The sequence below is a fragment of the Strigops habroptila genome, chromosome 6 (genome assembly GCF_004027225.2).
Source record: "Strigops habroptila isolate Jane chromosome 6, bStrHab1.2.pri, whole genome shotgun sequence".
In the NCBI taxonomy this organism is placed as follows: Eukaryota; Metazoa; Chordata; class Aves; order Psittaciformes; family Psittacidae; genus Strigops; species Strigops habroptila.
Genome location: NC_044282.2, coordinates 10,753,488 through 10,897,666, shown reverse-complemented (window position 1 = coordinate 10,897,666; position 144,179 = coordinate 10,753,488). Strand labels below are relative to the sequence as shown.

Below are 144,179 nucleotides of genomic sequence, written 5' to 3'. Positions count from 1 at the left end.
CAGCTACATCTTCCTTTTACTCCAAGCTATCTATCTTTACTAAATAAATAGTTACACAGTTAGAAGGATTCTATACCTGCCACTGACTCCCTCACACAGCAGTTTTCAGTTCCTGATAATTCTGATTGCCCTGGAGTGCCCTGAAGCTGGCTGTCACACCAGGAATACTTGGCACTTCCTCTCTGACCTTCTGCTGCATTTCCTCATTGGTCTTAGGCATATTCAGCGTCTGATGCAGCCTTTGCTCCAGGATTCACACTTGGTCCGGTCCATGTTTGAGAACTCAAGAACCTCTCACCTGCTTCTCTCCAGAGGACTACCTGAGTTCATCTGCTTCCTGTCACAGCAGGGCTCTTTCCTGGACTAAGCACTAAGCAGCATCCATTTAGGGTGCTAAGCAGCATCCATTTCCAGTGCTCCCATAGCACCTTAGCCTCTGTCCCGGCACACTGGAACAAGCACCCTCAGAGCAACTGAGACCTCTTGCTACTGCCTCCAGACCTTGTTCTTGTTGATGTCTTGCAACACTTTCCCTTCCAGTTCCCTTCAGCATCTACTCATTCTGTAACGTCCTTGCTCAGCTCAGTGATACACAAAACCTGGGCTAGACAGGCCTTCAGTCAGACCCTCTATTACTGCTTTAATGCATATCTGTCCTGACCTTTCCATGTTCCTTCATTTTCCCCCAAAACCTGCATACTTGCAAGCAGTTAAAACAAGAAAGTGGATAGAAATTCTGGCCTTTGTTTTCTTTGGTGTCTCACAGCACATCTGCTAAAAGCCATCCTTCTCTTCGGCACTCCGATAACCCCCTCTGGAAGTAGTGCTTTTGTTGGGGATCCAGTTGGCTGCCCTTCCCCAAGGGGAAGAGATGTGTGCCAAGAAGCATGGCTGGGCAAGGCCGAAAACCTCCCTCTTAAACCTCTTTTATCATTGCTGAGGACTGTGACCGGCAGCCCTGAGTGCAGTGGCATTGCAGGAGGTGGAGCCCAGAACTCTGCAGGAAACACCGCTCTGCCAAAGCGCTGCTCTGACTCCCACAGGGAGTAAACCACCAGTCCACAGGGTCTAAGAGATTCATGACCTGCTCATATAGTTTGAAAGTCAACCATCTTTGTCTCTCCTGAGGCATAAAATAAAATCTTATTCACCATAACACTGATACAGCAGTTTCTAAAACCTTTCCTATAAGGCCCTGAAGGGAGAATAAAGCTGAGTGTTAACCTATTTCACAAACCTGAAATCTCAGTACTGTTAACCGGGGAGCCCCTGGTGGGATTACAATGTGGCTCAGTTAGAAAAGGTATTTTTTCTTCACTACTAGTGAAAAGACAAGTGAGTAGTTACCAATGTTTTACTAGTATAAACTATTTAATATATTTCCCTGATTTCTGGTAAAGCTACAGGGAGAAACAAGAACAAACTGACTGATTTCTGGCAGGTCTGTCTGGAACAAAAGGTGGAGGCTACATTGTTGTCTGCAGACTTGCTGTCCTACCTGGACAATCTCTTCACCAGCCTGACCGAATTACAATACAGTGCTACCATGGGATTCACAGTTCTACGGAGGCAGAAAAAACCTTAAGTGACTTTTTTAAGATTGCCCCCAGGCTAAGTCCACACCACAAGCATTGCTGTGACTCTTATCTTCCGCAGACACATCTAACCTAGCATTAAAAGTTGCCAGCAGCCTAGGGTCAGCATCATAGATGTGCAAAGCTCCACACTGATGGTGTTCTCTAAAATCAGTGGCAGCACTATGGATGAAACTGTTACTGTTACTTTACTGGTAAATAAAACAGGCTAGACACTTTTCTGTAGCCTGAAGCAATGCAACATGGTCTGGCACATGCACACAAAGCTAAGCTGTTCTCTTTTGCCTCCAGACATGATGGTCTTATCTGAACCACCCATTAGGAAAGGTCTGTGGCATATAATCCTTTTTCTTTTCTGCAATATTGCTGGCTGGCATGGACCAAATCTGTGCCATGGAGCATTGTAACAATTAAACAAGATGCATGATTGCAGACCAGTGCCCTGGTTCTGTCCTGCTTCCTAGTATAAACATAGCCTATGGGTAATGGCCTTCTAAAGCCTTTTTAAAGGCTCTCTGGGGCCACCCCAGTTTATCCGTTTCAGTTGCTCACCCCAATGCATCCTCAGACCTTGCCAGAGAAAAACAGTAGTGCTCTGCACCTCACTTAGAAATAGGTAAAAGGCTTCTTTGCTTAGAAACATTGACCATGAACATTTCTAATGTAACATATGACATGTAAGCCATGTCAAACAACCAAAGAACCTATATTAGAAAACAAAACAAAACTAATAACCATGGCTGCCTAATTTGTGACAAGATTTGGAAACGAGAAGGAATTGGGAGAGCTAAATTGGATAATTTTGGGGAAAAGTCCGCAGTGGATCCTGGGGTGAGAATGTGCTGTGGTTTAAGCCCAGCAGGCAACTATGTACCATGAAGTTGCTCACTCACTCCCCCTGCCTCTAGTGGGATGGGGAAGAGATACAGAAAAAAGGTAAAACCTGTGGGTTGCGAAAAGAACAGTTTAAAAATTGAAATGAAGTAAAATATAATAATAATAATAATAACAATAACAATAAAAGGAAAGGGGAGAGGGAACAATAAACAAAAAAATCCCTGGAAAAACCCCAAGGGATGCACAATACAATTGCTCACCACTCACTGACTGATGCTCAGCCAGTCCCTGAGCAGTGACTGGCAGCTCCTGGCCAGTTCTCCCCAGTTTACCCAGTGCTGTGGTATGGAATACCCCTTTGGCTAGTTTGCGTCAGGCATCCTGTCTCTGCTCCCTCCCGGCTTCTTGTGCCCCTCCTCTCTGGCAGAGCATGAGACTGAAAAGTCCTTGATTTAGAATAAGCACTACTGAGCAACAACTAAAACATCGGTGTGTTATCAGCATTGTTCTCATACTAAAGCCAAAACACAGCACTGCACCAGCTATTGGGAAGAAAATTAACTCTGTCCCACCTGAGACCAGGACAGGATGTCCTGTCATAATGATGAGCTCCATCAGAGACATTCCCCATTCATCCATTCCTTCCAGGAATATGGCAGGGGCCTCCCCAGCTGGTTTGTTAAACCCAGCCATGTTTAACAAAGGCATATTCCTTCTCTGTGATACTAGGCAATGTTGCTGCTTGGAAAAATGCACAAAAGTTGTTGTGCATATGTTTTTTATCGCCATTTTCAATAGCATAGTCCTATAAACTGTAAAAAGTTATATGCAAACAAAATAAAAACCTGAAATATTTCTGAACTTTCAGCTGTGTTTCTCCAGACCAGAAATAAGTATGGATGAAATACAGTTCTCTCATTCTCCTGGTTTTATTGCTAACATACGCATTGCACACTGCATCCAACACTCACTGAATTTAAAAGGAGATTCAACACAAAGAAAATGGCCTCAGTGTCCTAAGTAATGACATGCACATTTTGAAAACCTCAACATCTATGAAGCTTTGGGCTTCTTTGACTTAGTGCTTAAAAATAGCGAGAACAATAATAGAAAACTATGTGCCTAATTGCATTTATTAAGGGTCAGCTCAGTTTTGAATCTACCTTTTGATTTCTGCTGGAAAAAGCTGCACAATTCAATTAGGATTTGATGATACCAGCACCGATGCCGCAGGCACAACCCATATCCCCTCAGGAAGAGCAATCACTTCTCCACTGAAAGGCCTGATGCACATTAGCGCAATGGTTTATGGGTTGCTGAAAGCTTTTAAATTACATGTTTCCAGAGCAAGAGGGTATGCATGTGGAAAAAAAATAAAAGAGAACTAAAAATCAGAAAAAGCTCCATTTGAAGTATATGGACCACCAGCTTCAATCTGAATTAAACTTCCTGCTGCCCTGATATCTACAGGTAGCAGATTCATGCCACAGGGATCTCTACCCGCTAACAAAAGCCAGCACGTACCTTCACAGCCTCTCAGCCTTTCCGTCTGTTCCCTGCAAACTCGGTCCTCCTCCTTGCTTTGCGTTGGGTTCCCTCTGCTTCTTACACTCCACAACCCAGGCAGCCCTCCAGCTGTCAGCCAGCTCACAGGCACACACAGCCTCACCTCACCACTGGGAGATGGTGGCCACTTTTGTGAGGAGAAGACTCATGGCAGCCATTTTGTGGCTACCAGCTCCACAGGTGTTGGCCTAAGATGGCGGCCGTTTTGTCTCATGGAAACTGGGCAAATGGCCACACACCTTTCTGTCCTCCTCACAGGATGAAACACCCAGAGGATCAAATATAAGAAAGGGAACCAAAGACAAGGGAGATGATTTGTTCAAAATCATGGAGGCACTCTCCTTTGTGGAGGAAACTGTGCCCACATCTCCCAACATTTCCCTAGCTCCAGCCATCACCTCATTCACCCCGACCAGGCTGAGGCGAGTGTGGTGGCAGCACCTCAGCCGGGCAGCAGAAACCAGCGGGGCCGGGGGCGCTGGGGGCCAGAGAGCAAGCCGGGGCTGTGCACAGAGGCACATTTGAAGACACAGGGCTCCCATTCTGCGTGTGTGTGGGGGCCGAGCGTGAAGCCTGCATTTGTCACATGCTGAGGTCAGGCCATGGGAATGTAAAAGAAGTGGAGCCAGATCAAAGTGGGGTTTCTGCTGTTTGTTTCTCCCTCGGATCTCAGCTTTTGGAGTATATTTCAGATAGAGCATGCTGGAGAATAGAAGTACTGGAGATTACACAGCTGCAAATTAAGTTAGACTATGAATGGTGGAAGCAGGAAAGAGGGAAAAGTTACAGAAAAGAAAAAAAACCTATCTTAAGAACACCTTGATTTTTAAGGAAGAGAATATTCCTTTGGGCAGGCATGACATAAGACAGAGTGAATTTGAGGAACAGATCTCTGAAATTAGCCTTGCTGAAAAGTAGTTGAAGAGGAAATTCAGCTGTGGTTTGAAAGCACGAGGACTTTGAGGAATTAATCTGATCTCCCATCTCTGCTTGGCACCATGTCAGAAAGAGAGGAGCTCAGAGGTGAGCTTTAAGCTGAAGGTATCAGAGGTTTGCTTCTCCGTCCCCTGTGAGACTTGGGAAAGCACTATATTTATAAGCAATAGTTTGTGACACAACTTTAACACATTTAAAATGCACAAATAAATCTGAACCTAACTGTTTAGTAACTATTCTTCGCAGTGTGACAAATAATGTTTCAATATTTTCATACCCAGGCATCAGTAAACTTCTTAAAAAATAAGCCTAAAGCATTATTTTTGCACCTACATCAGTGGCTTGCTTTTCAGACATCCAAGGTGCCCAGCCATCATCACTGACTCCAGAAGAAGCTCTTGGAAGCAGGTCAAAAAAAAGGAGGGGAATAGGAGATCACAACAGATTGTGGAGCCAGATCCTGCTTTCTGATTACTTGGGCCCAACACAGCCACAACACACCCAGGAGCTGGTAATGGGAAACTTCAAAATGCACGAATGGCTTCCAGCTCTCTGGTCTGTAGAGCAGAGAATGCAGAAATCAAGCAGCCAGCAGCAAACAAACGTTTACTGCCTTCTTGTCTGCAAAATGAATGATGACACATGCTTCTGCATCTGGGGGCTGCCGCAACAGGAGCAGAGATGTGAAGGAGTACATCATGACGTTAATTCTTTGGCAGAACAAGGAGTTACATCAAGGGCAATGCCACACTGTTTCAGAAGGGCATTCATCCCACACATGACTATCTGGACCCCTTGTGCACACAGAGCAGCTGCTAAAGGACTGCACAGCAGTTCCTTTTCCTCTGAAGCTTGCTCCTATTATGTCTCTTACACCTCCAAGACAGAGAAAAAGCTCCAGTAGACTGGATATTTTAGTGGTATGACATGACCAGGAGCTAAATGCCATATGTTTTCTGTCTTCATTGTAAGAATAAATGTTGAGGGCAGCAGACATGGCTTGTTACATGTTCCTGAGGCTTTTGAGCTTCAGGAAATTAATTAAACAAATATATAAAATAAAGCCAAAAGGGAGAGCTAAGCATGGTTTTGCTTTCCACACTTCACTTGCTCAGCACTTCTGCCACTGGGCCAGTGAAGGCTGGAATCTGCTTCTCCACAAAGGCAAAGGTTCAAGTACTGTGAACAAGAGACACGCAGCGATTGTTTTTCCCATGTTAAACGAAATAATGGCATATACATGTCACCCTTCACACCTCAAATTAGATGAATACCTGTTAGATTAGCACTTCAATATTATCAGAAACAACCAAGTGGCATCGGGACCTGCAGCCATTCTTTAATGAATTTGAACAATGAGGGAAGAGCAGGTGCTGCTGGTAGAGGTGATAGCTTAAAACTCATATAACCTGCTTCATCTGGGACTGGCTGACTTGACCAGAAGATGAAACACGGCCATTTATAGGTATAGGTTTTACATAATGGAAAAAGCTTTGCTCGTTTGCTGAGCTGCTGAAAGAGTTTGCATGTGGAAATTTGGGAAAATACACATGCAATACTTCCTATGCTATGGTTATTTATTTTTTTTTCCTGGAAAAGCTGAAGAGAAGTATTTTAAATAAATGTTATGAAAAAATATGCCAACTGCTGCATTAAAATTCAATTTGAAATGAAACACATAAAAATTATTTTAGGATGTTAGGGCATTGTGAGAGAGAAAGACAGGAATTCCTAACAGAAGGGAACGAAAACACGATTCTACCAGAGATCATCTATTTCAAAGCAAAGCACCATCTGTCACCCCAGCAAAAAAACTAGATTTTGGAGCTCCCTCTGCTGGACGCAGTTACTCTGGGTTTGCCTTCCCTCCGCGCATCTCGCACACAAACTTGAAAAAACCAACCGCCTTTTCAGCAATAAACTGCACATTTCCCGTGAACAAGTGATATCATGGAAGAAGAGATTTTATTTCCTCTACATAAGAAGAGCAAATGCATGTAAACCAGTACTGCTTGCTCCACAACTGGAAAAAAAATCACAAGTGGGATTTAAAGATTGACTGTGCTGCCAGTGGGATTTCTTTTGCTATTTTTCCTCCCTTTTTTGAGCAGGGAATTCACACTTAACAAAGCTTTCCCCGCCCTTTGTTCTCTTTTTTCTCTCTACCAAATCAGCGGGGAATCAATAAATTACTGTTTAAAAAAATAAAAGAGGGCATTCTCAATAACATTGCAGCAGGAACAAGCCTTAGAGGCAGTGCTATTACTCATGACACACATGCAGCAGAGCTGACACAGTTATGATAAATTCACATCTAAAAATGTATCTGTAAGTGTAGCTGGGCAGTGGCCCAAATGTCTGGTTTAGTTCCTGGTGCCCTGCAAGACTGACATTTTGGGATGAGAGCTTGGAGCATGTCAGAAGTGTGTCAGCTCAGGCAGGGTGCCATTTTAAACAGCCATCTTAGGATGGGACAAAGCATGCTGTGGAAGGAGATTGCTTTCTTTACCGACCATAAAATGCATTTAAATGCCTTCCTCAAAGGGGTCTTTTGTCAGTTTTTATCACCTCTGTTCCTTTATTCTTCCAGCCTTTTGTCTGCAGACAGGCAAGGCCTCTGGCTTCAGCTACTCTCGTGGATCAGCTGCTCTGTTATAGTACAATCATTTAGTTCAGCGACTGCCTAACCAGGCTAGTGTGGAACATACTTGGCACAGCTTGTCGGCAAGCCTGGACACATAGGACTTCACAGACATACTTAAAGACACGTTCATCGTCCCAGATCCAGCACTCAGAGGTTGCATACAGACATTTATATACATATATATGTAGGCATTCTATTCATATATAACGGATACAAACTCACGGTATAATAGGTAAGAAGTGAAAGACCATTCCTGGGGATACGTGTGATACGTGTGGAGGTGTGCGTGCTTTCAGGAGGCTGAGATATGGCAGTGAAAAGAGCTACGTAAAAACAAGTGATGGAGGTTGTGAGGTCAGTACTGAAAACAGCAAAAAATGAGAATAGGGCCACTGAGAAGGAATAAAAGGTGGGAGAGCAAAGGAGGCAGGAAGGCTCAACATTACAGGCTAGGGAGGAGGACACCCTTGTAGGGACAAAGGAAGAGCGCTACCACATCTCACAATCCTTCCTCTGAGAACTCACTCCTCACCCCCTGCATCAACCTACCAGAAAGGAAGATGAGAAGTCACTTTTATTTCTTTTCCCAGACAGGCAAAAGAAGTGTCTGATGCTTTATAGCTTCTTGTTATTTCTCATCTTTTATTCCCATAAGCACAAGCCTTCCCCTTTTAACATTGGGTTTAAATATTTTGCTGAAAATCTTGAACGCTATATAATAAATTTTGGCCATTAACATTATTCACTGCTATATTGTGAATATTATTCAAGATGTATATTGTAAATATTGTCCAAGATGTAAGTATACCAGCAGGGCTAACCCAATGCCAGCAGTGGCACGGCTGCTACAAGTTAAGAGAGAGCAGCTTAAATCAATACAGTACTAAACAGACCACATTCCACTTTAATAATTACATTAGACTGTTGAATTTAGAATGTTATTTTAGTGACATTGGTTCTTTGAATATGAGATCATGTCTGATAACTTCATTTAACTTTATTTAGTTTACTCTGTTCAACAAGAGTCATAATAGGGATGTAGTCTCTAGGACAGCTGTTAAGAGACTAATATTTATTTCCTGGGTACAGTTACTTGACAGAGGATAGACTTACAGAAGGGTAATACCACTGTTTAAGGTTAGGGGTCAGTGTGCATTACTTCTAGGAGTTTCATCCTTTTATCCTTCCTCCCTCTTTAAGTATCAAATGCAAATGAAATATACAGCTATTAAAAATACCATTGAGAATTAATCACGGGAGAAGAGAGAGATCTAATTAGGAGAACAGGATAGATAAAGCGAATCAAAAGAGAAGAGATTATTCTTCCCTTTAGTCAGTAGTGGAGCTTGATGGCATGCAGACCAACAATTGCTTCATGTCTTCAGGGTACTATTTGCACGGCTGCTGAGTTGGGTCTGTCCTTGGGATCCCCTTGGATACAGCTGCTGGCTGCAGCTGCCAGCAGCTGCCTGGGCAGACTGTGGCGTGAGCACCACAGCACGGCCAGGAGCAAGCCCTGAGGAACAGAGGGCTGCTGTTCTCAAACAAGTGTGTTTCTCCTAACCTCCTGTCCCCAAGTTGTATTTCCAACATACAAGCTTGGCTCAGAAGGTTTTGCTTGGAAAGTGTATTTTTTGCTGTTGCTGCCACTTCCTTTGTTGCACAACCATTTCCATCACACCTAGCTTCAGTAGTTACTCTGCCCTGTTCAATCGAACCCATGGGTGAGATGGCACAGGAAACGATCTGGAGCTTTAACTGATGGCCCTGCCTTTAAACCCATCCAGGTGTCTGTGTGTGCAACTGTATTCTCCCCCTCTGCTGATCCACCCTTCCTTTTTTAATTTTTTGGGGAGGAGGTGGATACTCTTCAGAGAGGCCATGGCATAGGGAGGATGCATTATTTTCAAGTGCTGCTGCTGCTTGTCAGCTGTGCAAACTCCTAACAGATCAGCTGAGGCCCCCACTGTTTACTTCTGAAATGTGCCAGGAGGCAAATAGAGCTTGCACAGTTCAATGGCACATGTTGTTGTTATCATGTCTGGGGGTGCATTCCTGGTAGTCATATTAAACAACAACAGCTAAAGTTGATTTCTTTCTTATCATCAGTTCTCTTTCTGTTTTGTAGACACCTGGAAGAAAAGGGCACCTACTTGCTCACTAGGTATTAACTAACAGAATAAGGATTATACTGAAAGAGTGTGACTATATGTGTGACAATAGGTGACAACAGCTCTTTTAGGAAGTTGATATTGGATGCTGATATTTCAGCAGCTTCTGTTTGATTACAAGTCTTGAGAGACTACACAGTCTGCAACATACGTTGGAAGAAAACATAACAGAGAGCCCACCTTAGGCAGGTTATTAGCTTACATGGAATGGAGATATCATCTGCTGTCCTCTTCATTTTGGCAGTGTTTCCTTTCACACCAGTACTTTAAGAAACACCCAGTTCCAAGAAGCTGAAAGAATATAGAGGAAAAACCATTTCCTTTTACTCCAACCATATTTTTACATCAACTTTCCAGTGCCTATTGTCTGAGTGAGCATAAACTTCACAATGCCATCTAAAAATAAGCCCATAGACACTTTTTAGTACGAAGAAATAAATCCATTTATTTAGTGCAGGAAAAGCATATTAATTGCTATTCTTACTGATCCCGTCAGGCTTTTAAAACTAAACTTAGCTGGTTTTGAGGTACTTTTCCTTTCTAGTCTATTTCTCACTCTTCTAGTCTATTTCTCCTCTGTTCTCTCCCCAAGAAGATCATCAGCTTTGTCACCAGAATGTTCTGCAAATTTAACAAAAGTGAAAGTGTAAACTTTTCACATCCCAAGATATTATGGGCTGAAGTGAAAGAAACAGGTTGCCCATGACCTTATCTTACAGAAGGGAACCAGGAGGTTCCTAGTGGAGTCACTGGGTCATCAAACTTCAGCCACACTGGGGAGGAAAAGCAAGTCACTGTTAAATGTCAAACTCATCTCCCCCAGAAAGCAAGAAGTAATGGTGGACACATCAGCGGTTGTATAAGAATAAGAGTAATCTTAAAGATTAACATATGTAATCAAGATTTCACTTTATGAGGGAGTGCTCTAATCCCTGTGTTCCAAGAGGAGCACATAATTTCTTCTTTTGGAAGAAAGGTGAGATGGTGCACTCTGCACGTACCAGTAACCTAAAAGCCTACACACACGCTTCAGGCTGTACACCCCAGTTGCATAGAGGATGTGTTTAGGCTGTGGGCCGGGTTCACTCTACAGCACATCCTGCTCTCCTGATTTCGCAGCTGAGTTCCTGCCAGCAGCTTGCAGTGCTGCCTCCTGCGGTGTGCACCCAGATTTTTCCCATGCAAGTAAGCATATGGCCTAGGGAAATGGGATAGTGCGTGCTAAAGTCTAAACAGGACAAAGATGAGATGCCTTTGGGATGTGCGCCTAGACCCAGGACCTAGGAAGTGCTTCCACTTCTCATAATTTAGACACAGCTGAAGGTACCTAATGCCTGCAAATTCATGTTGCATGCACTTCAAAAATGTTCTTTCGCATGACTCGTTTGGTGGCTTACCTAGGCAGTTGCTGAACAAGCCGTTTAAAGGCCTGCAGAATATCTGCTCTGGATGCCCTTTCTTCAGCTTCTACTTGGCCTTATAATTTAGATAACACAATAAATCCTGTAATTCTGCCTGCCAATTCATTTTCTGCATGCTTCTCAGTAAACTGCTTTTGATTAATTTAAAGCCTAGTGTCTCTGCTCCTGCTTTGTCCTTGCAAACAGACATTCCAGATCCAGAAACAGTTAAATTTAGTAAACATTTAATGCTCATCTCCTGTATAATTTAAACTGACACACTGACCTAATTAGCTTTTTGGCATCACAAACACTCTCAGCCTAGGGAGGATGCCGGTTCTGTGGCAGTAATAGGAACCAGATATTTCTTGCATTGTTTTAGGCATCTCGAATACAACAGTTAAGAGACTCCAATGGCAGTTTGGATGAAGAAGTGAGATTAAATTGGGCTAAGAGTCTATCAGCAATATCAATTTAGGAACCTGAGTTCATGAAGCAAATATTTTTACTTAGTTTAGGTTAACTGGCACAAGTTTAGCATGCTAGGAGTAAAAATAAAGAGTCTCTGGTTTTGTTTGGTTTTTTGGTTTTGGGTTTTTTTTGGGGGGGGGTTAGCAGCTGTATGATGTTTAGATTAAAGCCCTCAAATTTCTTAATAACCTAGATATGACGTTTTATAGAATTCATCTTCTAAAATTAGTTAGAGATCTGAAGTTAACATAGCCACCATTTATCAACTTCTAATAACAAAGCCCTTTGGAAACATAATTTTAACTTAGCTATCTGGGGAATGTATAAAGTACTTCATTTTACTTACATTCTCAAAAGAAACCATGCTATCTTGAGTCCTGAACAGTGAGCACAAACAGAGTTCCTTGACCCAGAGTTGTTCAGTGAATGGATAATGAACTGTTTAAAACCTTGTGTGTCTTTACTTTGTACAAGCACACAGCTGGCAAATACACAGCACAATGAGACACAAGACCCAAAGTTATATCAGCACTGGCTTGCCTCTGTGTCTGTAGACACCTGTGACATGTGTCCTTTCTGCCCTCGTCATAGTGCCAGAGGAAGGGAATATCAGCAGTGACACCAATGGTGCACTCTTCTATCCCAGGACAGGCTAATGTTTAATCATGTTTGTTTAATTTGTCTTTAAGACCTTCAATGAAGAAGCTTCCACAGTCTCTCTATGGCCACTGACTGCTGCACTCTGGGCTCAGAGCACCTGCACCAAGCTTTGCTTAGGTATCTGCTGGTGGCAGCTCTGCAGTATTCCCAGGCTTGCTCCTGGATGTGATGTCAAGCTGGTGGAACCCGTGCTGAAGTGTCAGCCAGGCCCTGCTCCTGCTTGGCACTTCACCTCAGAGCATCATAACCAGCGGGCATAGCCGGTTGCCAGCACAGCCTGTGACCCAGGCTCAACCAACAAGGCAGAGTGTCTGCTGGAGGGACTGCAAACAAAGCTGTGAAGGCCTACTGATTAAGAAACTGTTGGCTGATGTTAAAAGCAATAAAGGCTTGTATACAGAAAGACAGTGGAGTTTCAATCTAAACCTAGTATCTGTGTGTGACAAAAGCTTTCATAATTATGCCCCCAAATCTCATATGCCCAAGACCAGCCTTGCTGAAGAGCTGTCTGTCATCACTACCAGGAGTGTTGGATAAGGGAAAGAGGGATCAAAATGGTGAATTCTGCAAAGTTTTAACCACCCACCAAACAAACATTTGATAGGCAGGGAGGAATTGGGGTTAAAGAGCAGTTTCTTTAGCCAAAATGTTCAAGGGCCTCTGGAAAAAGCTGGGGAATGGTAGATACTTCATCAGAAACCAGGAGTAAAGAAGTGCAAATATCACCGGTTACAGAAAGCATGTTACTATTGTCTGAATTTGGAAGAAGGGGGTTAGTAAGTGATGCAGGGAAGTTGGCAGTACCACTCTGATGATCAGAGAAACAGAAGAGAGAGAAATTTCCAAAAAGTCTTTTTAGCAGAGACTTGTAATTACTGGTATTACAGCACTGGTCAAAGCTGGCTGTTTGTTTACAATTCAGAAAGATTTGTGTGTTGCTGTGAGTACAAGCGAATGAGAATAAAACACTTTCGCTGGTTTCACAGGGAGAGAAAATGTCTCTCACAATGATACTCAAGAAAGAGTTTTCAAGTGTTCAGCTCAAACCTGGTTTGCTACCAATTAAGCTAATGCTAATCAGCTTAATGCTCATGCTAATACATAAGCATATTACTGAGAAAAGGATGAGAGGTACCAAAGTCATCCCTGCCTTGGACACTGCTGACAAGGAGCTTTCAATTGTGCTGCTCTCAGTGATAATACACTGTGCTGAGAGGGTATTTAATTTCCCTTCAGTTTCTTTTGCTGAAAGAAATAATTAAAGGTAGAAGCAGTCCATGGCTACATTTAGCAAAGAGATCTGGAGAGCACCTGACCAGCTCATTCCACAACTGTGCTGGTTTTCGGTTTGGGATTTTGACAGTGAAATGATTTCCAGTAACATTTCTCCTTGGCCAGGACAGTTTCTTACCCTGAGCTGAGGAAGGTGTAATGCCAAAAGGCTCTGGGTCTGAGTGAGTCCCTGCTGGGGAGGACTGCTGAGGCATATCAAGTTCACTGCCTGATCATGAAGAAAGTACTCTATAGCTGACTCCATGCTCCGTGTCCCTTCAGCGTCCTGGCACCCATCATGTTGGAACTTCATCTAAAAATAAGAAAACATGTTGTGACCCAGGCCGGGGCACTCTGTTGAGAGATCGTATGTCTTAGTTTGAAAAAGAGCATTTAGTATCAGTCTGGCACTTCATCGTGGCTTTCTGTTAAGTGCAGTGGATTCAGGTAAAAAGGTCAAGAGTGCTGACATGTAATATATTAAGAAAGAGTTTAGCAAATCATCTGGTGAGAGTACTCCTACCCAAAGAAATGTGACATACTTTTGCGGCTGTGATTCCTGGGAGCAGGGAGGAAGCAGTGCAGCCAGCCACCGTGTCCAGGGCCTGACGAGTATGTTTCACAGCAGTCGGTTCCCAGGGAAGTTTCTCTCTGCAGAAGAAAAGAATCTAAATTTTGGAGCTCCCTCTGCTGGTTCTACATCAGGTTTCACTCACAACTGCTTTCCCTTCTCTTCGGCTGCTCATTATCACTTCATTCATTTCATGTGCTGTTGTATATAAAAAAATGTTACATTGCTTATCAGACCATGTGTCTGTGATAGCTGATATTACATTGGAGAAAAATCTGGCATTTCTCTAACAAGGAGAGAAAACGTTTCCTCTTCTAAATCTAGTTTCATGCGTAGTGCATGCACAGGAGTGTTTAATGGAAACATATGCCCCTATTGCTCCATTCTTCCCTGAACTCCTAATAGGTGTGCACTCATGTTATGTGACTACTTTAATATGTCTGTCAGTGTGCCTTACTAAGTATAAACAAAGTAAACCAAGGAGAAGACACTGTGAAAATGCTGCGTGAAATGGTGCAAGCACACACCACCAAGGAACTAGATACAGAGTTTTATACTCACCCTTTATGCAGTGTATTTAATTATTATTAGAACTTCCCTCATTTTCATTCAAAGTGTTTTCTTATTGCCATGTATGTAAATGGCACTACGGAGTTTCAGAGTTTGCTGTACTAAGGTGGAACCAGGCTCACTGTGCCACACAACACAATCACATATGTTAAAAAACCCAACCAAACAAGTGAGAGAGAACACAGTCCGACATCAGAAACACGGTATGTCCAAGGTATTGCCCAAGGGTCATTGTCTTCACTGCCTTCAAAGGGAGCTCAGGGGCTGGCGGCGGGGAGGGGGGTTGTATCAGTTTTCTCGCTTGGCTTATAACTTCCAGGCTGTTAACCCAAATTCTCAGAGATTAAAATGAACCCCTCCATTTTGATAGGCAGCAGCTCATCGCCTGCTGTCTTGCACCAGGCATGTTATCACAGGAGTTTGCAGAATAGCCTCCTAAGTGTATGGGATCAAATCTGAGACTCAAGCCCTTCTGGGACATGCTTTTGCTCTGCACGTAACAATCCTCCCTGCAAAAAATAGTTTTCTACTCTGACTTTATTTTTTTGCTAAAATTTCAGTATGCTTAAGTATTTTCTGAATGGATTAAAAGGGTCTGAAAATAGATTACAGAACTTTTCTTCTCATTTTCTTGCCGTTAACCCACTGTTTTTGCAGTTAAGCTGCAATAAATTCCAAGTAACCTGAAGTCTGCACATCAAATTGTCGCCCAGAAAAAAATTGAACAGGGGAGGCATACAGCCCTCAATGAGGCTGTCCAAATACTAATGGGAGAGCCATAATGTAATTACAGGAACAGCTGATTAAATCCAGATAGCACTTAACTGGATAACATAATTTCAAATCTAATGATTACATTAGATTATATCATCATTTCAGCGACACCACTCAGAGGTGATTAGATATGGAACTCTAACTTTCAACTTTTGAACAATTTACATTTTTAAATCACTAATATAGGGGGGAAAACCCCACTTCTATTTTGTGTGTTCACTGAGAGAACAGTATATTTTTAGTTCCATTTTGCTTGAAGAGAAGGTTTCTTACAAAAGATTAGAGGGCTACTTACTTCTGAATATTGATAACTGGATAATGGACCCATAAATACATGCTGCTGAGCTGAATCTTGTAAAGGTGATTAGAAAATTATCCACTGAAGTCACTGGAAATACGCCTTCTGATTATTGCAGAAACTGCAGTGACCTACTCATGATTTTAAAGTTTTCAATCTTCCTAATATTTTATGGTATACTTAAAATTATTTTGGCTTGGGCCTTTGTTATTTATTTAAACAAGGCAAAGAGCTTTCAGTGATGGCGTTAATCTCTAGCTATATAGTGGAACAGAGCTGTCAGTCACAAATATTCAGAAGGTGTAAACCAGACACCATAAAAAGTACTCTTTTAACAAAAAAGTTAACTTGCCATAGTTGAGGGGGAGTTCATCCTACCTCTGAATACAAAAGCAGGCTCCTTCAGCTCTTCCTGTAGTTTTTGCTTTTGTGTTTAATATTTCTGAGGTTTCCCATGGCCATAACTAGCTTTAGGTGTTGCTAACATGAAAGCCAAGGCTGCTTGCCTAACTATAGTACCTGTGACAAAACAGTGCCAGCTGCAGTGAGGCTGCCCTGCCATGGTCCTCAGCACACATCTGCCCCCACCTGCTTACTTGACAGCACAGGGTGGGTCGAAATCCAAGAGCTGGGCTGGAGCACATCGCTTAATGCTTACGCTGATGTGTAAGTGACACATCACGCTGATGTGTGAGTGACTATGTCAGCTGGCATCCCCTACCACTTTGGGTTCCTCTCCACCGTGGGATGCTCACCCCATTGAATTTTAGAGCTGTTAGTGGGTACTGCCCTTTCCTAACAGCTGGCCTTCTGTTTCTGAGATCAATCTGTAACCTGAAAGACCTCTTAAAAAATGATTGCTCTAGTGCACAGACACCTTTGCATTCAAAGACAGACATTTTTACACCTCCACATCCCCATGAAAGAGGAAATTGAGTAAAGCTGCTGTCCTACTAGTAGTGCAGAGTGGGAGTGAAGCTGCATGCTTCCTTGAACTTGATCATTGCTTCCAGACCACTCCTATGGGCTAGAAGCACAGCTGCAGGTGCAGCTGCTGAATTGCCGTCTCTCTCATGTTGAAGGTCTGCCAGGTGTTGCTTCTCTTCTGTGGGATGTTTTGTTCTGACGGAGGAACAATGCCTTGTGGCAAGTAGGTGCCTTGAATGGAGAAGGAAAATACTTCAGAACAAAGGCAAGTAACATTTCTGGAAATATGTGGTGTGCTCACCTAGTATTTGGCATTGAAAATGAACAATAAGGATGCTGCTGAACATGGAAGACAACTACATGTGGGAACTTGCAGCTCCCACTGTTCTCCACCCCTGCTTTCAGCTGCCAGCGAGTACAGAATTGTAATAATGTTGACAGTAGCAACAAGGTGATTTAGAACATGGTATCTGCCTTGCGAGTGATCAGTCATGTAGGTTTTGCTTGTATAAGCTTTTCCATTGGCGACTTTGGTGGCACATACTCTTCTTTACTTGCCTTTTCACATAACCTTAGTGTAATAATATTTGAATTATTACACAATATGCATTTGTTATGCAGATATTATGGTATATATACAGTTATACAATTGCACATGTAGTTCTTATGGGTGCAATTGTAATTACACATATTTGTTCAGAAGAACCAAACTTGATAAGAAACATTTTTCCGGTTTTTTCTAACATAGCTGAGCTCTTTACTCAGTAAAGGACAATGTTATTCCTTGGAACGATTAACATTCTTCTGTCTAACAGGAAAGAAAGTATTGATAAGCAAAGGCATACCAGATACCTAAGGGAGATGACATAATTAGCATTCATTATTAATGAAGCTATTGCCTCATTCTCATGAAATACAGAGCACTTAATACCCTGTTTACCTCATCTTCTCATCAATAAATACATTCCCTCTAGAACGTAAGGTTACATGTCCTCACCTGGGAGAGCTGTTCACGTGGCATCCACTAATTAGAAGTTTCAGTTCAGTTTACATTGACTTTGCCTCGCCTTTGGCTTTAGTTTACTTGGGTTTGTAATCCTGGTGCACATCACAGTATGATATTTAACACATTAATCTTCACATCTGACAAGAATCATGACATTCAAACTACAGTCCTGAGAATAACATGAGCAATAAGCAAATTCAGCTATTTAGGTTTTTTTTTTCCCTGCTTACTCGTTATTTCAAATGAAATGCAGCATATAAACTGGAGTACACTAGCTGGCAGTGAGCACAAAGATGTGTTAGCAGAGCAGCTCATACACAGGGCACATACTCCCTTTTACTGCCGTCTTCTGCCACATTTTGTGTCACGTCTAAACTTTTCCTAATGCTGGGAAGAACCAGAGGCTGGTTTTGTAAGACGTTTACATGGCACATGATTCCTATTACAGGTTGTTTTACAAGATTAAGAACTAGGTATCCCAGAAGTGTCGTAAATAAGATGAGTGACAACAGACCAGAGCTGCAGAAAAAGAAGGCAACAAAGGTCTGGGAGGAAGGGGAGAAGGTGAGGAGGCACATCCAAGGGAGGGTAAGGAAGCAGTGGCAGCAGCTGCAGGCCGTGTCTGATAAAGCATTGCCAAGGTTTTCCAGCAAGATTGGACTGGAAGAAGGTCACAAACCACAGTTTTGTACTTGTAAGTGCTGTAAGATCCTGAAAGGTAACAGATAACCACATATCCTGCAGTCTTTAGGAAGAATTTCAGGTGATCCTGAAGGATTGGAAATTATCATTCAGTGTATCTTAGTAGTGTAACTGTTTCAGTCAAAGAGGTCAAAAACATTGTAAGAACATCAGATAGAAAACCAGCCTTTCTTTCTACTGCCTTTTCATTTCAGGGAAGTTTCACATAAATGTCTATGAATTGCGCTGTCTGTCTTAAATGGCACTTTTGCAGTGATGCCTACAGTGAACAGGTGACAAATACTACATTGCTGTATGTAGCAAGCTGAGACTCATCTGCCAGTGAACTAATCCATAAATGCAGAGATGAATTAAGGTGAAGATAAAAAATTACCAAAAAGATATTTTAAAATAAAGGAATTTAAAAATAAATCAATAATAATAAAACCCCACAGGTGAAAACCCCAATAGAGAGCTGGAAATGGCCTGTGGCTGTATAACCAGGAACAGCTTTTTAGTTTGTCTTCACCTTACAAAGACTGCTGTCTACAGCATCCAACTTGGAAAAAGAGCCCTGGGCATGGTCAATAGCCCATTTCTGTAAATGGAAAGTAGAGAGGAAGACTCCAAAGGAGCCTCCTCCAGCAGGACTTTTCAGCTATGAAAGAAGCGAGAAGACAGGCCATCACAGAGGCCTATAAAACAACCAGTGATGTACATAACCACACAGAACTATTACTCACAGCTCCCCCTTCCCAAGTACTGGCAAACAGGGAGTGATGCAGGCACTGAGCAGAGCTACCTCATGACCGTCTAGAATCTCCTACCTGGGCTCCTAATTCGGAGGAGCGTGGGTCTCACTGAAGTCTGGTCTCATCTCAGTCAAGGCTGTGCCTTCTCCAGCAAAAGTGCCATTCAGGAGGATTAAAAGAATTATGATGAAGCATTATTTTTTACAGAAAAATATAATTAAACAATATAAAAATATAATCAAATCATTGGGTTTCTTGCTTTCCACCTCCCTTTGACTCATCAGCACGTCTGTGTGGGCCATCCAGCAGAACACTCCTATGGGACAGTGCCAGCAAAACCATGATCTTGTCCCATGCTGACTTGATGAAATCTGGTTTCAACCAAGGCAGTGGAGCCTGGCCACTGGACATCTAACAACATTGTGCTCACAAACAAGGACCTGATCAACATGCTGCTAGAACCAGTGGCTTCAAAGGTTTGGTTCAATTGGGTTTTCAGACAGCAACATATATATTCACCTTTAATGAATGATATTCATAGAGATAAAACACAGCTTAACAAAATACCAGCATATTCAACAGTAATAATTGGCTTGCTACATATTTGTATATAGTCATCCTGAGAAGATGCATTGGACAGGTTTTTATAAGATCATAAACTCAAGAGAGGCAAGTATTAGAGGAGATAATGGCTCTGTGCCTGGCCAGGAAGGCAGGCTGGCAGGAAGTGCCCACTGACTGCACAAATCATTTGCAGAGGAAATTCATCTGTAGGTTAGCCCAGAAGACTCTCACTGCCAGAATGGATTAAATCTTCCTATCATTGGGCTATTCTAGGACTCAAAAAACATTAAACGATATGATTATTTGTGGGGGAAGTTGGTTTAAAAACCAAAAGAAGTTAGCAATGTTCCTTGCCAAGGCACTGATAAATGGGTTCTGTAGCAATGGCAACAGCGAGGGAGAGAGTAAATCAGCAGCAGGTATAATTTTCTTATTACTGTGTGCTTCCCATTTATCTTGAATGCTCTGAGTTCAAGCTATGCATCAGAAGCAATACCAATACCACAACAGTAGTATTTCAACTAGTCTGGTAAAGAAAGATCTGAGCAGTATCTGCTCTTCCAAGTTTATTCTCTGGTTACTTACCTAACACCTAACAGGTGGCCGGGAGCTCTTTGCAGGCAAGCTGAAATGACAACAGTGCTTTTTTTGGGGGTTGGTTTTTTTTTTCTGTTAATAATACCTAAAACACATCTAAGTGGCAGGCAGCAACCCAGCCATGCCCTTTCCAAGGCTGCATCACTCTCCGGACAAAACTCCTTCACTGATCTGGAGAAGTCTCCTAGGCGTTATCAAATTTGTCCTGATGAGCTCAAAGGTATTGTTTTGAGCGGTGCAAGATTGACTTGCAATCTAGTAAAGAGAGGTGCTAGAGTGCGGGAGGTCTTTGGTTCTCAGATGTTGTCAGCAAGAACAGGTTGAACCTGTATCACTTTGTTTCCTCCACCCCCAGAACACAGGGTATCTTAAGTGAGACCACCCACTACCACTTCTTCTTGAAGGGGCCATTTCACAACCAAGAACGTGAGAGAAATGAAGTCAGAAGAGCAAAATTACAATTACACTGCACCTTACGTGGCTCAATGATTTAAGCTGCAGCTGTTAAGTACTCAGGACATCTGCAAATCAGGCCTTGAAATGGCAACCATTAAGGACTGAATGTACAAAGTTTGCACTTACTAGTGAATACCTTGATTTAAGTGGGCTAATCTGTCCATGTTAAGCAGGAGCTCAGATGCCGTGGTATTTCTTTGTCCTTCCTGGTTCTATTCTCTGCAAAGCATCGACGGTCCTTTCTAGACATGCTGTAATGGAAGCTGCTGCAACTTTCTTCTTGCTGTCAGGGCATTTCAGCAAGCCTGCAGAATAGCTCACACATTTAAGCCTCCTCTAAGTTCAGGTATGCCAATATACATACCTTGCTTGGCCATACTGCTCTAAGGCAGTGAAAGGATGTATCCCAAAGGTCTGGCAGTATACTGAGCCAGTTGAGCTCACCAGGCACTGAGGCACATCAGGGAGCCTATCCTAAGAGATCCAGCCTCCAGCAAGTTGCCAGCTTGCCCACAGCTCTGACTGTGCTTTAAAAAAACAGTTAAACTGTAGATTTCAACTGAAAACAGATGAATTCTGAAAAAAAAAAAAGGATCTAGCAGTATTTTATCAGCCACACTTGCTGCTGAACAGGATCATAAATGTGGTTAGTATTGTATGACTGTAGGAAAAGCTGTGGGACATACAGTACCTCAGGATTCTAGGCTGAGTTTTACTTCTGCATCAGAGGAAACACTTTCCATCTATGAAAAAAAAAACCTTGGTTTAATTATTTTCTATTTACTCACCTGCAACAATCTACGCACCGGTTTGAGGACACCACAGGACTGTGAGTGCCCAGTTCTCACAGCTGGTGCTAACTGGGCATTCCCTTGCTTCACGAGACTCTGGATGTTTCATTAGCAAGGAAGACAGCTGGCTGCATTACCTGGCATTTCAGCTTTCCTGCAATACAGCCGCTCCGCTTCACTGTGTAGTTTCCCTGGCCCCCAGGCACATCTTACAGTGCAACAACTTTGAAACAAGCAGAATACAACAAAACCAGAACCTTCTCAAACACAGCATAAGAATGGAAAACATGAAGGAAATTTTGAGCTTGTCTTTCACCTCAATTTTGTGCTGTGTTGACTCCGCTAATTTCAAGAGAGTTCTGATTTCCACTGGGCAGAGGGAAGTCTACCAGCCTCCCACAAAAGAGAATTTAGGAAAAGATCCCGCAGTGCTTGGGAGCAGCTCATCACATAACTTTACATAGCAAACTGCATTAGATGAGAACCCCAGCTACTGATCTTATAAGGAAGTGAGAAATAAAACATTTCCAGCATAGGTGGATGAAATTTCTCAACTAATTTTTTATATCACTTTACATGGTGAAAAAAAGATGGTGATGCTGGACTATAGGGATCCAAAAGCTATGTTCTGGCTTTGCACTGGCCAGCTAGTAACATCCATCAAACCAAAGAGCTAGCAAGGAGGATTTTTGATTGTAAATGAGACCACCATGTAAGGGGCTCATGCAGCTTCAGTGGTGATGAAAAACTGTTCTGGCCTGTGAAAATTCAAGTATGAAGACCATAATAAATGTTAATAGCTCCAGGATTCTTGACCTTTCTCCAGTTCCAGCATAGAAACAGCAGCCTGTAGAGAACTTCTGATTTTCACAGGCAGTAGAATCATGAGTGCAGGTCACCATAGCCCTGGCATAGGTCTTTGTGAGAAAGGAACAGGATGGGATGTCTCTGTGCCCTGGGAGGGAGGTGGATAAATTCCACTTCTTTTGATTGATGTTACATTTTCAGTGGAGGAACCACCACACAATCAGTCTGGACAGTAATATTCCTGTCATTTTCCCAAACTCTCCACAGTAAGCCAACTACTCGAATTACTGTTCTCATGATTTCACTGTATCACACCGAAGTACTTGGGTTTTACTCCTCTGAAATTTTGCAGTATTTCAACTCACCTGGTTTCAAGGGACCTACTTCTAAATTTAAGCAAATCAAGAGAGAATCAAATCTTCTTTGTGCTAGCAAGCCTCTCAAAGGATTTACTGTGCTGTAAGCAGTCACTCCATTCTCTGTTTACCTTGCAGGTAATAACAACAATATTCTGTGGAGAATTCAAATACAGAAGAAACATACCAGGCAAGTCACTGGAAGAAATTTAAGGCTTACCTTTCTCTGTAAACATGCAATGCATTAGCAGATTAATTTCCCATTAGCAAATGAATGACACAGGATGCAGCATGCTACAGAAGATGAACTGCATATCTGATACAGCAGAACTCTAATCACAATTAAAATAGTCAAGTAAACATTATCTGAGTCAGATCCAAGCTATACTAGGGTAGCTCTTCACCACGCTGCTAGGTTTGAAGTGTAGCTTATATGCATGAGAGTTAGTTACTGAGGACTCCCATTCAAGCACCTGAATTTTGGGTCTCTGCAATGGAGAATGGTATGTTTATTACAGAGTTGGGTTTGGATAAAATGACCCAGAATACAGACACAGATCTGAACCAGTGTATTTAAAATTAAAAAAAAACCACAAACAAAACCAACCAACCAACCCAAAAAAACCCCCAGAAACAAAAAGCTCTTGATCCATGTTTTCAACATCAGCAGTGTGACAACTGTAACCAGCACCGTGACCAAAGATACAGCAAAATTGTCATGATACCGGTAATACAGAAATACTTACCATAGCATGATGATAAATCATGATATTGCTAACTACACTGAGACAAATAGCATATATACAAGAGCAAAATATAATGACATAGCTTTAGCATCATCATTTTTCTAAAGTGGCCCAGTCATTTGGAAGGACAGTCTGAATCACGTAGAGTTGTAACCACTACAGGAAATAAAGGATAACAGCCAATTAGCCTGCTTTTCTGCAAGGTTCACTACACTCTGTGCTATACATACAAGTCTTCAGGTTAGATCAGGTCAATCAAAAGAGTCAACTGATACATATAGTCTTGGGAACCGAAAGCCACGTCAGCCCTGCATTATATGCAGTCCTTAGCTGATGTAAAGTATACAGCATTTAAAGAAAGTATGTTCACTGGTATCAACAGAGGTCCAGGATGATTGTTTTTAAATACTTCGTAAACTATGGATACAACTGATGGAAGGATGGAGATTCAGAAGAACCGCATGCTAAGTAATTTGGAGGATATACATGTTATGTGCTTGAATCTTTCTTAACCTCCTCATCCCAATCAAAATCTAATGTAGCGTCATCTAGCTCTGCTATCGAGAAGAGAGATTTCTGTGTGACCACGCTGGCTTTACTAGCATTTCCCAACGCAAAACTCTTCCTTCTGCTAGGATTGCTCACATGCACCTTCAGCAACAGGCTATGGCTCTCCTTGTTAGTGTCAACCTTAATGGTAGGTGAGGTTGCCAACTGTGACTCAGGACGTGGTGCAAAGGAGAATGTCGACAGCTTGGCTAATGTGCTGGAGCGCACCTTCCCTGTGCTTGGGCCACTCAGCTTCTCCTCTCCCCCCTTTTTCTTTGCAGCGGGTGGAGATGACACAGCATCAAAACTGACATCAAAGCGTACTGTTGCACTTTCTCTGCTCTCTTTCCCTAAGGCCTGATTCTGTTGCTCTTCTCTCCCTTTATTATCAATTGATCGTTTTTCCACATGAGTTTTTCCTAAGCTACTCAACGTCATCTTGCATTTCTCACGGGGGCAGCATTCTTCTAGCAGCTGCTCTCCCTGGAGCTGCTCTCCAGGCTTAAAAATAGTTTCACTCTGAAAAAGAGAAAATTCTTCATTTTTCTTCTCTGAAGAATGATCAAGTTTTTTCCTTGCTCTGAAAGAAAATTTAGCTAGTTTAGCTGCTGGAGGACTTTCACTGACAAGGATTTCTGGCTCATGGGAACCTACTACCTTTGTTTCCTTCACTACTTGACCTTTACTTCGTTTTCTCATGCAAACTGTTGCTGGTTTTGCTGCTACAGATACACTGTTCTTTTCTTCCTGTAGCACAGAATCTGCATCACTTGAAAGATCTGACAGGCCAGATGCAGGTAATACTGAGGGAAAGGCCTTTGCCTCGGGGTCCTGTGTACTTGTAAAGAATCCATGTGATTTCTCCGTGTGCAGTCTCTGACAGCTTTTAGAAACCCGTTGTGTGATAACCGAATCCTGCACGCTAGCACTTGGTGATGCTGGGTCTTCAATATTTGCTTCTGAAGAAGAACAGTTGTGTTCTTCAGTCCTTGTCCTGCTTATCTTGGAAACTTTGTCCTGCTCCAAAGGAGCATGTAGATTCGCAGTTGCTAGTGACTCTCTCATTCCATTTTCCTTCCTTGGTATCGAAGCACTTCTTTCTTCAGAACAGGATGTTTTACATAGGGCTTTTGAAGTCAAGTTATTTGGAAGTATCTTGGGCACTGGAGACTTTTTCTGGAAAGTTTCTTCAGCATCAGTGTTGCTCTCTTCCAGGCTGTCAAACCATGCCAAGCTGCCTTCATCACCTCTCTTACTATGTCTGATCAAGTAGTTTGCATTTTTGTTATTACCATGTGCTGGGCTGCACAAGGGTTCTAGATGTGTATGCCCTTCACAGTTGCCTTCGGGCAAAGACGGCTGTGGCCTGGAGTTATTCTCTTGTTGATTTGAAGGTTCTGACTGAGGCAGTTGCTTTGACTGCCCAAATGTATCCTTGTTCAAGCATCTTGCAGTAGTACTGAAACTTGTCTGTTCAGGCTGCAGCTGGCATGAATTTTCCTTTTGTAATCTATGGATTGAAAACAAAAAATAAGCAATGGTTATTTCTTTTTCTTTTTCTTTTCTTTATTGCATTAGTGATGTTCGGTACGTATGAATGGTGAAAAGCTACAAATAATGTAAGCCACAAAAGAGCATTATTAAGTTTCACATATAGCTCCAAAAGCTGGTGTTGCAGTCTGTGATCTTTCAGCACCTGCTAGAGTAAGCGGCAGAATTTAGTGTCCCCAGCAGACGATAGGCAGATGGACAGAGAAAGCAACCACCTAAACTTCATTTCCTTGGGAGACAAACAGAAAAACAAAGAGCTTTGCACTACTTACAGCCATTGCTAGAGTCCCTTAGGGATTACACATTCTGTAAGCATATATTCTACAACAAGAACTTCATTAGATTTTATCCTGAGCAAGGCAAAACCTTAAAAGAGAATGGAAAATCTAGGTACTACTTGGAATTGTGGTTGCTGGTGGCTTTCTCTCACAATCACTATGGACTCAACATGTCAAAACCTCCACATTATAAGAGGAAAAACATCACAGATTGCCTACAAAACTTAATTATCACTGTCTGTGGCTATTAATGTCCTCAGGGCCCTCCAAAACAACAGAGGTGCTAGAATGAGGGTTCTCTCCAATCACAGTATAGCTGATATCCTGTTATTGTACCAAACATATCATTTCCAAGGGAGATAGCATTCTACTTCTTGCTAAACAGTGGTTCTACCCATGAGTGAAGAGCAGCCACATTCCATTCCAAAAGTGACTGCATTAGTGTAGGTGAAATGATTCCTATGCACTGTAAACAGTTCCTCTGCTATATGATCCCTCATACCATCCTACATGTCTAGGATCTCTTATGAACACCTCTATTTTTATTAAAACCAGCTTTTGTCTGCCTGTTGGAGATACCCCACTTTCATCTGCTTTTACTGCCTCTGTGGTTATTTAAAATGTTCTTATTATGAGTTACAAAATAAGTCTGAAAAATATTTGAAGTGTACTTTCCCAGCTGTTCCCATTAGCTTTGATAATATTCATCTTTTCTCTTCCTTTAACAATGAGAAGTATGAGTTTCTTTAGAGCCTAATCTCATTTCAGGAAACAAATGATGTATTTTTGTATTTTATTTCCTTTGTAATCCCAGTGTTTTCCTTTCAACCTCAGTATGTTGAAAGTTTCCTACTAATAACAGCAAACAGACTTTCCAAATATTATTGCTGTGACCTGAAAACTAGGGGACAGATAGTGAAAATTCAGTGTATAGAAAGGAAAAAACAAAAGAAGTGAACTTTGATTCAGGCTTCTGTTTTCCATTAACAGAAAGGGAAGAAGCCTGACCAGCCCAAGGCAGCTTAAAAAATATGAAGCAGATCTGTTGTATTTTACCAAGCAGGTAACAAAAGGTTATATAAAATTATTTGCTCAGCTACGGAATCTGGCATTTTGACCCTAAGAAGCTCTGCTGAAACTTATCCGAGCACAGAATTGAGATATGAGTTGGGAACTGATTGAAACATTCTTAAATTCTTTATACATTCCATAACCCAGAGGGAGAAATGATCCTGTGATGATCTCAGAGTGCTGCTTTAAAACACTCTCCATGCTTGTCCTCTAAAGAACGAGTCCCTTCCCAATGTCAGATTCTATTTTTAGACCCTCTCCAGATACTATTGTCAAACAATTATTTTTCGCTATCGAATTATTTTGCTACTTTGCACATCATACCTGTCAAGTCTTTGTAGCTCTTTGTGCAGAAGATCTTGCAGCTCCAACCGCTCCAATATGAGTTCACATTGTGTACGGTACTGTGCCATTGGATCTTCTGGGAATGAGGTGTGTAAGGCATTGATGCCTCCGAGAAGTGCACACCCCTACGTCACCAAAAAGATGAAAAAGAAAAAGGAAGCTATCCTTATAAATCAGCACCAAATGTAAACAGCAGAGACCATTTGATACAAAATTCTCCCTTGATGTTTTAAGGCTTAAATTATCAAATATTTACTGAGTAACTACATTCACACTGTTAGGGCTGCTCACACGGGCAAAGGTGGCCGTACACATAAAGCAATTATATGATCAAACCCGCAGTTTACAAGCACTGGTTTATTTTTATTCATACAAAAAATGGAAAATCCACCTAAGGCTTGAGCACATCAGGACTAAAAACGGAAATTAGTATTGAAGAAGTTTTCCAAATACCTTGTCAAAATCAAAGTTGCCACATGAGCAACTTCTATAACTGCAGAAGTTCTGACTGCTGAAAGTTTTCATTAGCTTTGTCTAATTATTTGAATGGAAAGACCCGGGTATTAAGGCTTGTCAGCACAGGGTAAATTGACCAGCAAAAATATTTCTGAATAGCTCTTTAAGAGTAACTACCTGTTCAGGAATAATTCCAGAAAGAAAGTGATTTTAATCAGGGACAAATTTGCTGTGCCTTGTGAAAATGAAGTAGTATTTATTTTGAACAAAGCATCTGCACAAAATGATTTATTCCACACCAAATAATCTAAAATAGCACTGCAGATAATCGCTCTTTGGAAAAAACCCCACAGCACAAACCCTCTATTTTGCCACAGACTGTCTAGCCTTTACCACTCCTGTCTAATCCATAAGGCTCAACACAACTAATGAACAAGATGTGTATCAAGTGCCGTGAGAGCAAAAGCAAAAGTCAGCGGAGTCTCTAGAACCAGAATTGCTACATCTGGAGTCCCACAGACCACACGTTTTCATTGACGGCAATTTCTGCTTCTTCCATTTTGAAATTTTAAAACTTTGAATTGAAAAAAAAAAACCACCCCAACATTGAAAAAATTATTCTCGTGGCTAAGGAAAGCCCTCTAAAATTACACAGTGCTAAAACTAAGGCTGTCCCTACAACCATTAATGCATCCCACTGAAGTTTTTGTTGGGTTTTTTTAGGTCATATCACTTCAGGAACATGAGACATCTGTTCCACATAGAAGCAGTAGCCTGTAGCCATGGAAAAGGATGTCGTAGAACCTCTCCGTCATAATTGTTTTAGGGACCGGAAGGTTCATAGTTCATGAGGCAGGGACTGCAGAAAGTCCAGTCTCTTGGTGAGGACACTTAAAAGCAGCCAAGGAGAACTAGAGTCTCTCTCTGACACTAAGCTCCAGATCTTGTGATTCAGAATGAGGCAGTTAAGCAAAGGTTTTGAAAGGCAATAAAGTTTCAGCTGGGATCCTGATGCGGTGTGTGCAAAGAAGAAAACTGCAGTCAACAGGAAATGTGCTCGAATACTCCAAGAGCTACTACTCTGAAACTGAGGCCCTAACTACCTCTCATGGGGTATGCTCCAGCAGACAATTTCTTCTGGATAAGAAATAATTCAGCTCCAAATCCTAGAACAGGAGTAGCACCGTTCCACCACTTCCAGAGGACTGCATGAAGATAAGTGAATTGATACTTCTGAAATACTCAAGTACACTGGAGATGGATTCCACAGAAAAAACACATGAAGAAACTGAGAATTCCACCTTTACAACAGCCGATAATAAACAAATAAACAAAACATTGAACAAAACACTACCAAAGGATAGTTGCGTTTGGCTAGAGTACTGTCAACCTGTGACCTAAGGATCCAATGGAAAAAAAAAGGAACAAATGATTATATACCTTGAGATATGCACCAAAGGTGTACAACTACACCTTGCCATCACTGATTTTTCATTGCTTTACTTGGCCATCACAATGAGTTTCTTTTATATATTCTTTCGTGTGTGTGTGAAATTCTAAGTGGGGTGGGACTAAGGTATCTCTGAAGTTTCATTTCTATGCTGGTGCTTATGTGCCCCTCTGAGATACCAATTTGAGCAGAGCAAGGCAGCCATATGACAAATCCACATGCTGTGGAACTGAGGGCAGAGGATCTAGAACAGAGAGACACAGAAGGAAGTATTACAGTGAAAGTCAGCAGAAAGTAAGGGTGTAAAAGTGCCTAAGGACAGGAAAACAAAATCATAGAATAGTTTGGCTTGGAAGGGACCTTCAAATGTCATTTAATCCAATCCCCCTTGCAATGAGCAGGGACATCTTCAACTAGAGCAGGTTGCGCAGCACCACATCCAGTCTGGCCTTGAATGTCTCCAGGGATGGTGCACCCACCACCTCTCCGGGCAACTTGTTCCAATAAAATGTAAAATGGGAGTAAAAGGAGAGGGATTAGAAAGGGAATAAAAGTAGGATCAAAACATGACCAAGAGAAGGAGGGAGACAATGTTAACAAAGAGGAAATGAGGGAAATAAAAGATCCAAGCCAGAGGAAATAGAATATACTCACAAATTAGGAAAGAGAAAAATAAGAGTGAATTAGAGGATGAAGCAAAAACCCCCAATGAACTAGGCTGGTGAAGAAAAAAATGTGATAGTACTTCTCCCAAGGGGCTCACAAGAAATATCTGAACACTGACCTGAGAACTGTGAACTTTGATTTTCTACTGGCAAGAATATGACTTTTTGTAGAAGTTGAAAAGACATGTTGACAGGGTTTGCTGAGCAGCCACTCCTTCGAGAATGGCACTGGTACTTCCCCATTTACAACCTCATTCTATGCACTGACAATTAGGCAGGAAACACAGGATGCATCATACATAAGTCCTTGGGTTGGGTATTTTTTTCTAGAGAAGAAATCAATTTCTGAAAATAAACTTTTGCAGGTTACTTCTATTTTTTTTTGTTTTAATAAAACAAATAGATTACTTCCTTGAAAAAGAAACTGTTTCAATGATTCATTTATACTTTCCAGGAGGAAAAAACAAAATTTGGCCTCAAATAGATCTCAAATTCCCAGCAAAAATGAACACATTTGTCTACTTGTTCATGAACAGTGAGGAGTGGAGCAAATATGACGAGCATACCAACTACTCCCAGGTAGTCTTCTGCAGTCATAATTCAGGCAGATTTCTCACTGACTCTTATAAGATTGACTTGTTATGCAAACTGCAGCCCTTCAGGGCAGGGCTGTATAAATATGAAAAAGTGACCCACAGTTAAACCAATTCTTCTACATTTATTCATGCTGATGAGGTAGAGAGATACACAGATGACAATACATATTCATTATTATTATATACATACATTCCACTTTTTGATCTGTTATGAAACAGATTTCTTACATCCAAAACCATACTGCTTCGAAACCACTGTCCCATCAAATTCCCATCTAGCTAATTACAGTTTTAATTACAGTTAATGAACACTTATGCAATATCTTCTGTTTCAACTGGATACATTAGTACTGCTTCTTACTTTAACTTAGATGCAGTGCTGTCATTGAGAAGCTGAGCTCTTCAAAACAGTGCAAGATAAATTGCAGCAGACAGTGAAATAATCTTCTGCTACTTAGTAAGGTCAGGCCCTGCAGAATTTTTGAGGCAAATTCCATTTGCAACAGTGTGCACTACATTATCGACGGCGCAAACTGCAATTAGTCTCTCAACTCTCATTGAAAGAACAAAGGAGATCACAAGTGCCTCCCTGCCATATGTGACTTTGTGCGTCTATCCTGAAGAGCTTTATCTCTGAAAAAGGAGCATATCTACTCCTGCAAAGGTCTTTCAGGTCCACTGAGCTAACAGGTGCTATATAAAATTGTTTTAATTTGAATATATTCATATCAACCTATATAGAAACATAGGAAATGCCATTTTGGATCAGACCAGTTATGTGTGCAGTGGAGTACACCACCTTTAACAGAGCCAAAACCAAATATTCTAGATGTACTAGAAAACCCCATGCATAAAACTTGGGATAATCTGCTTAAGGTAGGTTTTTTTTTTCAATTCCAAAGCATGAAGATTTATTTCCCTTAAAAATATTCTATCTGAAGTAATAGTGTCTATATTATTTTCTGCATTTCCATTAAAAAAAGCCTTTATCAGATTCTCATTCCTTTTATTAATGTGTTGCTTTTTCTTTACATTCAACATCCTAATGACGTTAAACTAAAATCTAACCTTCCACATTTTTTCAACGCCTTTTTACATAGAAACATTACACAAATCCATGTGATAACTGGAATGCACAACTTTCAGTGCAACCAAACTTTTGGAATTTTGAGGTTTCTCAGAGTAAAACAGTCTTCTAAAATTTCTGAGGTTTAGTATCACCACTGGCATATTTTAAAATGATCTTGGCAACTGTTTGAAACATGCTCCAAAAAATGATTTGGTTCTCTCATACCTAGTTAATGAGTGACAAGATAAAATCATGGAAGAAAAGCCCATAAAAGGCTATTAAACACAGTGATATAGACACAATTTCTGCCTCAGAAGATCTTTAAAATGTAAATTAACGTAAGTCAATAGTATGCCAAAACTTCACAGTCTATTAAAAAAAGGTACCAGGCCTTTATCATCAATCCAGATGTTTCAGTTTAAGAATTTTAGTAATCAAGCTGTAGTAAAAATGACTTGTCAAGGTCTCTGATGACCTACCTTCCATGAGTCCATTAAATCCTCTCCAAAGAGAAAAAGAGGACTGGCATATACCTACATGATAAACTGAATCTCTTAAATGTGGTATTGCAGCAATGGCAATGCCTGCAAGAAACCTTACCTGCATAGAAGATTCCATCACTGATACCACAGTTACGGCATCTTCCACAGTCACAGTATCCCTAAACATCAGCCGGGCATGAGCTATCAAAAATAAATGAAGCACTGAAAGCATTACCGAAGTCAAAATGCAATTTTTTGTGCTAGAAGGATATTTCTTCAGCTCTTCAAACACTCATGTATGGGCCTAACTTAAGCATGAATATAACAACTCTGATTTTAGTGTCAACTTCAACAGGAATTGGAAGGCTTAGTTTTACTAGTAATGTGACTTCTGGATTACAGTTACAGCAACAGTTTGAATAAAGATGGTCAAAATGCTAGAGTTAAAAAATGTGAAGTGCTGGATATCACAACAAAGAGTGTGATATAAAACACCTCTAGATAGGTACATATCATCACGATACAGTAAAAAATTCAGTCTAACTTTCATCACAGGTCAGAAAAGATCAGATTTCCTCTAACTGGTCTGTGTCACAAATTTCGTATTATTTATATATAATACAAAATATAGAATATTTTGTATTAAAATGCTTTTACCTACAATAACTTTATTTCTTCTTCTTTCCTTTTCTTAAGACAGCAAAATAAAACTGATTTTTGTAAATGGATATAATGCAAAGAATTCACTACATGAGGCTCTCCTCCTAAGTGGCTGTAGAAACACACACAGTTCTTATTCAGTAAGAGGAAGGCCGGTTAGTTGATACTATCTATATAATACTTTGAAAGAACTAAATGCTACTAAAAGCCACAATCATGCGAACACGTAAGAATGGAAGAAACACTGAACGTGAAAATAGCATGTGAATCCCTAAAAGCTAGGAATGTCACTTAAATAATTTCTCCCCTCAAATGGAGAACAAACTGTAAACATCTGATGCAGGAAACACCACACTGCTGACTGGTATATAAAAGCATAAAGACCATTTATGATTGCTATACAAAAATACAGTACATTCTTTTAAATTCATCCTGAAAATAGTTTATATGCCATTTTATAAAACAAAGTCATGTTAAGACACAGACCTACTGCTTCCTTTGGTTTTGTTCATATAACTAAAATACGATTCGTACTCAGAGTTGGAAAAGCTGAAGTCACTGCAAAATACAGACTTGATTATTGATACTGAAGGAAACAAAAACATGTTATTTTTGATGTTTTATCAATTTGAGGATAGAAGCAAATACTTGGCTCAGATGAAGTAAAGTAAATGCTAAGATTGCTTTTCATAAAGACAAATAACTTCTGAGTTTCGCTCGAATATGATTTCTTCCAGTGGTTTTAGTTTTCACTATGGGTGTGAGAATGGCAAAACTAAAACTGATTTTGATAATCTAAATGTAACATTCCCTGCATTCAGAATCTCCAACGTCAAGTCTCGTTACATTAGAAAGATAAAACAATACAAGACTCACCTACCCCTACCTCCATGGGAAAGCTGCTACTCTGCTCACTGGCTATAATTATACTCCACATCTGTTCATTTTATGAAGCTTAATTGTTAGCCTAAAAATAAAACTGCCACGGCCTTACCTTCTGCAAGGCGGATCAAACTCTCTAGCAAGCGAATGGTAGTTCGGGCAGCATTTCTGCAGTCACTCTGACGCTGCATTTGATAGTAGCGCACCAGGATCAGATTGCTCTCACCAGACAATTTTGGCTGTATACTTTTGATAAGGCAGAAGTAAGTTTTCATCTTTTCCATGCTCCAGAGCTTTTCAGATTTGCGTGGGGAACCTGTGTTACAACTGTCTAGTCAGTAATTCTGTAACAGACATCAAGCCTTTTCCTAAGAATTCCTGTTAAATGGACAGGTGACTATAAAAGACACACTACTGTATTTCTGGGGCATACTGAGTTGTCTGTACACTAGTCTTCAAGGACTTGGCCAAATTCCAGTGTGGAATTTTACACACCATCCAATCCCTCTCCTATCAAAATCTACAGGAAAGCCTCCAGCAGTTTCAACAGAACTGCTATCAGACTTACTGCCCACCAGATGGTACAATCAGAACTAAGTGCTCCAGTATTCCTTAAAATGTAAAATGCTACATGAATGCATGTACCTCCTCTGGGTGTTCCACTTACTTTGTAGGAGCCAAAAGTTACCTGCCATATTCTGAACACTTTTGTAGAGAAACATTTGGGAAGCAAAGGAAGCTAGCTGAAGAAGTTTCATCTAACCACTTCTTCCCAACCACAGATCAAGGCCATGCTGCTGAAGTGGATGGAGAAGGGGATGGTTAAAATTGTATCACTCTGCCTTCCCCAATTCCAGAGCACAGAGCTCCATGTAGGGAACACTACTGTTCACTCTCTGAGCCCTGCAGCACATGCAGCTCAGATTTGTTCTGTCTGAATTAAGTTTCCTATTAACAGCTTGTACAATTGCATGGTGTGTAGGATCTGCAGACAAAGCAATGTCAAAGCGCAAGATGGAAACGATCCACTTACTGAGCAGTCGGGGCCAAAATCTCTTGTAAATGATCATAAAGTGTTCTCAGTTCACTGCTATTAATTAATTAGTGGTATCTTATTCCTACTTGAAAAACAACCACACCACAGGCAACCACATAGCAAAAATGTTAGGCACTGATTAATATGAAAGACTCAAGAACAACCAACTAAACACACCACCCCCACCCCCCAAACCACTCCACTCCCCCAACTACTTATAATTTAAAAAGACTACTTTTACCTTTATTCTGCAAAATGAAGGATGAAATGATGCGGTCCCATTCCTCGTTCTTTGTATCTAACAATACTAAGACCAGGTCAAATCTGCTCAACAGGGGACTGCCAAGGGCTATGTTGACAGAGACAGACTCATTAGAGTCATAATGGCCTTTAGGGTTTGTTGCTGCCAGGATAGTTGTCCTTGTATTAAGCTTGCACACCAAGCTAGAGAAAAGTATAGTGAACGTTACGGCTGAATTAAATCGGGTAGGAGAATGATTCCAAAGTGTTAAAAAGGATCACATTTTTATGTTACAAAGAACACATTTTACCTTAAAGATCATAGAAGCTAAACAATATACACAATTATTGCATGAATATATAACATATGCAGCATTCCCAAGTCAGAGAATAGCAGCTATGCATAAACACAATGATCAGGATACCAAAAGTAACTAAGCAATATTGCCATGAGTAATCTCTGTATAAAGCTACGTCCTTAAATAGTAAAAACCAACATAGCTTTTCAGAAATTAGTATTACTTTGCTTATTTATACAGTATAGAAACACATTTTAATGCTGGAAAGCAACATTTTACCTTGATTTATATTTTAAGAAAGCAAAATAAAGTGTAATCTAAACTATGTTTATTCCTGTGTGTAAACATGTTATGAATATGAACCAAACCAAACAATGATGGCAGCCATATCAAGTGTTCCTCCAGGGAAATAGCCATTTTCCTCTCTTAATCATGCTATCCTGGCATGTGTTTCTAGATGTGGGGAGAGGTTATTTTTATTCTAGTAGTCCAAATGTAATCTTTTTGGTTAAGGCAGCAGCAGAAGTATTCTAACTTTGGTTTGTCACTGAGCTATTTCTAGTCAGCTCCTGAGTAACTGCTGCCTCACATCCTATGTTCTTCTCTAACTGAGAGGAAGGACCACGGATCTTCTATTACACGATGGGAAAAAACCTATCTTATCTCCTAGGCATCAAAATAAGACCTTAAATCAACAAAGCGCTTAACCTATCTGTGCTAAGTTACTGCTAAAAAAATCCTCAACACGTGTAGTCCTTAAAAGTGAGCAACTGAGGCTACATGTGCAAGGTAGCAAACTGTGGTTTGGGGTCTATAAAATCAAGCCAACCGCAAAAAGGAACACAGCTAAAATACATCGCCATCTTACTAAGCAGACAGGACGTGCTGATTCCACATATTTGTCCCCAGCTGCATTTCTGAGCTAATAATCACTCAGGTGAGTGAGACATGTCTGCTGTCTGCCAAAAAGGGTAAAGAGAGCTCCAGTGGATATGCTCAGAATAGAGAAAGGACATGATCAGATACAGAAGCCAAGAAGATATGACTGGAGTAAGAGCTGAGCTGAAGGTGACAAGGAGGAATATGGAAAGGATGATGCTGTTTGAGCAGCAGTAATTTCAGCAATACTAGCCAGGAAACGATATGGGCCCGGACAAGAGCTGGGTATGACTGACAGAATAAGGTATGAAATCAAAGTGGCAGGGAAGGAAACAGCAGACTTGAACACACACTACTTTGAAAAAGAAAGTAGTGAGCAGGAGTTTGTATTTATGCCATGCCCAACATATAAAATTCAGCAGCCTGGAAATTCATTGGTCTTCTTTTGTTATAATGCAGCATTACTGGATTTTAGAGAAATTAAGTTCCACTTTCCAAGTTCCAATAAAAAAATTCACAGAGTTCCTCATTTTACATATGGTTACTATGAGCACTTGCAGCAAAGGACAAGAAAAAGACCACTAAGTCTTCCCAGGAAAGTGCCCTGGCCTACAGTGGTAGATTGAAAACCCAGCAGTGAAATGGTTATGTGTTCATTCTGATCACTTGCAACCTCCGGTCTAGTGCACTGTCCTCTGAAATGCTGATTCATCTAGTTTAATAATAATGCTAAGAACAAAACTATTAAGTACACCAAAGAAAACAGACATACTTAATAAGCATGACAAACCTCCCTCCAACTTGTAAATACAAGAGAAACATCTTACATTTTTATCACATTTTAACATCCTACTTACCCTGCCTTTGCAACACTGATGGTTTGTTGCTCCATTGCTTCATGGATACTGGTTCTGTCATGTTCTTTGATACTATTGAACTCATCAATGCAACAAAGGCCTCCATCTGCAAGCACCAGTGCTCCAGCTTCCAAGTTCCACTCCCCGAAGTCCTTCACAGCAGTCACTGTCAAACCTGAAGAATCAATTACTTCAGTCAGTCTTTTCCTTAATATGCAGGACCGCACTCGAGTGAAAGAAAGGGACCCAATCCACCGGCTTGTGCCATGGACAGAAGGCAAAACAGCAGGTGAACTCACCACACACCTCTACCATGTAACCCACTCTACACCTACTGGTAAGAAATCCCAGCAGCGTTTGGCAGGTTAGACTGGACCTGCGGAGCAGACTCTGTTAAGCTTCCCATGTTCGACAGTGACTTGTTCATGACTTTGTTACTTGAGCAAAAGAGATTAGGGTAAGAAGACTAAACCTGCCAGGCACAATTGAAAATTAGGGCAAATGCAAAGATCACAAAATTATGGAATGGACCCATTCAGCAACTCCTCCCCCATCAAGTATTAAAACAGACCAAAATTTTTGAGCTGCAAAAGCAAGCTTGGGGGGAAAAAAAAAAAAAATAAAAAAATTTGAGTGTCTTTTAACAGCTGGCCCCAGGAACTGGGGATGAATTCTCACCTTTAATCCCAGTAAATCTACACAATACACAACTCTGGGAGCACGGCAGGTCAAAAACTTTGCACAACTATGAGCATGGCCACTATTATTAAGGATGTGCAGCTCCTTTCAAACTTTCTATTTCCTATTTCCCAGCTTCTTCTCTATCTTTAGCCCTTCTTTTTCACTCCACCGTTCAGATGAAAATATCCTAGTAATTGACAATCTGCAACCAGCCTAAAATCTCCTTGAAACCTACAGTAAAACCTGCCCAAGAATCCTCCCCCCGGCCCCCAGCTTCCTTTGGTTCAGGCACGACGGGCTGCAGAGGCCTTCTCATCACTGTGCACCCACCAGAGTAGCCACTTGTTCACAAATGGCGAGCCAAAAGTTATTTGAAATATATGCTCCCTGGTAACACAACACGTACTTTAGATTGTTGTGAGGAATCTACTCCACTGCATCCAACCTTTCTTGGCTTCCTGGCCTCTGCACTGAACAACTTGGCCAGTCAGTCATATGGCATAATTATAAAAATGAAAAATAACCTCTAGCCTTGTGCCAGATGTGGAGAACGCTATTAAAAAGCATAGCAAGCAAGAGATCAGGCAAGTGTCTGACAATGACATTTCTCTGTAAATAACCAAAAGTGTCATCACCTTTCCAAACCTTGCATGGGATTTGCTGAAGGCCAAAGGCCCCAGTGCCTCAATGCTGTGCTCTCACTTGCTGCAGAGCTGGCAGCACTCTCCTCCCGCCAGCAGGGCTCTGCCTTCCCACACAGGTGGGAAGATGGCTCCTACATGCCTTCCTGCAGTGCATATTCCACTGCAGTCAAGGGCTCCCTGCAGCCAGTACTGGAGCCTGGCTGTGTGTTTATTTCCACACAGAATCTTCTCCTGTGGTGACGCTACACAACCCACACCCCATGAGCACCGAGCACCTTCTGCTCTCCCCCTGCAGAAGCATGAGGCACGTAAACCAGTGCTAGAGAGCTGTCACTCCTCCCTATCCCTTACGCATGGCAGCCACAAGATGGCCTCCTCCAAGGGCCTCCTGCTGCCACACAAGATGGCCTCCTCTATGGCCCTCATGCTGCTGCACAGGATGGCCTTCCCATTGGGCCTCCTGCTGCACAAGGATAGGTGTTGTTTCCTAGTTTATTACGCTATCTAGGCCTTTCTTTACAAACACAGGAATGGAATGGCTTCTTGACAGCACAGCTGTGTAAAAGACATGCTCTGGTCCCTACACAGCCCCTCTGTGGATGGCCTGTGGCACAGCAGCACGGTGCATGCACAGCAGAACTATGGCTCATGCAGGCAGGCAGACACCCCACTAGCAGACTCTTCTTTATCTGGGGGGCACCCCAGCGAGCAAAGCGCCGTTACGCTGCCTCTGGGCACACTGCCTTCGGACAAGAGCTGGGTGCCATGGTGCTGACCAGGACGGTGCAGCTCCCCTGCACGGTTGGGCTCTTGTGAGAGAAACACCCCTGCACAGCCCGCAGCCCCTTCAGCACCCTGCCCCAGCGAAACCTGCGCCACCTCCGGGCACAGAAAATAGGAAAAAAGAAAAAAAAAAAAAAAAGGCAAGAAAAAAAAAATGGGGAAAAAAAAATTAAAGCCTAAAAAACAACAACAAAAGCACCCCTCACAACAGCCCCAGGGGAGACCCCAGGACCGAGGAGGGCCGAGGTCCGCGGCGCCCCTCCCGCCCGCTCCGGCTCCGCCTGGCTGGGCCCGGCCGGCCCCGCACAGCCCCGCCCGGCGCGGCCGTTGTGAGGCCGTTTCCGCCTCGCGCCGGGCGGGGGCGCCGCGGCGAGGAGGCGCGGTCGGAGCGGGAGCGGCGGGGCCCATCTTGCTGCCGCTCGTCGGCCGCGCTCGGGGAGGAGGGCCCTAGGCCGGCGTGCGGCCAATCCGGGCGGGCGCTGGCGGCGAGCAGGGCAGAATGGGCTGTAGTTTAGTGAAATAGGAAAGCTGCAAACAGTGTGGAGTGCTCCCGGTGTAAATAAAAGGGGGAAAAGAAAAGTTTCTGCAAGTCGCAGCTCTGCAGCCTCGCTCGGGCCCCGGCGCGGGGGGTTGTGCGTCGCAAAAGCCCAACACACTGGACTTTATTGTGCTGCGTTAGCACGCTCTTCCTATTGTTTGTGTTTTTTTCAAAATATGGCAAAGGTTCAGGTGAACAATGTAGTGGTGTTGGATAATCCTTCTCCTTTCTACAATCCTTTCCAATTCGAAATCACATTTGAGTGCATAGAGGACCTGTCTGAAGGTGAGTACGTTTTTCCCGATACGGATTTTGTAACCCCGGGCTCTGCGTTTCAGGGGTTTTAAGGCTTAAACTTTGCGCAGGCCTGCTTCTACAATTTACCAGTTTCTCCTTCGCCGCATCGCCGTGCCGAGGCGAAGGGATGGATGTGCTCGCCCGAGCCGCTGCCGGCGGAAAACCGCTCTCGCCGAGCCCGGCGGGGAAAGTTGGCGGCGTTCGCCCCCCCTGGCCGCGGAGCCGGGGCCGGCTCCCCTCTCCCCGCCGCGCCATCGGCGAGCCGAGCCTCAAGTTGCGAGGAACTTGTTTGAGTGGTGGTAGCCATGTTGCCAGCTTTGTGTGTGCGTGGGGGGGAGCGCGACAGGGAGAGGGTTAACCGGGCTCGGCCGCCGCGCGTCCCCGCGCCCGCGGGGACAGGGGCTGCTGCGCGGCCGGTGCCCCTGCGCTACCCGGAGCGCGGAAGACGCTCCGCGGACAGCCGTTCGCTGGCCTCACGCTCCATTTTAATAATTATTTTACAGTTTTTTTTTCATGGCTGTGGGAGGCAGGGGCGGTCTGGCTCGCGCCCGGGTGCCGGCAGCTGCCTGCCGCGGCGCGGTAGGTGCGGGGGGCCGGCGGCACAGCGCGGTACGGTATGGCACGGCACGTTGGCTGCGGGAGCCCTGCCGGTGGGGGAGGGGGCCGGCCGCCAGCCACTATTTTTGGAAGTCACTCGAAAGTTACTGGCAGCTGCCAGAGGAGGGGGGTGGCCCCGGCGGCGCCGCCCCGCAGCCGCCCCGCGGGGGACCCCCCTCCGGTGTCCGGGGCGCCGGCCGTGCTCCCAGCCGAGGGGCGCGCCGCGCCGCCGGCGGGCTCCCTCCCGCCTTCCCCTCAGCCGGGCGGGCCGCGAACCGCCTTCGTCTCGGCGGCGCTCGGCAGCGCCGCCCCCGGGCCGCCGGCAGGGCCGCGCCGCGGCTCTCCGCAGGAGTCGCCCCGAGAGGCCGCGCGTCCCCCCTCGGGCGGGAGTTTTGAACGCCGCGGCTCGGGGCGAGGAAGGCAGCGGCGGGCCGGGAGGGAAAGCGGGGCGCTCCTGGCAGCTGCCGCCGCTCCGGGAGGAGGAGGCCGCTCGGCTGGGGCTGCCTGCGGTCGGAAGAGAGCAGCCGCCTGGTCCCCGGTGGAGACCAGCGCCGCCTGCTCGCCGGGCAGCCCCAGCGGCCTGAGGGGAGAGGGGAGGCAAAGGGAAAACCGGAGTTAGCGAGTGATAACGCCCGGCAGGCTGTCTGGCGTTGCGGTTAAACTTGCCTCACCCTGCCTGCCTCTGTAGCAGTTTTTACTTGTGGGTGCCGGCGGCCTGTGACAGCGCGCTCGGTAGGACGGCTTGGCTTGCTCTATTCCACCGCCCTTGGGAGGGACGGTCGCGCTGGCGGGAACTTCAGAGGAAGTCCCGTCTGAGCCTGGGATTTCCTCTAGGCCTCTGCCGCTAGTCTCATGCCCCTTTACAACCGACTGAGACGTTAGTCGGAGCTGCCCGTAGCAGGGTGTGCTCCGTGCCCAGCTCCAGGTGGCTGACAGGATCTATAGTCAGTCTGGCCTCATCTGAGATACGGTATCAGACCCCTCGATGGCAACTGCTATGGTAAGCGACAGAGCCTGTCACAGGGGCTCTGCACAAGGCGTTATTTCTTTCTTTCCAGCTGTGCACAGCTGTATGTGACGTGCCTCTCACTCTCTGGATTTACGTTAGAGTTTATCCGGTGCAGTCGGGATGAGAAGAATTATAGATGGTCTAATGCAGAATTCTCAGTTCCCTTCCCCCACCCAAGAGCAGGTTAGGCTACAGGATAAATTCAAGACGAGCACTGCTATCTTTCACATTTAAAAATAAGATTAAAATTGCCTTTGTATACTCGATGAAAAATTTGCTGTCATTGCCTTAGCTTTCACGTGCTAATCTGTTTACTGTTTTCTCTTCAGCCAGTCCTGTGCACCACTGATCCTAAATAACTGTACTCCAGCCCTATTGTTCTAAAAAAAAAAAAAAGGTTGTTATTCAGTATCAAGGTACCTAAACAGCATTAAATGTGTAATTTAAAACTTACTTTTAGAAAGTCCATTTTTAGTACTAAATGCTACTGATTTAGAATGAACTTTACACTGTTCTCCTAGATTAATGGCACAGGATGGTGTGATAATCTTAAACAGTTTAGCCTAAAAGTCTTCACTTGTTGTAAGTACTAACTTACTCGCAAGTGTTGACAAAAGACGTCCTTGTCGTGGAGGAGTGGCCTGCAGTACTTGCAGTAGCTAGTACTACATGCTTAAAAGGTAAATAAAACCTCTGATAGAGTACCTGACCAATTGTGCTGTGCTGTATAGAGGAGTAAGATCTCTTCCCAAGCCCTGTTAATTATATTACTTAAACCCCCCCAAACCTGCATTGATGATAAACATGATAAGCAAGAAGAATTCAGTAATGAGGAAAGAGAATTGCAATCCTACAGCAGCTAAATTCTGTTAAAGAGCAGGTTTTTTCTATGCTTAAGTTCCATTTCTGTGTCAAGAAACCATAATGCAGACTTTTGGATTTTGCAGAGCATAGTAATAAAGTAAATGTAATAAGGTCCAGGTTTGTGCTTTTGCATAGACAATCAGGGCATTGTTCATAAGGGGGAAAAAATATACCATGTAAGTTATTTAAGGTACAGTTTTGAAGCAGCAGTTTCATTAAAAAAAGTAGTCAGTTATAGTTTTCTGTAATGGTGATCTTCCCTTCCTCTGGTTTAAAAAAAACCCAAACCACAAAAATCTGTCTTTAAGGTTAGATTTCTATGTGTATTTATACATGGGTTGAATCAAAAAGTGAAAGGGAAAAGCTGGCCCAGAGGGAGCTAATGTGTGCTAATTTGTAGTTTCACCTTTCAAACACCTGTGGTGGAGAGGGTGAGTTACAAAAAAAAACCCCTGAATTGTAAGAAATGTTTGATTTTAGTGCATTATTTTAAGAAGCAAAATGCTACATTTAATTTTTGTTTTTTTATTTTTCCTGTAAATCTATTTCAGGATGTGGATAAAATCCAAGCACCAATATCTTTGATGAGAATATGATCTAATCATGCTATCACAATTTTATATACTTCTCAGGTTATGCAGGTTACATGTGAAAGAATGGGGGCATACAGTTAGTATGCCTGGTGCTTACACAGTGGGTTTTCTCATTCTCTTTACTACCTTAAGCTGTGAGGTATATACATGGAAGGTGAGAATTTCTTTTGGGGAGGTGAGTCGGTATTCAGGGCGTATAGAGGCATCATCCCCGTGTTGCAGCCATTCTGACAGGCTTTGAGAAGATGCTGAACACGGCTCCCAACAAGTAAATGGGCCCTGTCCCCTGTGTAAAACTTGAAAATTCCCCTGACTATGAAAATGGAGGGATTCCTGCAGCACTGACTGCCTGCAGAGACATGGTGGCATGGTTCATGAGGACTGGGGCAGGCACTGGTAAATCTCCCCAGTGAAGACAGGTCCTTGTTATTTTAGGCCCCTTGCCAAAGAATCAATTTTAGGTTATGCAACACTGTAGATAGGGAAGAGTGGAAGACCCTTGACTGTAATGATAAATAATGGTAGGTTTTGGTTTTGTTTGTTTTGTTCTAGATTTGGAATGGAAAATAATTTATGTGGGTTCAGCTGAAAGTGAAGAGTATGATCAAGTGTTAGACTCTGTTTTAGTAGGACCTGTTCCTGCGGGCAGACACATGTTTGTATTTCAGGTAAGTTTGGTTTAACTCTTTCTAAAATGGTTGTGTTAATTTGTTTAAAGATGACTATCAAACTAAGAGGCACTCAAAAAATAAGGGTAAGATAGAAGAGTATTTCAGTGAGCTCTTCAGGTATGATCTTACAGATCTTACCTTCCTGTAAGATCTGTTCATGAGCTGCTATTTCTTGTTCCTGGTATTTCCACGGTAATACTTTCACTTGTGGCATCAATAATTAGAGACAGTGATATAAGTACTGTTCCTGTAGCTACTGATAACTTTGGCTGGTCTGGTTTATAAATGTAGCCTAGATCACTTTGTAATCAAGAGCACTTGTTACATGTTTTACACCAGCACCATCAGGCTTAGCTCTACTGCAGTTGGTGGCAGTTTTGAGACAATCAGGAGCGCTATGTTAAGGTAGACAACATCTTTCGAAGATTGGGCCAACAAATAAAGCGTAAAACTCGGCTAGAACAGTTAAGAGTTCATTCCTGTTTGGCAGGGTAAACGTTCAACCATTATATTTGGGTAAGCGTGCTAAATTACATAAAAATACAGCAATTTGTAAGATAAAACAGAATGCCAATCCCAGGTAGCAGGCATTTGGGACACAAGTGTGTAGATCAAGACTGTCCAACAGCTGGAGCATGTGACAGTCCTATGAAATCCTGCTGTTAAAGTTAAACACTGCTAAGAAGAAATAACGAAGGGAAGGAGGAAAGAGAACAGGGAAAGAGCAGTACTAAGATGGCTTACTAGCCTATTCTGGTTTCTATTTTTAGTCGGTGGCAGGGGGAGGGAACTGAAATAGACCTGCCTAAATTCTTACAGAAGTTGTTTGTTTGGGATTTTTTTTAATAAAAATTATTATTTAGATCACTTCTTTCTCTATTTATCAAATACTAGTATTTGTCTTGTAAACTGAGAGCGAAATCCATCAGCAGAAAAATCAGACTGAAACTTGAGTGTGGCTTATGGTATAAGAACCACTCTACTAGCTAAATACTATAAATTCACTTAACTATCTAATGGCAAATGCGTGAAGGAGTATGAGCATTAAAAAGTGCTAATGAATACACTTTGTTATTTCTCAGTTACTGTAACCGTTTTGAAACAATATCAATGTTTTTGAGCCATCTTGATTAATCCTGTAAGTTCCAGGAAATGCTTTGTTGGTTTTTTTTTCCTTAGAGGACAGGCTAAAGGAATAGCATTAGGCTGGAGGTTACATTTGTCAACCACATACGCACAAATCGGTCTTGAAACACTTCTGTGTGGCCTTGGAGCTGGGCCTAATTTTTCCACACTGCAAACAAAGCAGATGTGTAACAAATGCATCATTTATTAACAGTTCTTCCATTATCAAGCTGTTACAGCTTATAGCATTAATTGGTCAGAAATAGGTGATCCTCTATTGCCCTCAGAGGGGCTGTCTTGTAGCACTAGATCCAGAAAAATCAGCTGGCATGTACATTTCTAATTTAAAAGATGCACTGTTCTCAGAAAAGTCATGAGGACTCATTGTTGATCGTGATGGGAAGGAGCAGGAGGCAGGTGCCTAAAAAGGTGTGTAGGATGGATTCATCAATTGTATCCCTGTTACAGATGACACTACAGCTAAATTAAGAGTAGACATGAAGACTTTTTGCTTAGATTGGAATAGGTCCTATAAGAGAGTCAGTACTCCTGTGTTAATAAAGTATGCTTTTTATTTCTTATGCAAGTACTGTTGGTCTAAGTATGCTAGACTTCAGGAGTGCTGGATTTTAGGTGAGGGTAGGACTCGGCTAATGTGTAACATAGGAGACCACCAAAACAGAGAGTGCTGCAATAAGCCTTTGCTGGTGATGGAAGCTGTTTTGTATTCACCAAACTGAAGCAGCCTGGGAGATGGAGAGAACTAGCACGGGAAGGCAGAATGGGGCAAAGCACAGAACTGCAGGAGGCATATAATATAAAGAGATTGTGTTCACTAGGGACAGCACAAGGAAAGGACCCTTGCAGAGGTGTATAAAATTTTCAGCTAATATGAATGCTGTAGATTTTTCGAAATAGGAAAATGGCTGAAACGGCAAGTAAAATGGAGTATCACACAGATAAAATACCAGGGATGATAAAACTGTCTTTGTTGAAAAGAAGCTATGTATCAGGTTGGAAAGTCAGCCTTTCATACAGAAAGATGGAAAACTATTGTGCTTTCAGACTTAAACAATCATATTTTGAAATATTTAAAAAAAAAAATAAATTTAAACATTAAAGGCCCAGAGCTTGAGCCTTTTTGTTTCTAAATACCAAGATACAAGTAGTGAAACCTCATTCTTTCTCTCTGCACTTGAGGATTTTCACAGAAACTTCTCTTTGAGAATATAAGCATATAAATAACTTACTATCTTTAAGTGGGGATATGACCTTAGCTACCTACTCTGCAGTAATAGCTATGTGAATAAATGTATCATGTGGAAAAGCAAGAGAATTCAAGACAAACATACATATTGAGTGATTTCATAAAATTCTTAAGTAATTTCTAGAATAAGAATGACATTAAGACAGGATTTTTATGCAAAAGTTAATCTACTGTCTTTCTGCCTACCAAGAAGTGTGCAACTGCTGACTTATCACTAGATTATATCAAGGTTGTCTGATTTTTCTCCCACCTGTGTATGATCGTTTGTTCCCTGGTCAGTTAAGAAGTTTGACATCCAAGGCAGGAAGTTCAAAATTTGAGCAAACAGTTTCAAACAGTGTTCAGTGTCTTTTCCACTCAGCAAAACAATACTTGAGAGTTACGTAGGATTAAAACAGAGTATTTCCTTGGGTTCACTACTGTAACACAAAATTGATGCCAGTGGGAACCTGGAAGAACTACAATCCCATGTTAGGGTGCAAGTTGAGTTTTGGGGGGGTTAAACGGGACAGTGTCCTTTTGCAATATATTAATCTGTAACTGCCCACTGTGGAATTTAAAGTAATCAAATGGTCCTGGGCACTGTTAGAATAAGACTCATAAATTAAAATAGTGATTTAATCTGTATTGGCAGTTCTTGTGATTTCTTCAAGCTTCCGTATTTGTGCTATTCCTTGGTCATCTTTTCTATTCCCCTGTGTGAGTGGCAAAGCCATTTGGTCATTTTCTGTTCCCTTCAGGGGTGGAGGAAGTTGTGTTCTGCCCGATTCCCTGGTTGCTTCTCCCCCTGATCTAAGAGGTCTGACTCATCTAATTCTGCAGAGTGCCTACACCTTCTTATCAAAAGCTAGATTGGTTTGGAGGCTTAGAATTGAAGTGGTAAAGAGCAGAAGGCAATGCTGCATGACCACTAGCTCCCCAATTTCACAGTGCTGGAGCATATAAATGCTTCAGAAAACTACGGATGAGAGGGACAGCAGGAATCAATCCCATTTGTCCTCTGTCCTTAGCCAAGATTCGTTACACTCGAACCATTCTAACATACATCGTTAATACTAATTTGTACTTGCAACACAGGTGTTCGTTGTTGGTTTCATAGCTTCATGTAAAATTGTAAACATGAAGCTGTTTCATTGATGCTTAGATTGCTGTTACTTTAAATCCTACAGCAGAATGAGGCATCACATTTTATCAACAAATATGTAGTTAGGAAGGACGTTAAGGGACTGATGTGAGCCACATTTTACAAGGCAAATTTTATTATTAGTAACTGCAGAGCCATGGTGAGTAACTGAGGAAGATTATAAAAGTTGCCCATTGATTAGAATTGCATCCTGGCTGAAAATGTCAAATGTCTTAGTGTGATGATGCATTTAACTGCATACATTTTAACAAATGTAGGCATGTGGAAGGAGGTGAGAGAGAGTAGTTTATTCCTTTCCTAGAACTCTCTGAGACAGCTCAAGCCTCATCATAGCCTGCCCCTGCTTTTCTTACTGAAGTATAAATTTCAGTCTGTATTTTGAAGGGTTTAGAATTGTTAAAAACACATGCAGACATAATTCAACCCCCCAAAAAGAAATAAGTCTTACTTTACTAACTTACCAAGACAGGCTGGAGAACGATGAGTTAGTACACTTGCTTGAACAACAGTTCAGCTGATGATATATTTAAAAGCAGTTTTCAATCAAAACTGTCTAATCATGCATGAGAAATGTCAGCACACTATTACTGTATTCTAAGTAATTCTGTCTCTAGAGTATAGTGTCCTAAATTCAGGGTTAATGTTGTTGTGAGAGCAGGTATATTGTCTGGTTAACTTGAATAATTTTGAATACAGTCATTACTCAGCTGTTAAGACAAGTACTTAAGATTCCCCTACTAGATAGGTATGTGGTATCAATTTTATTTTAATCCATCTTCTTCTTTCACATGTAGGCTGATGCACCTAACCCAGGGCTTATTCCAGATGCAGATGCAGTAGGTGTAACAGTTGTGCTAATTACATGCACCTATCGAGGTCAAGAATTTATTAGAGTCGGCTACTATGTAAACAATGAATATACCGAAACAGAACTGAGAGAGAACCCACCAGTAAAGCCAGATTTTTCTAAGGTAAGTCATGTTTTGTTCTAGTAATACAGCAAAGGTACGCTTACAGAAAGAGGTTTTTAAGAAACGAAGCCAAATCCCAAGTGATTCCATAAAGTGCATCAAACAAGGCATCAAATGATGGAAAAGACTGTGGGGACAAACTAGAGGTGCCATGCAGTTGCCATAAACGGGGAGAACATCTTGAAACCTATAACAGCTTCCACTGTCTTGAAGCCTTGGCTGGACTTGTTAGTTTGCTTAAATGATTGGGAAATATTTACTGAGAGCATGCTTCCTTGGAGAACAAAATCAGCGTTACTACCAAAGCAAACTTTTCCAGTGATCAGTCTTAACTTTTGTAATGGTGATAAGGTGCCATCTCCACTTAGCTACGTATTATCTTGAAAATGGTGAAAGATTGAGTGAGTGTTTTCCTTTTTGCTGCATACATAAATACAGCATGTTTTCAAAGAAGGAAGGCCAGCCATGATAATAAAATGTGACTAATGTCTAGGCATGTCCACTGCCACAGTATTAATATCTTCCAAATCTAGGTACCGTTTTTACTTTAAAATTTTAGTAGACAAATTAAAATTCAGTTAGTTAAATCAATATAAAGCTTGGTATGGTAATTTAATATAAGGAGGGGTTGCGCTCTTAAATGATGACAGACTATTGGTGGAATTGGTACAATTATTGTAAGCACCGTAAAGTTAGTGTGAAATTTTGTGAAGTACTGTGGTTCCAAAATCTTTGCGGGGGTAGTAATTCGCTTTACTAAAAGCTGGCTTAAATAATAACCACTTGCACTTTATTTGCAGAGCTGTCCTACAGCCTTGAACTCACTGAACACTTAAAATACCCTCTCAAGAAAGCAGTTATTTTTCTGAGTAGGATGTTAGAGTAAATGAACAAGTGGTGTGTTTCTGTAAGAATGTTTCTGATCCGTGGATAGCAGCTGTAGATTCACATTTACATGAATTACTTTTTATGCATACAAGGCTATGGAGAGTAAAAGGAAAAGATCTATATGCATGTGGACTTGAGTTTGAGATGTACACATTACATAATCCATATATTTTCTTCTCTCCCAGCTTCAAAGGAATATTTTGGCATCTAATCCCAGAGTCACGAGATTCCACATTAATTGGGAGGACAACTCTGAAAAACTGGAAGATGCAGAGAGCAGTAACCCAAATCTACAGTCGCTGCTTTCTACAGATGCATTACCTTCAGCATCAAAGGGGTGGTCAACATCAGAAAACTCATTAAATGTTATGTTAGAATCTCATATGGACTGCATGTGACTAACCACCGTCATTTTGGTACTGTACATGTGTTAAACTGTAAAAACAACCAGAACTATTTCCCTCGAATTCCATAAGTACATAGTTGACAAGCAATGTGAAGAACTTGTTTTAAAACATCCTGTAGAAAGTTTATATATAAAAAAAAAAAAAAAAGAAACCAAACAAACAGTATTTGAACAAATTGTGGAATATAAATACAACTATTTTTAAGTAACTGCCTTTTTTCTCTAATGTGTTATTCTATGTGGTCTAAACCAAACCTGATTAAAGTATACATCCTGTCCCCCCACCCCCTTTACTTTGTAAGCACTGTTAAAAGCTAAAAAAACCTGCAAGTTAAAAGCATTTAGGCAAAATGAAGGAATAATGCTGTGTCCTCATCTCTGATACACAGATTGCCAAATATAAAGTGCTGTTTAATAGCAGCTTAAGAACAAAACTGTCATTAGATGAAGCGCAAAGAAAAAAGTATCTCATTAAAAAAAAAAAAAAAATCCAAGAATGTCCTCTTGCTGTGAAAGCAGACAGCACAGTGTAATTTTAGGTGCAAGCTTCTTTTCCTTTCAAGGCACATACTTGTTACTTAAAGCATACAATTTGAGATTTACCATCTGCTATCTTGGATATATCCTGCTGCTGCTTAGTCAAACTGTGGTTTGTTAAGGATAGTGTTTCACGTGGATTTGGGCAGGTATCTCGGGAAAGAACCCTTTTCAGCCACCCTAATGGCACACATCATTTGGTGGAAAGGTTCAAGCAATTACTACAAAATTGAAGCAGCATAAAGGAATAGCATGAGTCAAAAAAAAAAAGTGCTCTTCTGCCAGATTGTGTATGACTGCAGATTGGTAAATTTATGTTCAGGTATGCTTTATTCCTGTAGTCTTCTTAAGTAATAAGGAAGTTAGATGCTTGCTTTCTGTTTGTTGAAACATCTGGACTTTAAAACTTTTCTGTTTTCTCTCTGCCCTTTAAGGCAATCCTAAGCACTGGTGAAAATCAAAATGCAAACTCTGTTGTGGCAGGCATGACACACTCTAGAATACATTGCCTGCCCTCAAGTTCTTGCACTGAGACATCCTATTACCTGGGGCATTCTTGAAGAAGAAAGAACTAAGCAGTAAATTGTAAAGACTTAAGACATTCTTATGACACTACGAATTTAGTTATTCGTTCCAATCCTCCTTAGCCTTATGCATTTGCTGTGACTGTATGTGCATTTAAAATTGTGATCTGTCATGTCAGATACAGGAATATAGTTCTGCTAGTTACTGGTAACCACCCAAACTGTGAACCCTTGGAGGGTCCAGACCCTTAGAAAAATAAGGTAGATTTCATGATGACTGACAGTATAGCTCTGAACAGAACCCTCTCTTCTCTTTCTGCATTCTCTAATAGGGATGAAGACGTTCCAAGCAGTTAGCACTTTGTCTTTCCATGTCATTAGTGAAATTGTCTTCATTTCTTACAAACATGTATTTTTTTTTTAAATTGGAATGACCTGATCTGAATGTACATGCACATGTTTATTTCTTCTATGGAAACCCAGCAATACCTATGGTAGCTGACTGAATGAATGAAACCCATTAATATTTGGAACCCTAGTTCTAATGTGTGCTCTTACAAATCTCTGTAATTGTTTAAAGTGATGATTAGCAATGTAGAAATATTAACACTCTAATATCTGTATAAGTTAACACAGAGAACTGGTCCCCTAAAACAGCCATTGCTTCACTTGAGGGCTGAAATTATGTGGACTTTTAAGAAAGATCTTTTGGTTTTCAGTTATCTTGCAACTTTAAGGTCTAAAGTGACATGTTTGAGATTTTTCATGCACTTCATTGTTCTATTTATAGGTCTAAGATATCTTTTAAATGTAAGCATGTAAATAACTTGGTTATCTGCCAAAAGTTTGGCAGGCTAATGAAGTCTGCCTTGAGCTAAGGCTACTGTAAGTAGTATTTCAAACCCTTGCACCTATTGAAGATTCAAATGAAAACATGAGCAAGTACAAGCTGTAACCAGAATCTGTACATCAGTAGCATGAAGATTTCTTAAAAGCATATGCCGCAAAGTGATGAAAGGAAACTGCTTCCATTACTGCTGTTACTGCTGTTGTAAATACAGTCAGCAAAACTGCCACCCAGCAAACCAGTTAATTTAGAGAAATCAGAAAGTGAAGATCTATTGTTCTGTTTAGGAAGAAAAAAGTCACCTGTGCATGAGGCTGCAGTAGCATTCGGCACCACGTCACCTGTTATGCTAACACATCCTACATGCAGCTGGCCCACTAATCACAGGAAAAAGAATAGCCCTACTGTGCTTGGGGAAAACTGGAGAACACCCCTACCTCAGAGAGCACCTCCTGATCTTTGCAGGAGAAATGGTCAGTCTTTGCTTTTTGAAAGACTGGGTGCCTCTCAGGTCCTGTACAACTTTGTACAGATCTTAGCAGGCCATACACTGTCTTTTGAATATCACATTTCCTGGCAAAATCACATTCCAGAGGCATGGAATTTGAGAAATCAAATTCTAGTACTCCAGAGGCTTCAGGCCTGATCATCAGGCAACATCACAGCACAGACTTAGTGATGTTAAAAGATAGAGTGCATGTAAGGCACCTCTGTAGAGGCTTGTCCCCAATCTCTGAAAGTTTTGCAGGGCTGCACACATGGCTTGCAGACAGCACAGCATTACAATTTCAAAGGTGAGTTCACCTTCCTGCGATCCTTCACTTGCAGGGACCACCAAGATGCAAGGGACTGCTACAGGTTCTGTTGATAGGACTGGTGATGCATCTCACTGTATTTTTATGTCAGATACATAGACTCAGTTCCGTTAGAAGGTTGTCATAATGCTTATAAGATTATTGTAGAGAGAAGTGGATGGATTGGTCAAGGTAACATTTATGGATTAAAAACACAGGTGGGATTTTTTTATATCTAGCTTGAAAACAAATTTGTCCCTTCTTACAGTCATTGTGATTTGTTCATGCATCACCTTGGGTTTGAATTACTATGATGTTCTGAGTCTGAAGGAAGCAAAAAGGCTCCAGCATCATAATGGAGGCTGTTGAAATTTAACCTTTCCAGTGGCTCTCCAAAGCTGCACTGAACAAGCCAACCTTTACCACCAATCTTGAAGGCTGCAGCAACTCAGAACTTTTCTACAATAACCACAGTAACTTAGTTTAGAGGTCACAGGCAATGTGTATTCCTGAGATCTGAGTGACAGTCACAAAGACAAACCTGCTGATCTGACAGTGTGTTATTTATGTTGTACGGCCTCAGCTGTTGGTTTTCTGGAAGTCAGCTCAGGCTGGAGGCTAGCCACTTGCAGCTAGACAGAGTGGCCGCTGCCATCTCAAAATGCTCTGCAAGCCTGCAGATTCTCTCATTTTTGTGAGGGCCACAGAATTTTGGTTCGGAGATGATGGGTTAATTGTGGCTGCTGTTGCTAGCTGGGGTGCTCTGCTCAGTGCCAACAGGGAAGATGCAACAAAACTGACAACTCTGTGTAAGGGCTGGCAGTGTGGGGCGGACTGTTCATACTAGGCCATCCCATTGGATTTATGTTTCCAGTTAAAGTTCTGCTTCTGAAGAGCTGGTTTTGCAGTGTGCGATATTGGAGCTGAAGTCGCTAGGGAGGCTTTGTTAAAGGCAAACCCCAGGTTTCTGTCTGGAATCTAGAAAGCAAAGAGCCCTTCAGGAAGGGATGGAGGGAGGATACACCTCAACATTTCCAACTTCTGTTTATGCTACTTTGGACGCATGGCTGCATACTCATTGTCCATGGCATGAGGGATGTGACTGGCTTTCCTGCAGACAGAAAATCAGAGGAAGGAGGTGTGTTTGCTGCAGAAGGGCTGTACCAGATGTAAGAGATGACAGCTACGTGTTAACAGCAGCTACGTGTTAACAGCAGCATTACAAACTGGCTGAAATGTCAGGAACTTTTATAACGCCCCTGGACCTTGAGATGAGGAGACCTAATTTTCAACATAAGAGGGTCCTCCTTTTTGTCCTATCTCACTAGAAAGGTGTGGCAGACCTACACTGATATAAACTGGGAAGAAGCAGGGGCTTTATGGTGTGGTAAAGGGAATTCTCAAGACACGTGGTATCCGTCCAGAGATCAACTACTTGAAACGCCTGCCATTTCAGCAGCGGGATGAAAAAGTCTGATGCAGGCCTGCCTGGATGTATTATGCCAGATGTGTGCAAGACCTGAAACCTCCGACCAACATTGCAAAGATGCTCCAGCAGCATTTCTTGTCCATCCTAATCTGCAAGTCCTCAAATATAATGAATGAACAGAACAAAGTTTCTAAAGACAGATATTTACTTGACTAAATAATCTTTTGCATGCAGGTAGTTATTGTAAGCTATGTCTCAGGACAAAGCCATCTTGGAGCAGCATTTCTGAGAGGAAATTAAGGGAGAATCTAAGTATCTGCAAGAGACAAGACGTTGCTACAGATGTCACATATCTCTGAAGAGGTTTGATCACAACTTTAAAATTCATTCCTTCAAGAAGTCCAACACACTTTCTACAGAGTTAAGGCCTCTTTAACTTGAGGCCCAACTGTTTGAGGAACAACCAATGAAGTCATGCTCTTGGGAAAATATTTTCAAGGTACATGCTGATAGAAAACACTTCTAGTTCATATACAGTTGTGTATATGTTTAGGGAAAAAAGTAAGAATCCTGTGGTAGAAGTGAAGATGGGAGAAGAATGGCCTAAAGGCTGTCTATCTAGTAATAACTTTATCAGAGCAAGGATATGGATCCACAGTGGAAAACTATTCCCTGGCACCACCTTGGCCTGTATCAGCTAGGGAATGCCCAGTGACAGTTTGAGGAATCTACAAACAGGGAAAAAGGTCTCTAGTTTGAGCGTCTTGAGTACCTCAGGATACTGACACCATGTACGCTATTCATATTCATGGCTGGATGGCTCACATCAGCCACTTTGAGTTGGTTTCTAATGGATCAGAAGAGAGACAACTGTTAGTACCCAAAGCCTGCCTGGCAGGGAGAGGCTTACTGTGGAAAATGGCCGCTTCTCCCTGAGCTAGTTGCCTCCAATGAAACAAGAAAAAAACCGTAGTAGCAAAGTGCTGTTGGCAGGATACCGACAATGTTACACATTGCAAAACGTCAGCAAAACCAGAGGGAGGCCAGAAGGCTGCATTTCATACACCTCAGGAAGGCATATTGTACAGAACTGGAGAGCTGGAGAAACAGCTGATCATCTCCCAGATTTTTAGACAAGCTGCTGTAAATACAGTTCAGAAAATTCTTTAAACAGTCCCTCTGTGAAGGGACACAGCACCAAACAAAACTGCAGAAATGTGAACAGCCAAACACGCACCAGGAAGCCGCAGAGTGACGCTGGCCCACATGTCCACAAGTGTCAGCAGCAGGCATGTGTTGGCTCCCATCCTTATGGAGTCAAATACACCACTCAGCTGATCACTGAAGATCTCAAGCTCCGGGGGTAAATGAAATACTTTCTTACTAGTGATTATCTCATCTAATTATGCACAAGCAGCACTATGGCTCTGGGGACTGCAGAATGGTTAAGAACAGGTTAAACTCAGTAGGAAGGTGGGAGCCCACAGAAAGGTTTTGTTAAACTTCACTAAGTCTCTACCTCTCCAGAAAACTCTGTATCAACTTCTATAAAGTCCATGTACTCGAATGACTCCCTGGGATTCTCAGTTGAGAGACTAGTTGGGGAGAATGAACCAGGCCTTTAAAAAACCTGAACACTGTGTAGACAGAACCAGACAATGGGACAGATGTTTCCCCCATCTTCTACTTACAAAACAGTCTATAGCGGTCAAACGAGTTGTTGAATGTGGGCTGGTCTTGGGGCTGCCAACTTTCATTAAGGAGATGTGGGAGGAACAAATCCTCATAGAAGTCCTAAACTTGCAGGGAACTCCCCATAGGAAATTTCTACTGTTTGCAAGAAAGGCAGCCTAATAAAACAAGTATATTCAGAAACGCTATCCAGAGAGAGGAGGTAAGCCAGGCAATAGATTCTTGGTCCTTTGTAAGGGCTGTTTGCAGCAAGCAGACAACTTGAACCTTTTGGTGAGGTAAGAAAGATGAAGGTCTTGCATACAAAGAACAAGAAAGCCTGGGTCATACTTTCTGAATCAGGCAAAACACATCTGATGAGGCACAGACTGTGTTTACAAAGCCCTGGGGCAGGCAGGAGCCGGGTGGAAAGAGCAGAGGCCCAACAGCAGACCAAGCTGCAGAGTTAGGTCGCTTTTTTCTGGAATTCTGGAAGGCAATTCCAGTTAGGTCTGAAACTGGGGTCACGGGCTGCAGCGGGCACATGGCACCACAGGGCCCCAAAGGATCACAGTGGATCTCAAAGCACATGATACCTAAGGCAGAGCAGGAAAGAAAGGGGATTTTGGCACAGGGAGAATGCTAATGGCCTGGTACGCCGCCCTGGTACAAATAACACTTTTACAGAAAACCAGGGAAAACTGACATGACAGACAGTTTTGGAAGTGGAATTGTAATTCTATGGTTGATTGATAGATAACTCATGTCCTAATCCAGTACTGGATGGGTAAAGGGTACAAGACTTGTTAATGCACAAAATCTTACCAGTTTTCTCTGAAAGAGGAATCCAGATGTAAGACAGCTTTTAGCACTACTCCAGGGCCTATCAAATCTCAGGTGTGCCTTTGGTCCTATGTGGACTGTAATCCCAGAGCCAGCAATTATACTGCAATGCAGACTGCTTCTATACAAAGTAAGGAACTAGTTGAATGTGAAACTTACAGATATAGTCTTTGTACAGTGGAGGGAAAAATGTGCATTAGGACTCTCCTCTCATGAGAAAGCAGAAACAGGTAATTTCAAGTGTACAGTTATGACAAGGAAAGAAAAGCAATTTAATAGTTCTCTAAATTCATCACTTAGAACTTTTGCACAAGAGCAAGTTGACAAAATCAATGTTAGGTATATATTCATAAGACACTCCTTGCAGAGGGAAGAAGGCAAAGGAAATAATTCAAACTACATCAAAACTCCTGGGCTAGAAATTCATGCTTTAGTCGAGCAGTTCTATAGCCATGGAAAGACTCCCTGAAATTAAACTAGGGTTAATAAGATTTCTTGCTAGGCTCAAGTTTCACTTGTGACAAGGGTCTTAAAGAATTTTAAGGTGGAAATTTGATGTGCCTGCTGTCAGATCTGGAGGGAAGGGAGGAGGAAGGAAAGCAAAAGGCCTTTTAAAATGCAAGGAATATTTAAGTGAAATGTAGACAATCTGAAGACCCAAGGCAATCCTTCACAAGATGAAACTCCATCTCCATACATCATTACAGCTAATTGTGTGGCACACATACCATGGTAAGCTTGTAAACTGCAGTAGTGGTTTTCAGAGAAATGTCTTTTGAACATAGGTATCATGGCTGAGCTGGAAACCAGATCACGTGGAAAATGAAGCACACGAGGGAGATGAAGTGAAGAAGGCAACAGCAACATCAGAGGCCCAGAGCAGCTGACACAGGCAGATTACTACTCCCTGTAGGAGTACTACTCCCTGACAAAAGTGGGCAAAGTCACATTGAAACGCATGGCAAAATTTCTCTCCAGGTCACTGTCAGTCCCTTAGCAAAACTTAAATTATCCAGCTTGTTCTCAGTTCCTGCACAGAACAAAAAGGTTGTGTTGAGCCACAATGTTCTCTCTGGCTTCCCTCCAGACCTATTTGTCAACAGTTTGAATGGAAAACCAAACTTGCTTTGTAACAAGTTCCCTGCACATAAGAGTGTATGTTCAACATCACGTTCCACTTCTGCAGCTACAAAAGACCCAGTTACACATATGTACACAGAGCTACAACTGGGAAGGATTTATCCTCTGCTGTTCCCGTGTACAAATAATGCTGCTTCCCAGACATAAAATGAAAAGCAGCACTCACTATGTGAGAAACATTCAAGGTACACATGCTAGCTGAGACACTGGGGTTTGTCCCTAATTATTTTGTGATTTTGAATGTACTAGTAATATAGTCATTTGCCCAAATAAAGTATTTGCAGAGGTAATCTGACCCTGCACATCGTCCCCAGAAGAGTTCGTAAAGATACCTGGTATTCAGAGCCAGCTGGGACATACCTACATTAAACAAACAAACAAACAAACAAACAGAAAGCTTGCTCTCTGAAACCATCTCAAAACCACCTTTATAAGTCAGAAATAATTCCTCAGCATGGGGAGTGAATTTCCAGAAAGCCAGCAGAAATCAAACTGGCACCTGGCCAGAACATATGAAAGAACAGAAAAAAGGAAGGTATCTGTTCAGGAGAAACCAAATGATGCTAGCCCATCACAGTATGAGCTCTGGAAAGATGTCATATTTGTCATAACTGGGAAGAACACTAAAAATACAGGTCCAGATGATCCTCTGCTAGCAAAGCAGTGTGAGGTGCCTCTGGATGAGGCTTGTAAGGTTCCCTGTTAGAAGCTCATCACGCTGCTCTACTGATACAGAAGCAGGGGCAGGACTGCCCTTCTGCATAGAATCATGTCAGGCTTCATATGCCTCCACACCAATTTGTTGCTTTAGCTGTGCTCGTACAACCTGAGCACACGTGTTCATATATTTAGAAGACCTCTATATAAACATACTCGAGAGAAGAAAACGTTCCAGCTGAAGCAGCACATACCTGCGCTTGTAGATCCAATTCCTGCGGTAAGCACAGAGCGTGGCGTGATCTTTACTGCGTACTTGAGAAACTGAGATTTCCCCGTACCTGGATCTCCAACCAACAAAAGATGCGATTCACCTTGGGGGAAAATGTTGATGCGGGAGCAGACAGTTTATATAAGATATGCACAAAATGCTCAGAATTAAATAATGCTTTTCATTGTGCACCTAACATTTAGCACTACATCTACATTACAATATGTAATCCTGTTTAAGACTGCACTATTTATTGGGGGTGATAAATATATTGTTTAATAAAAAGGAAGTAGTCATTTTGCTGCATCCAAACCAAATATTTACAATGAAATATTTTAAAAGTAGTAGCGGGAATTTGATATACTTCTGTAATGTCAGTTCTTACATGTTAGAGTACACATTTCTCAGACTCAACTCACTCTTGAACATGAAACAAAAGGATACCAGGTTTTAGTTATCACTATCCACTATTCAGATACTTGAACTATTGCAAAAAGGACTAATAAAGCCAGCAGGTTGTTTTTCTTCACAAATTCTGTTACGCTGCCAACGCTTACACAACTCAGTAATTTCAAAACAATGAAATTACAGAAGTGAGTAATTTGGCTACAACGATCTCACTGAAGTGCTTTAAAATTATTTCACTGTCTTCTACAAAATATTAATACAACTTCAAATATAAAGTCTGTAACTTTATTTAGCTGCTGGAGCATTCAGAAAATCCTGTATTTGTATATACTGACATACTATTTTAGAATTATTATGACCTACATAGATTACAACCTGCGTATCACCTGGCACAGGGCATATTTGCCATCTAATAACAACAGAAGGAGAATCAGCAGGCAGATAACTTAGAGTAACGGAACTGAGATGTGCTGACAATCGCAGATGGAAAAGTCTGGCATTAGGAAGTCAAACGAATCCTTTAATTTTTCCTTTCAATATACTATCGTGATCCACATTAAGGAAACATTAATATTCTATCCGTTGGTGCCAAATACTGCTGGGAATATTCTACTAGAAATCATTTCAAAACGTTACTTATACAATAAAAAGTGAGTTTATGTTTTATCTAAAACAACTGCCTCTAATATTCTGCTTAATGGAATCCTGAATGCCTGCTTTTACTTGGGAAAAATTAAAATAAAAAGAGGAAGTCTAGACACCCACTTGATTTCTCTGAGATTCTGGAGGAATACTCAGCATTAATCAAAAATTGCTCTCACTCAAGTAAATGGGATGATCATGCTCCAAACCCCACTGGTTTGATTTTGGAGGGGAGAGGCATGCGGGTGAAGACAGCGATGGAAACAACTGTTAGAAAGGATATGATACTATTGGAAACAATACTAACCTCTGATTCGAGTTCCAGTAGCATCAGTCCTCTGCACACCACCAGCAAGCACCATGGCTACAGCCAACTTCACCAGGTACAATCCAAAGACTTGAGGACATAAGCTAGCCAAAATGTCATTCCTCCCTAGAACAGAAACAAAAAATGGCACTCAGCACTGCCCTAACAGTAAAACTCAGTTTCTCCTGTGTACACTTGAAATCCTCCGTGCACTGACAAATAACTGTCCTATGTCCACAGCCCTATGTACTGTATGCTCAGAAATAATTTGGGTCTGCTTCCTGCTTCCTGAACAAGAGCAACAGGGAAGGGGGGAGATTTTATTTATTTTTTTTTTTTTGGTGAATGGGACCCAAAGCAGTTGTTTGATCCAAACTTCCTTCATTTTATCGGAGCCAAGTCTTCCCCAGTCACAAGCACCAAAGCCAATCCTATCACAATTTAAGGAATGTACGGTCTAAATATCACGAGAAAAGGTACTAACAAAATGCCGTCATGCAAATTCTGTTGTTTCACAGATCAAGCGTAGGGGCTATAAAGAATAAAATGTAAAAGTTTCTAGACTTAAAAATATCTCCTTGAATACAGCTGTGTGATACATTTAAGAAAACTAAGAAACCTTCTAACACTTGAAGAGCTTTGAGCTAAACCTGTGTACCCATAGCATGGCTCATTTTCTCATGGTCATCTTGAATCTCCTTCTCCTTTGACTCTCCTGTATCAAATGTCCCTTTTTCCCACCCTACTACAGTCTCTTCCCAGCCACACAATATTTCAATCTGCTACCATAATGATGTAGGGTTGGAAGGTCTGTGACAGAATTAGTTCTGCCCTTGGAGATTTTGACACTAACAGCACATTAAGGGATCACAGGTTTAATGCCATACATTACTCTCATTGCTAGGGAATAAAACAGAGTGACCACTTTTGAGTTGTTTACTTCATGTTTTAAATTTAGATGCAAGTACATGGCACTGGCAAAATATGTAGGCACCTAATAGATGACTTGAGGCATATGCGTTTATTGTGGAGATCTTCTGAAGGAACTAACATCTTTCTTTGTCCAAAAATGAGATTTAAAAAACTTTGGTCAGCCACAGGATAACTCGAGATTTAATTCCACAGTTGCCTCTGTTTTACTTCCGATTCATTTGCCTTGTCATTGCTGAGCAGCTCATCTGCTTCTTCCTAGATAGTATGCAGAAAAAACAGTCACCTGCATAGGTTCTTTCAGAGGCCTGCCATAGGAGTCTTCTTCAGGACATCGAATACACAGCATCATGAACTGATTGACACATAATGCAGTAGTAGGTACCATTATCTCTTGAAAAACAGCAAATATACACACATCCTGTTGTGAAATAGACTCCTTAGTCAAATCTGATCTCTCCCTCAGTTTCAATATAAATTCAGACAAACGGCCTGAAACAGACATCTTGGGCAGTCAGAGTCTTTCCAATTTCCACCTCAATTTTCTGGTAGCCACTTCATATTAATTTATTTATTCTGAATGGGTAATATTGCCTAAAACCACATTGCTCCCTGCAAGCTTCCAAAAAGTGTCCTGAGAACGGAAGATTAAATAGGACCTTCAAAGAGGATCCTGAATTACCTTCTGAGCAGTTCTAACCAGGGTGATAAGAAATGTTCTCGTTCCAAACAGCAGGAAGAAGAAATGTTCTTGTTCCAAACAGCAGGAGGCTGGCAATTAAATTGCTTTCCAGGAAATTAAACTGCATTTCCAGGAAATGCCTTTCTGAACAATCTTTGTCATTGACAAGATCTCCAATTTCTAATTTTTAAGCTGGCATGGGGAACATTCCCACTTACTTTTCCTCCTTTTTGTCTTTTAAGAAGAAAGACTAAGCCCTTTTCAGGGTTTTAAAAGACAGTGTTAGCCTGAGGCAGGTTAGTGGCAGAAATCCTAGAGCCCATTGAACTTCCACGCAGCTCAGAAGACACACAGATTATGGAGAGGGACAGAGTTCCAGGCACAATTCCTACTAATTCCTGGGTGTTTGGCTGCAGACCACGGTAAGTTTAGGAGCCGGCACACTAAACACTCTGGCTGTTCTGGAAGCCACTGTGAATTGGGAGACTCTCTCTAAATTCGATAGGAGGCTCTGCAGTACCTAAGTCAAAGGTTCAGGCACCCAAGAGTTAGGTTGAAGATGAGATGTGCTAAGCTCTCTGGTGCAGATTCACAGCTTAATTTGGGATGCAGAGACAGTGAGTCAGATCTCTTGCCCCAGAGTCAACAGCTATGCTGACTAAAAGCAGATCTGGTCCCCACTATTTCTTCTAAAAGGCATGCTGCTTCTTTCTTGGTTAAAAAATGCTTTCCTTTTTTTCTCTGATCAATATATTATTTCTCATTTCTTATTAATAAATATTTCTCATTTCTTCTTAATAATAAAATAAATTTCTTGTTAATAAACACCTGACTCTAGAAGCCTCAAAAGATGGAAGATCAATGCAGTGTGTTTGGTACTTTTTCCCCAGTAATATTAAAGAAAGAATTTCATATTCCCATACTGGAAAAAATATATTACTGGATGAATGAGTGGTGGGATAGGATAATGGGGGGAAAATGAGTTTAGTTACTCTATTTTCACTCCTGATTTCATCTCTATATGATCATGTGTCCTACTTAAAAGCTTTCAACTACTAACCTGCTAAGGGATCATTCCTGTGCCTTTCCCAGAAGTCTTCAAATTCCTTGCGGATTTCTTCATCGATTACAACCCCTGCCAGCTGCTCGTTGTTTACTTTAACATAGTTGGCTTTCAAAACAAGCTCCAAGTCACAGCGTGCACCCTCGTGGAAAGGTTTCCACCTCTGCATTACCACTCCATACACTGTGATGTCATCTCCTGGAAGTAGCAACAGAAATCAGTAAACTAACACCTGACTTGAGGTATACAGATGTATCAGCTGTAATGCCCAACAATGCAATTGAGATCCTCTTCTTATAGTTAATAAGGTTAAAAAAAATCAAGAAAAAGCAAACCTGCAGTTACTGCAAGTATAAAACATCAGACATAGCTTGCTTGTGCCTATGGTAGGAAGTTGCTATGTCTTTCTACTTCTGTTTAAGGGAGGTGAATACTTAAAGGTATAGCTCTGCTCTTTTCCTTTTTTAGAAAAGAGGAACCCATGGTAAGTGTAGAAGCAATTCTTTCAATTAGATTTACTATAAAAAAATTTTAATCAAAACTTATTTGACTTTTGGTAACTTTGTGATGAATTCCAGAATCACTCATTAACATTCTGGCCACAGTGTTCTTCTGAGAAAGTACAACCAGAAGTTAATTTCTCGTGGGGATGTGCCTATCTGAGAGGTTTTTGTCACTTCTTCATACATCCTCCTGCCAATTAGCTTCCTTTCTGAATGCCAAGCAGCTTTCTCCACCTGCAGCACTCCTTAGACAGGAGGTCAGGTTACCTAGCTCTCCAGCCTACAGAGGCGCACCACATGCTGCGTGATGATGTGGACCAATCTCCTCAAGAGGTTTGGTGTTCCCACTCTAACAAGATTTAATATACTTTCTGTATGTCACAACACATTACTTATTGAAACTGATCTGTCAAACAGTCAAGATGTAACCCTGGGATGTATGACACTTTCTGCAGTACTATACAACTGCCATGCTGACATCCAAGCTGAAACAGCAATGTGAGAGATGAACACAGCTCATTCAAGAAGCCCTGAGCGCTGACAGCCTGCTTGGCAAAGATCCATCTCCAATGGAAAAATAAAAATGCTTATGGCACAAACATATGTGATATATGCTGTGTCCTCACCAGACTTGCAACTGTCCACGAGGTCATCTTCTAGAACAACCACCATGCAACGAGGGATGCTTCCAACAGACAGTCTTTGAACCTAGGAGACAGAAGGAAAAGCGCTTCTTAAGAACAGCACCTTTCAAAAGCCATTTATAGCTGCCCTGGCTTCAGGACCTACATTCCTTTCCTGGAACTGAGGTCAAGCCTTGTTTTTCCTCATAAAACTTACACAGTATGCACAGTGTACATGCCACTGCTGCCATGAACTTACTGACGGACATTTAATGCTCATGTTAATGAAAACAGGATTGAGTATTAAATTAGCTGAAGGTGCTTAAACCTGGGAGATGCTGTGTGGTTTCAGTATCTTGCTGAAGAAAGCTCACTAAACAAAGGCATTTGAAAGAGCTTTTTTTCTTTTCTTTTTTTTTTTTTTTTAATAATTTGAGCTATTTTTAGGTACCTGTTCAATATGCAAAATTTACTTTGGGTGCTGAAGCATGTCCACGGGTTAGATAACCCTTCACTGAAGGATTTACTGAAAGATTATTCTCTATATTTTTCTGGTGCTTACCCATAATTTGACAGGTTGAGATGTAAGTTTACACCTGGGTGTCAAGGATTAAATCAACAGGAGAGGAAAATTACACACAACCAGAAAAATGTATATTGACAAATGTGCCAGTAAGTCCTGTAATTCTCTTTCTTCTCTCCAGGGCAAAATCTGTACAGTCTTGTCGCTGTCTATTTCCAGCTACCAATCTTCCCATTTACGCTTAAAGCCTGCAATAGTTTTTAGAATATCCACTGCACAATTACAACAATAAGAAGTACCTTTTCATGCTGCAGCACAGGTCATACATGCTAGAACTCTAGATTTATTCACTCCCTAGTGCCTAGGAAGGTTAATTCCCCCTTGTGTCTTATCTAAATGGCCACAGGCAGTTCACATCACTGTCAGTCCTGGTGGCATATACACAGTTACCTGCAGAGCTCAGTAGGAGGCACAAGTGAAATTCATTCCTGGTTTAACTTTACTGTGCTTAATAAGCCCATGCTGCTGAAAATCCTTCCCATCATAGAGATCTGTGTGTCACACGGTAAACCAAAAAAGAGATATTCTAGAAACCGTATGTCAGAAAAAATCACTAAATGAACATGTAACATGGGGCTTGTTTCCTAGAAAGAGTTTTATTCCCTTATTTTTTGCTATTCTGAACTTTTAAGAGCTTCATTTCTAATTTCATACATTTCTGGTTTCATACATACATTGCATGTAGATTGGCACCACTATCCTCTTAATTTATAAAATTAAAACCCTGAAACAACTGAAGATATCTTAGAAAAGGTTTATGAAAAAGACACTGAACACATTAAACCCAGAAACATTTCCTGCAATAATACCCTACTTAGTCTCAATATTCATATAGTGTAGATTTTCCTGTGCCAGTTTTATCTTACTTATATGCTACTGTAAAAAAAGGCCCAATTGTTTCTTACTCCTCCAGCTTAGTTGTATTTTCGCCCACGGCTACTTTCAGAAAAACGAATGCAAATTCTGTAAGGTTCACATATTCAGTAATTGCTGAACTTAATGTTGGCTGAAGGGAACAGACATTTGCAGACACCATGTATTGACCATATGGCACCACAGCTGGCCTTGGCTACCACTGGGCTAGCTTTAGTCCTTAGAAGCAGTGTTGAACATCAGCATCACATACTATAAACGCTTAGAGAAACAATGCATACTTGGTGTTCTAAGGATTCGACATGGGAATTTCATCTAGGCACTGACCCTGGGTGTTTCATACAGTATTGAATGGAGTTACCTAATAGTGCAAGTCTAGTTAACATGTGCCTGATTTTTTAACTCTCTGGCTGGAGATCTCTGAGCAGCAGGCTGTCTGGCTTCTCTCAGTTGTCTTGGGCATTTGTTTTAAACAATAACAGAATCTGTAACACTTATCTTAGCATGCAAAACTTACCAATGGAAATGGGATAAACTTAATTCTGATGTAAGCATCAACACTATCACTAAAATAGTGAGTTACCTTATTCCAGCAGGAAATTAAGCCCTCAAACGCCTTCCTCAGTTAATTCTCTTTGTACTTGGCACACCTATAACTTAACACCCTCCTCTTTTTTCCCCCTTTTTTTTTTTCACCTGTTCCTGAATTTTGATTTCTTGATAGTCTCTGCAGCAAGTAGGAGAAGAGGTTGTTCCGGAGAGACAAGTGAACTTGGTTGAGTTGCAGCCTTCCTCATTAAGACAGGCTGATGGACGACAGAATGCGTAGTACTGCTCAAAGTCAGCCTTGACGGCAAACACGTGCTTGCACTTATTGCAGATATAACTCCGTTCAAACTCCAAAACTTTCACCAAACTGGTCCGTATGACAGTCCCAGTAACAGACAAAAAGTGACCCACATCCCTGGCTTTAGGAATGTGCTCTCGAGTCAGCTCTGGGCAAACAGGCAAACCTGTTAGATAAAAATAAGTGCAGCATAAGGCTATGCTTATCAAACATGGAGTTACAATGCAGTTAAACAGAAAGACTAGAAGAAATGCCAGGCATATTAAGAGTAGACATTGTTATTACTGCTTCATAAATGTGATTCAACAATTCATCTGTTGTATCATAAATCTGATTCACTGGCCTCAGTTAGTGAAAATCATCAGGCACTGAGCACTAACAGAAAACGTTGCCATTTTACTCTCCTACTCTTGCCAAGGGCTGAATAGTCATGAACAGTTTCCATTCATGGAAAGAGGTCCTGATGTTCTCAGATATATTAATTTTTATGATATTTAGACAAATGCCATTTATTCTGAAACTGGTTTATCTGAATTGCAACATTTTAGTTATGCTACTTACTTGTGGTTCCATGTTATTTCCACAGTTACACAAGTTTAAGTCTTGATCTTGTGTGAATTCTCAAGTCTAAGCAAATTTAAAATTCTTAGTCTGTGAGCATCTGACCTTAAATCATAGAATGGTTTGGGTTGGAAGGGACCTTGCACACCAGTAAACCTCAAGCACAAGGAAGATGGCACAGAAAGAATATAAAGAGGTTATGAATGCAATGAAAGCAAATTCACTTGTACGATCAAATGAACAGTGACAGAACACTTTCCACTTGCTCTCCTTTAATTCCACCCCAGCAGTCAGCTCTGTGGTGTACCCATCCCGCTCCAGCATTCACCCGTGTGGCCACCACAGTGACTAGAATCCTCAGGAAGGTTCATCCACCTCAACAGCCTCCAAAGTCTTTATGAAAATAAATGGTCTCTGAAATGCACACCTGAGGACAGCGTCAAAATATTGCCTCTTCAGAAGTTAGCATATGAGCTACAGGATACTAAAGATTATCAACTTAAAAAGATATTGCCTGCCCTTAAAATGATTTCTTAGCTTTACTTCCAAAATAATGTTTCTAAGGAGGCCAAAGCTATTTGTCCATTGAAGTCAAATCTTCTCAGTAGTCGTGGCTGCTAAAAAAAGGACAACATGTAATTATTTCAGTGTTTTCAAAAACCAAATGCTTTATAAGGGTGGTGAAGAGCTGGAGCAGGTTGCCCAAGGAAGCTGTGGATGCTCCATCCCTGGCGGTGTTCAAGGCCAGGTTGGACAGAGCCTTGGGCCACATGGTTTAGTGTGAGGTGTCCCTGCCCATGGCAGGGGTTTTGGAACTAGATGATCTTAAGGTCCTTTCCAACCCTAACCATTCTGTGATTCTATTTCTATACGATTCTATTCTATACGATATCAGCATGCTGAAACATTCTGTTTTGATGCTTTTAAGTGAAGTGTTTGACCTTTTGCTTTTGTTTAAAAAAATATTGTAAAATATTAAGCTAATTTTGAAAGGTAAAAGACTAAAGTAAAAAAAGAAAACAGAAAAGTAGAAAGGAATTAAATACTCTGGAAAAGAAATAAAGTATTATGTAGAACTGCAAACAAATTTTTCTGGTTGACTTAAACAAAGCTGTTTACATATTTTTACCAAACCTGCTGAAAATTCTTTTCCTCCCACAGGTTTGCATTCAGCCAAAAAAAAAAAAACATAGAAAAAGGAAAAGACAAAATGCATTATTTTTCCAACCATTTTTGGCATCTTTTTTTCCTAGCTCAGTATTGATGCAGCTCAACAACCTTTGCAAAATACAACACATCTCACACTAGAGAGAGCTGCAGCGCTGTTGTCAGGACATAGGTTATGATCATCTCTGCAACTACTGAAGAGACCAGAGTGCGGGTGGGAAACAAAGAGCCTTCATTCTGGTCATGTTAGACTGTTTGACAAATTCCTCAGCTGAGTATGTGCCTCTTTGAATTAGCTTTGCTGTATCATAGAATCATAGAATCATAGAATCGTAAGGGTTGGAAAGGACCTTAAGATCATCTAGTTCCAACCCCCCTGCCATGGGCAGGGACACCTTGCCCTAAACCACGTGGTTCAAGGCTCTGTCCAACCTGGCCTTGAACACCGCCAGGGATGGAGCATCCACAACCTCCCTGGGCAACCCATTCTAGTGCTTCACCACCCTCACTGTAAAGAACTTCTTCCTTATATCTAATCTAAACTTCCTCTGTTTAAGTTTGAACCCATTACCCCTTGTCCTACCACTACAGTCCCTAAGGAAGAGTCCCTCCCCAGCATCCTTGTAGACCCCCTTCAGATACAGGAAGGCTGCTATGAGGTCTCCACGCAGCCTTCTCTTCTCCAGGCTGAACAGCCCCAACTCTCTCAGCCTGTCTTCATATGGGAGGTGCTCCAGCCCTCTTATCATCCTCGTGGCCCTCCTCTGGACTCGCTCCAACAGCTCCATGTCCTTTTTATGTTGAGGACACCAGAACTGTACGCAGTACTCCAAGTGGGGTCTCACAAGAGCAGAGTAGAGGGGCAGGATCACCTCCTTTGACCTGCTGGTCACGCTTCTTTTGATGCAGCCCAGGATGCGGTTGGCTTTCTGGGCTGCAAGCGCACACTAATAACAAATGACTATTAGAAGCAGCTTCACCATCAGTCACAGTAACAGACACAGCAGTGCCCAGGCTAACAGTAAGGAAAAATCCTTCAATAGATTTGTGGCAAAAGGAGAAATTACACAGTCAAATTCCTACAATGCTAATTCAGGCAAAGAACTTCATCTTTTACCTTCTTCTGCAAACCTGAGGTAATCATCCATTACTAATCGCTGCATAGTCAGACTCCCCAAATCTTTCCTCGAGCTCCTAGGTGCCCTGTCCATATTGGCATGAGCATGCTCAGAATCCACTCTTATACCTAGCAAAGCAAAACCACTTTTCTGCACTTCAGTCCAAGCCTGAAATGCAGATCCCCTCAGCCCCGCTCCAGGTAGTCGCCTGCTGCTCCCACTGAGAAAAGTGCATCACCTTCTCCTCATTCCTGTTGGACGTGGGAGTGGGAAATGGCGCTCCAAGACGAGAATCCTGAACATAATCAGAACCCAGCATCTACTTAAAAGATAATAGGTAGTGTGGGAAAATTTGGGCAGAAAAAAAGCCTACAGATCATTCATCTTATTGCTTTCGTTTCTTCAGCAGCCAGCCTTCCAGTGGTACAGAACATAAACCAAACTACATGGACTGATGTTATTTTGATCCAGCGGGACCACAAAAGGACAACTACCCTCTGTTATTCATCAGTTTCCCTCCAGCTTAGTGATAGAGTAATTTGTGAGTCTGCTGATTAACTTCTTTCATCAGTCACCAGTCAGACTTGCACATTTGATCAAACATGGCTAATTTTGCCTGACGTGGATTAGAGAATATTCAGACAAAACATCACTCTGGGAGGAACGGTCAGCTCCAGCAGCAGGTTGATAACAGGAGCAGGAATGTCTTAGAGACACCACTACTCATCTTCCCCTTGCTGTACTCCCTTCTAATACTTCCTGGTAGCTTATAAAATAATCATACTTTGAATACAAATAATACTGTTTTCATGCTGAAGCTCTGAATGCTGAAAATGCATCCTAGAACACTAGGGGGAAGTTTTAATTCACTCCCACTTTTGTAGGTACAGGGAGATGTCCAACATTCCAAATTCTAGTACAAGAGAGAGGCCATCCTTGCACACCACATAGTCGGCAGTTTTGTACAAGCTCCTTAACACCTGAATTGGTAGCAAGTCTTTCCCTAAAAACCTGGAGAAGATAGCACTATGAGAGATGCAGGCTAGTTAAATTTCTGATGTATGTGTTTTAGTGGCAATATTTTAAATAAAACTTACTTGGATGAAACACAGGCCTATTTAACACCTCTGATTCATCCAAGTTCAAGCTATCAAGAGGCCGAATGATCATAAACCATTCCAACACAGGGCAAAGGAAGTAAACACAAGTTGCCAGCTCTTGGCTTTGCAGACTACTGCTTCAACCAGAAGTGACCAGAAGGGTCACTGCTGCCACCAGTACCTCAAAACAGGCAAAACAGACATTCTGCCAGAACCTGCACCCCACACCTACCATACCTCAAAGCTACTAAAGATTTCCTAATAATAAAGAATAATGGCTTATCGACTTGTACCGAAAAAGAAGGCAAAATCCTCTAATAAAGATCATGCCTCCCAACAGTTCATCCCAGTTTTATAACAAGTTATTTTAGAACAACTAGTTAAGCATAAAATTTGACAATTTCAGATGGAATTGTTACAAGACAACTCAGAATTTAGACTTTGTTTCTTCTGGGAGATGGCTGGAGCCAGTAAGGACCATGAACCAAGTGACACGGTAAAGAAGTCAACCTGCAGGAAGATCAATGAACTACATATCTTTCACTACAACTTCTTTTTCTTTAGACCTTCTGGCTAGAAGACAAATAATGTGAGACCAGCCGCTGGTTTGGGGAGTCTTTTTGCCACGGATGGGCTTTGATCTAATCCTGACCCAACACCAACCATTGCACACACACCACCAGAGACAGCCACAGCTTCTTCCCGGGTTGGTCTGCACAGCTCCGTGTGTTTGCATGTGTTCTTTTCTGTTTTATAAATACTACCCGTTCCCTACCAAACCACAAGAATTAGAACCATAGAATCACCGATTCATAGAATGGGTTGGGTTGGGACCTTAAGATCACCCCGTTCCACCTCCCCTGCCATGGGCAGGGGCACCTTCCACTAGATGAGGCTGCTCAAAGCCCTGTCCTGCCTGGCCTCGAATGAAACTTGCTCCTTCCCACAACATCCCAATACTTTACTATGGAGTACAGACATTCGGCAGCCGCGGCCACTCACCGGACACCCTGGCATGGAGGTTCTGCTTCAGGCTGAGCTGCGAGGAGCCCGCGGCTGCGTCCTGCAGCGCTGCCAGGGCCGCCCGGCGCAGCGCGCTGTCGAAAACCGGGAGCACCTCGCTGGGGAAGGCGTTGAAATACTCCCCGATCTCCATGTTGGTCTCAAAGAGCGTCAAGGCGTCGACGACCACGGGGTAGTGCGCCTCGCCGTCAGCCTCCCTCAGGATGCCCAGGATGTCGTCCCTGTGGTGCTCCAGCACGTAGGACTCGAACACCTGACCGATGAGGTTCACCTGATCCGCGCCCAGCACCATGTTGCGCCTGCGAGACACGGCGGGTCCCGGTGTTCCCGGTGACGTCACTCCCCGAATGGGAATCTCGTGGTTTTCTCACTCGGGAAAAGCCCAGCGCGAGCCGCGAGCCGCGAGCCGCGACCCGCCGCTGCCGCCCGCTCCGACCGGCCGCGCGCCGCCACACGCCACCGCCACCGCCCGCAGACGGCTCCCGCCAACCACCCGCCCCGCCCCGGCCTGGCCCGGCCAGCCAATCAGCTCCGCCCCGCGCCTGTCAGTCACCCCCGCCGCCCCGCCGCCCCGCCTACCGTCAGTCAGTCAGTTGCGGCGGTGGCGCTGCGCTCCCCAGGCGCGCCCGGCGGGGTGGGCGGGTGCCGGGGTCTCCCCTCCCCTCGGGCCAGAAAGTGAAGCCTTCCGGAGACCCCCCTCGCTCGGCGGCGGATCCGGGGAGGCGGCAGCTTAGCCCGCCCGGCCCCGGGCGGTAGCAGGCGCGGGGCTCTCTGCAGCGCGGAGCCAGGCCTCCCGCTCCTGCCCAGGCCGCCGCCAGCACGGCAAGGTTTGAACGGCAAGGTCCCGCGCTGCGCGGGAGGTGGGGCCGGGCCGGCCCTGCGCTGCCCCGCCCGGCTGTAGAGCGCTGCCCAGGCGTGTCCCGGCCGCCTCCCCACAGCGCGGGGCGCGGCTGCGCTCCCAGCGCCCGCACTGGGTTCCCGTCCCCGTCCCGCCGAGGTGGGCAGCGCTCCGCGGGCTCCCCGCTCTCGCTCGGTACCTGCAACGCGGGCAGCCGCCGCTCCTCCAGCCGGGCTCCCGCCGCCGCTGCAGCTCCCTCACCCGGCAGGAGAAGCGGCTCCGTCCCCCCCCCCTCCGCGCCGCTCCACGTCCGGGCTTGGCGGTCCCCGAGCGGGGCAGTGGAGGGGAGAGCGGCAGCGGAGCACCTGCCCGCGGGGCCGGGCCCGGGCACGGTGGGGTAGCCGTGGCGCTTCCCTCCGGTGCCTCGGCGGCCCTGGCGGCCCCTTCCGCGGGGCTGCCGCAGCTGCTGGAGGGCCGGACTCCCGGGAGCAGGTGGAGGGCGGCGGGCCCGGCTCCCCGCCGAGCAGCGGGGCGCCCTGCGGGGAGAGGAGGGTGTCCCGGGTGCTCTGCTGCTCGCGAGCAAAAGGTTCTTGTTTTAACGGTGCTGCGCGGTGTTTGTTGCGGAAATGTCTCTGTCCCCGTCCCCCCGTTACAAAGGGACGCTGCTCCCGTGTGCAACACGGGAGGGTTGCGAGTGTTGGGAAAGATGGGTGCAAATTCTTGGGGAGTTTGGGGATTTTTATTTCTAATGTAGCCAGAAAATAGGGTTTGGTGGAGGCTCCAAAGCTTTTGCTTTTGTCTGGAATTTACAGTGTTGTTGTTTTGAATAGTTTCATAGCTGTATGTTTTCTCTGAGCATGTATTACAGCCCAGTGATGTGCCTTAACTATGTGAAATATTTTATCTTTTAAATAGTTAATTCTGTTTCAAAATTGAGTTCCAGGCACATGGAGTGAAGCTGGACTCCCGCGGCTCCAGCATTATGCCTGTTGCTTTTCTCTTTGGTTACTTTGCAGCATGCGTGTGCTCTTCTAGTAAGTGCTGGATATGTGAATTTTGCCCCCACTGAGTTCAGTGTAAGTAAACCATCTTCTGGATTACTACGTGTATTTTCTCAGTACCTCTGATAATATGTTTGAATACATTTTTCATACATCCATTTGAGTGCTGTGGTATCACAGAGAATAACTGAATGCCCTCTGTCATGGCTTAACCCCTGCTGGCAACTAAATACCACACACAGAGCCACTCACACACACTCGCTCCCTCACACACTGGGATGGGGAGGAGAATCAGAAAAATGGTAAAACCCATGGCTGAGATAAGAACAGTTTAATAATTAAAGTAAGGTATAATACTACCCGTGCTGCTACTACTACTAACAAAAAGGGAAATTAAAAAAAAATATATATAACGCAGAAAACAGCCACACAAACAGCAGTGATGCACAGTACAACTGCTCACCACCCACCGACCGATACCCAGCCTGACCTGAGCAGCGACCTGGGCCTTCCGGGTGACTCCCCCCTGGTTACACACTGGGCAGTGTCCTAGGAGAGTGTGAGAACTGCCTGCTAATGCTGTGGTCAGGGTGGCTGGTACATTAAAGGAATGGAGTTCAGTTCTGTGATGCTGAAAAGTTCTGGTTCGGCTTGGCTGCCTGGCTTTGTTATGGGATCCCACAGGTACTTCCAGTTACTTTAGCAAATCTTAAGAAATGGATGTGTGTTTATATGACCAAAGTACACTGCGAAGTAAATTAGCTTTAGAACTGCAAGCTGATTTCTGCATGTAACTGTACGTGGAAATGAGTCATATTTCCATTTAAAGCTTTTTGCCACAGAATGTATACATAAGTAAAACTGATACAATGCCCAACACCTAAAATCAGCTGAACAACAGTACTATGGAGATTTATCTTCATTATAGTAAAAAAAAGGTTTAGCATTTGCCTATGGAGAATAGTAACAGCACTGGACTACATTGAACATACCAGGAAAAAAGCAACACAGCTCCTGTAAGGGAAGTCAGTTTTATCTTTCAAAGCTGATATATTTCTGCAAATGTTGGTTAATAAAAATAATAAAAATTATAAAAATAAAATTCCAGGCTAGGGTTCCTCACCCCTAAATTTAGGCAACCAAGGCACTTTATTTGTTGCTGTTCTAAAGTCTTTATGCAATCAAGAGAGATAAGTGGGCTGATGCAGCTGCCTGTTGACCGCAGAGGAGGTTGAAGATCACTATTTTCTTAAGTAATATGACTTACCCATTTTCTTTCTAAGGGAAGTAAGTTACAACAAAAGAGGAAAACTTGGGGTCTCCTTTTCTCAATGCAGAAATAGTGACATTTACCTGTGGATAGCACTGGGATGATGTAACAAAATTCACATATAACTTAAACAAGCAAGGGGTTGACCTGACATCATGATCAGGTCTGACTTCTAATATTAAGAGTGAAGTCTCCTGATACTTATTAGGAATTCCTCATGTCCTATAGTTTTTAAATAGAGTTTGAGTAAGACTAAAACTTGAAAAAGGTGAATGACCATTAGACCAAAATTACCATTGTGATTTTCTAGCTATGGTTAGTGAGACTGTGTTTGTTAACAATTTATAGAAGAAAACCCCAGTTTTCAGCTGCCACACCAGAAAAGCAAGTGCTGCAACATGGGCTGTTGCTCAAAATCCCTCCATGTTCAGTTACAGGAACAGAAGCATTTTCTCCCCAAGAAACCGCTGCTTTCACTTTTGAGGTACAACTCATCAAAGCAAGTCTTTTGTTGAAAGAGTTTTCTAGTCTCAAAAAGCAGTAAAGTTTAAGTCCAGAGACCACCAACATCAAGAGTGAAAAAATTATAATCTAAGGATGAAAACAAAATTCTTGCAGCATTATAAAAAACATTCAGGAAGAAAAGTTGATAAGTATATCCTAAAAAACCCCAAACCCTAGTCTGTTTTTCTTCAGTTTTATAATACATAGGCATTCTTACTCTAAAGTGATTTAAGTTGACAAAACTTAGACATTTAAATTTAATTTAAATATGTACATGCTAAACATAGAACTACTCAAACCAGTTAGAAAACAATCCAAGTTTTTTTCTTCCAAAATAACAGATCATGAGAAAAACAGAAGTGAAAAATTATTTCGACTAAATTAGAATGCTAAAAATTCCATAATGTTGACCCATGTAATTTATTGCCAGTACTTCTCATAGGACTACTATTTTCCTTGAAGTCTCAGGTAAATATAGTACACATATGCTGAAGTGAAGACTGATTATTACAATGACGTTCTGTTGAAATGAAGGATTCTCATAGAATCGCAGACTGGTCTGGGTTGGAAGGGACCTTAAAGATCACCTGGTTCCAACCCCCTGCCACGGGCAGGGACACCTTCCACGAGAGCAGGTTGCTCCAAGCCCCTGTGTCCAACCTGGCCTTGAACACTGCCAGGGATGGGGCAGCCACAGCTCCTCTGGGCAACATGTTCCTCTGCCCCTGTATTAGATATAGCCTGTTACTGCCTTCTTCCACAGGAAAACACAGTAAAGGTTCAAATATTTTTTTTTCTTTATTGTTTGCTCTTTGACCTTTTATTGTTCTTTCTGAATAAATGTAAAAGGTCAAAGGAATTAGTTACTTCAAATGCTGATAATGAGATTTAATGTGTGGGAGCTCCTGAGAGTCAAAAGATTTGCCCACCGTTGTAAATAATACTATGCATCTTCAGGCTAATTCTTTACCCCCTTACTCAGTTGCCTGTTGAGCTAGGAAAGAGCACATACATGTATGAGCAGAGGCTCTGCAGAACTGCACAACTGGGCTCATCCATATGTGCACTTTTAGCTTTTTTCCAGAATACCAGATACCGCAAATACCAGGAACACCATGGTGTTGCGATAATGCCAGCTCCTGTGTTAATCCCAAATGCCAGATATTAACTATTTCTTAGGAATACATTTTACAGAGTTCTCTGTAACACTTGTGAGAAAATCAGTCTTTTTCCTAGTTACTTATGGTTGGTTTGGGGCTCTTTTTTTTGTTTGTTTTTTGTTTTTTAGAGCCTGATTCAGTAATGGAACAGCTGCTGACTGGCAGACACGGTGCCTTCCAAAAGACAAGCACCTACTAGTAAAAAACCAAGGGGCACACCTTTTACTGAATAGGTAAATGCAGATATTATCATCTTCACATTACTGTTTAGTTATTAATTCCATATGTAAAAGTGTACAAATGATGTGGAGGATGAGAGAAAAAGGCTGAGCCCCTGCAAAGCATGCAAGAAAAAATACGCAACACTCACTCCAGAACATTATAACAAAATGAGCTAGTGTATTTTATTTTGGGTAACAGCCAAGAAATCTGACATTTTGTCCAATATGGCTTTCTTCTAAAATTAAAAAGTTGCATATACCTCCCGTTGAGTCCACCAGCTACAGAAATTCTGTTGTATACATCTTTAATCCATGGCAGCATCACCAGAGTACAGCTTTCAGTGGCGTTTTCAAGCTGAATTAGAAGATAAAGTTTTAAAATAATAAGTTTTAAAATGTTCATTTAGAAGATTTTATATTGTTTATATGAAAACATACAAATTTTTCATTTATACATATACTACATATAAAACTCCTTGTAATTAGCAAGTATCTTCATCTGGGTATTTACCTTTGTGCATATAGCGAAAAAAGGATGTAGTTAGGGCTTCAGATGAAATATTAAAGTTCAGACCTTTGTATATGCTAACTAAAAGCTTATTCAAATAACTTGAACGTTTTCCCCTGCTTTTAAAAGATAAAGAGATTCAGCTTAAAAATACATTCATAAAACAAAGAGACATTTTTCTCCCTGAGACTACCAGTGTGAGTTACTTTGTGGTAATCTTTGAATGAAAAAATTATGTAAAAAAAGACAGTAAGTTCTAGTTTTGTTCTAGTTCTAGTTTTGCCCATTTCTTGAGCAAAGCTGGCATCATAAAAGGTGTAGACTGGAGAATCATGCTCACTAGCTGAAAAAAACATTGCCATATATCAGTTTCAGTAGAAGAAAAACTTTAATATAGACAAGGGAAGGTAATTAAGTTTTAATGAAAGATCTGTGGTATGTATAAATGGGAAAAAGTTGGGTGTGTGTGTGTTTGGTTTGGGGTTGTTTTCCCTTTCATTTCAGACATGAGTTTTATCCAAAGCAGGACTACCTGCTACAGATTCTCTACAAAGAAGAGACAGATTCTCTATCTGCATGTAGATTCTCAGTTTATAGAGATACTTAGTATAGTATTCTAAATGTTTCAGGCATTTGTTTTTGTTAATATTCATAAAAGAAATACGTAACTTGTAGGAACGGTTTCTGCTTAAATTTAACGATAACATGTTTGATTATAACTAGATGGCAAAGTTTCATGAGCAGCAAATGAGTCAACCTCCCCGCCCCAATGAACAGCTCCTGCTTTGTGGCTGTCTTCATCCTCTCCTCAAAATCCCTCTGCTCTGAAAGCTACCCTGGTTTTACTTCACATTCCTCCTTTTAAGTGTTAAAAAGAGATAGTTTTTAAACTGCTACAAAGTAACAGAATAGAATTTGGATGCATTAAACATATCCTGCGGAAACTGGGGAAGAGAGTGAGAGATACACTTTCCTTTAACAATTTAAATTGTATTTATAGTAACCATGCAATTATGTTGTTTTTGCGGGGAAAAGCCCTACCTGAAATGAAAGAAAACACATTTATAGGAAAAAGGGGGAAAGCATTATGTTTGTTCTACCAAAATTTATTATGTAGTAATTACAAAGTTTAAAGATTCTTCCATTTTAAATAAAAATAATAGTTATAATTACACACATTATATAGTACCATGTCAAGTGATTCCAACAAATATAACATGAAATACAGTGCAGTTTCAAATCAGAAAGACAAATACTTTCTCATTCACAGTGTTTGACAAATTACAGGAAAGCTTGTTCACATGAGGGTTTACTTAAGGTCATGCTCTTATAAACAGTCCACATCACGCTGTGCCACAAAAACAAATTGTCTCTCAGAACGTGAAGTACCGGGCAAGCCACTCCTGGCGCTGGGGATCTGGTGAAGCCACTGGTGAAGCATCAGTCTGAGGAGGGCTAAAGTCACAGAAAGGAAAAAGAAAACAACACAATTATCCTACAACTACACAAAAAGTACAAATGTTAGGAGGAGAAAAAAAACAACAAATCATAGAGAATATGCAGTAAGGAACACAGTCTGTTTTTCCATGGATTAATTATCAGTGTGCCTCAGGACATGACTGAATGTCTCCCTACATAATCTGTGATCATCCACTCCATTAGAGAGCATCAGCAGCACGGACAAGTCAGTTTGGAAGCCACATTAATAGGGTGCGCAAAGAATGTTTTGGAAAACATAATTTAAAATCTCATCAACAGCTGTAGGCTTCAGGAAGAATAAAAAGGGTTTTCTTGGAAAAGCGTGACTGCAGAAGGTCCTCTTTTAGCATCCTTTTCCTGTAGTAAAGTTGATTTTCAGAAATATGATGCGAGCATCATATTTGTAGACATGTGCTCACAAAGACTGGTTGGCAACCAAACAGGAATACACACTGTTTTAATACTTAACACCGATCACAGATATCACTTGTGTCATTGTTCATGCACACGTTTAAAATACCAGGAAAAGAGAAACTGCTGCACTGCAAAACAAGATTTGGTTCCCCCTTGAACACTTAAAAGTCTCACAAAATGAGCAAGAGAGAATAATTTAAATTCAATTACACAGCTAAGTTCCTTTATCAATAAAAATCAGTAATAAAATAATTCCTACTGTATTACTGGATAGTACAGAGCACAAAACTATTTGGAATGGAAACTCTGGCATCACAGTCCACAAGTCCACGCACATGCATGTTAGAAATGTCGGAGCACACTCATGCACATCACATGCTCAGGAAAAGAAACAGAGCAACAGTACTTGTTTGGTTTTCTTTTTAAGATTGTTTTCTTGAAATAGATTGCTTTCCCTTATCTGTTTTTGATTCTAGTTTTTGTGTCCTTTTACTATTGTAGTTGCTAGGTATGTGGCTTTTTGCATTAAACCAAAGGAGAGAGTAAACTGATAATTACACGTTGCTTTGTTGCCAACTTAGAGGTAAGAGTTCAGCACCCACTAAATAGAGTGCAGCACTTCAGTGCATTTAATATGCAGGCACATAAAGCCAAAAGATTAAAATCCTGGATCCAAAATTCCATTTTTAAGTTATTCAGTTCACTATATTATTTTGTGAGAGAATTACTTGAGACTTTAATGCTGGTTTTGATTGCTACAGGCTCAGCATTAAGCATCCAAGAATACAAGTTTCCTGTTGCTGTAGTAAGGTTACTCCTATGGAACAATTTGATATAGGTGAGGAAAGGGGAAACACAAAACATTCACGTAGCACAGGAAATAGTTTTCTTACGTAAAAACCATTATCACATAATACTGAATAAAAGAAATTCTGTGCTAGTATCAATTCCTGAATGACAATCAGTAAATAACACAACATTTAAAACAATTGTTCATATATGTAAACAATTGGAAGCACATGAATTCTATTAAAGGCTCCAAAGAGGTTTTCCAAGTTCAAGACTTATGAAAAAGTGAAAGAATATTTCACATTTCAAGAAGGTCTGCAATAAAAAGGAATACTATAAAGAGGTTACAAATGTAATGCAAAAATTAAAAATGCTGTAAGAGTACTTGTACCTCTGAAAGGTTCATAAAGCGAGTGGGGTTCAGCTCAATGGAATGCAAAATTTTCCTGAGATAAGCAAAAACAAAAAGAAGAAAAAAAAAAGTTGGTGAGGCAGTGCTCACCTCAAAAACGTCTTGGGCTCTTTGGGTGGCACTGGCTGTGGTAGTGGTTTGCTGCTGTTGAACTCAATATCGTGGATGGGTGAGTTAGGAATGGGCTCCAGGCGGTTAGGATGTCCATTGCCCACCACTCCGCTAGATTCCAGAGCACTTAGATTGGGGACACTCACAAACCTGTTTGTTGATTTATCGTTCTTCTTCTTTTGCTGCATTAAAAATAACAAACGTAAGGAAGGCGTCTGGCACCAGGACAGATGAGGACATTTGCAAATGTAAAAGTTCTATCTGATGGCTGGTTTGGGGTTTTTATGAAGGAGAGCAATAGGGACGGATCAGGCTTTTTTCCCAATCGTAGTTTTACTGTTTGCTTTGACCACACCTGAACACCAGAAATTTTCACAGAAAAATAAAATTTCTGATCAAGATGATTAAGTTATTAAGACTTAGTTTCAAAATCAATCTTATCTTTTATGAGATCTTCCAATGTAACATTTTGCTTTGTTTAAAACATTGGCGATAGGAAGTTTTCCCACTAAATTGTCAATTAGTCTGTTAAATCTTTCATTTTTACTTAAATCTTTTCTCGTATCAGTGAAACAGGTCTGCTGTCAACTGTAATTACAGCAAATTTCAATGAGAACAAAAAGTGAATCTGTCCAACAGGTTTCACCCCATCACTGAGGCACATTTTGGTACTTGGAACACGAAAGCTAGAGAAGCAGCTACGTCTCTTTTACAGCAATTAAGCCCTCATAGTTAGCAAGTGTTATAGTAATACTGCTAAGGATAAAAAGAGTACTGTACATTTTCTTTCTCGCACAAGGAAAAGGCCTCTTAGCAGTCTTCTAATGTTAATCCAGTTACCCCTTCTAGGCACCAGATGGCACAACTGAGCACTTTTCTTTTTACACGCTCTATACTGCTCGTATTTCAAGGGACTCCAAATACTGAAGAATTTTATTTTTATATCACTGTTTTACTCTCCATAACACATCATACAAAGAAATAAGTGTTTACTCTATTTTTCTAGCTATTCCAATGCAGAAGGATGCTTCAAATAATTTGATAGCTTTTTAAAAATAGCTGTGTGTCACAATACCGTGTGTATTTTCTGCCTTCTATCAAATACTCCATGTCTACAATAAAATATGAATATTTTAAAAACCTTATTTCCAAAAATAGGATTTTTGAATTAATGCATTCACTTGTTCTCCTGAATTATGTATTATTTGAATATGTAATAAATACTTTCATTCAATTACATATATGCAAGCCTAACCAAGCAACTCAGGAAAGAATCTCCTAAGGGCTCATGGACTACACAAACTTGAACTAAATAAAGTGAAAAATAAGTGGAATCTCATGTTATTTTGCTAGAATATTTTTCAGCAGAATTCCACTTGAAATAGGAGAGCTGCTCTTTTCAAGGGTGGGCATGAGTTCAAATGGAGGCAGACATGAGTCCTATTGTTTGTTTGTACTTTCTTCTCTTCAGCTTTCTTCTAGCTTTGATTTCATTGCTTGACCTCTCTGGGGTTGGCACAAGCTAATAACTGGCGCCACACTGGTGGATTTAACAGAAAGCTATAATAGAAAAAAGTCTTTTAAGCATTACAGTGAAAGATCATCAAACTAAGGGTTAAGCTAAGATTGCCCCATACACTTCACTTCTCCTGTAGTAGCTGAAGAAGCAAGAAACAACATTATGGTGGAAAAAAATAGTTCGGTAAAAGTAACCAACTATGTAAAATACATCTTCAAGATAATATACATTGTAATTAACATGGTATGTTAAATGCCATGTGCTTCAGAGGTGGCTCATTTTTGGAAAATGTGTATTATCCACATAAGTGCTTAGAAAAATCCTACAGTTTATATCTTATTCTCTGTAAAACAATCTATGCTTCTGAAGCAGTCAAGTCTGGAGAGACAAAATTGTATGTATAATTCCATGAAATTCATGCAAAGTATTAAGAAACTTCAGATGTAACAATGTTATACTAAACAGATCCATTGCACTAATTAGAGAAGCTGTAATACATACTGCAATGGGTGTAATTTTGCATTAATATGCAAAGCCTGTAGTAACTCAAATTCTGTCTTTTCATTACAAAAAAGAAAAGAGAATGAGTTTTTCAGTTTCTTTGTAATTCATTCTCCAATAACACAGTAGGTGCTTTGACAAAATAAAGTAACATAGTCCACAACTCATGAAATGAGAGATTAAAATGTTCTGGCATACAAGACAGTCTTAAAGTCCAAATAGTTTTAAGTGATAGAAGCATATTATAAAAATACATGAATTATCACTATGGAAATCTGATGATGGACTTTTCCCAAACACTTCAGATTTCACACGAAACACAAGAGTATATACTTGATGGTTACATTTCACATCTTTATAAATGAGTGGTTCAGACAAACTTTCAGAATTTTCCAGCAGCCTTTATCTTACAAAAACAAAGCATTCAAATTATATCCGGCCATCCTGGTATTGTCTCTACTGGGCTCAAACTAAGCTCTTTTATGCAGTTATGCATAAAAGTTAGGCAGCCGCAGATAAGCTTGTGAGAGCTGCTGGGTTCCTGAAAAGCACAGCAGAATATTGACAATTTGCAGCAGAGTTTGTGCAGAAGTGGCAAATACACTCATCTGATGTGAAACTACAATAAAGTTTAGCTAAATCGCAGCCTGATCTCAGATAACAGAGGCTGGACCTTGATCACTGGAGCTCTCGGGCATCTGAGCTGCTCGTGTTGTGCCCCTTGGGTTACCCTCTGCTTCAGAACCTTCCTGAGTTCTTCTGCCTCTACAGCTGGGACAAATCTCTTCCCTTTCCATGCAGGTGAAACAACCTATGGGTTATCACAAGGAGGAAGGAAATGTCAGAGGACTCAATCTTACTCCTGAAGTGGTGAAAAAACATAAAATTAAGGTACCCTACTGCAGTCTATTCGCATTCCTCATGGAGAAATGATGCTGGCTTTTGAAGTGACAGGGAGGAACTATGCCTCCATGTACAGTAGCCTTCACTGGCTGCTACTCAGCAGGATGAGAGAACTGGAAAACGCTGCTGCTGAAGTGTTGTCACTCGTAGAGGTCGTGACAGTAACTGAGAAGGCTAGAGACTGACTTCTATCTCCTGTTGTCCCCACAGTCCATACCTGGTTTGTCACTCCTGTTCTCCAGTATTACCGTGTCTTTCTCCATTCAGACTCATTCCATGCCCTTCTCACACTCTTCCCCTTCCCCTCTTTACCTTTATTCTCTTCCTTTAGTGTCTCCTCTCCCTCTACTTTTCTGATGCTCTTCCATCTCAAGCACCACCTTACAAGTGAAATTGCCCTTGCACCTTGCAAAATAACCAAGTAAAATTAGGAATCTAAAATTGTTTGCAGATGTCGCTGTTCTTCACTACACAGTGACTACAGTCCTGCCCTCTCTCGCTTTTCTGTCACTTTCCCATTTTGATTTTGCAGTTTGTGAGAAGGAACTGGTTTATGTCATACATGTCTAGCAAGCCAGGACAACAATACCAATGGATCTCTCAACAACATAAAATAAACAAACCTACACAAAAATAGAGACAAATGGAAAATTATGTTCCTTGTTTTGAACATGTCTTTTAAGAGTGATATATGTATACACGCAGACACACACACACATATATTTCTTCTTTTACTATATCCTAAGTTTAGATTTCTTTTTCTTCACTTCAGCAATGAAGTCCATGGAACATACCTTCACCAATGGATTAATAACACCAACATTAGGGCTTGCATTAAACATTTTGTTGTAGTTAGTCTCCCTGTTAACTAGCTCCAGCTGATAGAACTTTTTGTCTTCCTAAAAAGAAGAACAAATAGAAACTTCTTTTTATGCATTTTCAATGTTAGTGGCCAAATCTGCCTATAAATGATCTCAAATAAATTTATGTTTGTTTTAAAAGAAACTGGTAATTCTAAAACTTGCATTTTATACTTACTGTTTTATATATTATTATATGCAATAATCTAAATAATTTCTATTTATGCAGTACTGTTGCAGTTCTATGTTCCTGAAAGTGAGCACAGCCTAATGAATTACGCACTAAGACACAGTATAGTTGACTTCTGATCTCTAATTAATTCTGATTTCCTCATTCCTTTTTGCTTTTGAATCAGGATCTAATCAGATTCATATGGTGGTTGTGTTGTGCTCTGAATTTGGGAAGCTTAGAAACCTCATAGAAGAAACTATTTCTTATATGGCTTACATGGCTGGCTTATTCCAGGATTGGAGATGGGAGACGTCTGATCAAGGTCATACTGAAATATTTTTTTGTAATAAGGTATTATGCTTGATTATGTAAACCTCTCCATATCTAATTAGTTTTACTATTATGAGTCATTAGAACCACAGAGGTACCATGTTAAAGAATATGAATAACATGCTAGCAGGATTGGTTCTTTAAATACATTTCAAACTCTTTGAACTAGATTAACTTTTGTATATGCTGAGATATGAAACCAAGAAAGCATAAAAGTCTTACAATCAATTTCTTTATGAGTTGGTCCCGCTCTGCAATTAGGTCTTTCAGTTCTGAGATAAGCTGCAAGTCTTCTGGTCTTGATTCTCTGTTTTTATATTTTTCTTCCATTTCTTCTAAACTTTATAGGAGAGAAGAATACCCCCTTTAGCCTGATCCAGTGTTAAATGATGAACGAATATTCACATCTTTGATTAGCACAAATTGTTCAGGGAGTAAAAACAGAAGATGGATTTCTTATCACCTTGAAGTAAATCAATTTCTATGTTATCATTCAGCTTTAGCTTAGTTATTAAAAAAAACGAATTCAACACTAACCATAACCTTTGCTCAAGTAACTCATAACCTGGGCAAAAGCCTAAAAACTTAACATCCTTCTTGTGCATGAAGTGTTAGGGGTTTGAAAAAAAGGCCTCTTTGAAGTCAGACTGAAAATAAGGTGTTCAATACCATCATACAGACAGGAGAACTACAGGAGACATAGCTAAGATGGATTCTTATGTAAAATATAGGGACTATATCGTATTATATTTAATACTGACAAAAATCTTAAAAGCTGGCCATTTGCTTTCTTGATGAAGAAAACAAACAGTATATATATTTTGTAATAGATGACTATTCTTAATGCATGCTTGTGACACTGGAGAAATTGGATAGACAGCCGAGGCTGGCACCATCTTCCTCAGTTCATGTGGAACATACTGGAACAAAGATATCCAAGAACAGTGAACACTAACAGCTAAATAATTCCTCTTCACACAAGCAACTTAGTACACTAGAGATGAAATAAAGGAATGAGCAAAAGAAAAGCAATAACACTTGGATATTGGGATATCTGGATTAAGAGAAATGTAACGGTAACATTTGAAGAAATCGGAGGAAATTTTAAATGTCTGGTGGAAAAGCATTAAAGGAGAGAAGTGAAATAAGCCAACTGAGAGAGGAATTGTACAAGTAACTGCATAAAGATCCTTGTTTCTTCTGCAAGAACAACTTTTGAGAGCAGGACAATTTAAAATTATTACGTCTCCTTAAAACATAAATATAATGCTCATGATGCTAAACGCTGTTCAAAAGAAAACTACTAAAATGCTTTTCTCACATATTCAGCCCTCGTGTGGATTAGTGAACCAAGTTTCAGAACAGATTCAGGAAATTTAACAAATGTAATGAAAAAAGAAATTAAAAAAAAAAAAAAAAAAAAGAAAAAAGTCCCAAGTCCTCAAAAAAATCTATGAATTTAAGGTGTCTAAGTCAGCTCAAACTTAATTCCACCAGACACTCGGAAGTGGACATATTTTCTCACTTCAGATAAATACTTTCCCTTCAGAAGCAGCTATGTGATTTTTCCTGAATTGCAGCTGAAAAAACACTTCATATTCAATTATATTTATAACCTTCAAGTAACGTGTATGTAACCTGAGTAGATTATATAATGTATTTACATAAAACATGAATGTGAACAACATGGCTTTCTTTGCAGAAAAGGCGTTTGACTCAGCAGAACAGAAATATGCTCAGCTGTGTTTATTTTTGTGTATACATTTTCTGCTGGGTTAAGCTATTGCATACAGATCCCCAGAGTGCAGTGCATGGTTACACACAGCTGTCATTTTATTTCCAGAGATTTCAGAGAACTCTGGTTTTTTAATGATTCAAAGAGATAATATGTAATTTAAAGACTCTGGTTGTAGAGCCTAATTAATGATACCCACTCTCTATTACTGTAAGATAGATTCTCCATCTCATAAATGTTCACAATGCCGTGCTTTAGGTAAGGCTGAACCTGGGGAAACAGTTACTTAAGAAATAGCTGCATAAAACTACTTTGTGGGCTTTTTTTAACATACTTTCCTCTTTTGGCAGCACTTTGCTTTAGTTTAAGTAGAGAGAGAGAACACAGTGAAAGGCAGGGCATAACACTTGCTCTCTTTAGGCCAGTGGCTGCTTCCTCACAGCCCAAAGTTGAGCAAGAACCAGGAGTCGGGAAAAATAACTAAATTCGGAAAATTTCAGGACACTGAAAACCAAACAACTTCATAGGAGAAAAGGTTAGGGTAAACAGTTCCAAAACCTAATTCTGGTGGCTGCCTGCAGGCACATTTCTTGTACAAGATGAATGCAGCAGTCAGGAGGTACGCCTAATTTACCGAATGGCAAGTTACAACATTTATCAGGGCACAAGAGTGTGCATCTGGATGATTACAAGGGAGTAAGAACTAGAATTTTATACCCATCTTATCTGAAGACAATTTCTGAGTGCTTATTATCAAGAAAGAATTAGATCCATTTGGACTTTATTGTCCATTTTAAATTGATATTTAATTGTAAAAGTTTTCTATCATATACTCAGGACCAATTATTTTCTCTGCCATAAATCTTTTGTACTGCAAATAGAAATCCTTCAGTGACAACTTTGTGTCAGGAAGCCCTCAATGTGCTATGGAGCCTCAGCCAGAAACCCTGACCAAAACGGGTACATCACAGACGAGAGGTAAGGATGTGGAAGACAGGAAAACACTGGCTAGGTGGCACACTACTACATCGTTTCTGCCCAGAGGTAGTCTAACCCCAGGTGGCATTTTCACTCAGGGACACTCTAAGTATTCTGTTATAATTATGCTCACATAATCCATTTCAGACACTAATTTTCCTTATGTTAGCAAGCCTGAAAATGTTTGCATCACTCATGCTATAATCAGACTTCTTACTAGCAAATACTGTTCAGAGACTTGTTGAAGAAACTCTTGTGTTCTCAAGAGAGATTGTATTAAAGTTTGAGAAAACGCATTTGAAATAACGTTTTCTCCAATCTCCTAAGAACTGCACGGATTTAATATCTTTCCTACTTGAAATTTTTTGGTCTTAAATCCCTAACAGTGTATCTTACTGAATTCTCCCAAAGAACGCAAGATTAGGCCCCATACTTGACCGAGGTTTTTGCACATCTGCATCTCTGCAATATCTTCAGAAATTTATGGACACCAGAATGAACTATTCACTCAAATGCAGCTACACACAAGTTTTTTTAATGCAACAAAACTTACGAAATTTGTAAAGCTGAATTAATTTCCTTGAGCAGCTCTTGGGTCTTATTAAAATCTGCCAGCATGCTTTGTTTCTCTCTGATGTGATCTGCTGCCAAGACATCCAGCTCTTTCTCATGTTTCTTGCTTAAATCTTGCTCATGCATCCTGTTTAATTTATTTTTTGTTAAAAAGAGAGTTATTCTAAAATCAGACTTGTTTGCTCATCATGATTTGCTGCCATGCTTCTAATGGCTTTTACACAATATCAAACAACACAGAAGGAATCACTGATTCATCAAACTCCACTACTTAGTGTCCTCCAACCTTCTAGCTTTTTTCATGGAAAATGCATCTCCTTTAATGCTTTTTTAAACAAACAAACACAATGAATTAAAAAACTAAACCAAAACAAAACCAAAAACCAAAACCCAACACTGTTACTAAAATATGCCAAAGCGTACCCCTGAAGTGCAACTTCACTGTATGGTAATATTCACTAACTTTAATAGTAATGGACATAGCTTTTTCTAAAGACATCTAAATGATCTATAACATCACTTGATTAAGAGGATAAATTAAAAGCTGAAGATGGTAAAATCTCTTAAGTAAAACAATACATGAAATAACGCACATTTTTGTTTAGAGTGGAAAAATTCACACCTGATCTGTTGGTTGGATTCGCTGCGTATTCTGAGAACTTCTTTCCCTTTAAACTCTAATTCCTTGGTCAATGCACTTATATTTTCATGAAGATGCAGAATCTCTTTGTCCAGTTCAGCTATATGATGGTCTCGGTGTCTCAGTTCATCTTGTAGATCTGATATTCGGCATAAAAATTCTTTCTCCTATGATATAAGTAGCAGCAGCAAAAAGTATTTTAAATAGACTTTTCTCTCAGAAGCACTATACTTGCTTTTGGGAGGTAACAGCTGAGCAGAATTTTCCACTCAATAGACAATTTTTTTCAGTTTTTGATGCTGACACAAATTATAATTAAAACTGAGGGGGTTTTTTATTGTGTACAAGTACAAATAAGAACTCATAGTTTTGTAACAAGCAATTTCCATTTGTGAAAAAATTTAAAACCTGTCATTGCCTGTTAAAATTTGTGTAGCTCATCACATTTTCCTTTTGCTGACACATACAACAAAAAACCAGACACCACTAAGGACCAGGGGCTGGGCATGCAGCACTTTCTACCTCTTCAACACACAGTATAGAGAAACTGGTTTTCCCTTTACAGGCCCCTACAATGGGACAAAATAGCTCAAGATGTATGGCCTGCATGAACAAGTGCTTCAGAAGGCTCCTATTTTAGGTAAATATAAGAGTCATAAATATCTCACAGCAGAATATGTGCTAAATACTTTATGATATTTCTATTGTGTCCAATAAATCAATAAACATCATTCATTTTGAATAAGAAATTCCAATTCCAAACATCTGGAAAACTCAACTGGAACCCATCTCAATGGTTTTGATAATGATTCTCCTCAGTTTAGAAAAAGTGTAATAAAATCGACCTTTTTTCAGAGTTTTCCATTTCCATCTATTCCACTTCTTACAGTTTCTCAATAACTGATGACCATATAGTTTGCACAGATAGAAAATCAGCAGATTTTTCAAAGTAGTTTTATGTGTAATTGTGTTTTGTGCTTTCAAGCACCCAGGAAATATAAATATATCCTAAGATACAATTTTTATAGGACATCTTTAAGAATAGACCTTTAAAAATAACTCTACCTCCCTATAGAAAGACTATATTAAAGTTATAAGAAAAAGCGGTGGAAAATTTATACCCACATATTGAAATATTTTTCAAAGTAGCAAATATAATCATCCTGCTCTGAACTCACTGTATCTAGTACAGCTCTGACCCTGTGAACTGATGAGCATCCCAACACAGGAAAACACAATTAATTGCTTTGCCCTCACAACTAAAGCTCATGCTTAGCAGATCATTGTACAGAGGCCAAAAGTACATGGTATCTGTGGTTGGATCAAACACTCAGTCTTGTAAGTTAAACTTCTTTCAGGTTTGTCACTCTAGGCTTAAGTAACACACAACTGAAACTATCTGTATCCTCCCAAATCCTGCATGTTTTAATTCCCTGTCGAGAGCACCACATTTCTGCCTCTCGTGCTCACACTTTTAAACCAGCAGGGAAAAGAAACAGAAGGGGTCATCGTTGACTGTTTGTGAAAAGGCCATATTCAATTAAACTTGTTTCCTGTTTCTTCTGTTAATATACTCCTAAAACTGTTCCACCTCCTTGGTACTGGGCTATCAGTAAGTTAATCCTAAAAAGCCTATTGTATAGGCAAATAAAGAAGTAATTTTCTGGTCCTCTTATTTCCAAGAGTCTGGCTTCCTTTCATAGAGATCAAGCTTTGAATTTTTAGTTATTACTGGAAAAACTGATTGTGTATGAAGTGAAAAATGAAAGATAAAAGTGAACGAATCAGTTTGCTCCTGAAAGCAAAGGAAGTCCATGCTGGCTTTGGGATTTGGGGGCTTGTTTTGGGCTTTGGGTATGGTTTTTATAAGAAACAGTTGCAAGGTGTTAGATCACCTTTATTTAGATGTTAATTTATCTTTTCCAATTTGCCTCCTGAAAAAAAAACCAAAAAACAAGATACTTGGGTACCTCCTAAGTTTGAAGATTCATTTGGTTTTAAGTAACCACTTCTCAGCCATATTGCTGAGGCTTCAGAGAGAAAGAGCTTTTTCCTTTTTAAGTCCTGAGGGCAGCTGAGGACAAGTAGAACTTTGTGAGAATTGGCACTTCACACAAGCTAGTGTGCTCACAAGTGGCCACACAATTCTGAGAGGAAGCTGCCTTGGTATGGGAGTCATTACTAGGCTTGAATGAAGTTTGTTGAAGGAAGAAAAAGCCAAGCAAGGAAGCTCAGGTGAACAAGTAGGGATGCATTATCTGCTGGTGCTGGCTGACCTTGAAGGATTATATGTTTGTTGTTTGTTCACAAGGGTTCCTGCCTCTAGCTAAGAGAAAGTGAATACTGATTATGCAGTTTTACAGTCAGTTGCTAGCAATGCCTCCTACCTGTCGCCTCCCGAGTTCTATGCTTCTTTCCAGCTCCATTTTGGCAGCTACCAGTTCTTGCTGATGGTTGTGCCTTAGCTGGTCAATTGCTGCTGCATGTTGATGATTTAGCTCTGAGCGCAAGGAAGCTAGTTGCCACGAACAGAAAGAACAGTTGATTTGCAAATGTTTACATTAATCAACAATAACAGTTCAGCTCCCTCAAGTACTGCTGCTGAGCAAACACACACTGTTTACATCAGCCAAGCAACTGTCCTATCATTCTATTCCTGCTGCTTTCTGAAACATTCTCCACCATGAGCTTTGGTTGCTTACTCCTTCCAAAAAAAACCCCAAAAACTTAAGGGTAAGATTTTTCAGAAGTGAACAATGTGGGCTTACCTGTTAAAGCATATACTGATTTTAAGAGGAAAAATTACGTCAACACTGAATGACTCAGACATACACTACAGTGTTACAATACACATGTACATACAAACATGAGCATGTATTTTTGTATGAGGAGAAATAATGGTTTTGGACCCGCTTGCAATTTTAAAACAGTATACCTAACATAGCTTTTCCTTCATCCTCCAGCTCAAATCGTAGAGTCTGAAGTTCCTGTTCCATCTCCAATTTGAAACCTTCCATGGCTTGCTTATGTGTTTCTTTCAGTGCCTGAAGTTCTTCCGAGTGCTTCTGTTGCAAACGTTCTTCTAATTCCTATGAAATCAAAGTTGAAAAATTTATTCTATAACACTTTAGGGAGTTTATAAAATATTATTAAACAATTAAGAACTAGCAACAAAAAGCAGGCATCAGCATACTCTAGAAATTGTTTAAAAATGCACAAATATTGCTCATATTTTCTTCTCTCACGAAGTTATCCTACTACTATATTTTTTCTTTTTAGTGGCTGATGGTTGTCAAGATTACCTGTGCACAAACCCCTATTCTGCTCACAGTTGGAAAAGAGAAAAAACCCCCAACAATATATTAACATATTTACAATAGCAAGCAATGTGGTAGGGTTTAGTGTGCACAGAATACGCATTTGGGGACTTCTGCTCCCCACTAACACTCATGTTTACTCCCTGTCGAAGTGTATGAAGCACAATGTTCCTGGTTCACATCACCTAGTTTCACTCCGAACAAAAGTAATCCACCTTACATGCTCCAATATCAGTCTATGATGTAAACCAAACTACATTCAGTAGGGACAATGGGAAAACTGATTGTAAAGGTACACTCTAGATCTGAACTTAAAAAAAAAAGAAAGCTTAAGATACACACCATATTAAGTACTATATATTGCCAAAATTTCAGTTCTAAAGCTGGTTTAGTCAAGGTTTTAAAAAAATATCTTGTGTGTGACATTGTTCTGGACATGAACATTATTCTGCAAGTTGCAGAACATAGTTTACACAATTTTTAACATAATGAAAATATAAAATATATTATAAAAGGAGTCAATTGACAGGAAATACCAGAAAAAACATATGAAATTAGGTAACTATAATGGAAAATACAGAGAAACCTATTGCAAATCACAACTAGAATATATTGTTATGGATAACGATGGATACTTTAAAGAAACATGTGTTGATAATTTTACACATATATATCCATATATATATATGCATATACAGTTAGAGTTTAAAGCAAGACATGAAACAATGCCAGTATTAGAGATGCTTTTCAATATGTCTTTATCAGTTTTAGCTGGATAAAAATGTTACTGTCAGACATCAGCTGAAAGGAAACTTAGTAGTTATGCAGATATTTTACTATACACAAACCGCTAAAAAGACAATTTATTCAGATGAACATGCCTTTTGTTCTTGCTCTTTTGTTTCTTCCATGTTTTGAAAGGCAAGGATATGGGCTTCCTGAAGTGACTTATGCCTTTGCTGATGCTCCTCTTCTAATTCCTGGATCTCCTGAGTCAGCCTCTGTCGCTCCTGACTGAACTGGGCTTGTAGCTGTTGCAAAGAGCTCTGTGACTGGGAAAGCTGCATCTCCAGATTCTGCTTCAGTAAGGAGATCTAACCCACAACAGAACAGCAAATATCCATTAGTCATTCATGCTAACATCAACTCTGAAAAAAAACCCCAAAACATTTAAAAGAAGAAAACACTTGAAATTTTAAAGCCAGAACATTAACTAAAAGACAGACAAGCAATGCCATCCATCTACTGAACCTGTGGTTAATATTGTATCTCAGAGATATAATAATAAGTTTTAAATAGTTTTGTAAGGGTTATTGTACCTGACAGTTCACACTATAGCACTACTTATAACGCAATTTTGCACGGCTGAATAATCAAAATTTATTTCTAGGTTTTGTATAAAGTTCAATAAAAATGACACTATCAAGGTCTGAAATCAAACACTTGATTGGTAAAACAAACTATTTTCAGGGGAACATCACATCAGTTCTGAAAGGAAAATCCTGCAGTTGGCAGGGAAGGGCAGCCCGTGACATCTAGATTGATGGATTTTTGTATCTTTTGATGCGATATGGTCCTATCTTACTGGTAGTTCTTTTATTTAAAAAGAAATGGTAGCGTATCACTCTACAGCACAAAAAAATGTTACACTTGATGGATCTCCACAGACACACATTTTTTGTTAGCTCAGTAATACTATGAGAGTGATTTTTCTACTGGTTTTCAAGATCTAAGTAATCTGAGCCACAAATACTTATTTTCTTAGAAATACATGATTTTACAAATTATGCTTTTCACCCAACAAGCATTTCAATACATTAGAATGCTCTGTATTCTAATAGTCACGTGTATTCTAAAAGTCACATTTTCTTTTTATAATAATGTTGTACTTTGTTCTTCACATTAGGTAGCATCTTTTCAGACTGAAAATACTAAGCCAGTATTCCCTTTTGAACCAAGCACAAGAGATACACCCTCCAATTTTGGAAACAAGATTTAACCAAAAGAGAATTTTGCTACAGTGACTAAAAAGAAGGAAAACCAAAATTGCCATGTAATGAAGAATTTGAGTCACTAAGGATACTTTTTCAAGCCTCAGAGCATTACCTAAAATTGAATTATAAATGACAGTCTGATAGTGTCATTTGATTCAACATATCTTAAAATTAATTATTAGAAGTTAATAATGACATTGCACATCAATTTATTGATTTGCAGAACATTAAAACCCACCACTTAACAAAAAATTAATAGCAGCATACCGAGGACAACTTGCAGCATGAACATTACTGTCGAACATACAGGTTTTCTTTTTCAGAAGGGCACAGCTTAAGCAGATTTGAAAGAAAAAAAGCTACACAAAAGAAAATTAGCACTAAAACAAAACAAGCAAATTAATTTGAATGAAATGAGCATGGCTCATTGCATTTCAAATTCACCAGCTCTTTGTGTCTGGGCATATATACTCTGCCTTCTAAGCGTGCTGTATCAACAGTATTTTACTTCAGGTACCTTTGAAACAGGTAAGTTACAATTGAACAAGTATAGTGAAGGCTTATACTACCTTCCGTAATCTGAACTCTTCATGTAAAATCCTTTACTGAGTACATTAAATATAGATATCACACACAAATTGTACAGTGTTAGAACAAAGATTTGTCTGATCTCTGGTTCTGCCTCCAGAAATGGCCAACCCGGTTACCCAGGGAAAACAAAACCAAGGCATAAATGCAGGGATCTTGACTCTCAAGTTATTGAGCATCCAGAAATCTTTCTTACATCAGAAGAGGTATTTTGGGGTAAATTCATGGAAGCATTAATTAAATACAACCATTATCTGAACCCATAAAAGCTTTTAGTATCCAGTGTCCTGTGGCAAGTTCCATATGGAAAGGAGTCAAAAGAAGTTCCCTTTTCATTTACTCTATCCTGCTCATGTTTCTGTGGACCTCCATAATTTCCTTCCTTACACCCTATTCCACACTAAAGTTTTGTCTTAAGGAGTGATTCACTGTGTGAAAGCTATTTCCTATCTGTCATCACATTTCTTCTACTTTTGCCCCTTTTCTACTACTTCTTTTTAAGAATAGGAGACCAAAATAGCATAAGGTATTTAAAATGAGAGTAAACTCTGCATTTATATAGTGGTTTATATGGTTTTACATGTTCTTTGTTTCTCTCCTATAGTCCTAATGTCTCATTTGCTTTTGTGACTCCTACTGAGCACTGAGATGATGTTTTCATGGAATTATATATCACAGTCCCCAAACCTGCTCTATAGTAGTAACAGGTCAAGGTAAGATTCATCATTTTACATAAGAAGTTAGAATTTGTGGGGTGTTTTCCTTCTGTATCACTTCGGATTCATCTACACTGAATTCCATCAGCCATTTTACTGCCCAGTCCCTTGGCTGTGTACAGCTATTCTGTAATTCTTCAGACAGTCTTTGTCCTTTCCACCCTCAATAACTATTTATAAGCTGCAAACTTTCCTGCCTTACTTATTCGTAAACAGCCTGTGAAAGAAAATATGCTGAACATCAGTGTAACTCCACTGATAATCTACCTGCACAGTGGTAACACTGTGTTTAATACCTATTTTTCAGTTACTTATACAAAAACTTCCCTCTCGTATTGTGGAGTTCTTGTTTTCTCAGAAGCCCCAGAACTTCTCAGTACAATTCTAGGGGAAGGCCTGTTCAGTCCTGCAGAATCTCAGGTAATTTAAACATCATACTCTAAAAAGCCTTTCAATAATAACATTCAAATGGAGTCGACCATGGTAACTGAGCCAACTTTCTATTAAGATGACACGGAAAAATGTATTTTTGGCTTGAAGTTATATCTGTCTCTTGCTTAAGGCCCTGCTCCAAATTCTGATAGTTCTCAGTATAACATTTATAAATATTTTTAGCATGGGCCAAGGGCAAAACAATTTTAATTTCTTTCTTGGAAATGCAGAAAACATTTTAACTGAGATGACCAAGAGAAGTCTGACATCTGGCCAGGAAGCCACCTTAGAAGAGATCAGGAATACACTTCCCAAGAGCAGTTCACACTTCCAACAGATTAAAGTGACTGCAAAACCACAGCCTGAAGTGAGTCAGTGTCTGGAGATGCCTATTTGCATCAGTAGACTGTACAGAAAATAAAGGACAATGAGGATTAAATGACTCTAACAAGCAAGTCAGATTAGTCTACCCTTCTCATAATATGGTGGGGTTTTTTGGTTGAAAGTACATCAAGTGTTAAAAATATGAGTTATTTTTAGAAGACTACATAATTTTCAACATTATTCTGATATTCTTAAGGGCACATTTTTGAAAACATTAGTGCCTCCCTTTGCATGTCTTTGGATCACCTCTTTTATATAGTCCTGGACTGAGGACTCAAAAGAAGACAGCTCTAAACACTATTCTCTGAAATTTCAATGCTTTTATCCAAGTTTTTCAGCACACTAAAAACATTTGTAAGAATTTTTAAAATAACAAAAAAAAAAAAATAGAAAGAAAGAACATTTTGGCTACAATTATGACTTGCATTGCAAAACTGCAAATTATAACACAGCATCAATCTCATGCTTTAAGGAAAGCTCTGCAATACACATTTGCACTGCCGACAAGCTTGCTTGCTGAAACAATGACATAAAAATGCTGCTTATATTATGACCATGTACATAGTGTTTGATGTCCAGGGATATAAACACATTTACACAGATGAATGGATGCGGTACACAAGCTTTTGATAACTAGTAGCAAACGTTCTCCTCTCAAGTATTACCATGTATTCTGCTTCATAGGCTAAAGCTTTAAAGCAGTACTATAGGATATGCAGGTTTATTAGTGCAGACATGCCCTGTTCACAAGCTGTAAGTGCAAATCACTTACATTGCTGATAGATTTATGCAAAGCTTCACCGAGACAGTGCCGCTATGAAGAAAAGATCACAGGAATAAAGGGAAACATTCAGAAATCAACTAAGTAAAAGAAAAAAGGATAAGGAAGGGAGAGTAAAACATAGAACATTAATTATAATTTCATCAGGGAAAAATAAGCTGAAAACTATCTGGAAAAAATACAAATATGTTGCTTTTATTTAGTATATTACACTATTGAACACGGAACAAAATGATGCATTTTCCTGTGTTATGTTTTGAAAACATCCAGGATAGCATTATCTTTTCAACATAATATTACTCTTTACTCATATATTATGCAGCTGAATGTTTTTTAAATTACCCAACTGTTTCCTCTTCTCCTTTATGACAAATAATTTTGGGAAGAAATCATTAAGTACACCCATTTGCATTACTATTAGAAAAGATGTTGTGTAAGGCCTCTATCAGTCAGTTGTGTCTTTGAAATATCACAAGCATATTAAACCCATATTAAAGATCAAATTTCACTGCTAAAGGGCAGAAAACAAGTTTAGTCTGTAGTGAAGATAGATTTATATTAAAATACTTCATTTATTTTTCTTAAAATCCAGAATGAGATGGGTACATAAAAGACTCTTCCTGAAGGTCTCCAGCAAAAACTTCATGTACCACTTATACTAGTGTTGATTAGTAATGAAAAGCAAAAAATAAAAACGTATTTCCAAGTAAATGTTCTATATGAAATATTACTGATCATACAAATCATACATGCACAGAATGGAGTCATCAGAAATGAAGTGAGAGCAATTTCAAATCCAGCATGGTCAATTCCCCTTTAGGCACAGGTCAGTCAAGAAGATGGCCTTCTCCAGGAGACAGCAGGTATTTTGGCACCAGCTTGGAAGCCTATAGTTAGGAACTTTTAGATAATACTTTGTCAAAATACAAATAGAAGAAATTATTATTTGTTCTCCTGAATCTACAAGAAGGCATGACACAAAAACACATTATTGTGGAATATCCAAAGGTATGTTATTAAAATTGTAAGAGGGTTACAACCAACAATTTTCTATGCAAGGGCGTAACACTAGGAGGCATCCTACTCCACCGGACAAGACAAAAGACTAGCATCTACCAGCTCTGATTTCAACACTGGATTTCAACACCGCCGATCTGAACAAATCCGCCTGTTCTTTTATTGTGCTTCCTTTCCCATCTGTCTGGTTTGTTTAGGGGGGGAGCTGTTAGAAGGAGAAATGATCTCTTGCTAAATAAATGTTCAGTTTCAAGAACTTGTGGGACTTAATGTTGACGGACTAAGGTGGGCTAACCATTTTAATACATGTGATTTCACCAAACTTAAAAGTTTTTCAGAGATATGGAAAACATATGGAATCAAAATGAACTTTTGATGAAGGTTCTGCACTAAACCTCTCCAGTTCAGTTCAGTATTCCTTTTGTCACTGATTTCTTAGGCTACTTCACTGTGAGCAACACACGTACCCGGATTGTGAGAGAAGAACAGTAATTACCTTGTGCGAAAAAATTAACTATTAAATGCTCAGATCTTATTGGAAAAAAAGGTTATTTTTCAATAAAGTTGGACTTACATGTTTGACATTCCCATGTGTTCTAAAACCACACACAGAAATGTTGAACATACAGTAAATACAGCTTACTGATTTTTCAAAAAACTTGAAATACAAGTACTTTGAAGTCTAAATATCAGATCACTATTCGAAAGATTGATCGTGTCAAGATCTGACTTCAGTATATAGTTTACTGAATTTTCAAAATACTCCTGGCAAACCCGAGTTCTTGTGTAATACCTGAGACCCTAAATGGGGAAAGTCCAGCTTTATCTGTTGTATCAAAGCAGATCTAGATTGCTATGCAGTCTTTGCCTCATTTTAAGAATGATCTCCAGCAAAGACTCCTAACCTTTCTGAAGAAGAAAGCCTATTTGCATCTATCACGTTAGTATAAGAAACTAGTTTCTGAGATGCTGACTGAAGAAGCTGGAGGACCTTTGGCAAAAGTCCATTTTATTCAGCTAACAACAACAAGCTCCTCAAAACTCTCCCTCAAGATACATCTTTGTTTTGAAGAGAAAGACTGATTTGTCAGCAGATGTACTGTCTCTGGCTGCACAGAGCTTACGCGACAGATGACCCTGCAGAGATTTGGAAAGCAGCTGTTTCCCACTACAGTGTTTTGTACTTGGCTGGAGGCTTGTGACATGCTAGGAATGGAAGAACTGCATCAAAATTTGCCCTCTCTGACTGGTAAGGAAAAGCAGCATTTAGAGCCCCTTCCCTTCCTCTCAAAACCCAACAGTTTTCTACCGAGGAAAATGAAGCATATATCGGGTGTTCTGAAATGTGTAACTATCTCTGGAATCTAATTGGTCCTGACTGCCTCCTGGTCTTGTAGCAACCCTGAGTAACGGTCCTGTGTCCAGGCTATCACAGGGTGGGGTACTTACCCTGTTGCTTTAAAAAGATGGAGTTCTTTTCTAGTTGTAGGTGTCTATCAAACTGCTAGGCAAAATGCCTATGTATTCTGACATTTTACCTATTTGGGTTTTGGATTATATGCTTTTAATGTGCCAAACTTCAGGTTCAGTGGTTGGGGGAGGAGACGATCATTTGAATGTCTCAATATTTTTTAAAGTTTTTGGCATGGTACTAAAGCTCCATTTAATTTTACTTATTTGTCATAATACTGTCAGGACTTTAAAGACTATATATCTTGGCTAATCCTTCCTGGAGCAGAGAGGCATCTGTCAGGAAGTGCCCTTAATCTAGAATTTTATCGATCTGCTGAATCTCAAACAAATTTTGCCCCACCTAATTAAGTTGTCTCTTGCTCCTTCCATGGTCCACTGTTATCATTTGTTTTGAACCTATGCCAAAGCTACTTGCGCAATTATCTGCCAGAGCAAACAGACTAAGGGTAATGTTTTAAAACTAGATTCTTGCCGGAGATTTTACCTTACATTTAAAGGGAAAACATATACTGATATAGGAATAGAATTTTATTTGGGCAATGGTGTTACTGTTGGATTTGGCTTAGGTTTCTATTCACCAGTTTTAGAAGTATAAACTTAACTCCAAATATCAAATTAAACTCTGTTCTGACTCACTCATCAGTAATTATGTACTGTACCAAGAATTTCACATGCTTTTCCACCCATTGAGCGGTAGAATTAAAAAGTCTTTCAGCCTTATCCAGATTTACTAACTCAAACATTGCCAAACAAAACCTGGTAATATTAAATTCCAATTAGAAATTTATGATCAGAGAGACAAGTTTTTTTGGATATGAAGATACTGTAATTTCAAACATCAGCCTAGATGTATTTTTAAATTTAAACAAACACAACATCATGAGACAAAAAAATTAAATGAAGAAACTAAAAGAGAAATGGAAAAGAACAAAGCTAACATTTGTTAGTATTCCTAATGTATCCCACTGGAAATACCTAGAAAACTCTATTTGTTCCGTTGCTTTTGTTTGTCTGAATTGCTGAGTAACTCTTAATTGTAAATGGTCTTTAATGAATTTCCTCCATTAGATTCGGAATATTTTAAACAAAGAGTAACATAATGAACAGAGCGCAGTAGGGGCTGAATGGGCTCACCATAACTAAAAGCTCAGAAAAAGAGATAGTACAGCTGAATGTTAGGCATTTGTTTTCATGCTCAAGCTCCAGACAAAGCTACAATGACCAATGTAGATAGAACAAATCTTCAGGATCACGTCTCTGCATAGACAAGGGAACCCAGAACAAGGGGGATTCTTTATTAAGAACTACGGACAGTCATGAAACAGGGTGAAACATCCTCAGTAGTTGGCCCTCTGAGGGTTGCAGTGACTTTGGCTACATGATTATTCACGTGCTCATATATAATAGTTTTTGACTTGCTTAAAGCATAGGTTTCCCCATTAGAATACAGGAGTACTGATTCTTCTAAATCAGTGGTGGGTGGCAGGATGAGTGTGGACGCTGGATCTAGACAGAAACTCCCAAAGCTCCCCAGTTCTCTGTGAGGCCCGCAGGAGCAGCACAGTCCCATTCAGACCACAGTTTTGAGAGCTGTAGTCACTTCTGAATGTTTCCAAGAGCTGCACAAATTGGTGCTCCTCCGGAAAAACAACAAATATCTACATATGAAAGAAGAGGCATAAAACCTTACCCTCAGCTGCATTCCAGGTCTCCTCTGTTCTTTGCTCCCTCTTTGGTATGATTTTTCTTTTCATTCTTTTGCATTTCAGCATTTTAGATTTCAAAGTGCTTTTTAAATCTTGCCCAAAATCCCTTACCATCCACTAGATGTCACAGTAGCCTTACCAGTATTGTTGAAGACAAGAATAATGAAACAGAATTGGGAGGGGGGGGTGTTACTTGAAATTTACCTCCTCTCTCTTTCTGACAGACAAGCCTTTAGACAGTGTGTTCAGGACAATATAAAGTGACAGAAGGCAGAGTAAAATGATTCTGTGCTGAAAGTTAATCTCCTTTCAGGAAACTGATCTAGGGTATGTGCAAGTTATTTCTTGTAGAAATTTCGAGCATCCATTTGACAGCAAATCTTCTAAAGCAAGGATTACACAGGCTGTGGAATAGGCCAGTAATCCTTGTGCTGGGGAAGGAAAGTAGCGTTTCCCAGTTCTGCTAATGTGGATGCACGTCAGCTCTGCAATAAGCACCCCCACATATGCACAGATGGAGCAATAACTGAAACTAGAAATAGATAAGAAGAACACAGGTCTTAACCTATACGTTTCAGTGTCCAGAACAGAAGGTTGCGCAACACAGACGCAGAAGAGAGAACATGCTTATGCTTTAAAAAAGAAGATTCCTGCTATATTGTCCATGGCTGAAGCCTTCTCAGCAGTAAAATGTTTTTAAGAAAAGCGTTAAAAGCCCATTACACAGCTAGAAGAAATGGAGAAGAGCTAGCTCATCTGAATTCATATTTCATGAAGAAACTCTCACATGGATTGATGTAGAAGTACTTAGTACAATTTACAGGAAAAAAGGAAAAGCACTTTCTTTTTATGTCTTCTAGAATAATTTCTCATATCAGGGATAAGAACTGCACACTTGGTCTCTAGATACTGATCTAGTTAACCTACCAACCACATTTAACTGTATATGGTAAGTGATGCTTTGCAACTAGTAAGAATGTGTTTAAGCATTGAATCAGCTGAATAGCATTTTCTCTCAAGAGAATTATTTTACTCATAATAAAGCTGTACTGTTAGAATAACAATAATCCTACATGCGTAATATAAGGCACCACTTAGCATTACTGGTATAAAAGCAAAAATATTTCCTTGCTTTATGCAAAAGCTAGACCTCACCTATCAAATGTGCAACAACTAGTAGAGGGCAGAAATTTGTAGATTAGTGTAACAGAATTAAAAAACAAGCCAGTTTTTAGTACACTTTATAGGCATAAATTTTTTGATTGAACATTTTTTATTTTTATTTTTTAAAAGTTGTTGCCACAAAATTCAACCAGGACAAATGTGAAGTCTTTTACATGCAATGAACTAAACCCCTGCAGTAGTTCATACTGGGTTACAGATCTGCTTTGCATAATCAATGGTCAACGGTAGGCTAAACATGAGCCTGCAGTGTGGTCTGGCAGTATACTAGACCGTAGCAACAACCAGTAGTTTGAGGGAAGGGATCAGTTCCTTCGACTTGGCACATCACCTGAGGGAGGGCACATTCTGTCTCCTCTTCCAATTCATTCAGCTTTGGTTGCCTCAGTATAAGACAAACACTGATAAGCTTGAACTTGTTCAGTGGAGAGCTACCACCAAGATTGCTGAGGCTGGAACATATATCCTTCTGATGGAATCAGGTTGGTTTAGTCTAAAGAGGAGAAGGTTTTGTGGCACTTACTAGCTTTCCAGTACCTATGCGGTGGTTACAGAGAAAGTGACCCAGCCTCATTACAGTGATGCACAATAGAATAATGAGAGACGATGACCATAAATGAAAACAGAGGAGGTTCTGTCTAAATATAAAGAAAAAACTTACTATGAGGATAATTAAGCACTCAAATAGATTATTCAAAGAGGATGTGGAATCTTTAATTCTTGGAGGTTATTCAAGACCTGACTGGACAAAGCCCTAAGCAACCTTGTTTAAATTCGGTGTTGACTGATTTGAGCGGGAGGTTCCACTAGATGACCTCCTGAGCTCTTTTCCAAAATAAGTCAGTCACTGACTCTATAATTCAGGTCAGTGCAGCTCTCAGAGGCTACCATAAGTATTTGAAAAGTTTAAAACTACAGAAAGCTTAACATATCCCTTTCAAATTGTACTTTCATGGAGAAAATTATATTTATAGGTACACTTAAATAGAGTAAATGAAGCTTGAGTAAAATGCAGTAACAGAAACGTAAAATCAAACGAGTCCAAGTCTTACTACAGTCATGTTGTAAAAAGTAACAGACCAAGAACTTTGAAAGCCTCCAGCTTTTATGAGCCTAAGCCACAAGATTTTACAAGCTTAAATTCCCTTGCAAGCAAAATAAATTGTTGTGTTGCTATAAGAAGCTCTATAATCAAGTGCATGTTGTTATTAGACTTCTCAAATTAGACAGCAAATTAAAAGCCATCCCACAATAACACCCTGAAATCACATTCATTTAAAGAGTTGAAAAATCTGTTTCTTTAAAATGTATTTGCTCATTATCAACTACTCTTTCAAATTGTAGTCAATAAAACCAGTTCTATAGCATTTATGGTTTGGAAAAAGTACAAAGCAAGTATTTTCTGTGAATTATCTAACATAACTGTGTTTATAAATAGGAGGTGCAATTAACAAACTCAGTATTCATAAAAAATTAACCAAAAATAATGTTCAAAATCACCTAAGAGAAGACATAGCTGTAATAAACATGTAGAAACTGAGGGACATTTTGACTTTTCAGTGACTTATGCAGTGTTATTATTGCAAAGATAAGGGATACCTCTAAGTCCAAATAGTTAGAATTGGTAAATATTTACAATAGAATAGGTAAGCAGACAAAGAATAAAATAGATAACTAAATAAACAAACCTTACAAGTGAAGAGGTGAGACTGCCAACACCCTCCCACTCTCCCAAACAAAACTGTAAAAGGTTCTATTCACATTTAGTGCAAAGAAAGGGCATTCGTATAATTTCAAGGCAACTTGCTATATTACTTTGAAAGTTTCATAATTAGGTTTAAAAAGCATTATGCTAACAAATAAAATGTCAAAGACAGATGTCACAAACGATTTCATGTTGTTAATTGGTAATAAACCACTAGCAACTAAACTCTAATGGCCTTCCAATTCTCAAAGAGACCATAGTTACCTGGTCTAGAAGATCTTCAACTTTTTTTTGCCATCCATCCCTTGCTGCTTTTTTTTCACGTTCTTTCAGCTGCAACAGCTGAGTCATGGCTGCCTTCTTATCCTCTTCATGCTGCAGCCTCAGCTCTTCACGAAGCTTATTACATTCCTGTCTAAAAGCAAAGGTGAAATAACTAAAATGCAGTGGAACTTGTGCAAGAAATGTGGAAGAATTAAGAACTCTGTAATAATTGGAGAAGTTTAGATAATAACAGAAGCCTTTCCTTTACATTCCATTTGCTATTAACTACATTTGCATGTAATACATACTTCATTTCTTATTAAAGAATAAAAGGAAAAAGATTAATACTTGCCGAAGATTTTCTGTCCATTTTACTTCCAAGTCACGAGCCATTCTGTCAACTTTGAACTTTTCCTCTTCTCTCATGGTAGCAATCATTGCCTCATGCTGTTGTCTCTCCTGATCTAGTTCTCCCTGAAAACACAAACTTCACAATAGAGACTGATCAGCAGCAAAAAGGTATTTCAAACCTTAAATGAGTGTATTTATAATCAAAATGTCAGTTACAATTGGCTTGTAAAACTTGAACTGTAACTTTTTCAGTGTGTGATTCCTAATTACACACAATTAACGCCTATACATCTGCTGGTATTTCTTACTTATAGAACGGAATTCTGCATTCTGATAAAAAGCTATAAAAAGCAATTTTCCAATAAGTCACTCTGGAATTAATCTTTTCAAATACTGTTACACTGAATCACAGAATAATTTGAATTGGAAGGAACCTCAAAAGGTCATTAAGTCCTGTTCACCGCAGGACTAACTTCAGAATTGCTCAGGTTCTTTGTCAAGCATGTTTTGGATTATTTTTTTTTAAAGCAGCAAATATCCAGTATTTGAAATTCAAAGCTTGAGCTACCTGGATTTGATACAAAGTTCATGTATCTTCTTTATGTTTCTTGACTGGGCAAACCTGCTAGAAAAAGGGTTTCATAGTCTGAACACGGAAAAAAAATTCTAAATCCCTATCAACTTCTGTTCAAATTTTACTAGAACAGTATTAGGTACTACCTAGAAATCATACTTACATGAATGTTTCTCAGCAGTGCTTGCTTCATGCATGAGAAGCAAACATGGCCGTCTAAATTTAATTAAGGCTTTTTAAAGTGAAATTTTTTTGTAAGATTTTTTTATGTATATATTTTAAAATCTGTTAAGGTAAATGTTATTGCCAGGAACCTGCTATATATGAATATTTAAATGTTATAATAGGTGAAGAGAGAATAACTCAGTAGGTCGTAAGGACACTCAGAGAAATTATAAAAAATACAGAGGAAATACAAACTGTAATAGGGTGCACCTCTACTGACCATAGCCAAAGAAATAAATAACAATAAAAAAACCACAACCAAAACACTCCAAACAAACCAACCCACAATATTCTGTTTCAGGTTGGTTTTGTTAAGAAAATAACACCAGTATGAAAACAGATCCAGGTATTTACTATTATTATTTCTTTTAATATTTGCTGCTCTACTTCAAACACTGCTGTGATCTTGTAAATGTACGTTGTTTACTGAGGAAAGAAAAAGGAAAGGTTATACTTAAAGCAAATGAGCTACTGACAGATTAACTGACAGTTCCAGTTCCATTTAGGCCAACTGAAACAGCAATATATTTGTGCTTAAACAAATTAATAGCTTCAGTTGTATAAAGTCATCACATTTTCCCAAAGATAATCTGCTATCTTTCAAGATATCACAACATACATCTTTAAAGTATTCTCAAGCATATTCTGAAATTTTAAATTTGAGCCTGAAATGAAGACTATGCCCATTACTTGAGGAAAACGTGGTATTCATGCATAAAAATGAATCTAGAGCTAGTGAGCTCTGGATCTTGCTTTGCACAAAACCACGAAAGTGTCTGGAATAGCACTGGTCTAACACATATCCTTTTACATTCTCAGGAAATTCTGTTAGGCCTCTGAAAAATCCACCTCTGGATTTGTTTTGTATGGACACACATTAGCACAATTTATATTAACCACAGAAAGATGTGCTTGCAGCAATACCCATGAAATACTAGAAGTGTTCTGAAAACAAACAAACAAAAGCCAAAACCACCCACCCCAAACCAAGCAACACAAAAACCAAACCCCAAACCAACCTATCTTAATTTTCTATTTTTTTCTCTCTGCTTAAAAAAGAGAAATCTCTTTTTTAACAAAGCCATATGAAGTTCCTTCAATAATGTGTACACTATAATAATTCTTGCCATTTTAAAAACAAGACCAAAATCACCATGACTGTACTTTGCACAATTTATTCTTCAACTTTATGGTTACCTCAACGCTATACAATGAATCTGTGGTCTCTCGCAGTCTTGCTCTAGTTAATTCTAGTTCTTTCTGGAGTATCTCCTGAGCTTCCTGAAGACTGGAGATGTGCCCTTCTGCAGTACCAAGGCCTTGCTCGCTTTTTCGTACCAAGTCTTGCAGGCGAGACACCTATGTCATTAAAAAAGAAATAATAAATTGTGATTTCCACACTTCTTAGTAATGGCAGCCAAGTCATCCTGGCTTCATTTTCTTCCAGTGTATTGTGCAACAATACACTTTTTCCTACCTGTTTGTGCTTCAGCTCTCCATCTATAAAACAATGATACTGTATTTTTTTCCTTCTAGTAAAAATATTAGAGATTGAACATTGGTCACCAGCTATAGGAAAAGCTTTTTAAATATGTACGCCAGAAAAAGCAGAATAATGGGAGGCAGGAGGGACCAAAGAACAGCAGCTAATGGGAACTGAAGTTTTTCAGGCAGTAGTAGTGGTCTATACCACTGCCTATGTATGTTGAGATAAACTCATTCACACTGAATTTTTTCATTGCAAGAAAAGACTACCCTTTGGTTTGCAGGTATGAGCAGGTAATAGTTATAACTACTCTTTCTGTTTATTAGCATAACTATATGAAAATACTGTTAATAACATACACAGGCGCACGCACACGCACTCCCAGAACTCTTTCCCTATGTATGCAACCCATAAAGTGTTTAAAAAGTACTCTACCTCTCAGCAAGGAATTCCAAATTTCTTTGGAAGACAGATTGCAGAGAAAACCTAAAGTAATCTTGAGCACTTGTCTATGTGCTCCTTTGTACTATACACAGACAACTAGTAATTTCCTACAAAACGCAACTACCTGAAGAAGAACCTGTTTGTGAAAAACTGCCCCTAAAACTGTACTGATATCCTCTAAGTGCACTACTACCTGTGTATCTGGTTGCAGCACTCTATTGCATGGAACATAAACAGCAGTCTTGTAGATCTAAAGGATACTAAACATGCAGGAATGCCTCTCGTAGAGTTTAGGTCTATCCTGCTGATGACCAAGCAATGCTGGAGGCTGTTTAAAATGATCCTTAGCAATATAATTGCTTTGCACAGAGATGGCCAGTGCTTAGACTACTGTGACACATGACACAAAGTCCTTCTCAAAGGTCTGGCTGCTCTACAGTGAAAGGAAGCAAATGTAGAGAGTGAACAGCCAGCCTCATCCTGAGATACAGGAGAGAAAGTATCTTGACTTAACCTGAACTCTCAAAAAAAAGTCTCTGGCAAGTATTTAAGATCACTCTGTTCTTAAACAGCTTTGTACTAGGAACAAGCCAAATGAGGCTTGAATCTTCCTCATCCTTTCACCAAGATAATTGCTGTTAAAAAGCCTGTCAAAAAGAAAAGAAGATAGAATGGGTTCAAAAGCAGCTTTCTCAACAGAGAAGCTAGAACCAAGCTAACATCTGCAGAAAGTAATAAATATATGCCTAGTGTTAAATGACATCTGTAACTTTAAACAAACCAAACAGAAAAGGAAGCAACAGTAGAAACGTAAGAGCTAGGCTAAAGATGTGCCAGACTTTTCTCAAGGAAGTTTCTGCCAGGTCAGTGAAGGCACTGAGTAACTGTTCTCAGTTGTCAATAGGGATTCAAATGGTAAGCCATGGTTGCAAGTGCAGCTTCTCTCATGTGATTTAGATAAATACAGTAATAAACCAAAACGTACCTCCTCTGCACTACAGGAAGTGGATTTACAGTCCTCCCTAAATTTATCACCCGAATGCTGTCTCTTATTCTCTCAATATACAAAATATGCTGTAATACGTTTATCCTGACATAAGAATGTATGTAGCTCAAATACCAAATAGCAGCTGGCCCTAATTTCCTATTTTACTTTTTCTTAGTTATACATTCCTTATCTATGCCCCTGTTTTCTTAACTCGGTATGCTGGTGAATTTTCCACAACTGAACTTGACAGCAGTTAGATAATGACAACTCATTCTTAAAACATCTGATTACCTTCAAAGAAGTAACAAGTTTATTACTCAAAGAAGTAACAAGTTTATTACTCATGAACCCAAGAGAAGTTTATAAAGAGTAACTAAATTAAAGCCTACAGTGTTGAATGACAACCGTGTTCTCCTCAGATCTATCTAGAAACAGGGAAAGTTAACATACAACAGAGAACTTAAAGCTAAAAAGAAATAACTAAACTCTCCGTAATTTTGAAATGAAAAATAAACCTGTGTATGATTTTGTTAACATACATAACAAATACATCATATTTTCATCAAGTTGAATGTAGGTAAGCATAGTGTTAAAAAAGCACGAGCAGTTCCAGCCTGACTTTGCACCATCTCCAAGTACCAGCAAAGGCACCCACAACTATGAGAAGGAAGGACAGTCTCCTGTTTCACAGCTACTCACACAGCTACTCATGACTGATCAGCAGTGCCACTGAGCTCTAAAGATGGTAGGTTCAACTACTCTGGTGGTATATATTGATATACTGAAACTATATTAATAGATACTTTCAGAATATGTACTTTAATATATAATATTTCAATACCTTAACATGTATATTAACATAGTCGTGTATTGATATACTAATAATGTATCAATGTATAAAATATTAACATATAAGAATACATAATATAATAATAATTCAATGTACACTTTCAGAAGGACAACCTTTCCTATTTACTAAAAACAAGCAGGTTTGATCCAAAGTGAGTTTAACATTTGTGCAATTTGCAAGCCACCAGAATTAGACAAACAGCTACCATCTTCAGAACTTGTATGGTATAGAAAATAGTAATCAAAAGTACTGCTGCAAAAAAGTACTTAGTGGTTGACTCTGTCTTAAAGCACACGCAGAAATCGTATGTATGACCTGTTGAACAAAGAGGCTGATGAACTATTTTCTTGAAAGAAAGCAACGGTTCCAGGCAAGAATGGATTGATGGTTTTGATATCAGTAGGATGTATTTCTACTTTAAAAATCTTACATTATGAAAAGGTGGTGATTTCAAAATCAGGAAATTGAAACTGTACTGAGATACGATACATTTAACATTGATTGCATGTATCGAAATGTTTCAAATAATTTGGGTCTTACTAGAAATAAGTATTTCATGTCATTTTTTCATAGAAATATATGAAGATCATCTACAAGTCAGGAAGCTGACCAAAATTTACAATACGCTAATTGTAACCAAATATGGGTTTAAATACAGTTAATTTTCCCTCTGTCTCCTGATATATTTTACGTAGAGGTCTGTGTACCTAATGAGTAGATAAGCACAAGAAAAGCTGTTTACATCAACTGTTTTATACCTCAATCTCTTTTGCTTTGTTAGTTTTCCAAAGGACAACAAAATCATTGCTCAGAAGCAGTCAAGTAACTTATCATGTTTGAAGAATACTCCACTTTAAACAGAAATAAGGCACTGAACAGCACAGTCCTAGCTCTGTACTGGACTTCAAGCACAAGATCATTATTGATGAAGTGTGGTCTAGTACACAGGACTGTTAGCTGATACAATTAAGTTAACCCTTGCCTCCTGATTGGCAGAAGTCAGTTTTGTTGTCAACTCTTCCTTCAGGTTTTCCAGCTGCTGTCGGAGCTGATTCTTATCATCCTCCAAATGCAGTTTCTCTTTCTCAAACTGCTGTTCCAACTCCTTCAGAAATAAAAAGCATGGAAGAAATATTAAATTCTTGTCATACAGTCATCACGAAGTACAGGTGTACTACATGAAAATTATTCCTCCTGGCATAAATATTCCTGATCTCAGCTAAGAATTGTCCTTTGTTTAAAGCGTTACAGCACGAACTATCATTTCCTTTTCCAGTGGGGCTTGAATTTTTTTTTCAGTTCATTTTCTACTCTATTCCTTGATTAATTTCTATCTAACAGTCTTGATTAATCACAAAGTAAAGACAAACAGGACTTTCTTCTCAATTACTAGTTTCACTTTCTACTTACTTATCAAAATCATTAAAACTATATCTGCTTTCACAGTTTTTCAATCTGAGGTGAAAGAATGCAGAATTTTTCACTTTTTATAAAATTAAATTGATTATATGCTTATCCTTCAGCCTTTACTCATCCATCTCCTACCCATAATCCCCACAGAAAACAGTAAATCCTAAAAATCCAGACTGAGCTTTGGGAAGTTTTTCAAGCTGTTACAATCAAGGAAAAAAAGCCTCACACCATATCTATAAAATTTATGTAGAACCAAAAGAAATTAACCATTAGTCTTCAAGTTCAACTACACACAAAGAATCAAATACCACCTCTGTTTTGGTTCAATCTCTGTGGAATAATAGCATAATTCTGCAAATAACTCTGTTGGATAAATTATATTTCTTTTACATGAGCCTATGTTGTATATGCATTTGTTAGAAACTTTTTTTAAGGAAAACTATAAATTCATGCTTCAGCTTTATTAATATCCAGAATATATTTTCAGGAAAACAATTTCTGTCACAAAATACTTAACATGAAACATGTTAAAATGAAAAGCATTATTATACATTTCAGTGGAATATACGATACAATTTGTTAAACCAGAAAGTCTTCCTCAAGAAGATTAAGGCTGCTAAGTAAGGTGCCTCAGAGCCACACAATACAACAAGGTTTTCTGTGCAGCTACAGAGGTTCCTTCCTACGGGTTCAGCTGTAATGCAAGGCTTAGCACCAATTCTGTGTAGCCCCGAGCTCAAATATCTGAGAAATCAGTAATCTCTCAGAAGCAGCTATGAAAATAGAAAAAGTACAACTGCAGGCATTGCTGAGGTTGCAGATACAGGGAGAGTTAAGGGCTCAAGAATTCAAAGGGAAAAAGACTGTCATGAAAAGGTGTAAAAGTCTGAGGAAAACTGGGGAGCTACAAGACAGCAACATACACGGTGTCCACATACAATCCAAGAAGCAATTGAGGCCAACCCTTCCTCACCCAAAACCAGAGACTCCTCAAGTGTTTTGCTGGGGGTGGTAAGCATGTTAGGCTTAGTAGCTTGTTCTAGTACTCCATTAGGGTGTGCAATAGCCAATAAATAATTTGTGTATAAACTGCTTGCACAATCTCTTTGTTCATGGTAGAAGTTGATCAGAGTGACAAAACAGAGGGTTACTGTAATAACTTTCAGTAATACATTGCTATACAACATAACAAGTGCATGTTTTCTTCCCCAAGCCCAGATCAATCACTCGAGACAAATGATGCTTGCTTAATGCGACTTGCTCAATTTTTCTTGTTCACACTGTGAAATCTGCTGTCTGCAGAATTTCACTAGTGCTATTCAGACCTTATTCTGATAACTGAGTAATTAGTTCTTTTATGATACTTGTCAGTACAGCTGTGCAGTACTGCAAAATTATTAGCAGCTCTATTTTCATAATCCTATGAACTGATGCCATTTTTACAGCTCATTTTATAGATGGAAGAATTGAAGCAAAGAGATATATTTAAGCCATTTATTGAGTCTTTTTCTCATTCTTTAGAATTCTCTTCCACTTTTTCAAAACCTTTCCAAACCCCAGATGCCTTTCCCAGTCTTCTAGTCCCAATAAATCCTCATGTTCTCTATCCCAAGGCTCCTTGTATCATGCTTCTTCCTCATAATTAACTCTTCTCCACATTTGAGACTGACTGCTTCTTCCTTGAATTACTCAAATAACACAAAATGTGCTTAGCAAGACAGATTTGACAGAAGAGACAGTACACTGTTGAAGATTTATTGATATCTTGGCCCTGACATCTTTTCATAGCTGAGTTTCCCTTGCTAAAATCAAGTTTCACATTTCTCACATTTATAGATGTGTTCCCTATTTTAACTAATTTAATTATTTAAGAACAAACATTTAGTGATATCTTTTGGTTTACTCTGTATATTATCTTAATAACAAAAGAAGAAAGAAAAATCTTACTGCAGTAGAAGAAAAATATTCCCAGAAACCCTTAAGAGACTTTTTTCTTAAATGACAGGTATGTTTAAAGTCACAAAGAAAGTAGACCTGAAAGATCAGATGCATGTATGCCTCAGAGAACTACTTCCATTACTGGGAGACATGAAAAAACTCTTTGGGATTTACTCAAAATAAAACTAAGAAGCAACACACTAGTCAAGTAATTAAAAACAAAAACAAAGAAAATCAGTCTAAGATGCACACCACTAACTACAGCTGTGTTTCTCAGTATCTTTCCTGTGAACACACCAGAGGAGCATAACAAACTCTTAAATTAAACAATAAAATTTTAGCCCGTATTTACTGTATAAGGCTACAATTGTGTCTAAGGTACATACAATCAGATTAGGAAGTAATAATTCAAGATTGGTCTTATTTATCCCAATAAAGAGAGGCCAATTTTGTGAAACAAAAAAAGCCTTTTGGTTTCAGAATTCCAGTCAAAGCACAATAAACAGTCAATCCACAGTAAGCATAATTTCATGATGTAAGTTAGGAACAGCTGTTGTCTTCTGAGTATACATGTAGACAAGTACAAATATAATATCTTTTTGTACTTCTGGAGTGTTTATTAAAAAATTAAATAAATATCACAGTAACAATCTTTCATCTCCTTCAGAAGTGACATACCAACGCTTCTGAATACAGGTCACAAAACCTGGGAAAACTCACTACTCTACTGAAAAAGAAAGTTCTGTAATTCGTGAATTTCTCTTCTGTATGCAGACAAATGACAGTACAAATGCTTTTCTTTGTTTTCCGCAAGATACATGTTATTTTAATAAAGGCTGAGAAGTCTCCAGTGAGGCCCAGCAGATCTGCTGGTAACTCCAAATAAAACTTGCCATGCAACAAAACTATGCAGCCCAAGGTTCAAACTGTAACATCTGCCTTTTGTAGTATGTTTTACTACTAAGGAAGCACAAACCTACCATCTGTAGTTTTTTCTTATCCTTATTAGCACTAGTGTGTGCAGCCTCAATTGCAGTATGGTGTTTCCATGCCAATTCTTCTAAGGTCTTGGAATGAGCCTCCTTTAACTGTGCAGCCTCTCCTTCCAATCTTGCTTGCAATTTTATCAGCTCCTTCTCATAATATTCACGTTGTGACTCCCTTGCTTCATTTACTTTCTGTAAAAAACAGAAAAATAAAATAATTTCTATTAAATGGTAAAAATTCAGAACAGTAGCAATAAAAAAAAAAACATTACTGATGACAAATCTACAAACATTAACTTCCCTATAAAACAAATTGAGCAAACACTAAGCACTCAGTAACCAAAAGGGTAGTTTAAATATATCTCTGCAAAGCAATATACTCTTATTAAAATCTACTTTTTGCTCTATTTAATCTGGGAAAATAGCAATAAGGTATCAGGCCTATAGAAAATTTCAGTTCGGTATTTTCAAACATGTTAAGCATATTTTCAGAGGATGGCTTTTTTAATTGTTCTTTAACCATTTCACATTTCTCTTTACTTCAGATACTAGATATCTAGACACAAGGTCTTACATGAAATTGTTAAATATGCTCAAAGCAGTCCGAACAACATCTAATTTAACTTCCTTCTACTTTCACTTTATGCTCTACATTAGTCATTCTATGTTGCTACATGAGATATAACTTGGAACATAACACTGCTGGTCCTAGTCCAGTCACATAAAACAAAAATTAAAACATAATTATTTTTTCCGAGAATTCTACGTCTTTTGGTTTTATCCAACTGAAGCCAATAAGCTGTTTCACCTTCTCCAAGGCCAGAATTTGCTGCCTTTGTCGCTCATCCAGACTCTGTGTTTTGCTTTGTAATAAGTTTCTTTCCTCTTCCAGTTGAGATAGTTTTTCCTTTAATCTAGACTTTTCTGATTCCAAGTCTCTGATTGTAACTTCTTGAGTCATTTGAGTAGCTTGAAGCATTCCAATGTGACCTAGAAAAAAAAACCAGCTCTTTAAAAACTCACAGCATTAGTTTCATGCAATTCATACTTCAGTGATTTCTAGAAGCACAGCTGTAGTGGAAGCTTTCATCTCTAGCGGAAGCTTTCACATGGATCTCCATCATCTTCACTGCAATGCTCACCTTCCCCTTCACTTCTCCCTTTTAGTTTTATTGTAAAACGCTCAACAACAGTAGAGTGCCTGGTGCTGAGGTTCCTTTAGTTTGTTTTCCTGGTTCAAATTTGAATACTGACTCCAAGAGAAAGCAGACACACGCAACAATTCAAATATGGACAGTCTACACTGAAGAACTTTACCTCACCTAAAACTGCATCTTTTTTTCCTCAGTATAAACTAGGCAATGGAAAGCAAAACATTGATATATATAATAGTAAAGATGTTACTGTTTTATCAAATTCATAATTTAGCCAGTTATAGCAGCTAAAACTATAAAACTTATAGAATTACATTTAATTTCGCTATAGGAATATGACCAAGAGATGTAACAGAACTCACTCTCTCTATATTATGATCTAAAGCCTTGCAGATTAGAGGCTTACTTTTAATTTTAATTGGCCACATCCACATTTCCAATTTCTGAACTGGCCATGTGTAGTCAGCTAGTAGTAAGCTAATACAGTAATAGTAAATATAGTATTACATACAGTATATAATATAAATAGTAAACTACTACGGTATTAGCAAGTTAATGCTGTGAAGTGTTGTCTGTCCCTAAGGCTGACTGACAACATCCCAGCCTTCAAAACAAGGTGATCTTATTCAAACCGACTTTTGGGAAGAGCCCTGGGCTAGTGCTAATTTGCATGGGAAACAATCAGGTATTTCTATAACTGGTATAGTTGAACAAGGCCAAAGATAAGCCAGGGGCTTATTTTTAGCCTGCAATCCTACCTATAGTATATTAGTTCAAGTATCTGGGCCCATGCCCTACCACTAAGCAGTTTACAAGAGAGGCAATGCCAATGAGGGAAAACCTGCATGTGTACGGCCAAGTTTTAAACTGTCTCCTATGCCTTTCTGTATGCCAACACGCAGAGAGAAGCAAAGAAAACAGCTATAAAGAAAACCCTAAAGGACTTATTATCCAGTAAGTTGCAAGTGTTCTAACAGTAAGCGTAAAGCAAAGTACCACAGTCTTAGCAAAAAGACAAGGCAACTGAAAAAGGATGGAGGAACCAGAAGGATGTCTCAGTGACTACGTGGAGAACAGATACACAGCAGAAGTATTCTGTACAAGCACACTTAAGGCAAGAAATTCCAAGGCCTGGAAGATATGTGCATGCCATACAAAGTAGAATATTTGGACAAAAGTACACACACACACACACACACACACAAAAAAAAAAAAAAAGACTCTTAAGTACAATGCATGCAATATTAAAACAGTTAAAAAACCCCCAAATTTGTCAGAAATTTCTATGGCCACCACTGAACAGTCTTTAGGCACTCTAAACCTGCACAGGACTAACAGAAAAAGGAAAGGCTAGTACAAAACCATGAATTTCATTTCCAGATTAAGTTACTGACATACATACTGGCTTTGAGAACAAGATCAGTGGCCTGCTGCTGTAAGCGCTCTCTAGCAGCTGCTAGCTCACTTTCCACTTCTTTGTGTTTGCTTAACAATGACATCTCCTCCTCCTTCACATCATCTAGCTGTTTTTGAAGAACCTAGAGGAAGCATAGTATAATGCCTGTTATCATTATATACAATCATGTGTAAATTTAAATGAGTATTAGTTTAAAATGTACAGAAAAGACCTTTCAGCAAACGAGTTTTATTCATACAAAAAATTAAATCTTGTAATATTCATTTGGCATTATATGTTTTTTCCAAAAGTATTGTTGAAGCATTACAAGATACCAGATATACAGCATGATGAGAATGAATAAGAGAAATGGGACAATATTCAAAAAGGTACATGTAAAATAAAAACAATAAAATGGTCCACGGAGTCTGGGGGTCAATGTGAGAAACCTGGTTTCTGATATCTGAGACTTCTTCATGTTGAAGAATACATTATATGTTCACAACAGTTTACAGTGTCCTCCATTGCAACTACGTTTACTACTAACACAAGTTAAGCTGCACATGGATATACATAAAACAAGAGCTACGCAATTAGTTAAATCAAACTTTCTGTATGTTTTAAATCTGATGTACTGATTCACAATATTATACCCTGGGAAGTGCGCTGATTATGGTGTGTTCTCAGCCATGCAGGAAGGAAAAGGAAATCTTGTTCCACCTTAAAATGAAAGCTAGATTTCTCTTCATTCAAGTCACTGGAATAGTAGAGTCATCTCAATTAACAGAACTGGAGAAAACATTGGACAAAATGTGTAATAAAACATGGACACCAGAAGTGGTGAGATGATGCATTTGATCACCTCACCCATAAGGATCAGAGTAGGACCTGACTTTTAAAATCTGCTGCGAATACTGTACTAGGCTCTTCCTCTTCTTCGGAACCAAAAGGAACTCCGTTTCCTCTTCACTGCAGCTCTCCAGAAACTCATCTCCTTGACGCAGTCAATTGAAAGGCAAGAGCTCTGCTTTGTTAACTGAACAGAGTTGGAATGAACTTTTGGAAGGCCCCGTGGGAAACTGGAAAAAGGTATTCTGAATTTAACGTCTTATAAAGGCAGCAGTCTTCTTTCACTATACTCTGTAGTCTTTACACAAAAAGGAAGGATAGTCCAAAAGATTTTAGACTGTAAATGGAAAAAACTCATGGCCCATCTCAGCTCTACCCAATGATGCTTCCAAAAATCACTATGACTAGCACATTCAAGGTTTGAAACTTGAGTTACTACAAATGCAAAAGACAAGATACTCAAGCTTACCCCCAGAAATTACTGTTCTTCAGGCCTCAGAATAGCTACCAAAACCCAAGCAAAATTTCACAGAATTTTTTCCTTCAAGCTCAGCACACCCAGTCCTTTTTTTTTGCTGACCAAAAAAATTCAATCTTTGTATTTCTAGGATATCTTGTCCCTCTTTAGGGACAAGAAACTTTAGTTTCTAAATAACACTGTGCTGTGGTTTAACTCGGTAAGCAGCTAAGTATCACATAGCTGCTCACTCACCACCCGCCAGCAGGATGGGGGAGAGAATGAGAAAGGTAAAAGTGAGAAAACTCATGGGTTGAGATAAAGACAGTTTAATAGGCAAAGCAAAAGCCATGCACGCACGCAAAGCAAAACGAGGAATTCATTCACTCCTTCCCATCGGCAGGCTCAGCCATCTCCAGGAAAGCAAAGCTCCATCACGTGTAATGGTACTTGGGAAGATAAATGCAATCACTCTTCACACAGCTTTTATTGCTGGGCATGATGTCATATGGCATGGGATATCCTTTTGGTCAGTTGGGGTGAGCTGTCCCAGCTGTGTCCACTTCCGACCTCTTCTGCACCCCACTTGCTGGTGGGGTGGTGTGAGGAGCAGAAAAGGCCTTGATTCTGTGTAAGCACTGCGCAGCAGTAATGAAAACATCTCTGAGTTATCAACAGAGTTTCCAGCACAAATCCAAAGCGTAGCCCCATACCAGCTACTATGAAGGCAATTAACTCTATCCCGGTGAAAAGAGTAGAGAGTGAAAATGCGTGCAGTATTTGTTACTGCTTGCAAAAACATAACTGATGATGTTAAAATAAAAAAGTTAAAACATTCAGAAAGCCATCTTTTTTTCTTACCTCCTGCAAACCTACTTAACACCCAACATGCTTAAGCAAGTAGTCACTAATGAGCTCTACAAACAAAACTGCATTCAACACAGAATATTCATTGTATTTATACTGTCAGTTACATGATATTCCTGTCAAACACACTTTTGCAAGAAACTGTACAGTCTAGTTAAGTGGTTTCTTAACTTTTCTAGCAAGCATTTCAGTTTGTCAGTATAATCAAACACATAATTTCAAAATATAAATAAATAACAAAATTTAGATTATGATAACCAAGCATGAGTGACATAAAATTAAGTTTACATGTTCCAATGACCTCAAACTACCAGCCTCTTGGAAAGGCAGCATAAATAGAAACAGAAAACTCACACTCTTGGGAACAACATATCTTGGGAACAACCTATCATCGGTCTCACCTGAACATTGTTTTCTGCTGTCCCAAGAGCCACCTGAAGTTTTTGGCATTTTTCCCGTAGACTGGCGGCTTCATCCTGGACCATTTGCAATTCAGTTTTAAGCTTTCCCAGATTCTTCCGTAACATACTTTCCTGGTTTTGAAATTCTTTTCTTAGCTCCACTTCTTTTTCTTTGCAAGCGTGTAGACTTTCTGCTGTAAAAAGCTGAGATCTTTTCAAAGAATCAAGTTCATGCTCATAGAAGGACTGTGCTTTGCTGAGTTTGCCTTCATAGTCCTCAATGAGTTTTTTTCTTTCCAGCCTTAACTCTTCAACTTTACTGTTCAAGTCCTCCAGCTCCAGTCTATGCAATTCCTCTAGTTTTTCTTGACCCTTACTTAAAGTAGCATTCTGGCTCTGTTGAGTCTTCAGAAGTTCTTGAATCTCAAGCCTGTGAGCAGCTCTCAAGTCTTCCAGAGCTGTACGCTTGTCCTTCTCGTACTGCACTTGCAGCTGTATGAAACTTCGTAGCCTTTCCTCAAATTTCTTTCTGATCTCTTCTACTTCTCTTGACATGGTCACCACACGTTGGACATGCTGAGCTTCTGCACAAAGCTGCATATCTTCAACTCTGTCCTTATAGGCTTCAAATTCTGTCAAGGCCTGATGTTTCATCTTTTTATGATCTTCCAGTGACTCTTCTAAAACCTGGATCTTTCTCTTGAGATCCATTTCTTCTGCAACTTTACTTTTATATTGCAAGATCTTCTCTCTGGTCTCTGCAAGAATTTGTTGAATTTCTTCTTCATGAGCATCCTTAAGGGCTTGGATAGCAGCTTCATGTTCATCATTTTTAGTGTTCAAAGCATATATTACCTACAGACATGAAACGATATTATATTAGAGAAAAGCCATTCTGGTTATCTGTCAAATTGTAAGAAAATCACCTAGGCACTCTGAAAGTTACTTTGGCAATCTGGCATGATTTCAGAATACAAATAAGACAACAAATATTATTATGAATGTGACTGCATAAATGCTGTATTAGTCATGACAATCATATATCTTGAAGAATAGTTTTTCTATAGTTTTTAAACCTGTAATTTTCCTGATGAAAGTTTTGCCTTTATATGCATGTTGCTGCTGTAAATACTACATTCAACACACTGAAAACCAAAACATTTATTTAGAAGAATTAAAAGCATTGCCAAAGAAGTCTGAACAGAGGTTTTCTGTCGGAGAATAACACACACCGAATATACATTACAACATGAAATTAAATTGGAACATGCAACTGAATGTGGTGCCATAACACACATTCTTCAGCAGCCTGAATTCCAGCTCTATCAAATTATTATAAATCTCAGTATTTTTAAAGTAATGGAATAGCTACATCAGATTGAAAATTTGATGCATTATATTAGCATAGAAACAATAAAAAAAACCAAAGCCTGTACTAAAGCGAAAGCAGCCTAACAGCATTTCGGTGAAATTAAAGCAGAAAGTGAAATACATTTAAAGTTCTACTAGTTAAAATGAATAGTTCCTCCTCAAGTAAGTTTCTGAAAACTGAAAGGCATTAAGGTTGAAAACATTGGAGGTAGGTAGATAAACCAAGTTTTGCACTCTCTATTTTTAAACCAGAGGATGAGCCATTTCCTGAACATGCTTTTTAAAATGCTTTAATATTAGTAGCTTTTTCAGTACAACTGCATATTTCTCAGAAGCGTAAACTACTCCTTTGAGCAATTCATCTTTTTTCCAGCTCCGCGCTAAAGGCATCATACACATTACAGTTCTTACCAGATGACAGAAAAAAGAAGTTAAATTGTGCTTTATGGTATTTTCAGTTAGCATATCATTCCATAGGTACAGACAGAACCATACTGCCCCCAAGAATAGTGAGATTGCCAGCTAAAGGCTTTAATACTTTTAATACAAAACAGTAATGTAATTATTAATAAGAATCTTCTACTAAAATACTATGTGCCTTGGTCTGAAGAAGTACAACACAATAAGTTAGTAACAGTAATAACCTTTTTTCATGCCAATAATTATTAGAGTGCTTAGTTATATTCTGTGTGGTAAGGTTAAGCATGTCTGCTGCTGCATTACTTCAGTGTCTTGAACTACATGGAATACAACCAAAACATTGGTGTTCAACACTGTGGCTGAAAGACGACAAAGTGCAACTATTTAGCCAAGAAACAGATTTTTCTCCAAACCAGATGTTACAGTTTGGAGAGCTGACCAACTCTCGCATGGTCAGCTGCACTTTGGTGATCTGCTCCTGCCAGCAATTTAGTCACGATGGAATGCTTTTCTAATTAAAAAAGGGTAATTCGCCTTAATACTAGTACTAGGTGCCAAATATATTTTGCAGCACAGAAAATATCTCCAAAAATGTGTGTGGTTCATTCTCCCTAATTTTACATGGAAACAAGAACCGATACCTATGAGGAAAAAAAAAACCAAAAAACCTAACATCACTACTTATCTTACACACATACTAATGTTTTCTTTCCGGTAAACCTTCATTTTAGACTTAACATGTGGGACCCTGGGTCAGAGCACTGTATTCAGCCTAGTTCAGCTGAAGTGTCTTGTTCCTGGTGCTGCTAGGGTGCCGCTGTACCTATTCGTCTGAAACACCAGAGCCTCCAGAGGCATCCCAAGACTATGTGAGTGGGGCACACCTATTTAATGAACTGCATGACTACAGTGCCAACAAGGAGTTTCATAATCTGTTAATGATTTGGAACGCGTGAGCCAATGAGCCTGACCTACCCTTGCTATCTGTGGGTAGGTAAGAACTGTTAGACACAGGAAGAAGTAAGATATACTGGGAAACAGTAACAAGGTTTTTCTAGGGACAAGTCACATCCCACAGACACAGTGGGATGCAAATAGAAAAGTTTGATTTACAATGTGAACAAGAAACATCAAAGATCTTTCAGGCATTATTATAAATTAATTTTATGTAGAAATATATCTTGTCCTATAGACCAGAATGATCACACTTTCTGTTACAATAGGTATTGCATTCATTTTTTCTCTTTTCTTCCTGTTAGCCAAATAATGAGAAGTATGCTATATTTAAGCATTGAAAATATATGTATTATGATCAGTGAAAGGTCAATTTAAGACAAAATAAACAAAACAACCAATTTAAAATTCAGAAAACATTTGTTTTTACTGGACAAATTTCTGCTCCTTGCTATATTATAGAAACATAGTAATACAGCAAAATATATCAAAGCTATTCAAAACAGTCTTTCAGAAACCTGTCCAAAATCACAGAGTGATTCTTGCAATCCTTACAAATGCATTACTACATACAAAGTAGACAGCCAATTATAACATCACATTTTATTCCTCGTCATGCATTGCCAGCCAGACATTGACTACCATGTGGTAAGCTCTGAATATTTTTTTCATATAATAATCTTTGAAGTTTAATTTTTTTAATAGGACTTTAAATTGCAATCCTTTTAATTTAAATTCCTTAAATTTCACTCAAGAGAAAACTCAGAGGATTATAGGGAAAAACATGTTATCTCTAAATCTGAAACCCCCCTTTAAAAAAAACATATTATGTATACAAGAACAAAATTCCAACCCCACAACTATGTATGCCCATCTCTCCTTTTAAAAATAATAATTTTTTTTTTTAAAATCCCTTTTTCTAGAAAGACCTTTTGTTCTCTTACAGAAAATAGCGCAAATACAGTGCTTTGTCAATCCAGATGCTTTGTCAATCCAGTCCTTTGTGTTGCTGACAATACAACAGAAACAAGCCCAGAACTTTAGGCCAGGATTGCTTAACTGGTTCACTGCAAGTCATCTTAAAAGCTTGGGTCAGTGCATTAGGGGCACAGCATGATGAGCAGGGATGAGAGAAATATGGTCTGCAGCTGTAAAAGCAGTGTCTCCCACCAATACCATCTCCCCAGAAAAGCTGGTCTAACTATACCAGCCTTCCTTGGAGATAAAATCCACAGATGGCAAGAACTTGAGAATTTTTCACCCATAAAATATACTTCCACAGAAAATTTACTATTAAAAAAAATCCTTTAACTGTTCAACAGTCTGCATGCATTAGCTCAATTTATTCCTTTAGAAACTCTGAAAACAAATACTGAATTACTTTTATTATAGCAACAAATTTTCGAAAGTATTCTCTAATGTCTTCTATTTACAATTAATTATTTAGAGAATGATGCCATGTTGTTGCTGAACTTCAGCACAATTTATTTCCAGGAACAGAATATTATCAGATTTTCACTTCTACCTAACATTCAACCTTCGAATGAAAACAAGTGACAATCATTTTCCACTCTCACACTTGTTGCTAAACATTTATGCTTAATTTTCTATAAAAGAGAAGTCTTGATAAGTCGGAGGACAAGTTCTGTTCACTAACATCTAAGCTGATAATTAGAAAGGAGAAAAAAATCTTTATTTTGTGTTTTCAGATTTCTTGATGGTAAGTACCATATCATGAGGCATATAGCCTCACTGTGGCACATACACCTAAAGACACTTTCCTCATGCTCCTAAACAAATGCTTCTCACCTGAAGAACAGATACAGAGCATGTCTCAGCACCGGGACAAAACAGCCAGTGTGCCCAATTTGGTCATTCACTGTTGCCTTTTACCTTTCTCCTAGAGCTGTACCAGACAACAGATGAGAGGCTTTCTGGGAGCTAATCAGGACCTTTATGTTACAATAGCCTACCCTGGAAATATGCACTTCAAGCAAATCCAGGAATAGGAATAACCATTAACAAGCCCACCAGGTAACAGAAATTAAAAGCATTCCAGCAGGTAAATCTACAGCTGTAGAGCACTCCACAATCAAAGATTCAACAAAAGGAGCACATTACCTGCACTACACTTCATAGCCCAACATGCTGAGCAATAACAGGAAGACGGAGTTCACAACTTCAGCAGCCATGCAGTCTGCTGCCAAGAGTCCAGAGTGGTTTAGACCTCAGGTCTCTGGGCTGGGACAGCAACATGTACCTTCCAAATGATTTCAGCAATCACTAGTGAACTGAGAAACACTTCACCTATTACAGTGGGCAGAGCAGGCAATCAGGCTACGGTGCTCCTTCTGCTCTAGCAGTTGAGTGTCTTCAAGACTGGATCTCAAAAGTAGAATACTACCTTAGGGGGCAAAAGGGGATTTGGCAGAGACATTAGTGCATGTGTGAGGCTGACAGAAATAAGATACTTGGGGAAACCCTATTCCATCCAGTAGAGCAAAGTCTTTGACTAGATGTGTGGGGTCCACTGCAGAACAGATGGCATCCTGCTACAGTTAGTAGAAATTCCTTGGTTTTTTTTCCTTACATGGGTATCCTTGGATGTGCTGCAGAAAATGGACAAGTGGGGTATTTTCCTCACCCCAACAAATTACAATGGAGCTAAGGAATTTGTACCAGTTGTGAGTTAAGGCATGCCAGATAAGATAACTGTAACTAGATTTCTGAGGAAGAATAGAGAGGAGAGAAGGGCAGATATCACTTACAAATATTTAGCAAAATACAATAAAAAATAGGAGCCCCTAGATCTAGCTTTTCTCTACCAGAAACAAAGATAGTACTTATGGAAGACATATGATGTTTGATGGAAGGGAAAAAGAGGAAAAATTACTTGCCAATACGCAACTTAGATTGTCAGTTTGGGGAACAGGTGAAGTTGTTATTTCTGCTAAGACAAGAAGATAAAAAAAGACAGCAAAAAGAAGATTAAATATTAGATATAACATGCATTAGATACAACATGCAGGCCCTATACCCTGAAACCTATTCTAATTTGGTTTTCAGGATGTTCATAGCAAATTTGCTTAGAAAAATAAGCAAACAACTTAAACTCTTATGAAATACAACTTCATATTATAAAGGTTTTTAAAAGAACTATGGTTTGACTAAGACATGACAGACAATGCTGCACCACCCAAATACAATACAACCTTTGAATATCTTCAGTTGAGGCAAAAACTGAGGTGCAAAGCAAGCAGATATGAGGTCTCACAAACAAGAAATACAGATTAAATGGGAAGAACTATATGAAGATAACGGCGTAAGACTGTAAGACATAGGTTAGACATTCAGTTGAATAACATTAGCCACTGACTAGAAGTAACGCGTAAGATGCCTGTTGAAGAATGCTATAAATGGACAGCCTACTGACCGGATTCAACTTAATTAGTTTTCAGAAGTAAAACTTCTCAGAACTATCTGTACAATATTGAACCAAAATAGTTTTTACAGGTGGAAAAAGTAGACTTGAATACCTTGACAGAAAGATAAGAAGCAGATGGATACAGGTAAAGTGCACCTCTACTATAAATCAAATTATACAGGACTATTTCCCCAATTATAGGGGAGATATCACCACTACTGCTTTGTATTACCTGGCACATAATCCCCTGCTCGGCTCCTACATTACATCTATTTCTGAGAGAAATGCTCATCTGTTTTACACTTGCAATGCCGGCTCTAATGGAGTTACACACAACTTTACAGTGCTCAGCCACCCAATTCTGTACACTCATATTATGCTGTTCTCAACTACAGCTATTTCTAATCAATGCATTACCTGTGTGATTGAAACATTTAGTTTTATTAACTGCATATAAGTTTGCTTTCTGTGCCAAAGTGTAAACTTACATTAAACTCTATTCTTATTCTGCAAGTTAAAATCTGATTATGACATCAAAAACATTTTCATGATGACAGATTTCAATACAACCCAAAAACACATTGTAGAAAGACTGTTATGAAAAGGGAAATAAGTGTTTCAAAAAAGTTTCAAGAGTTAATCAGAATGGGAGCAAATACCAGCAGAAAATAGTGTGTTTTATAAAGGCTCCTTGGAAATCAGTACTTATTTTTTAACTCAGCCGATACCTGTAAATCAAGCTAAACCTAAATCACTAGCTAATCAAGCTAGTCCTAAACCACTTATTTGCCTAATTGACAAGGAGAGCTCTTCTATACAAACGTTATCAAAATACAGCAGTTCTTTATAAAGCTTCTCAGACTACTTCAACACTATGGTTTAAAATTATTTGATTCATTCTATATCATCAGCGTTGTTTCAGAAAAAAATACAGACACAATATTTCCACCTGCTTTAATTACCTGCTAGCCACAGTTAAGTTGCTCCTTTCCTTTTCGGTTTCTGTATTTTCTATCATCAAATTACATCTTAATGGTTATTCAAGCCACAGCTAATGAAGCTGGAATTTTCTTCCCACACTTAATCTCATTTAGAAATTTCTCTCCCTCCCTCTCTGCATTTGTATATTTTTTGAAGGAAAAAATACTTTCTAATTCATCACTGCAGAAATTTTCCTTTTTTTTTTTTTTTTCCCCAATAAAAAGCAATTCACATTTCTCCTGGAAAGACAATCCATGCAAGAAAAGAAAACCATCTTTTTGGTGTAAAATGTATGAGAGATGGCACTTAAAAAGTGAGTTTTCTTCAGTGGGATCAAATGGCTTAAAGGATGACATTCACTGATATTGAAGTGACAAGAGCCTAAACGGATGAACAGTTGAAATTTTCTGCAAAAATATTTCAACAAATCCATCAAACTTAGAGATTCTTAATTTAGAGTGAAAAAACCCATTCATATAAAAGGAGTAAGATTAGCCAGCTGATTCCATTTATTGTCTGAAAGCAAAGCTCAAGTTCCTCTATTTTGTTCTAAAAATCAATCCTTTTTTTGAAAAGGCCACTATAAAAATGTCTAACATTTATGTCAATATAATTGTTATTTTAAGTCTTCCTTTTTTTTTTCACTAGACTTGGCTGATTTATTCTTGATACAATCACATTTGGACTTTCACCAACTTTATTTTAATCAGAAAGAAATAATTAAGTCACGTAGTTATTTGTACTAGACAGAAAAATAAGTCCTAAGACTCAAAGTCTAAAAAATTACTGTCCTGCTTCATTCAAAATCTATTTCCCTGCTTTATCATGCAAACCGACTTTCATTATAATTCAAGACTAAAAACTTATTCTTAAATCTAAATCTATTCCATCTTCAAATCGACCCTCCTATTAACTTTTACCATCTTAAGAGTCATGTTTTTAAACATTTGTTTTTCAGTAGATGTTTAGGATGGAAAGCTGTCTGGCCATTGACTGGTTCTGGACTTCTCCATACATGGCCTAGCTAGAAACACATAGCTTTTAAGTAACTAAGAGTACGTAAGACAAGTTATCTTGCTTTAAAATAATTTTTGTGGAAGTACTCACTAATACTGGGAACTGAAGCTAGAATTAAAAACCTAAGAGATTTGTTTTTTCTTCTATTTGGCACGGTGGGGGGAAGCAGAGGTGGTAGAGACAGAACAATTACTGTGGAAATGTAAAGTAAAATGAAGCATCTTCATTTCTAAATTTGCTCTAGAGGATATCCAAAGCAATACTTTGAGCGCCATCGCCTGAAAATGTCACAAGTATTTTTGGATAAATTGTAAATGAAGCTGTCACTAAAAAAGATGATCTATTTTCCTTCTAGTTTGCTTATAAGCCTGAAAGCAAGGCATAGTCAGCATTATTATCACCTATACAGGCTATTCATTCTTACTGATGAGTCCTCAAGCGTTGAGCTGATAAAAACATTAGCAAAAGGTTTCTTGTATTCTGTCTCCTCAAAGAAATTGCAGTACTGTATAACAAGCCAGAGAAAAAGTCTTCCCAGTTTCTCTTCCCCATCAAAACAAAGTTCATTTTCACACTCTCTCTGCCTGCAGGTCTTTTCGTCTCAAACTTGATCTATTTCGATTCCTATTTCCCCAAGAACTTCTGCAGATTCTACATAGTTCCAATATCTAGTGGTTCCAGAAGAGACCAGTCAGACAAGAATATACCATACTCTATGAAGCAAAGAATTCCTCACCAGTGGTTTGAATGGCATGCTGGAAAGCAAGTCCATTTCTTGCTCATAATTGTCTCTCTAATTTCCAGGCGTGTTTAAGAGAAGGAAAGGTATGGAGCCTTCCAAACAAGTATGCAGCTACGCAGGAAAGAAACAGTGAAAAGCACACACTGCATGACTCACAGCTTGGTATGTTTATCTACAGTATTTTTCACTTTATGGAAGGCCTTAATTACAAATCATCCCTGCAAGTTTAATGGTAAATGCTATCTTTCCACAATGAAAAAAGGAAAATCCAACCAAAAACTTGTCTATTCATGGAATTTTTTAACAACTGTAGAAGGATTTGGGCCACCTCCCCAGAAATATCATACTACCTTGAAGTAATTTCTTTTCCTTTTCTCTGGAAAAAAAGGATCCAGATTTTAACCAAAACCATAAAGTAAGCAAAAACCAAAAGCAAAACCATAAAGCAAAACCATAAAGCAAAGAAGGTGGCACAGTCACTTTTGCTCAAATCACATCACTTGACAGTCCAAGTTTATTCTCAAAGCTCACCCTGACACGAATCTAGGACAAGTTTGCAGTGGCCCACTGGGATACTTTCCACTATCCTACAGGTATCTATCATAGAAAGAAAAATATTTATATTCTTAGCTACCTCTCAGTATTTACACAATACTGGCTATTGGTTTTGTCATTTCACACCAACAACTTAAGGGTTCAACACATTACTGATTATAGAAACAACATGTATACAGAATCACAGAAGACCTGAGGTTAGAAGGCCCCTTTGGAGGTCATCTAGTTCAAATTCCCTGCTCAAAGCAGGGTCAGCTAGAACAGACTAAACTAGGTCTTGCTCAAGTGAGTTTTGAATATCTCCAAGGAAGGAGACTCCTCGACCTCTCTGGGCAGCCTGTTCCAGTATCTGACAATCCTCACGGCAAAAGATGTGTTTTCTTACATTTAATGGAATTTCTGTTGTTTTAGTTTTTGCCTCCTGCCTTGTCTTTTCATGAGGCACCACTAAGAATATGCCTGCTTAGTCTTCTTTACTCCCTACCATCTGGTATACACACACATTCATAAGAACCCCTGAGCCTTCTCTTCGCAGGGCTAAACAGTCCCAGCTCTCTGCCTCTCCTAGTATGACAGATGGTCCAGTCCTTTAATAATCTTAGTGGGCTTTTGCTGGACTTGCTCCAGTATGTCCATCTCTCACATTGGAGAGCCCAAAACTGCATCCAGCACTCCAGGTGTGTCTCACCAGTGCTGAGGGCAATGATTACCTCCCTTGAGCTGCTGGTGATGTTCTTTCTAATACAGTCCAGTCTGCCATTGACCTTCTTTGCCAAAAGTACACTGCTGGCTCACATTCAAGTGGTTGTCTGTCAGGACCCCAGGCCTTTTCGGGAAGCTGCTTTACAGCCAGACGATTCCAACCACACACTTGATATGTTGCCCCAGATGCAGGACTGTGCTAGAAGTTCCTGTCAGCGCATTTCTCCAACCTGTCCAGCTCTAAATAGCTGCACACCTGTTTTATCAACCCCTTGCCCCACTTTTGCACAGTGTAATCTCAAACTTGCTGAGTGTGCATTCTGTCTCCTCACCCAGGATGCTGACGAAGATGTTAAACAGTATTGTCCTCGATATCAACCTCTAGAGCACACCATTAGTGACTGGCCTCCAACTGTGCTTTGTGCTGCTGACCACAACACTTCAAGCACAGCAGTTCAGCCATCTTAATGTCTGCTTGTCTAGCATACATCTGGAGAAAACGCACAGGCACGTGACAAACAGCAGTGAAAACGTAACCAATTCTAAATTTCCTTAAAAGCAGTCTCACAAAAAAAAAAAAAAAAAGACAATTACTTAAAGTTTGCGCAGTTCCTTTCCCCACAAGTTTTCTGAACCATTCAATAAAATTAAAAAAAAAAAAAAGGAAAAGAGATTGTGTATACTTCAGTAGGAAAATTGTAGTATCTCCATTAGAGACGTATAATTACATTGCATTGTCCTCAGGCATCTCTTTTCTGTCCATCCCATTAAATACAGTAAATGGAATCCTGTGGTTTCTCAACCTGAACACTTAATCACCAATCTAACATCTGTATTTTCTTATTATGGCTATCCAGCTAGATCTAAACTTCATCAGTGATACAATCTTCTGGAGAGCTACACTAGCGAATGTTCTTAAAAAGCAGTTGCACAACTGGGCAGCTAGAATACAAGCAGCTTCTTCTAAGAGTATTTACATTGCATTGATTTGCTTCTTTTAGAATATTTACTTTATTCCACATTAAATGGGAGACATTAACTCCTACCCTTCTGGCAATTTATCATATGAAAGCCTGTAGGACTTCTCAGAATTTTTCACCTCCAACTAAATTTCCCCATACAGTCAAGTCAAATAAGGATATTCATCAAGACCTCAAGTTTTGCATGTGACGAGCTATCCTAAGAAGAAAATCTGTGATAACTAACATGATAAAGCAAGATGATTAAAGGAAAACCAAGAAGTCTTCTTTTCTTCAGCATGCAAAAAAAATCAGCAGTTGAGAAAATAGTGGCAATCTTAAAATCGAGGAACACATGTAAATCTAATCTAAGCAGCCTTCCAAGGAAAAAAAATAAATACTGAGCACTTCTGTGCAACTTCACATTAAATAATTAGTTCCAAGTCCTCCGGGCTTGGGGTAGGTACAGGTCTGTATCATGCACATGTCAGTTTATATATTCAGTCTCTCAAACAAACATGCCTGGTTCCAACTAGTACTGTAAAAATCCCCATTTTTATATGAAAAGGGAAACAAATGAACGAACAAACAAAAAAAGCTAATAAGCTACAAGAAAAAATAAAGAATTATCTACGTAAGTCATATACAAAGAACACACTCATAGAATACTGAGACGATCTCCTGAGGCACATTTTAAGATTATTCTATGTACGACGCAGCTTCCAATACACCAGTTTTACATCTATAGAACTCTTTAACTTGTTAAGAGACAGTATGGAACAATTTGCTTTGCAGACTAGAACATTTATCAGCGGACAACGAATTTGCTGAAGTTTTCAAATATTTTTCAAAGCTCAATTTCAAATTTAGCAAGCACATGGCATTTATACTGTGGTTCATTTGGTTGTTTTTTTGGTTTTTGGTTGGTTTTTTTAATAATAGTACTCTTCACAAAATGTAATCTCAAGTATCTCCAGTAATTCATGCACTCTTCCTCCTATAACATTGTCAGAAAAGGTTCTAATAAAGAGGATAGATTTTGATATCTCACTTTCTGTTCTGCTTTTAGCAGACCCTCTCCCTAATTCTAATCTATACTTTAAGAGAACTTCCATGCCTTTCTACCTATAGCTTAAGGATTAAAAGACTGTGTACAATAGTGCTTCTGAAACAACATCTTTTCCATGAAAGCTTAAGATTATTTATAACAAAAAAAAAACCAACAAAAAAAAAAAAAAAACCAACATTAGAAATTATCAAGCTTGATGCATACCAACAGAGCTACATATATTTCAAAAAAGTTTCCTTTTACAGATAAAAAGTTAAATTAATGCTTGTACTTGCTAGCTTGCCACTGGGTTTTCAGTAAGTTCTTCATATGCCTTCTATATTTTGGACAGTCTTCAATCACAGAACCAGGACATAAAACACACTAGAACTCAGTGCAGAGTTTCCAACAAATTCACTGAAGAGCCATTAAAGTGGAACACTAATGATACCAGTGAATCATAATAAAGAAGGAATAATCCCCCCAACCTAAACATAAATACTTCAGAGAGAAGAAATAACTGCAACGGACTGATTACCAAAGTTCTAAGCAACTACAAATCCCCCCTCCCGCACTTACCAGGAATTAAACTGACTTTCTACTCCATTACAAAAAACCAAAGGAAATGCATAACCAAACAAAAACCCACAAACAAACAAAAATCTGACATGAGTTAAAGAAACTTGATCATCCGAGTTTTTCATGCCACATTAGAAAAGAAAACTGAAGTTTTCAATGCTTTGTGAACACCTGCAAGGAAGTGATACAAGCTGCCTTGTAAGGCTCTTCAGCTACATTACACAGAAGATTCATGTCTGGTAATACTATACAATACCTCAGAAAGCAAGATATGAAATGAAATGTTAATGCAGAAACCCTCTAATCTACACCCCCATACCCTCTGCATGTTGAGAAGCGAAATCAGCATTGCAGCTTCAGCTTCCACCTTGGCCCAGTTGCCTAAGCACAGACAAAAATTACCTAAAAATAAGCTATGCAATGTAGCATACTACATGATTTCTCTTTGAAAATAACATAGGTTTCTTTAGAAAACAAGCATAAGGAAGGTATAAACAGAGGTGCAGGTGTAACCAACAGGAAACTCATCTGTTTCGACATCTGATACAGCCTATTGGGACTCTCAGATAGCAGGTAACCCACCATTTACAAGTGCAAACACAAGCATGTAAGAAAATACTAGCTATGCATTAAAGCCTCAAGTTGTCATGCAATAAATCAGTGACTTGAATTAGAAAGTCAAATCAATCAAATGACTTCAAGCGTGCTTACTTTCACAGAAAAGAACATTAGAGTTGACCAAAAAGGACATATGATACCAAATTTCACTGTAATAAAAAACAGAGAGTGAAAGTATCTTTCACAGCCCTCTAATGAACAGGAACAGTTTAGGTATTCATTCTGCATACAACTTGAATCATCTATTTCCTCCTGTTACAGATTGCTTTAGCATATACTTGTAACTGCAACTCAATACCCTTGTGCTGGGAGAGATGTGGCAGTACCAACACCCAGTCAAAACCACTTTTCAGTTCTGGGGATGTTAACCTCTATCAACCAGGTTATGTCAGAAACAACTGTTGCAAATCTGTAGCACAGTTAGCTTTAGGCAATTTCCTTAGACAGTTAAACCTTGAGAAGCATACTGAAGGAAAAAAAAGCGGAAAAAAAAAAGAAGATTTAGTGACAGATGTACAAATTCCCCAATCTGCCTCCTGGTGAGAAAGAACCCCATTTACCCTCTAATCATCCATCTAGAATATAGTTGACGCATCTGCTATATGATGTGTCATATGTGTGCTATATGATCAGACCCTAAATTGCTGCAAGGAGAACAGGATAGGCCAAAGGGCTAATCCAAGTTCTGATTTAGTTTCTGAGCTTATTTTCTTACAGATTTTTCTTGAATGTTTGCATATTTTAGCCTTCCAGGTAATACTGAGATCCCTAGAGGAATGTAAAGTAGTATGTTTGTATTGCATCTGTTTGTGGGTGTGAAACAATGCACTGGAAAGTTCTCAGAGTTTGCGTTGAGAAAATAACAGCAGTTTGCCTTTGGCATAACAAACAAAACAGCAAGATCTTCACTCTACAAGAATTGTTCCATATACAAACAAATTCTCTCAGCAGAGTGAGTGTTCAGAGCTTCCCAAAACAAAAAAGTAGCAACACGTAAGTGGAAAAACAGGGTGAAAAAGGTAGTCATCTTACAGATCTGTATCACTATTTTTGATTAATTATTAAAATAGATGTTTTTTAGTAGTATAAAACACCCAAGATGCATTTTCCTCTTCTTTTTGAGGCTACAAGAGCTTTTGAATCTCAGATACTTTGGGCAACATCTGCAAATAGAATACATGCCTTTAATTAATTTTATAACAAGACAACTGCATCTCCAACTTTCTAAAACCCTTAAAAGATAAGAATGCAATTGTTTCAGAACAGAACTAAACCAATTATAAACCCTAAAAGAAATCATCAAGTTGTGTGTTGTATATGCCCTAAGTCAGCTTTGGGAAACCAAACTTGAACCCTTCTTTTAGAATCCTGACAATACAGATAAAGTGCTGCGGCTCATTTAAATATTCTCAAGTATTTCTTAATTCGCTAACTGACAGAACATCCCGAAAGACACTAGTGCTTGTTTTAATTTTCACTTCTTGGTCTTTTTGTCAGGTTTTTGGGAAGCTACTGCAAAAAGGCATGGCACACATTTTCAGAGAAATAATTAACTGCACTTGCCTTCATAGTGTTCAGTGTAATCAAAGTTATAGCTCACTACACTGGCTACATATGAGGACTGGGAAACTGTAGTTACGTAAATTGGACCTCTGAAGAGATCTTGCTAGTAGGGAAACGTACTGATTTGCATGACAGGAAGTAAAACTTATTTGCTTTTGACATCAGTGCCAGCTAGGCTAAAATGCCGAGGCGTCCCCACGTTCAGCACCACGGAGAGCGGCAAACCATGTCTTGCTGGCAAGCCCTGTGTTCAGCACCAGGAGAGCGGCAGGTCGTCGCCCTTCCCCGCCTCCGCGGCAACGGAGCGAAACAGGGCAAGAGAAAAATTCACAACTGCTCAACACAACCGACAGGCAAAGCGTCAGACAAGGCTCCGCTTCACACGGCTCCCAAGGCAATCACGTACAGTGTCAGACTTCACTGAAATACATATCCCGTTCTTGGATAAAATCAGTCTTGAGATAAACTTGAGACTACTCTACTTTTTATCTTTGTTTTTTGTCAAACTACTGGGGTTTTTTATGCTTCCCAGATGAGAAGATTTTCTTTCTTTCTTTCTGTACACTTAAAAAAATCCTTCCTTTTTCTGTAAGAACCTAGAAGAATATCTTTTCTATACACGAGAACAGAAGAGGCTCAAGATTAGCAGCAAATCTAGAGTCAAATATAGCATGTCAGTCAGGACTTCAGAAAGATTTTCTCCAAGGGTTGTTTACCAGAATCTCATACAAGCACATACAGAAGCTACAGTTTATAATCAGCATGTAACTTTTTTGATATCATATACTGAGAGGACATGTTACTTTTTTCTCCCACTTTGCCAAACTAACAGTTTTCTGAAAGCAGGAAATTCAGTTTCCCTCAGGACCAGTGAGCATATGCCTATAAGACAAAAAAACAAACAAACAAAAAAAAAAACCCCAAACAAAAAACAACAAAAAACACCAACAGCAAAACCACCCAAAACATTTTAAAATTGTCATTAGAAGAAAATGCCTATCACATAAACAGCTTTGTAAAATAAATAAATTGAAAAAAAAATAATTCTGGGATTTCGAATATAGCTTATTCCAGAGTACCAACACCTAGTTGTGGGAAAGAATGACAACCAAGAGAAGCTAAACTTGCTTCAGGCTCTTCACTTGTACAGAAGGTACAAAGATACTTTGCAAAACAGCGCCTGCCCAAACATAAATTACAAGAATTACCATCTTGTGCATTAGGTATTTGGAGGTAAAGCAGAATATACCAAATACACCAAATTGTGAATGGTCTATGCTGTAGACTGAAAAGGAATACATGGCAAAGTGTGAAGGAGAACACGGAAATATAGAAAGGCAAGACAAGAATCATAGGAGTAAAGAGAACAGCTACAGAATGTAACTAGATGAGCTCAAAGAATACGTAAACTGATTTCATGTCAAAGTCCAGTCTCTGCTTGAGGACATATTTTTGCAAATTCTATCTCAGCATAAAGCAAATGGCCACATATGCTTTTAAAAAAAAAATGGGGAGGGAGGGAGGGAGGAAGAGAAGAGGGGGAGAAGGGCAGGACTGATTTTTATGGCACAGGAACTTAATGGAACTAGATGTTAACGCTATTTTAGGTACGATATGGAAGGCTAGTGAAGAACCCAACCAAAACAATGGATCAAAAATTTCAAATGAAGTTCTACCACTTGGTGACAAAACACAAACAGTATTTTTTAAAATAAATATGTAAGTAGTATACATTACTATGGTGGCAATAGAGGTTAATGTTGGAAAGAATGACATACATAGATTTTCAAGGTGCTTCAAAATTTTTTTAGCCTGTAAACACATTCTTGATTACTTATTACTACCAGCTACAAATAAACTGTGTTTTATAAAGTGTGAAGCATATAGTTACACAAAGCAGATAAAGAAATTAAAAAAATTAAAAATCAAGTCCTTTTCCCTAATCTTTATCACAGAAATAATTTACCATTATTTTTATTTATCAAATTTTAAAAGGACAAAGACTGTCTTAGAAGATTACTGAAAGACATTTTAGTACAACCTATCCAAACACATCAGCATCGAGACTGCAAAATACTAGATCTGAGAAGGCAGCGTCAGACACCCTTTACTAAAAGTTACAGCTTTCAGTCATGTTGTGAGCAAAACACTGTTGAAGTAAAAAAACCTCCAGATTATTATAACACTTGTTTTCTAAACACATTACAATTCATGTTTCTAGAAATGAAATTTTAGAAAACTGTCTGGAAAGATTAAAGTAGTCTCATAAAAATGAAAATAGAAAGCAAGTATTTTTTATGTTTACCTCACACTACTTTCAGCTAAAAGGTTGTCATTCATTTAGCAGGAGCATCGTAAACAGGGAGGACTTCATGAGCTTTTTCATAGTAGCTACTTTTAAAGGCTGTCGTTTTGAGCCCAGCCAAGTGACAACATCAGTAAAAGGTTGTTCTTCCTCGCAGCTTTCTAGATTCAGTTAAAAAAGCCCGACTGAGGAAACAGAACCAGGTAATACATGTTAAGTAGGACAAGATGGTGAATAGCTTTAGACTGGTTTTGTTTCTTCTGGTTATTTTTGGAATACAATGCCTTTGGTTACTGGTATGACATCAGTCATTAGAAGAATACATAAAAGCCTGGCCTACTACTGCCAAACTTCTATCAGCCAAAGACATACACATCTGATTTCATAATGTTATGTTGAGAATTGATGGATCTATTTAGCAATTGACCTGCAAACAGTAAGAAAAAGGTAGCGATTACTCAAGGTAATGCCCCCCTCCTCCACACAGTTAACAAGAGAGCAAAGTTTTCAATGGAGACTTGGAGGGGTGGCGAAACCTTGGGATCACAGACAAAGTAACTGCTTTTATTAAAGCCAAAGCCCAAGTTTAGAGAATGAGATATTGAAAGAATTTCAGTGGTTAGAAGCTACTTAAGGCAGGAGGTTAGTGCACCAACACAATAACTTATGACAAATAACATGTATTCTACGCAGTGTACACCTAACTGTACTTCCAGACATTAAAAAAAAAAGTATGTGTGCCCAGTAGGTTGCATGACAATACAGAAACATCCAAACACAAACAATGCTGTTACTTATGGCAGTTTAAGCCCAGCCAGTAACTCAGAACTCCTAAGAAGGAGAAAAATGACTGCTACAGCTGAACCCAGGGCATAACTAAATACAGTTTTACAGTGTTTGAAGAAAGTACAGAACCACTACGACTAAAATTAAATTGCAATCTAACTTTTTCAGTAACAAAAAAACCCAACTGTCTTCTGCTGATACATTTTTATAAGACTTCAAAAATCAAAACTCCTTGCAGGATTGAGGACTTCAAAGTGCTCTGTCCATGGTAATTTGCAAATTAACCTATAAATACCTTGTACAAATACATAGAGTTCAACCACAGATCTTCTTCTTCAAATACACATAAAGACTCTCCTGTTTAGAACTTTCACATCTGGAGGAAAGCATTTCAGTATTATATTCTTAACTCTGAACTGGCACTTTCTTGATTTTATCTAAATCAAGACAATAGTGAAAGCTTCCTTTAATAATGCAGTACTTATCTGAAAACTGTAACAACAGCAAAACAAACAAAATCAAACCAGATTTCAACTATTTCTATATTTTTTTCCATAGGTTCTATATCATTGTATGTAAAGAGCAGCTAAATATCCAGATTTCAAACTTTATGGATGTTACAACATGAGGATTCATTTATGGCCTGCGTGTTCTTTCTTCTTTAGTTTTTAAATTCTGACATGTCAGTAACATTGAACTTTGTACTAAAATCCTTGTCTTTCAGGTTTTCTTTAAATATCCTTAATGCACTGATGTATCAGATTTAACTGCTGAAGTACATATTAGGGCGATAACATCTAACAGTTTTCCAGCTCTTTGTAAGTCTGTATTATTTAATTATAGCAATAAGTAAGTATAAGCATAGAGCAAGAGGATACATACAGAATCATAGAATTGTTTAGTTTGGAAAAGACCCTTAAGATCACCAAACTATAAACCTGACACTGCCAAGTCCACCACTAAACCATGTCCCTAAGTGCCACGTCATATTATTTATCCTCTACCCCAATTTGTCTCTTCATTTTGATTATTCATAGAATCATAAAAAGGTTTGGGTTCATCTTAAACATCATCTAGTTCCAACTCCCCTGCCACGGGCAGGGACACCTTCCACTAGACCAGGTTACTCCAAGCCTCATCCAAACTGGCCTTGAACACTTCCAGGGATGGGGCATCCACAGCTTCTCTGTGCAACCTCTCCCAGTGCCTCACAAATGTGGGGACAAAAACCAACCAAACAACCAACCCTTCCTCACCTCCCAAGAAAAACCCCCAACAAACAACAAAACACAAAAAAATCCACCCAACAGTCTCAGAGAAGCTAATATATGCACAAGCATATTAAAGAGGCATTTTAGACTAGTAGTTTATGTGAATGTGTGATCGGATAGTTTTTCAACAACATTCCACTTTCAATTACACACATATCCAGAAAATATCTTTAGAACATCAGGCTGTCAGTGGTCTCAGAAGAACTCCAAGGTTGTAATCAACCATTAAGACTATGTAGACGGAGAGCAAAGGAATCTGAGTAATTTTTTTAATATTCAAAATATTTCATTCTTGTCCTACTTCTTTCTTCTCGATGTCTTGTGACAACAGACTGTAAATTCATTGACCTAATTCACACATACCACAACACTGAGCTCTAAAAGATACCCGTATCAGGCCCATATAGCACCCCTGCTGTCTCACCTTCCAGATTTGCAATGATAATGAATCAAAGAACCATTTGAGGGATACACAGTCCTGAGGTCTTCAAGTATCAGAACAATTAACTTTTCTCAACTAGTCATGATAAACAAGAGTTCCCAGGCTTCATAACAGGACTGTTGGTTTGTTTTTTTTTTCCATTTTTTAAGATCCCTGATCTCTTCTTTCAGATACAAAAAGCATATTAACTAAACCACAAAATTCCATAATTCTTGTCCTACAAAACATGGAAGGTAAGAAAGACCTCTTCAGGTCTAAATTAGAAGCCACAGCTGCTTTAAAGCAATTTTAAGTGCTTCAACTAGCAAGTATTCAGATTAATAAAATCAGCAGTTACTGTCTTTAAGGTCTGATGATGATTTTGAGAGCCTGAAAGCTCTACTTGCTTTTTCTGAACTATACCAGATGGTATTAAAGACATGGCATTTTTACTCTGTCCCACCTTTGTCCTTATACCACCACGGGTACGGAAAACTTCTCTTCTGTGAATATCCCTTGTGAAGACCACAACTACTGCAGAAAGAGGACACAAAACACCTCATGGACAGAGCCAGAAAGGGAAGACAGAGAGCCTATTCCTGCATGATTAAAACCTCCAAATATTAAGATACTTGCTTCAGAAACATTGCATCTCTAACTTTCTCAGTTCCTACCTTCGGTCTCTACCTTCTTAGAGGGCTTACTTCAGCTACCTTTGGAATAATTAACAGAACCCAAAATTAAGTATCTCCAGACAAATGCAAATGAATTGAATATCTGACACTATATTTTCATATTTTTCTGGTCCCTGAAAACTATTTTTATGTGATAATAAAACATAACATTTATTCCCACATTACCAGTCAGAAGCATATGCAAGAATTTTGGAATCAAATACGTACTCAAATCACACCCGCCTCAAAATTTCAGTTCTTTTCATGCAATCCTAGAACTGTTAGCAAATACTGGCCTACTGCCAATGTTAACACACATTGGAGAGATGGCATAAGGCTGTTTGGAAAACTCCAAGTTTTTACAAAACTGTTAATGGCATCAACTACCACATGATGACAGCTAACATCAAAACAGTTCTACAAGGGGTTTAGACTCTCATTTTTTCCGTACCTTTAAGGGTTCTTCTTTTATGTCTTATTACAATCCTATGCACAATGAACCTTCTGCAAGACGTTTACTTGGATTTCTCCCTCTGCCTCCCTAAGGCAAAAGACTTCCAAATAAAAACTGATAAAGTTTCACTGGAAACATTTTGTTAAGAATCATTAATGTAAGTTAAACCCTATAGCTCTTACTTCCATAGCACTGCATTCAGTGATAGCTAAGGGACACCTTTAACTATTCCAGAAAAAAATTCCACACAATAACAAGCATAAGCATCTGAGTTAGAGATCATAAAATTTGCTCTTTATTCCTTGAAATAAATTTACTATCTACATCTTCAAGCAACTCAACTCACCGGGTTAACTACTACATTGACATCTATTCTTTAAGTACTTCTCTCTAACAGAGGAAGACAGGAAAACAAAGGAGAAATTATTTTTTGTTGCTGTTGTTAAAAAAAGCAGTTTCCCAAATTTACACAGCAAGCTGATGGCAGAGTTGAGAACAGAACTCTGGTCCCAGCAGTCCCAGATTCTAGTTTCTTGTTTACTGAATTATGGTGAGCCTTGGATAACTTTGTTGCCTTAGCCTTTGAACTAGTCCAGTTCTCTGGAACCTTTCCAGAACGGAATCTTCCAGCTCTAAGCTAAGGCAAAACATTGGAGTTCCATACAATTTTTTTCTTTTTATTAAATAGACAGAAATAATCACTGTAAAGTACGTATCATCTGCATGGCAGAAGATGCAGACTCTTCTTCCAGCTAATGTAAAATTTCTGCAACTAATATGCAACCAAATCAATGCTGAAGATTCTCATTGCATAATCCCAGTGTGGATCATGCAGTTGTTCCATAAAAGTCAAAGATTTAAGTTGATGTCAAAAGGCTTGCACAACAGATTTTGCAGACACATTTAGGATATGGATTTCTCAATCACAAACGCTGCATCTGCAAACTACAGCACAATAAAAAACGAAACAAACAAAAAAAAAAAACCCCACAACAAACCAACCAACAACAAACATCAAAACCACACAAAAAAACCAAAAAAATTAAAACAAAACCACTTGAACTTGTACTCTTTTGGCAATTGTAAAAACTAATCCCATTTTCCCCTACTGGTGTGGGCATAACAGCAACTTGCTTTTTGTTTTCTATTCCAGTTGTCTTATGCAAGCTAATTAAATATATATATGCATATTTTCATCTGCGGCAGGCATAATTCAACACTGCATTAGCACTCCAGCATGCAGTAGTAGAAACACATACATGCAATCTCATAACACAGTTTATTTCTTCTTGGCTTTAATCTTTTGTCAGATGCTACTTTATCCCCAAACTGGTAAACAGATCTTTCAAAATACCTAAAAATAAGGAGCTTATGCTGAAGAGGAAAACCTAAAATTGCTTCAGTTACAATTTGCCACAGTCTTTAAACAGGACATGGAGTATCATCCTATTTTTTAAAGCTGCATGTCTAACTACTTGTTTTACCTTCCCCTGTGAATTAAGCATACTAAAGTTAAATCAACTAAGTCTTCCCCTCCCTGCCAGAAGTTACAGTATAGTTAAGCACCTCAGAAATGTTGTGCTTAGTGAAATAGATTTGTTTCTTATTTTGCCTCACTCTGAATCACTGATTAAATCTGGTTATTAAACAAATTTCACCTTTTTCTTTGTATTCCTGTATTGTTTTGACTGAAACATCAGATTCTTTCTAAGTAATATGAAAACACTAGAAAAACAGAGAAATCCTAATTATGGAATTTCACATTTACTTCACGAGTGACCTGCATCTTCTGTGGGGAAAGCATTTTCTTCTGCTGCTACTCACGGCTCATAATACAAACTATACAAGGGTAGGCAAAAATAAACTATTGAGTCACAATTCTTTTGTCAGAAGACTGAAGCTGTCTGGGTAACCTAACTATGTGTATCCCTTTGGCAATGCACATTTAGATCTCCTTTTCCTATACTATACTGGTGGTTTTGTTTTGACCTGGTAAAGTACCTGACTTCAGCTCTGAATCCACTGAGAATATATCCTCCAGGCAGTCTTAGAGAAGATTTGGAAGCCAAAAAATAAATAGTTAGGGAAAACAATTGAAGGTGTGTGAGAAGTGTCATATATGAGACATTGAACAATTTGAGAAGCACAATTAAGAAGTGGCATTCTTCATAAGAAGTTCCTAGATTACTGAAGTGAAACTCTATAGACATAAGTCAGCAAGCATTTGACAAAGCTAGAACAGCACAATTTGGTCAAAAGACCTTCACAAAAATACCCTAATAAATTTTTCACATCAGCTTATTTCCAGAAATCTTCGGCAAAGTGAAGTTAATTCTTCTCTGACAGTTAATTCAGAAATTAAATATTGTTTTTATATTTTTCCCCTGTAGCTTGAGTCCTTTCTCAAGGATTAATTTCTACAGCCATCAAATCAGGCTTCAGATTCTAGCGCGGGTTAGAAAGTTTAGATTATACTTTACCCAGAGGTTTCTATACTCGTTTTAAGCTTCTGTTTCTGAAGGTCAAGTAAACAGAAATGTAGGCCCTGAGCCTTCTAACTACAAAACTGTCAAAATTTGCACCTCTACCTCTATTAAATTAATGCCATATAATACTTTCTATTTCCATCTTTAACTTCTGAATTTTACTCTTGCAATAGGTGTAAGCATTTTTATTACACACCCTGTATCACATCCAAAAATACTATTCTTTGCTCCAGATTATCAGTCAGTACAAAGATCAGCTGATTTTCCAAGTTTTCTCCCTAAAACTTGAAAACAGAACACAAACATGCAAACTAAAACATTACCAGAATCTGCAAGTCACTGGGAAACAAATACAAGATTCCAGTCCTGCAAAAGCCTAATTCACATATAAACTCCTTGTACAAGTGCATAGTTTACAGTCATTTTAAACACATAAGCAGAAGACAATTCATAGCTTTTACTTGCACCACTCTGAAGTCTTTAGGACAGACATGCACACAATTTCTCAAATTTTAGAACTCTGCTATGCATCATAAAAAAACTTACTAAAAAAACCAAACAAAACAATATTTACTTCCACTCTCTTCAAGTTTTCCAATACAGAAGTTCAAAATACTCCAGCACCACACATCCAAATCCATATTTAACTCTCATCCACCTCAAGATACTTGACACATAATAACTGAAAGAGCACAGGGCACATGCCCAGTGATGTGAAACTCAAGGATACACACAAATTGTTGTGAAGTGGAACACTGTTTCTGAAATAATCTATAAACTGCTCAGTAAATTCCTAGAGAAAGGAAGGGAAATATATCAAAGGACACACACAAAAATAAAAAATATTCTTTGAAAGTATTACTTTGCATATGCACTAGGCCTTAAAGTAAGTCTAAAATACACTTATGGTCTCCAGGTGCTTTTTGCACCTTTCAGGAAGCACAAGTCAATAGTAACATCTTCAATATTTTAATTAATCATTTGTATGGACATGAAGTAAAGCCAAAGAGAATCTTCAGCTTATTTTAATTCTACTCGTCTCCTTATGAAATTACAATTTTTGTTCCACTGATGTTAATATATAAAGAAATTAGACTCTGAATTCAAAGACAAAATACTCCTCAGTCATCAGCTTTCCAACACATTAAGGTGCAGAGTGTGCCACAATAAATACTATTTTTATCTGGTCAACAGTGCATCAACTGTGCATAAATATGAACTGTCTGCACTGTGAGACTGCCAGCAGCCTTCATTCTTAGTTGTTCCAATGAAATGTCACCTTCATCCATTTTGCATATATTTGAAGAACACCAGCAGTTCCCACAGTGCTTTTAAATTACCTTTAAATGTTTCAGCTATGTAATTCTTGACAGAAATTACTTCTTCTGCTTTCTCTTTAACAAAGATAGCCTGTCTTTCATTTCCTGAACAGTGCTATTCACCTTCAGCTTGAGCATCATGCAAGAGATATTAGAGCATCAATGCATTTTTTTAAGTTATTCTCAGTAAATCATAGCTACGACCACATTTGAAACATGCGGCCTACCAGCCTTAACACTGTGCTTTTAAAACATCTTGTAGTTTGACCGCAACTTTTAACAAAGATAAAAGGTATTTTCTATACTGGGGATGATAGAATGAAAAACTGTTCAGCCAGCAACACAGACCAGAGATATTTTAACACTTAGCTCTCACCATCTAAGGCTTTAAAATACTACTAGGCACCTTAAATAAGGGTATTAATCTCAGCAAAAGGACAGCGAGCATCACTTGAATTTCTCTATTTCTCTATTACTTCCCCGTTCTCGGAGAACGGCTTACTAAAAGGCTAGTAGAGAAGCCACAATTTTCATGGAATAAACCGCAAGCCGCCGGGGATCGCCCCCCGCACACCCCGGCACCTGGCCGTGCCGGCCGAGTTCGGACACACCAGCCCAGGACCGCCACTGCGGCGGTTTCCGCGCCCGGCCTGCCCCGCGCCCGCTGCCCCCACGCAGCGCCAGGCCGGAGCTCTCACCGCCGGGCCCCGGCTCGGCGCTCTGCTCCCCGGGGACCGGGGCCGCTCCCGGGGCAAGGCGGCCGCCGCGGGCCTGGCCTTTGGGTACAGCCCGGCCGCAGCCCCTCGGGGTTAACAGCCCGCCCCTGAGGAGAGCCGGCCTCTTCAGACGGCGAGAAGCGAAGGGAAACAGCAGAAGAGGGAGAAGCTCGGGGAGCACGGGACGCTGCGCGCCTCCCGGGAGGCTGGAGCTCACCTTGGTGAGCTGGGCAATCTTCTTGCTCATTTTGAAATGCAGGTCCGGGCTGTGCTCGGCGCCCGGCCCCAGCTGCGCGGAGCCCGAGCCGAGTTTTCCCGCGCCGGCCGCGGAGCCGCCGCCGTAACCGTGCTGCGGCTGCTGCCAGCCCATCCCCGGGGTCGCCATCTTCACCGCCCGGCCCCCGCCGCTGATCGGGCTCCGCTGTCACCGGCCCTACCGCGAAACGCTGCGGCTCCTCCCGCCTCAGGACCGGCCTCGGTTGCTCCCTACTGCCACTGTCCCTACCAGCCACGCTGCGGCGTCAGCCTGCTAGGGCCGCTGAGCGAAGAGGCGCCAGCCTTTCCTCTCCTCTCCTCCCCATCCGTTCTGCCCGGGGAGCACCGGGTGGGGAGGCCAGGCCGGCCCTGCCCTCGGGCGCAGCGGCGGTGCCCGGTTCCCGGGCTGCCGCCGGGCTGTTTCCTCAGCGAAGCCCCCACATCACGGGCCCGCCCGCCGCCGCCCCCCGCCTCCGGAGCGGCCGGGGCCGCGACCGCCACACAGCGACCGCGCGCGCGCCAGCACGGGGAGGCTCGCCTCCCCCGCTTCCCGCGGCATGTGCGCGCTCTGCGCTGCGCCCCCTCCCCTCCCCTCCCCTCCCGTCGCCCGCGCCAGCCGTTGGCGCCGGGATCCGTTAACGGCGGCCTTGCTGCTCCGGGCAAGGCGGGGCGGGGGTGCGGGCTTCAGGCAGGGCTGCCCCTCAGTGGCATGGCTTGGGGCATCCAAGGTAACTGCCGAAGCCTTTTCCTCATGGGGAGCCCTGAAAACGCAGTGGGTGCCGAGGGGGTTAGGGCAGAGCTCCTCAGCCCTGGAAAGGCGCCAGGGGTACTGCAGCCCGGAGCGCATGGGTGCGCAAGGTGGGTGAGGTGTCGCCGGCCCCTGGGTATGTTCTGGTCTGTGGCGGAGTAAGTGCCATTTTCTCACAGTAGCAGGTGGTAGGAGCAAGTAGCGTCTTAAAATTGGGGTAGCTAGTAAACTGGTTGGCGGCACAGTTACTTCAGGTTTTGAGGGAAGAAGCAAGCCGGTGGTCGTGAGGTGTCTCAGCCGGGTAAAGGGAAGGCATTCGCTTGAGCCGGCCAGTCTCCTCCATGGCTGCAAACAGTCTCTGCAGACCACGGTTACAGACCTGATGGGGTGGAACAAAGGTCCCTGCCAGAAGGAATTCACAGCTGAATTTAGTATGTCTTTTAGCCTGGATTCGACTGCTCTCTTCTATTTCCATCCTGTGCAACTCTTGAGAATAACCCCCCTCTTTAACAATTTAAAGT

At 39.7% G+C, this 144,179-nt stretch overlaps 3 protein-coding genes and 1 long non-coding RNA gene across 13 annotated transcripts; 2 read left to right on the top strand and 2 right to left on the bottom strand.

Moving 5' to 3' along the window:
• Nucleotides 1-23,194: 23,194 nt before the first annotated feature.
• MCM9 (minichromosome maintenance 9 homologous recombination repair factor) lies at nt 23,195-70,925 on the bottom strand. Its single transcript, XM_030490029.1, has 12 exons — nt 70,414-70,925; nt 65,315-65,631; nt 63,166-63,247; nt 62,034-62,234; nt 59,362-59,487; nt 57,988-58,107; nt 36,814-36,988; nt 34,780-34,982; nt 33,615-33,818; nt 32,079-32,161; nt 27,222-27,367; nt 23,195-25,507 (listed from the first exon to the last, which is right to left on the bottom strand). The coding sequence occupies exons 1-12, from the start codon at nt 70,724-70,726 to the stop codon at nt 23,938-23,940; spliced, it is 3,540 nt and encodes a 1,179-aa protein (XP_030345889.1). The 5' UTR covers nt 70,727-70,925; the 3' UTR covers nt 23,195-23,937.
• On the top strand, nt 39,255-50,885 carry ASF1A (anti-silencing function 1A histone chaperone). Its single transcript, XM_030490030.1, has 4 exons — nt 39,255-39,744; nt 43,372-43,487; nt 47,821-47,997; nt 49,071-50,885. The coding sequence occupies exons 1-4, from the start codon at nt 39,636-39,638 to the stop codon at nt 49,281-49,283; spliced, it is 615 nt and encodes a 204-aa protein (XP_030345890.1). The 5' UTR covers nt 39,255-39,635; the 3' UTR covers nt 49,284-50,885.
• An 875-nt stretch (nt 70,926-71,800) lies between the features above and the next one.
• Nucleotides 71,801-77,004, top strand: LOC115610078. The gene is made up of 2 exons (XR_003992104.1): nt 71,801-72,348; nt 75,336-77,004. It is a non-coding gene; the product is annotated as an uncharacterized LOC115610078 (long non-coding RNA).
• Nucleotides 75,584-143,585, bottom strand: FAM184A (family with sequence similarity 184 member A). Of its 10 annotated transcripts, none has more exons than XM_030491095.1 (19): nt 142,873-143,585; nt 117,291-118,145; nt 114,723-114,858; nt 112,975-113,156; nt 112,161-112,358; nt 108,812-108,934; nt 105,259-105,420; nt 103,264-103,385; nt 102,912-103,062; nt 91,551-91,763; nt 90,288-90,441; nt 89,740-89,867; nt 87,335-87,519; nt 86,693-86,839; nt 83,649-83,766; nt 82,859-82,963; nt 81,835-81,972; nt 79,121-79,323; nt 75,584-77,391 (listed from the first exon to the last, which is right to left on the bottom strand). In XM_030491095.1, the coding sequence occupies exons 1-19, from the start codon at nt 143,038-143,040 to the stop codon at nt 77,310-77,312; spliced, it is 3,570 nt and encodes a 1,189-aa protein (XP_030346955.1). In that variant the 5' UTR covers nt 143,041-143,585; the 3' UTR covers nt 75,584-77,309. The 10 variants fall into 10 exon arrangements, 9 of the variants coding, with proteins under 9 accessions (XP_030346955.1, XP_030346956.1, XP_030346958.1 ...); XR_003992103.1 differs by having other exon boundaries at nt 77,307-77,391; nt 79,010-79,323; XM_030491096.1 differs by lacking the exon at nt 81,835-81,972.
• Between the last annotated feature and the right edge of the window lie 594 nt (nt 143,586-144,179).

Coding starts and splice junctions, on each gene's coding strand:
- MCM9 (XM_030490029.1), bottom strand. CDS start 70,726: ATGGTGCTGGGCGCGGATCAGGTGAACCTCATCGGTCAGGTGTTCGAG. Junction 63,248..65,314: donor AAATCAAAATTCAGGAACAG/GTGAAAAAAAAA, acceptor TCTGTCTCCTAG/GTTCAAAGACTGTCTGTTGG. Junction 27,368..32,078: donor TGATGGAATCTTCTATGCAG/GTAAGGTTTCTT, acceptor TTGGTGACGTAG/GGGTGTGCACTTCTCGGAGG.
- FAM184A (XM_030491095.1), bottom strand. CDS start 143,040: ATGGCGACCCCGGGGATGGGCTGGCAGCAGCCGCAGCACGGTTACGGC. Junction 103,386..105,258: donor ATTCATTGTATAGCGTTGAG/GTAACCATAAAG, acceptor TTGTGTTTTCAG/GGAGAACTAGATCAGGAGAG. Junction 83,767..86,692: donor AATTCAGCTTTACAAATTTC/GTAAGTTTTGTT, acceptor TCTCCTATAAAG/TTTAGAAGAAATGGAAGAAA.
- ASF1A (XM_030490030.1), top strand. CDS start 39,636: ATGGCAAAGGTTCAGGTGAACAATGTAGTGGTGTTGGATAATCCTTCT. Junction 43,488..47,820: donor GACACATGTTTGTATTTCAG/GTAAGTTTGGTT, acceptor TTTCACATGTAG/GCTGATGCACCTAACCCAGG. Junction 47,998..49,070: donor TAAAGCCAGATTTTTCTAAG/GTAAGTCATGTT, acceptor CTTCTCTCCCAG/CTTCAAAGGAATATTTTGGC.